Here is a 139,774-nt window from a genome sequence, read left to right on the forward strand (position 1 = left end):
GCAGTGAATGGGGCACCTCCCCATGTCATTCTAAGCATCACTTTCTGAGCCGAGCCCCATTTACAAATGGTTAAGGAAGGAAGCACAATGTAGTGGGCAGAGCCTGGAGAGCAGGGCTGGGGATCCAGACTTCTGGGTTCCTTGCCCAGATCTGCCAATAATTCAGTGAGACTTTGGGTGAGTCACTTAGCACCCTTATGTTAGAAAAAGCTGCATGGGTTCTTGAGACCACAAGTGTTGAGGACCTTGGTTTTCGGTCTCTAAAAGACCCCATTCCACTTGCCCAGTGCTTTGCTGGGAAACTGGTTCTGTGCTGACTTGCAAGGGAAAACTTCACCGACTACACACAGATATCACTTCTTGCAGCACCTAAAGGTTACGTGAAGGTCTCTCCTCTGAGAACTGGCAATCCTGAGTGTAGCACCTAGATACCACAGTGGGTGGCAGATATTGGGTAGGTAGAGTTCATGGAGTCACAGCACCAGCTGATTAGTTGCAGAGAGAAGCCAGACTGTTCCCAGGCCCAGGTGCTTGCGCCATTTGTGTGGAGATGGAAAATGCCTTATGCTGCTGAACAGCATCTCCCCTCTGGCAAAGTAAGGAGCAGGCGTGACCATCTCTGAGATACCCTGTTCTCTTGCTCTGAGCCAATATAAAGCCGTGAAGGTAGGGCTGGTGCCAAACTTTACTAATAGCACAGAGCGGGGAGCTATTTTCAACAGGATATTCCCCATCCTCAGAAGGAAAATGGAAAAAAAGATGCTGACTGGTACTGGAGAAATAGACCTGCTCCTGGAATATGTACACAGTAGTGGAGAATAGCACTCAGGTATTCCTGTTCTTGTCCCTTCAGAAGGTTGAGGCTTCCAGGGCTACTGAGTACCTGCTGGATGGCCCCAGGGTGGCGGGTGCTGCAGATTCATGTGCTCCGAGGGGAAAATCCTGGAGTGTGTGAGCAAGCAGGGAAAAAGGAACCAAGATCCAAATGAGCAAATTTACTCCCAAGTGTCATTGCACGCGGGTCAGTGCAGCTACTGTCCATGAAGCTGGTCCAGTGTCACCTCAGGAGTCCCAGAGGTGACAAGTCATTTTGCAGGATGGCTTCATGTACATCTTTTGGGTATGGGAGTGGGCTGGCTGGCTGAGCTGTGGTTTGGCTTGAGTAGGAGTTGGCTGGGTTCTGCTAAGCTCTAGAGAAAGAGAAAGGAAGGGCTATGTATGCTAGAATCTCCCGGGGGTGGGGGAGTAACTTGGAGAAGATACGAGGTGCAGGAGTCTTGAATAGTGAGTCACGGCTGGATGGCTCAACTCGTTGGAAACACAAACCTGTGCATGCCTGGCAGAGCTAACGGGGTGTTTATTGCCTCTGAATTTAGAGAGTTTGCATATTTTATTTTCCTATAATTTATTATTTACAGTAGAGTCCAGAAGCCCTGCTACATCAGATTATGTATTATTTTCTGATCGGTATGGAGCTCAATTCTGATCTCACATCAATTCAAACCAGAAGTCAGACTAGTTTAATGGTGATGTGAGAACAGTTTCACATCACCATTAAATTGGTCTGACAACCCTCAGCAAATGGAGCTGCAGTGTAGATGTACCTTAGGGTTACTCAGCAAGGGTGCTGTTTGTAAGTAAAGGTATAAAAAGGGGTTACACGCTGCTTGACTTGATCCATCTTAAAGCTGTACTACCCTAAAAAAGGGGCACTGGAGATGAGCCAGGGAAGTCGACTCTGCTCATGACAATCGATTGGCAGTATCAAAGTGTGTACTCCTGGGAGAATTCTGCACCACTGCGCATGTGCAGAATTCATGTCCCCTGCAGATTTCTTTGTTTCCCCACAGAATAATAGATTCTGACAGGGAAGCAAAGGGAAACCATGAGAGGGGTTATGCGCCTGTCCCCAGCAGTGGTCCTGAGTGGGTATGTTGGTTTGGGTGTGACTGGTGTGGAGGGGCAGGTGTGGGGCAGGCCCGGCCCTTGAGCTGTCAAGTTCAGCCTTGCTGCCAAGCCTGTGTCCAGGGGTAAGAGAAGGCTACCGTGTGAGTCCCCACCTCCGTGCAGCCAGAGGAAAGCAGCCCCTGTGTGTGCCCCTTGCCCCCGTCACTGCACATAGCCTGCAGAGGCATGGGGCTGGCACAAGCAGCTATGGGGAAATTGCTGGGAGCCTCAGCCCGGGGCACCATTTAGGGAGGGTGGGGGTCACCTGCTGCCTCCTGGGTTTTGCACCAGGGGTCTGCTCGCAGCGTACAGCCCAGGTGGGGCGCTTACCTGCAACATTGCACTGGCAGGTCCCTTTCTCCAGGAGCCAGGGTTCTCCAGCTGCAGCCATCAGTTTCCTCTGCTGCATAAAGGCCTCTGGGGGTGCGGCAGGCAAGGAAGGGGTCACTCAGGGTGGAGCACAGGGGTTCCCAGTGGTCATGGTGAACCGAGGGAGCACAGAGCCCCCAGACATGGGAGTGGGTATGAGAGTCAATCTCCAGGAGAAGGGAGAGATGAGGGCATAGGGCTGTGCCCTGAGGGAGGGAGCAGTGAGTATGGGAGGAGCAGCTGAGGGAGCACAGTCACTGGGGCAAGGATCCTGATGGAGGGGGACCTGAAGAAGGGTGTGGGGCTAGGTGCAGCTAAGTGGGTCTTGGGGTCTGTTTGCTCTCAGAGAAGCAGGGAGCACCCTCACCTCTCCCCAGGAAGAGACTGGGGTCAGATCCCACTCAGCTAATGAATTCTCTCAACTGGCTAATCTGCTCTCTTCCTTCCTTCCCCTCTCTCCTATTTTAGGGTAACTTACACCTTGATCCTGCAGTAAGGACCCATGTGTGCGCAGGGGACTGCCCACCTAAAGTTCATGCCTTCATCAGATTGATAATGTGTGTACAGGCCTTCACGTAAAGCGCACTAGCATGCGGTTTTGTTTGACAGTGATGAAAATGAGCAATTTAAAATGACATTCTACTTTAATGTTGTTTTGCTGTTTGGTCTTTTCTGTAATGTAATGTCAATGAAAATCGAGGATTATAACTGAAACGCACAGTATTGGTGACCAAGTATTTGTAAGTTAATTTTCATGTGTTTATGTTCAGGAAATGCTCAATAGTTAGTGACTTTTCTGTATTGTAGTTTAAATGAATTACTCAGAGTTCTGTATTAATATGACTAGTAAGGAAAATATATTTGTCAAAAAACATTTCCTGAATCTTTTTTTGGTCCATATAGTTACAGGCATTTTGAAACAAATTACCAAAATTGAAACTGGTGTGATTATATTGTATTATATGCAGAATTTTACTGTGTTACATGCAGAATTTTATTGTATTATATGCAGAATTTTAAAATATTGTGTGCAGAATTCCCAATTTGTGTGTACAGAATTCCCATAGGAGTAATATTAGCAAACCCCTCCAATATCCATTTGTTCCCAACATATCCAGGATATGCAGGTGACAGAAGGTATCTGAGCAATTTTCCTGAGTGTCTTTTCTCAGCAGGTATCTGCAAACTGCAGCCCCATGGATTTACACATATGAATATCAATTTTTAAAGTCTGTATAGACTGCAGAGTAGGTTACTATGATCACCCCCTTGAAAATATATGGCTCTGGGGAGAATATTCCTTTGTATCGACTTGGTTTTTTCCTTCATTTTTAGACTCAGCTCTGAAAAGAAACTCACAAGGCGAGAGCATTATGAAGACTCACAAAGAGACCAATTACAAGGCAGAAGAAAGTAACTGACTTTAACCATAATTTTATTAAGGCTTAAATGTCTATCAGCCAGACGGGAGCCGGTCCTGTCATATGACAAACAGAGTGACATTGGGTGTTATGCAATGGTTTTTCTACAAGTTGTACGAGAAGAATGAGATCATCATCAGAGTTACTTACGCACTAACTCCAGCCCCTCTTTCCATTACTTACTGGTCTTCAGAACAGATGACCAGTGCGCTCTTAGCACGGATGGGAAATTGGAGGGAGTGGGGGCAGGAGAGGGGAGAAGTCAGGTAGCTTGCATGGATTCGATCACAAGGACTTCACACGGCCCAGGACTGAACGGCTACTTGTCAAATATTGAAATGGTTTTAAATGACAGGGAAGCTAAACTCACAGTTCAAAAGGCACCTATGCTAACCACTGAGCTGTTGGAATGGTGGAGTGATGGTGCGTGACTGGATGGATGTCAGTTTCATATAAATACATTTTCCTTGTTAAAGAAGCATATGGCTTTATTATCCTTGTAACGCTTTGCTCTGGGGCGATGCTCTCACCTCCCCGCTACTCTGTAAGCATAAGAAGACAAAGTCCTCTTCAGAATTACGTGCACTCATCTGGCAAGCTCTTTAAAGGACCACGTCCTTGTACTATTCAATACAGGCAAGTGGAACAGCAGCGGCTCCAGCTCTCCTTGGGGCCTTTCAGCCAGCCATTTCAATAGCAGCGCCCAAGAAGTTAAAAGTGGACCCTCAGCACCTCATGAGCGGAGACTGACCTTTTACAATTCATGCACAGTATCGTTAAGGACTTCTGCTTTTCAGCTAAGCAAGGACGACACAGGAGGTGGCTGCATGGAAGCTGGTACACAGGCTCCGTTTTGAAATAAGAAGAAAATGTTCTATTACAGGAAGCGCATCCTTGAACTGGGCTGCTATTGTGCTCTGGAAAGTTGAAAGAAAAAAGTTGTGTCAATGTTAATGCTAGTCAGTTGATACAGCAACCTTGGCAATGTGGTACCTATTCCACACCTGAAACTCTGGCCCAAGAGGTTAGATGTAAGCTATAAACCCGATTCGGAGGTGAGGTGTTCCCACAAGCAGCTGGAGCTGCAAGCGCTTGCATTATCTTGGGAATGGGCCCTGTTTTCCTTATAACGAGCTACCATGCCCAAACTCCAAGGGTATTCCTCTTGCTTCCTAGCATTACTGCTTGGGAAGATTAGATCAAGGTGAAGTTTGGTACCGCCAGTATTTTATTGAGGACGAAAGCTAGCAAAAGAATTCCCGCTTCTATCTAGGTTAAAAATCCCCCCCCCCTTTCAAACACTAGAATTTGAGTACTGTACTCTGTCTCCGTCAGACATTTGCACAGGTATCATACTCCACTGTGTGAAAGACTTAACATATTTCCTTAAATACCACTTTGCTTTTCGTGCCCATAATTCCTAGAGTGGGCTATTCAGATTCCATCTCAATGGTGATAGCTTTAAAAGGTAAACTAAAAAGCTCAACCGTATAACACACTGCTGGGGAAAGCAGCTCAGCTATCTGCACACTCTATGGGAACTGCACGTGGTCCCGTCTCCTTCGAGGGCACAAGTTAGCGCCTAGCGTCGGATTTCTGACACAGAAAACGGGCAACAGCTTCATTCAGCTGATGAGGAAGGATAGCCTAGTGGTCAGAGCGCTGACCTGCGATTCAGGAGATGCAGGTTCAATTCTCTGCTCTGGCACGGACTTTCTGTGCGACCTTGGGCAGATCACCTAGTGTCTCTGTGCCTCAGTTCCCCATCTGTACAATGGGGATAATAGTACAGCTGTGCTTTGGGAGAATAAAGTATTAAAGACTGGGAGGTACTCAGATGGTTATTGCTAAGTAAGACGTCTTAGGAGACACTTCAGGTAGATTTACAAACTACTCTTTAGGTCAAAAGAAGGGAAACATGTCAACAACAAAGTCATTGAACAATCCAACCTGTGAGAGTTCAGGGTTCTTGTTAAATTATATTAATGCAAAACCTACAGACTGCCACTGCTATACTCCTTTTCTAGGGCTTCCGAATGCCAAAAGTGAAACCAATCGGTTTGCTGCTTACCAGCTAGGGCATTTGCATTCCACGAACTGCTGCAACCCCCCTCGCTATGCAGCTGCTGCTGGCCTTTTATCAGCCTAGCTGTAAATGATGGCCTAGAGCTGAGTGCAGAGGTCAAGGCAATGTCCAAGCTTTCGGACAGCTTCTGTTCATGAGAGACTGGACCTGCAGAGAGAGGCATGAGATCTAGAAATAGCCATGGGGGAACAGAAGGCATCAAGGGACAAAATAAATGCTGCTGCGCTGCTAAACATATTTTTAATTTTGAAGGGATGATCTCAACATAAGACAAAAACCCTTTTATGTCTCTTCAAAACAGTGCCTTAGGGCTCGGTTACTGCATGGCTGGCCACCTGTGAACTTGGGATACGGATACCTCGCCCAGCTGGGAAAGTGCTTTGAGATCTATGAAGGACAAGCCCAATATACAAGCTACGATTTGTTTTTATTGCTTGGGACTTACGAAGAGGACTAAAGGAGTTAGGTGCCTGAATGCCATTGAAGTTTAGGCCTCGATCTTGCAAATGCTTATGTACCTGCTTAAAGCCTGCACGTCAACGGCATTCAAGCACCTAACTCCCTTGAGCCCTTTTGAAAATCCCAATCACCCTTTCTTTACTTCTGCATTTCGCTCAGCTTGGCCAGCTGACGCTAGACTGGTCAGTTTCACTTGCGGGTCTGCAGGCACTAGCTCAGTGCCATTGGTTTGGTTTCTAATGGGGAATGTTTAAACCAAAAAGAAAATGCTGTTTTCATTTTCGTATGGATACCCTGCCAGTTACATTACATTACATTACCCCTCTATTTTGTACTTTTGTTTTGGTTCAGAGACATAAATCTGAACTGAGGACCTAAAGTAGAAGCCAGTGTCTTGTCATCAGGGCCCGGAACCCTCTGGCTGCTTTGCAAGGTATGGCAGCATTTTCCCCCTACATGGTCCCAAAGATCTAGTTTTGCTAAAGACCATGTCTGAGTAGACTGTCATTTAGCCTGTGTGAATGGTCTGTTTAATAAATCTCCCCAGGGAGATCCTTCGACTATGGGTGCTCACCTACAGAGATGAAGGCTACAGAAGCTCAATAGATATGGGAATAAGATCCCTGGGGCAAGGATTCATTTACTGTGTGTGCACACAGCACCTAGAACAACGGGGACCCAATCTCAGGTGAGGTCTCTAAGTGCCGCTGTAATACAAAATAAATCATGTTTGCCAAAGCCTGGCCTGAAATCAACAAGCCCCAAACTCGGGGAGACTTCAGATCTGAAGTGTTCGCCTTTGGCCCACCTTTGATATTTTCATGTACCTGCTGTGGACAAACTTTCTCCATGCCACCTGCAGCCCAAAGCCTATTTGCTTTACATTAAGCCTTTGCAGAATGTATTAAAGACAATTCAACTCAGCTCTTCAGGGAGACAATCCTCCTGTGTTCAAGAGACACTCATATGCTGGGTGCTAACATTGTTGTACGTGGACCAGACCACCTAATTTCACTGCCTCAGTGACTCTCCACTTCCCTTCAAATTCCCCGTGCCCACGTAGTCTCTTCTCCCTTGGTTATTCAACTTCATTTACCTCTCTGTGTCTGCGATGTTATTAAATAACTCAGTAACTATCATTATGACAAACAACGGGGAAGAAAGATGCAGAGCAAAACGGAGTTGTCTGCATATAAAGGGCTGTGTGTTCTGGAGCAAAGCCAGAGTGAGCCCAGGTTCAACACATTCTGGGTATTTCTGCACAAACAAGGAAATAAATATGCCAAGAAAAATTAATTCTTTACATAACCAAGCATGCTTGGAGACAGCAGGCCTATCATCCCCCTTGTGCTAAAATGCTCGTTATAGGACAGAGACTGAATGCACTACTTGTTGGAGAATGAAAGAGCAGGAGCAGGAGGTCTCATTCTGGAGGGGCAGACGCATTTGTCTTGAGCTTTAACCACAGAGCCATCCTGCCTCGCCCATCAGTGTAACTGGCTCAGCAGTCAAAAAGCTTGAGCGCGCTATTAATCCACGATGGCTGGTAGAGCTACCCCACGCCCAACTTACAGTGACAGGGAGCCCGAGAGGCTGCCTACATTACAGCAAGTAGACCCGAGCCAGAGAACCCGCTCACAACATGGCTATCTCCTGGCTTGGGTGGCAGTGACAGCTTGTAGCACAGAAGGGACCTACGCTGTGTGTTAAGCCTCGGCTGCTCAGTGGGACTGCTCACCAGTCCAGGGGTGCAAGACGGGGCCCATAGCTGGTGACATGACAGTTGGCAAATGATTCAGGAAGACGAGCTCGTGCCCAATAGCTCTGCTCACAGACATTTTTCTAACAGTGTGAACGCGGCCAATACCGAGGGGGAGAAGATACCAGTGTCAAACCCCCCTCCCCGGACACTGGCTACAGCCCCTTTTAGCAACTGTAAAGGCGTCTTCTTTGGAAATGTCCTCTCTGGTTTAATCACCCACAGCCCATGTGTAGTGCCTTCCCCTCCAGCCTTTCAAGTGCTGTCCCTTGGCCTCTAGCACTTCACTCTGGACACACACACACACACACACAGTGCTATTTCTGCTATCCATTGGTTCTAGGGCTTTATGCTCCCTTGGCAGGGATGTCCATCAACACAAGCATTTCGTGTTACTGACCAGGATTTGACAAGTGCTTCTAAAGCAGTGCTGCGTTAAGTAAGTGCCACTTAGGGGGGAATCGTTAGGAGCGTAAGCAGCAGAAGGGTCAGTAGGAGCACATCTGTGATTGCAGTGACCTGTGTGAGCAGCCCACACATGAGCCTACGAACCAGTTCATTCGGCGCAGGGAAGACATTTGAGGGTTTTCCCCCCGATTATGGGGACAACGGGCCAGCAGATTGTGCGCCTGGGCTAGTAAAATCTCAAAATTTTTTGCACAGGCTGCAAGAAAATTTTTCAACACAGCAAAACCTGTCAATGAACTGAAAATGATGGGGACAAAGGAAATAAAAGACTAATGGAAAAATGAAGTGATCTGAATCAATTATGGGCAAATAAATGGTGTAGATCAGGGGTTGGCAACCTTTTAGAAGTGCTGTGCCGAGTCTTCATTTATTCACTCTAATTTAAGGTTTCGTGTGCCAGTAACACATTTTAACGTTTTTAGAAGGTCTCTTTCTATAAGTCTATAGTATATAACTAAACTATTGTTGTAGGTAAAGTAAATAAGGTTTTTAAAATGTTTAAGAAGCTTCATTTAAAATTAAGTGAAAATGCAGAGCCCCCCGGACTGGTGGCCAGGACCCGGGCAGTGTGAGTGCCACTGAAAATCAGCTCGCGTGCCGCCTTCGGCACCCGTGTCATAGGTTGCCTACCCCTGGTGTAGACTGACATAGGCAAAACAATGCGGTCAGAGACTGACCCCCCTCCCCTCCCCAAAAACAGAAGTAAAATCTGGCTATGAAAGAACAAACGTACTGGGTAGAGGAAAGGGGAAAATCAGACATGAATGACACGCTAAAACCATTTCCATAATGCCTGGCAGGAGCAAAAGACAACAGCCTCAAAAAGCGCCCCTAGGTTTTGCTGTGAGAATCTGCAGGAGATGTGAGGATTAACTGAAACCACATTTGGGATGATGTGTGTGACTCTGGTCCTGGGAAACCAGGAAGGTGAAGAAACAATGAGAATTAGGGAGGCGAGATACCTGTCGAGCAGTCCATTTGGGCCAAAGGCGAGTCACTCTCAGTTTTCATTTTTTTAGCACTGCTCTCTGAGGTACACATGGCTAGTAAGTTTGTGGTAGAAAAATAGGAGGGTTCTACGTGGTTGCTGTCATCAGGGCTTTGCTCCATGCAGTCCATTTTCCTTTTCAGAGAGGACATGGTTAGGGAAGAAGGTGTGACCATCCCCAAGACCTGAGCCCTCCCGAGGAGGTTGGTGCCTGGAATGCTGTGCTGTAATAGGAAGTGGTCTATCCTCGCCTTTAGAGAGGGGTGAGGGAGGGGCTGGGAGTGGTGGCTAAAGGCAACCCCAGTGAAAGGATCGCTGGGCACCCGACCCCAGGAAGCCTCGCTCCGGTTGCATTTCTCCAAAGTGCTCTGGTCGATCACCTTGCCAGACGGCAGCAGCATTGGGAAGGGCATTATCTCCAGAGTGATAGGGTCCAAGAACTCTTCCGGGATATCCTGAACAACATCGACTAGCTTCTGGAGACTCTGCTGTTCGCTGTCGGAGTTGCTTACGGGCACACACTCGCTTTCCATTGGTAACATGAAACTGGTGCTCTGGACGCCCAAGCCCTGAGCCAGGCACTCAGAGGCCACTCGGAACACGCTGTCCATCACTTCCTGCGGGCACGACTTGGCTGGCTGCCCCCAGACCTCTAGTCTTTTAATGCAAGGGAGGCCACCTCCGGATACATGGGAGATGCAAATTTTTAAGTGCGATACATTGCTCAGTGAGGCAGGGCCTTTATTCCATAGGTCGTGAGATGCAGAGCCAGGGTAGAAGACAGCTTCCATCTGATGGAAAGGAGGCCTTGGCTTGAAGCCCCTGTGGCTGAACGTCACTTTGCTTTGATTTTTTAGAACGGCTTTGCCCACTAGTGTGAAAACGTCTTTGTCCGACACAGGCTGTCCGGCCAGACCTGAGAACTGAGACTCCGGGCTGTTCCAAGAGCTTTTGTTCAATGAGGTAGACGTGTAAATGTCCAGCCCCGTGAAATTCTGACACCCGCCCGATGAGATGTCTATGTTAATCCTGCAGATTTCTATATTGAAGGGAAAGGAGAGAGTAACATGGACCGGGGGCTTGATGAAATATTCACTGCGAAAGCCCCGGTTTCTCTTTGCAAGGTCTTCAGAGATGAGGTTCTCCACTTCATAACCATCAGCAGAAATCTGTGTTTAAAGAGAAAGGAGAGGACACTGGGCTTGATTTGACCCAAAAGAGGAAAGTGAATTTGCAACCACTGTTACAGTATTTGCGAGACAAAATGTAAATGAGGCATTAAATGATCAACGGTGAATAACAAAACTTAAAGGATGAGCTGTGCTCTCTTGATTTTACTCCCCAGAGCATGTGTGTCCCTGAGTTGTTATTCTAGGGGTGCTGGGCTCTGCAAACCCATTTGGTACAGTCGTGTTGCTCAAGATGTTAGAAGCATTCACCAATTATAACAGTGCCTCTTTAAGGGAACGAGAATTTAATTGAAAACATTTATTGTAAAGGATTTTGCCATAAATTCACTCTAGGCTAAAATATGGAGGTGAGGCTAAATTCAGCACTGGATTGGAGTCACAGACCAGCAATGTAATCAACCCCATCTAGGAAGGGTTTTAAATACCGTGTACATAAATGTTGCGTTTTTCACAGGACAAAACCCAGGTTCTCTTGTTTTTGAGATGCAGTTTGGGGGGTCTTGCCATTCAAAATAGACTTTAAATAAGAACTAGATAATCTCTAAGGATTTCTGTGACTCCAAGAATCAAACACGAAAGCTCAACTCATTATTATAAATAGTTTGACACCTTAGAAAGAAAAATGGAGAAGAGTTTCACATTTTACTGAGCCACGGGGAATTTTCTGGCAGGAGAGAGAAAAAGGTATCTGTCTATACCACTAAAATATTGATTATGTAAGCACTTGAATAATGCAAATATTACCACCTTTCATCTGAAGATCTCAGAACTAATTAACTCTCAGAACCCCCCTATGAGGTGTAACAGTGTTATGACACCAATTTTACAGAGGTTAACTGAAGCAGAGAAAGGATAAGGACCATATTTTTCAGAGTGACCTAACTGGGGGCCCAACCTGAAATACCTTGGCACTGATATTTAGCAGTGATGAGCACCCACAACTCCAAACGAAGTCAACAGGAGTTGCAGGTGTTGGTACCACTTCCTAGTACGAGTGCTGGAGGAACCAAGGAGGGGCCGTGCTCCTCTTGACCTGCTGCTTACAAACAGGGAAGAATTGGTAGGGGAAGTGTAAGTGGGTGGCAACCTAGGCAGCAGTGACCATGAGGTAATCAGGTTCAGGATCCTCACAAAAGGAAGAAAGGAGAGTAGCAAAATATGGACCCTGGACTTCAGAAAAGCAGACAGACTCCCTTAGGGAACTGATGGACAGGATCCCTTGGGAGGCTAATGTGAGGGGGAAAGGAGTCCAGGAGAACTGGCTGTATTTTAAAGAATCCTTATTGAGGGCACAGGAACAAACCATCCATATGTGCAGAAAGAATAGCAAATATGGCAGGCGAGCAGCTTTGCTTAACAGAAATCTTCAGTGAGCTTAAACTCAAAAAGAAAGCTTACAAGAAGTGAAAATTTGGATAGATGACTGGGGAGGAGTATAAAAATATTGCTAGAGCATGCAGGGGTGTAATCAGGAAGGCCAAGGCATGACTGGAGATGCAGCTAGCAAGGGATGTGAAGGGTAACAAGAAGGGTTTCTACAGGTATGTTAGCAACAAGAAGATGGTCAGGGAAAGTGTGGGACTGTTACTGAATGGGGGAGGCAACCTAGTGACAGATGATGCGGAAAAAGCTGAAGTACTCAATGATTTTTTTTGCCTCAGTCTTCACAGACAAGGTCAGCTCCCAGACTGCTGCACTGGGCAGCACAGCATGGGGAGGAGGTGAGCAGCCCTCAGTGGTGAAAGAACAGGTTAAGGACTATTTAGAAAAGCTGGACATGTACAAGTCCACGGGTCCAGATCTAATGCATCCGAGGGTGCTGAGGGAGTTGGCTGATGTGATAGCAGAGCCACTGGCCATTCATTATCTTTGAAAATTTGTGGCGATTGGGGGATGTCCCGGTTGATTGGAAAAAGGCAAATATAGTGCCCATATTTAAAAAAAGGGAAGAAAGAGAACCCGGGGAACTACAGACCGGTCAGCCTCACTTCAGTCCCTGGCAAAATCGTGGAGCAGGTCCTCAAGGAATCCATTTTGAAGCACTTGGAGGAGAGGAAGGTGATCAGGAACAGTCAACATGGATTCACCAAGGGCAAATCATGCCTGACCAACCTGATTGCCTTCTATGATGAGATAACCGGCTCTGTGGATATGGGAAAAGCAGTGGATATTTTGACTTTAGCAAAGCTTTTGATACGGTCTCCCACAGTGTTCTTGCCAGCAAGTAAAGAAGTATGGATTGGATGAATGGACTATAAGGTGGATAGAAAGCTGGCTAGAGCGTCAGGCTCAACCGGTAGCGATCAATGGCTCCATGTCTACTTGACAGCTGGTATCAAGCGGAGTGCCCCAGGGGTCGGTCCTGGGGCCGGTTTTGTTCAATATCTTCATTAATGATCTGGATGATGGGATGGATTGCACCCTCAGCAAGTTCGCAGATGACACTAAGCTGGGGGGAGAGGTAGATACGCTGAAGGGTAGGGATAGGGTCCAGAGTGACCTAGACAAATTGGAGGATTGGGCCTAAAGCAATCTGATGAGGTTCAATAAGGACAAGTGCAGAGTCCCGCACTCAGGAAGAATCCCATGCACCGGTACAGGCTGGGGACTGACTGGCTAGGCAGCAGTTCTGCATAAAAGGACCTGGGGATTACAGTGGACAAGAAGCTGGATATGAATCAACGGTGTGCCCTTGTTGCCAAGAAGGCCAACGGCATATTGGGCTGTATTAGTAGGAGCACTGCCAGCAGAGCAAGGGAAGTGATTATTCCCCTCTCTACGGTGCTGGTGAGGCCACACCTGGAGTATTGTGTCCAGTTTTGGTCCCCCCACTACAGAAAGGATGTAGACAAATTGAAGAGAGTCCAGTGGAGGGCAACAAAAATGATTAGGGGACTGAGGCACATGACTTACGAGGAGAGGCTGAAGGAACTGGGGTTATTTAGTCTGCAGCAGAGAAGAGTGAGAGGGGGATTTGATAGCAGCCTTCAACTACCTGAAGGGGGGGTTCCAAAGAGGATGGAGCTTGGCTGTTCTCAGTGGTGGCAGATGACAGAACAAGAAGCAATGGGGGAGGTCTAGGTTGGATATTAGGGAACACTATTTCACTAGGAGGGTGGTGAAGCACTGGAATGGGTTACCTAAGGTGGTGGTGGAATTTCCATCCTTAGAGGTTTTTAAGGCCCGGCTTGACAAAGCCCTGGCTGGGAATGTTATAGTTGGGAATTGGTCCTGCTTTGAGCAGGGGGTTGGACTAGATGACATCTTGAGGTCTCTTCCAACCCTAATATTCTATGATTACCCCAAATTAGCAGATGCAGAAAAAGAATCCAGGAGTCCTAACTCACCATTATACCACACTACCCCAATTCTTTGCAACAAGACTGGTTAGCTTTGAAGATTTGAGAGGCTTTCGCAAAAAAAAAAAGTTATAAATTAAAAATAAATTTTCAACCCCCCAAGCAGTTCCAACCAGTTTTGCACAAATCCTGTTATGTTTTTGCTGTAACCTACTTGACCATGGCCCTTTAAGTGTGATGCCACAAGAGCATCTCTCTGTACATTACACTGAGACAATTCCAACAGACACTGCTCAGGTGTTTCCTGGGGGATTTCACCATAGAGCCTGGTGAGTAAAATTGGTTGTGTTTTCTTAGACAAGATTTGCCCGAGCATCTGAGAATGCTCTTAATTATGCAAACGTTGCCACATTATCTCAGACACAAGTGATGTAGCGAGTGAGCACTCCTTTGTCTACTCTGTCCAGCAGAGACAAGGACTGCTTATTCTTTCCATATAACCAAGGGATACCAGAGCGGACCTTATATGCCTTAAGCTGCAGAAAACACAATGCTTTTTCATTTTTACCTTGTTGCAGTGAATTCTTGGCTTGAACTGTGGGAGGCAGATGTTTATCACCATATTGGCGGTTTGCGGGCTCACCTTCCAAGCATCAGAATCAGCTGGTAAAACTAAAGGCAAAAGCAAAACATAAATGTTAGTGAACAGTGGAAAATAGGAGACTCTTGTGTAAAACAGTTCCTGAGTCACAGGTGAATCACAAGTCTGACTGCTCACAAAATGCAGTTCAAATTTGAGTGAGTGAGGCTTTTAGCAACTCATGGGCGATTCTGGGTTAAGATGCAAGATCAAGTTAAAGTCATTCACGATTCAAAAGGAGAAAAACATCTGAGAAGGAAGCCTAGGGGATGAGTGTTTTTATGAAAAGTTCTCATTTGTAAATAAACCAGAGATTAGATGCAAACCTTATCAAAGGGGAGTGTGCTCTAAAGAGGAAGGTCCCTGCCCTGCCATCCATTCAACCTGAGGGAGATTTTCAAAGGTGCCTAACTCTCAGCAGCCTAATTCCCCTTTGTGTCTTTGCAAATCTTCCCTGCTAAGACCTTGGTCAAATCACTTAAGTACTCTGTGCCATAGTTTACACTATGCCCCTATCAGAGGGGTAGCCGTGTTAGTCTGGATCTGTAAAAGCAGCAGAGTCCTGTGGCACCTTATAGACTAACAGACGTATTGGAGCATGAGCTTTCGTGGGTAAATCCCCACTTTGTCTAGGGGCTGGGCACTGGTCTAGGAGTCAGAAGACCTATTCTTGTCTCTGTCATCAACTTGCTGCGTGATCTTGAGCAAATCATTTCACATCTCTGTCCTTGTTTCCTCTTCCATCCTGTGTCTGTCTTGTCTATTTAGGCTGTAAACAAGATGGGGGGCAGGAACTGTCTATGTGGTAGTAAAAGCACAATAGGATGTGAGGTCTCAACCAAGGGATCTGTATTATACTGTAATATAAATAAGTAACAATGCACAATGGTGTTGCAAGGATAAATGTTTCTAAATGCTTCGAAATCCTCTGATGAAAGTTACTCTTGAATGCAAAATTAATAACCATTATTTAATAGCTGCTCTCTGTTATCCAATAGATCACTGGGTGGCTTTAGGGAGATCAACAAAATTCTGAGCACTGATCAAGTCAACTCTTTCAAACCTGTTCAGAAAAGCAATCCAGGAGAACACACAATCTTTTGCATTCAAAGAACTGAAACTGGTTAGACACGATTCTTTTTAAAAATAAGATTCTCCGTAAAGTAAGAATTTTAACCTCCTAAAGAAGGTGTAAACCTCATTGCTTGGAGCAATCTTGTAATCACATACTTGCAACTTCTATCAAGAAAAAGGAACCTTTAAATGATTTCCAATGGAGGGTATTTGTTCAGCCTAACTGGATTTTTGCAAGCTCTTTTAGGTGTACAAAGGGATTATAAAATGAACTGAAGTCAGGTCAGCATGTAATCCTTCCTATACCTGTCTAGTAAACATGCAAGCATAATGCAGCCGGAACACTGATTAAGTGCAGGTGGCAGAATACAGATAAATGGTGACATCGGCTCTAAAGTCCAAATTCAATGTAAAAAATATCTCAAGCCACTCATGACAGGGTCAGTTTGAAGCTTATGTTACCAATGCCTGCCTGATTGTTTTGGGTGGATGAGGCTTTGTGTGTTAAAAGAAGAGGAGTGTGCTCACAAGTAATAATGTCAATTTCACATAAGATAAACAGAGAGGCATTTTCAAGTCTCTATTTATTTTAAAAGTGTCAGGTCTGCAATCTATAGCAGTGCCAGGTTTGCTGCTGGAAAGACCATCTCTCGAAATGTAGAACTCTCTGTACATCTATCTGTCCATTCCTGATCATTAAAGATCTCATGGAACTTTTGGCCCATCCATTTCAGCTACCCACGTCTGACAGGGACTAGCATTAGATAATTGAGAGGAAGGCGCTAGCCACTCTATAGTGCAGAATTACGTTAGAGGCTGCTCATAAGAGAAGTTTCTTCCTAACCACAGGCAGTTTCTGGCTGGCTTACATCCTAGGTTTAAACCCATTCAAAATATGTTTTACCCTATCTATTGAGAACATCCATAGTACAGTGTAAGTGCGTAGGCCTTTTCTGAATTCTACTAAGCTCTTGGCTTCAACTGTATCTTGCAACAATGAGTTCCACAGGTTAATTATATATTGCATAGACGTTTTCTTGTCCAATTTGCTGCCTTTAATTGTCCCCTTGTTTTTATACTTTGAGAAAGCATATGTATGAGTGTCCACTTTATCTTATCTGTCCCATTTGTTAGCGTGTAGCTTCACAAATTGTTCTCTCCACGCCTTTGAGAATGGTGCTGGTGCGATGAGAACACTATTTATCATGCTGACCAATAATGTCTCACTGTTTCCTTGTACTCCCCCATCTGTCTGTTGGCATCAACATGTTGGCTCTTGTCTTATACTCAGGCCTGAATAACGTATCTGAAGTTGACGTACTTAGATCAACTTACTGCGGTGTCTTCACCACAGTGAGTCGACTGCTGCTGCTCCCCCGTCGACTCTGCCTGCGCCTCTCACCGAGCTGGAGTACAGGAGTCGATGGGAGTGCGCTCGGGGATGGATTTATCACATCTAGTCTAGACGCAATAAATCGATCCCCGCTGGATCGATTGTTGCCTACCAATCCGGCCGGCAGTGAAGACATACCCTAAAGAGCTTACAATCTGAGGGTAAGGCCCATCTCTTTGTGCTGTATTTGACCAGCACCTAGTACAGCAGCGTCTTGCTTCACACTTGGGGCTCCTAGACCCTATGGTAATACAAACAAAACAACATCTCATCTGCCTCTGTTTCTGCTGCTTCTCATATATAAGAATTAGTTTGTCACTTTGGGATCTCAGCAGGGAAAAATATAGATATATAAAAAACAAGAGCAATCTATTTATCTAGCAAGGTTCCTATGCTGATGCCCAGCACTGAAATATCAGCTTTGGGCTGATATGATCATAGCAGCTTTTGAAGAGAACTCAGACTGTGCATTACCAACAGTGGTAATTTGGAGATGGTTCAGAGAAGAGCCATGAGAAAGATTAAAGGATTAGAAAACATGCCTTAAAATGATAGACTCAAGGAGCTCAAACTATGTAGCTTAACACAGCGAGGGTTAAAGGATGACTTGATTACAGTTTGTAAGTACCAACATGGGGAACAAGCATTTAATAACAAGCTCTTCTATCTAGCAGACAAAAGTATTACGTGAACCAATGGCTGGAAATTGAAGATAGACAAATTTAGACTGGAAATAAGGTGTAAATTTTTCACACAGAGTAATTAACTATTGGAACAACTTACCGCGTTGCCAAGGTCATCGTGGACTTTCCATCACTGGCAATTTTAAAATCAAGACTGGATGTTTTTCTAAAAGTTCTGCTCTAGGAATTCTTTTTGGGAAATTCTCTGGACTATGTTATGCAGGAGGACAGGTTAGATGATCAAATTGGTCTCTTCTACTTTTGGGATGTGTGGTATCAAGGCGGATTCCGCACTGCGGCACTTCGAGTGCAGGTGGGAGCCCGCAAGGATTTAAAAAATGAATACTGGCCACTCCACACTTGTATTAAACTCCCAAGGTTACAGCGTTTCTCTGACCCTGGCTTGCTAAACGCTGCCACCACCCAAATGCAAAACCCCTTTTTTGGAACTCAGGAAGGCTCACTTGGGAATTCCTTCCTGTGGGGCACCCCAAGCTCTTTCACTCCCCCTTCAGGGAAGAGCTGAGAAGGAAAACAAAGGAATTTAGCTGTTGCCACCAGCTAATTAAACAACATGCACAAACCTCTTAGGACACCAAAAATCCAATCCTGTTCTTAAAAAAGGTAAATTTTATTAAAAACAAAAAAAGAAAGAAAATACATCTGGAACTTAGGCTTTTGCTCGATTTAAAGGAGCATTTCCAAAAATTAACCACCCAAAATAGCTTTTTTGAGGGTTCAGCTTAAAGGCTACAAGCAAACAAACGCAACAGGGGTTAGCACAGAGGAGTCCACTAGCCATAAGAAATAAACAGAACTAAACCTAATCGCGACTTTCTAAACATTCCTGATCTACTTACACATCTGAGGGTCCCAAATAAGTAGTTCTAGGTATGATCTGATGATCATACCTGGCTTAAAGCTTCTCATAGCATAACTGCTCCCTGTTCCCCTCCTTCTCGAAGAACTACAACAGAGACAAAGGGGAAGTTTTCCCCCCCATTTTAAAAAAGCAGCTCCTTTGGTCAGGTGCCCACTCCCTTTCCTTTACCTGGGGGACTTTTTAACCCTTTATAGGTAAGCCAAGCAGAGAACAGCCACTAAGAAGGACTTTATAACTGGCTGGCGTTCAGAAAAGGGAGATCTCTCCCCTCCCCCGCCTTCATTTATCACATATGGTATCACAGGACAGAATGTTGTACAGCTCATGTAGGTGACCTCAGAATAACTGTTTCCACTGGAGTGATTTCTGACTGAGGAACGAAGTGTACTTCATAGTAATTTTCAAAAGGGGATGTGGCTCCAACAGACGCACAGCTCAGAGCAACAGACACGTAGGATATGTAGCTTAGAATTCTCTTCCCTTATTGAGAGGGGCAAGGAATATCCTGGTTGAGGGGCAATCCATTGTGAGGTAAGTGCCCGGACAGAGCTGCGCGCGTTATGGTAATTGAGCAGCTCATGTTCTGTTCAGTTTAAGGACTGATTTCCTTTGAGCAGAAACACTAGAGATTTAAGATAAACTGTGCTACTATTTGAGATGAAAGTTATTCAGCTCAAGAGGGTAAGCTTGTCAGGCCTGTTTGCATGCACTGTAGCTTCTGTGCGCAAAGGTGAACTATACCTCCACTGAGGAGTGGGAAAAATTACAACAGGAGTAGGGAGAAACCTCACCCCCACCAATCCTTTCAAACCCCAAAGTAATGATAGGTGGGGCTGGTAATACCACTTACTGTTAAGGTTGCCCAGCATTTTGCATCCTAAGATCCTTTTTTCAGTTGCTTATAGCTTTGACAAACTTTAATCATTTGGTCCACACTGGGCGTCTGCTTCAGGCTGAATATTTTGTTTTAAATTTCAGCCGGAACAGTTCAGCTGTTTCTGAGAGCAAGGCTTGGAAAAATTATGATTTGCACACATTAATGGCTATGTTTTCTCTGAAAAGCTCTAGTGCCCCCATGCTTTGGAACAGGGATTTGAAGTTTGGCAGGGGAGTGGCCTTTAGGACAGGGATGTGTTTTTTGCCTGTTAATTTGTTTGTTCTTTGTGAAAATCTGCCCAAATTTAGCCAAATTAAAGCCTTTCAAAAAAAGTAAGCTCACACATGCTCAATATAGACTCTATTTTAGCAACTAAATTCCCCAAAGATTCCATCCACACTGGGTGTGCTCCAGCCCAGAGATGGACAGGACCTTCCCTGCTGTGGACTATGCTGGGTCCAGGCACCTGAACTGAGAGCAGGAAGACTGTCCCTCCTGGGCTCTCAATGCTCTCTCTGTTGGGCCCGGGGAACCTGGCGAAGGAGGTTACTTGATTCAAATGCAGAGGAGACAAGAGCGGGACCTGGGGGAATGGAAGAAGAGTGAATAGTTTGGAGCAAGGAGCATGTTGGGATGTGGTGGGAGAAGACTTGGACTGGAGACTGGCAATGGGGGGGGAGGGAAAGATTGGAATTAGCTGGGCAAAGAAACTGGGAGCGAAACTGAACGTGTGTGTGTGGGGATGACGACGAGGGGCTAATAGGTGCGGGGAGACTGGGATCGGATGAGGAGGTGGGAGGAGACTGGGACTAGCTGGACAAGAGAGGCTGAGTGGGGTTGAGGGGAGACAGATCTGGTGAGGAGTCAGATAAGAACTGGGTTTGGCTGCACAAAAAATCTGGGACAAAAAGAGACAGATGAACACTGAGACTAGAATGAGGCCAGGGAGGGAAATTGGAACCGGGATCCAGTGGGGACAGGGAACATGGGCAGCATGAAGGACAGAAAAAAAAATAAAAAAAAATCAGATGAGGAGCCTGGTGTGGGGGGAGAACCGGGAATGGCAGAGCAAGGAGACTGGGAGGAAGAGTCCAGAGGGGTGAGACTAGGGACTTGCTGGGCCGGAGGAGTGGAGACTGGGACTAGCTGGCAAAGACATTGGGACATGGTGAGTTTGGAGGGGATGGTGCAGAAATGATCGCACTTGGGGGGGGAGGGAATGGGTTGCACAGGCAACCATAATTCTGACATTTGACATAGTTTTGTGTGTAGTATTACAGTAGGATCTACTACCTCTACTACACTGAAATATCTCTAAGTTTATGTAATATTATGGGATTGTCACTCTGAAGTTTAGGATGTCCGATGAGTCAGTGTGAAGTGATGGAAACCCCTACAACCATAGCTGAGAGCTCTTTTTCTTTAGAATATCACCAGTTTCAGTCATTCTATCATCATATGAAAGAAAGCGTAGAATCAAATGAAGTAAAAATCTTAAATGAACCAAACTATACCATAGAGTCTCTATGGATAGTAATTCCATGCTCTAATAAGAAGAATATAGCAGTAGGGAATAATACTGACCACCTGACCAGGATGGAGATAGTGACTGTGAAATGCTCAGGGAGATTAGAGAGGCTATACAAATAAAAAACTCAATAATAATGGGGGATTTCAACTATCCCCATATTGACTGGGTACATGTCACCTCAGGACTAGATGCAGAGATAAAGTTTCTTGACACCTTAAATGACCGCTTCTTGGAGCAGCTAGTCCTGGAACCCACAAGAGGAGACAATTCTTGATTTAGTCTTAAGTGGAGCACAGGATCAGGTCCAAGAGGTGAATATAGCTGGACCGCTTGGTAATAGTGACCGTAATATAATTAAATTTAACATCCCTGTGGTGGGGAAAACACCACAGCAGCCCAACACTGTAGCATTTAATTTCAGAAAGGGGGGCTACACAAAAATGAGGTTACTTAAACAGAAATTAAAAGGTGCAGAGCCAAAGTGAAATCCCTGAAAGCTGCATAGAAACTTTTTAAAGACACCATAATATAGGCTCATCTTAAATGTATACCCCAAATTAAAAAACATACTAGTATAACCAAAAAAGTGCCACCATGGCTAAACAACGAAGTAAAAGAAGCAGTGAGAGGTAAAAACGCATCCTTAAAAAGTGGAAGTAAAATCCTATTGAGGAAAATAGAAAGGAGTAAACTCCAGCAAATGAAGTGTAAAAATATAAAGAGGAAGAAATTGAAGAACAAAAAAGAATGTGAAGAACAGCTAGTCAAAGAATCAAAAAGTAATAGCAAAACATTTTTTAAGTACATCTGAAGCAAGAAGCCTGCTGAACAATATGTGGGGCCAATGGACAATCAAGATGCTAAAGGAGCACTCAAGGACGATAAGGCCATTGTGGAGAAGCTAAATGAATTATTTGCTTCGGTTTTCACGGCTGAGGATGTGAGGGAGTTTCACAAACCTGAGCCATTCTTTTTAGGTGATAAATCTGAGGAACTGTCCCAGATTGAGGTGTCATTAGAGGTGGTTTTGGAACAAACTGATAAACTAAACAGTAATAAGTCACCAGGACCAGATGATATTCACCCAAGAGTTCTGAAGGAACTCAAATGTGATATTGCAGAACTACTACACCTCTAGCTCGATACAACGCTGTCCTCGGGAGCCAAAAAAAATATTACCGCGTTATAGGTGAAACCGCGTTATATCTAACTTCCTTTGATCCGCCGGAGTGCGCAGCCCCCCACTCCCAGAGTGCTGCTTTACCGCGTTATATCTGAATTCGTGTTATATCGGGTCGCATTATATTGAGGTAGGTTACAGACTACAGTTACATCTCTATCATTTAAATCAGCTTCTGTACCAAATGACTGGAGGTTAGCTAATGTGATGACAATTTTTAAAAAGGGCTCCAGAGGTGATCCCAGCAATTACAGGCTGGTAAGTCTGACTTCAGTACCGGGAAATGGTTGAAACTATAGTAAAGAACAAAATTGTTAGACACGTAGATGAACGTAATTTGTTGGGGAAGAGTCAACACGGTTTTTGTAAAGGGAAATCATGCCTCACCAGTCTACTAGAATTCTTTTAGGGGTCAACAAGCATGTGGACAAGGGGGATTCAGTGGATATAGCAGGGCTTTGGAGCAGAGCCTGGAGCTGGAGCGCAGACCAGTAGGTTTTATGCCCAGAGCTGGAGCGGAGCAATTCAAAAATTTGATTGCTCCAAATCTCTGGGATATAGTGTACTTAGATTTTTAGAAAGCCTTTGACAAGGTCCCTCATCAAAGGCTCTTAAGCAAAGTAAGCAGTGATGGGATAAGAGGGAAGGTCCTCTCACCGACTGGTAACTGGTTAAAAGATTGGAAACAAAGGGTAGGAATAAATGGTCAGTTTTCAGAATGGAGAGAGGTAAATAGTAGTGTCCCTCATGGGTCTGTACTGGGCTCAGTCCTATTCAACATATTCATAAATGATCTGGGAAAAGGGGGGTAAACAGTGAGGTGGCAAAATCTGCAGATGATACAAAGCTACTCAAGAGCTACAAAAGGATTTCTCAAAACTGGGTGACTGGGCAACAAAACGGCAGATGAAATTCAGTGTTTATAAATGCAAAGTAATTCACATTAGAAAACAATCCCAACTATACATATGAAATAATGGGGTCTAAAACTGGCTGTTACCACTCAAGAAAGAGACCTTGGAGTCATTGTGGACAGTTCTCTGAAAACATCCACTCAAAGTGCAGCGGCAGTCAAAAAAGCGAACAGAATGTTGGGCATCATTCAGAAAGGGATTGATAATAAGACAGAAAATATCATGGTACCTCTATATAAATCCATGGTACACCCACATCTTGAATACTGCGTGCAGATGTAGTCACCCCACCTCAAAAAAAGATACATTGGAATTGGAAAAGGTTCAGAAAAAGGAAAAACAAATGATTTGGGGTATTGAACAGCTGCCATATAAGGAGAGATTAATAAGACTGGGACTTTTCAGCTTGGAAAAGAGACAACTAAGGGGGGGGGGATATGACAGAGGTCTAGAAAATCATGACTGGTGTGGAGAAAATAAATAAGGAAGTGTTATTTACTCTCTCATATAACACAAGAGTTAAGGGTCACCAAATGAAATTAATAGGCATCAGGTTTAAAACAAATAAAAGGAAGTATTTCTTCACACAACGCACCGTCACCCCGTGGAACTACTTGCCAGAGGATGTTGTGAAGGCCAAGACTATAACAGGGTTAAAAAAATAACTAGATATAGTCATGGAGGACAGGTCCATCAATGGCTATTAGCCAGGATAGGCAGGGATGGTGTCCCTAGCCTCTGTCTGCCAGAAGCTGGGAATGGGAGACAGGGGATGGATCACTTGATGATTACTTGTTCTGTTCATTCCCTCTGGGGCACCTGGCATTGGCCACTGTCAGAAGACAGGATACTGGGCTTGATGGACCTTTGATCTGACCCAGTATGGCCTTATGTTCTTATCGCTGGGATTTATGGGCTGCTGCCATCCAAATTTTAAGTTCTCAGCCTCTTTAACTTTATGAATTACACCTGTTTGGTGTACCCCTACAGTAAGGCACGTATCTATGCTCTATCAGGAGTCCTAGACCATTGGGAATCAAAGGTACTTCAACTAATTACCACCTTTACATGACAGCTACTTTGCAAGCAACAGCTCATTGGTTGTAGGAGACAGACTGAAGAGATGGTGGATTGCTTGGTCTAACTGCCACAGTTGAGCACCCAGCACAATGCCCCAGTCACCACAACCACCCACTCAATTCAACTGGCATGCACAGTAACCCCAAAAAGACACAGACACTCCCCTCAGCACACAACCCTCATTCGCCACCCGCACAAACTAATACTTCTTCCAGGATGGTCACTCAGAGGCCTAGACTGTCTGCTGAGTCAGCAGGAAGACATGGAAACAGCTGAAAGCTCATTTTGTGTAGCATGTTGCAAGGTTCAATCCTCTCTGGGCCCTGTGAGAACCAGGGAATGCTGGAGTCCAAAGGTTCGGTGGTGGTTGGACTGTGACAGCTGATGACAGGAAGGGGGACTAATAAAGAGGTGGTTGTGCCTCCAGTCAGGGTGCAACTCTGGGTACAAAATTTGGGGCACACATACAAAGGGCAACATTGCATCACAGCACGTGGAAATAAGCGCCCCCATATTTACTCACATAACTTTACCAATTACACCCAAGCGACAGCACAGGCTTCCCGCTGCTAGCATGGTTTATTAGTATGGGATGCAAAATAAAACATGGTATAAAATAAGAGGAAGATGATAATTTACATAATGCTCCAAAATGTGCGAGGACCTTTACAGAGCAAAGACCTATTCCCTGCCCCCAAAGATTCTAGCATCTAATTTTAGATGTGATGCACTAAGTATATCAACTAAGCAGGTGAGGACTAAAACCCTCTTTTAATCTACAGACTAGATATGCTAGACAGCAGCAGTACAAGCTTCTGCCACACGGCCTGGTCTATGTGATTCAACCCCAACTTGGAGGAACCACTTAAGATGGATAGTTGTATTTCTAGGCTGTTCAGCCTTACCTATGTGAGTCAGTCTGCCATCAACACGGCTAATTAGTACCAACATAATTGGGGGTTGTGTAAGGTGAATGCCTCTCCACTGAGAGTGATCCAAGACCTATGTTCCCTCTAAGGCTTTTTGTGTGTGCACACATGCATGAGAAACCAATGGCCAACAGAACATTCCCTCCCCACACCCATCCCCCTCCTCTCCAGCACCCATGCTGTCAACCCAGCCCCAGACCACTCCGCAGCTCCCTCACTTTCGCTATAAGCCCAAGAAAGGGGAAGCCCTGGAATCCTTCCCATACATCTGTAAACTAGAAACACTGGAAGGAGCCAAGGCACAGGGAAGCCCATTTCCCTGACACCCAGACCAGTGTGGTAGGTACCCAGGGGCAAGAGGTGTCTGTAGCAGGGGGCATGTGCACAATTTAGAATTCACCAATTCTTCTCCAGGTGACTGCATTGATACATCACTCTGAAGGAGGGGCTGGTTTTCACATACTGAGCAACCAAACCCACCGGCTCTCGCTTGAAGGGAAAAGGTGTTGTGGATAAAAGAGTATGTTACCAGAGATTTTATTTGTAATATAATCCATTCTGGGATCTCCTTACAAGCTTTGGATTTACAGCTGTAAATGAGGCAGCAGGATGAACCTGCTAACATGGTTGTCAAGTCTCTGCCTGCAAAGCAGCCACCCAAGTATACTCTAAGAGAGGGACCATTTTAAACAGTGATGAGAAACAGACAGACAGAAGCATCTGTATGGCTATTTCACTCTGTATAGCCAGGCAGATTCCCCTTCAGAACTTGATTCAGGCATTAATTTGTCAAACAGCTTTTCGATGACACTGTTATTCTTAAGGAATCGAGTCGAATACTTTGTGGTGCAGGTAGCTCAGTTTCTCTGAATGGGTCCGTCTGAGCAAAGGAAACCATTCCCAAAAGGGCAGCTCGACTACCACATATCCCAGTTTCTGTAGCTGCCTCCTTTTCAAGCTGTGTAGTCCCAACAACTGTTTAGAACCATAACAATAGTGGTTCCTGTTTGACACCTGAATGGCTAGCTTCATGCCTCTGGGCTGCGGCCTTAGCTGGGAGGGACGATTTTCAGGAGAGGTCTTTGATTTGGTCAAGACATTCAAAATGGTGTCAGTCAGAGGAACCTCATATGAAAATGCAGAATGATTCCTAATGAGTGGAGCCTGCTTCTGTTCTACTGCCTCCTTCTGGCTACAAATCTCTGTCTGAGTTTTATTACCCACAAGTGACTTGCCACTGGACTTCCCCTTCAGCAGCTGATTCATTAAGTTATCTGTGAGACTGACTCCAATGTCTTGCAGTTCTCCTTTAGCTGCTGGGGCAGCTTCAAAGTTAAAAGGTAACGGCTTTCGGTCTTTGCCTAAGTGGACCTCCATATCATCTGATCTAGTGTGAGGCAAAATCATGTGGTGTTTGACATACTGGGGTCCACCTAACATTACCTCAAGTAGAGAGAGAGCTTCTGTCACTTCCGGCTTTATGCAGATTTCCTTCTTCATAAAATTCCACAGCATCTCAGTAACTTCTTGCCGAAACTGTGGCGTAAGGCGATTACCTTTGTAATCTGGGCACTCGATCTCTACACTGCCATCAAGAGTGAACAGGTCCTTTTTAAGATCAAATTTACTCTCCCTGGTTAACTGAATAAATTCAGCACTCAGAGCGTAATCTATCAGGTCATCTGGGAAGCGCCCAGCAAATGCCAGAGCCAACAAACAGGTGAGGAGATGTTCTGGGAACCTCTCAAATTCATGCATCTTTCTGTACATCTGCTCTATGAGGCTGGAGTAAAACCTCTCTGCATTAGGCGGCTCATAATTCAGGCATCCGAATGACCACAAGAATTTAGCAACATCTTTGCTACGGCAATACATCACCCTGGAAGGCAACGAAGAAGCTACTGCATTCATAATCCCTTCATCGAGGTAATGCAAGGCTGAACAGGCAAGAGTCATGTGCATGACACCCTGGATGCCTATAGTACCAATCCGAGGAGGAATGACTTTCCCAAGTTGCTTCAAGAATTCTAAATGATTGACATGAGTATAGCGGAACATCTTAAGTACATTCACTAAAGCATAATTGCTCATGTCTGCCATCTGGCCTGACACCTTGTCTCCAACTTTTCTCATGACATGCTCAGAAAAGGCACTGTTGGACTTGAAGAACCCTAAGGAAATGGTGCCCACTTCCTCCAAGTTGAAGGAATCCAAGTACTTCAACACTAAAGTCTCCAACTTCTGCATTAAATCCTGGGGCACTCTCCGACCTTCGCCTATGATATAAATCAGCTGAACCAGCTGAGGCAAGGTGAGGTCTTTCCAATGCAAGTTAACGTAACTGAAGGAGATCTGTAAATAGCGAGGCACGCTGCGTCCCAAGCAGCGCCACAGGTCAGCCACCAGCAGTAGCTGATCCAGGCTCATGTCCCACACCCGACGGCAAAATTCAGTCTCATACACATTCAGCATGGAGTGGGTTGGTGGAATGCCTAAACGGATAAAGGCCTTTAAAATGTCAGTGAGTTCTGAGATGCTAAACAGCTGGATGTTTTCAACTCCGTAACGACACAGCATCATAAATTTAGTATTGGATCTCACCATCACATGCTGCTCCACTGGCAAACAGCTCAGCTTACAAAAATATTCCACAATGGTTCCTGGGATCAGGCGACTCTTAAGTACAGTTACTTTATGTAATATCAAGTCACCTTCTTCTAGAGGAAGGACCTGCAAGGTCTCGGACTTGTCATAACTTAGAGATCGGTATTCGGGCCTGTGCTTCTGAAACAGTCTGGGGTCTTCCTTAGTGTCATAGGCCTCCACATCAGCGTCTAGCAATTTGTCTTCCTTGGCCTCCGGCATGGCTGGAGGCACTGAGCTGGCCTGTGTGGAAAGAGTTTTATGGAACTTCAGATCCAGCAAGGTGTGTTTTGTGCTTGACTGGCTTTGAGAACAGGTGATGATGTACGTATTCTGAAACTGCTTAGCACTGATGCTGGAGAATTCACTTTCAAGTGGCCCTTTACTATCGTCACAGTTTCTAGCAGCATTCTGATGGGATGTGGTTTTGATTCCCGTGTAGGCCGATGGATTATAAAGTACTCTGTACTCCAGAGGGTTCAGCAATCTGATAGAAGCCTCAGCTTTAGCATCTGTGTCACTCACTTCAGGGCTCCCATCCTCCTTTTGTTTTCTAATAGGAATTCTCTTCTTGGTCCCGCACTTGGTTGTAGTTGAAAATGCAACCATGCTGCGAACGCCTCCTGGAAATCTTCGGCATGTTATCACTGTAGCCATGGATCACAACTTACTGGGCTCAGAATTGTCTCCAGGTACTGAAAAAAGGGCAGATGAAGAATGAGTGGCTTCCATCTATCATGATGCATTTTTTAAAAACATAACCTTTAACACTATAGTACGTTAGATGGTGTGAGAGTGTCTTGGTTTCCCACATGGTTCACAAAGAATTACTGAGTATCAGGTGTTTTCCTGCAAGTCAGCAGCTGAGAGTACTGTCCAAAACTACCACATGCAAACTCTACCCAAGATCAACAACCCAAGTTATTTTGCAAAATGGAAGACCTGATGCATTATGGAATTGATAGGATTGGCAACGCAACTGTTACAGGTAACTTATAAAATGGCTCTCAGGTTAGGGGAAACATTTCTGTTTCTTCAGTTTGTGAAAGGACCTAAGGTACTTTTAACTCATTTTTAAAACTGATTAGATTTCAAGCTGACAGTGTCCCTTTAACATTTTTATAACTCTGTGTCGTCAAAGCTCTAACAATTCCATTAGATTGTGTTTCAAAAGACTCCATTCTATTAAGAAGCACCAGCCAGAACCCCAGTAGTTCTGAAAACAGGCCCAAGGACAAGCATTGCTCCACAGATGGAAGTATTCTGAGACTACATAATGTAAGGCTGGGGTATTGGGAGGGGAGGTGGATACGGGAGAGGATCTCTCTCTTATGAAGTGGTGCACAGAATGAAAGCTGGAGTGGAACTAGCTTGCCAGAAGGATTGGCTCCCTACCACCACAACAAAAGTAAATGGCTGCTGTTAGTGACTGTTCACATTGCTAGAGAAGAAAAGCAGCCCTAGAATCAAGGAGATTGGGGAGGGGGAGGGCAATAAAAAGCATGAGAGAAAACCCCCCAAAGTCACAAGCTGCTGTTACACTATCACACACTGAAAATTAGTACTCAGAAGAACTGTAAAGATACCAAAGAGAGTTCCATTCTTTAGGCCTGGGGAAGTTTTCTATAGGTTTAGATGACGTAGTGCTTAAAACGCTAGTCACCACCCGGGGCCGTGGCTATAAGAGCGCTCTCGCCACTGCTACTGCAGATGGAAGGCAACGATGGGAAAATTGCCAAAACAAAAATCTAGTGTAGCCATCCTGGGTAAGCAGCCAATTTAGCCTCTTTAGGATGAGTCAGATGGTGATTAGTTACAGCACCAGGTCACTGCTCTGTGTAAAATATACTTCCCCCGCCTTGAGTGGCTAACCCCGAGGAGGTATTAGACAGCCATCTTCTAGCATTTTCAACTTCCTTAAAAGCTCACTTTCTTTCATTACTTAGAAGAAACGTGCTGGAACTGTGAGATGCCAAGTAATTAGAGAAGCCAAAGTTTGGTGAAGACACTACAACAGCAACATGTATTAGCTTCTGTGCTCCTCTGCACAAAGGCGTCTGGCTACGGGGACAGTAAGCTGTTATGGATGCCTTTATGACTCTGCATACAAACAGAGCTTCCTGACTCAGGACAAGCATGTCACACTCATGACAAGAAGAAGAAGAAAAGCCTAGTAAATGCTTAGCTGAGTTTTATGCAGAATTCCTCAGCGTAGAAACAATAAAAAAAATAGACCAGTAGTGCCCTCTCACAGTGCTTCATTTATCATGCTTTTCTTAGCCATGTTGCATAGGGTGCCTCACTCACGTTTTCTGTCGCTGGAAGAATGGCAACATGGAGGTGTCAGGAGGAGGTTTAGAACAGGAGAGTGCGAAAAGGTGAAAAAACAACTTGGGTGAAGAGACTGAGACCAGAGGAGAAAGCAAAGGAAGAAGGGAAATGGTTATCTTGAGAAATCAAAGCAGAAAAAAAAAAGATTCTAAAAGAAATTAGAAAGAATTAAAGAAAAGATTGCTAGAAAAGAGGACATTTTATTAAATATTAAATAAAAAAATATTAAAGGGTAGATAAAACTCATTTGCAGCTACTCCTGTCTGATGCTTTATCTGTGACTAAACCGCACTGGTTAGGGCAATAACTGTGTCTTTGTTCATGTCAGCACAGCACAAAGTTAGATGTCAGTGCTAAACCCAACACCAGCTTCCTCATAACAGTTCATGCTTTTGGTAGCCCAAGAGAAGATCAGACAAAATCATAATGGTTTCTTCAGTCTTGATGGCTCTGAATCACAGCAACGCACTGTGCTTGGGACTTTGGCTAATGCTGCAGAAAGCAACAGCTCATCCTATGTGTGAGAATGCCACCCAATCCCTCTAATCTATCAGATGCTCTGATAAAACAAAACAAACCAAACAACTGCCCCCCACCTCTCAGTACACATACAATAAAAATAAAGCAAATAGCCATTACATATTGGCACAATGCAGGCCCCAGCAAATCCACTGTCAACAGCAGGTAGGAATCTTTTCTCTGGTCTTCCCTATCAATGCCTGCCGACCTCAAGATTTCCTTTAACAACAAAAACATTTTTAGCTCTTAGGGTTGTCAGGGCAACCCGGAGTTAAGTGTAACTGACATAGAGCCATCCTCCCATGTCTCTTGATAGATAGCCTGGAATGGTAGATGTATGATCTTCGTAAGGCCCAAAATCTGGCCAAGGGCGTAGCCTGAGTAGTTAGCATGTATACTGGGAAGCACCTGCTCAGTAGAGGCCCACCCATCTCTGAAACCAGCTCCTCTTCCAGAAGTCTGCTGGAGCTTGAATTAGGTGAGCTTTGTGGCCCAATATAAGCTAGTTGTTGACTGTCAGACCACTTTAAGTGCAGGATACGCAGGTTTCTTTACAGTCTATTTTTTGGTCTTTTCTGTGTGCCCTATATTCATTATTCCACTAACAACGCACATGTTCATTGATGCAAGGGATGCCATCTATTAAAAATAAATTAATCTATTTTGCTCTTCTAGCCAAGAATCTCAAAGCACTTTGCTACCATTAGTGAACTAACCTTCAAAACATTCCTACGAGATGGTTATCCCCATTTTACCCAGAGGAAAGTGTGTCACAGAGCCAGTGAATGATGTGCCCAGGGTCACAGAGCTCAGCAGAATCATGCTAGGAACCCTATTAGAATGGTTAAAACAAATCAGAAGTGCGTTGGGAAGGTGCTATGTAGCGTTAAGAGTTTATTCACCGGTCCCTTGATTTCAAATCCATGGAACTAGCCCTCCAGAGAGCCAACAGAAGAACATGGAGAAGAGACAGAAAGGGGAGGGGGAGGGACAGTGGACAAGAAATGCCAAGTCTTGAGAGAAAGACACTTTAGAACCTTTCTTGCTCATCACTTAATCTATGTTACTCGCATCTTCGAATCCCAACGCGCCAGATGAACTTTCAAGCTAGTCCTTCATTTCCTCCTCCAAATGTATTTTCTTGTATAGGTCCCTCTTCCCACCACCAATGACACATGCCAGCCTCAATGCCCTTTGTTCCTTCCTGCTCTCACACCTTTGTGCTCCTTCCTATGCTCTTCTCCATGTGTAAACAGGCTGCCAACATCCCCTCTTCTCTCCATTCAAATCCCTCCTGGAAACTCACTTCTGCTGCGGCATGTATGAGAAGCAAGTTAAAGAGCAAACATAACTGGACCCCTCATGCTGCATGCATGTCTTATGGAAGTCTCAAGAGATGACACTGTCCATCTTATCCTTCCTCAGCCCCTTCCTTCTGACCCTCATTTTGTGGGTCATGCCTAATACAGGCTCCAATCCTGCATTAGATCTGGATGGGTGGACCCTTGTGGAGCACCAAGGATGACAAATGGTTCCAATTGTGCTGATTAAGTTGCAGAACAGGAGCCTCAGGCTATACGTTCTACGGGCCAGGAACGGTACCTTTCCTGGAGTCTGAAGCATCTAATACACTTTTGGACACTCAAAAATTACAAGTATACGCCTGATAACTAACATTAAGAAATCTTCGTGTCAGTCTCACTTGGAGTACATTTCCTATTACAGTCTCACTGCTATGTATCAAGTGTATTACACACTATGCTAGCCCCATAAATTAAAAAAGGAAGGGATGATATTATCTTCCAACAAGTACCAGGAAATTTGGATCCAAATGTTAAAATTAGGTGTAAAATTGCATATTTTATATAGGATTCAGGTTTGGTTAAGAGTATAGCTAATGCCTGTAAAGTGTGTTAAGGACAAAGGAATGACTAAAAAAGCACCTGTGCTCAGCAGAGCTGCTCCAATTGTGTATTCAGAGTATTTGGAGGAGTGAGAGCTCCAGGGTGCGCTTCACACCCAGGAATCATGGAGGATTAGATACAGGTGCCTGCTGCCACCTGGTGTTGAACAAGGCAGACACATGAGGGAACTTGCAGGCTATACTTCGGATAGAAGAGCTCGCGATTGGCACTGTGTGGGGTCACCTACAGTGACCGGACAGCAAGTGTGAAAAATCGGGACAGGGGATGAGCGGTAATAGGAGCCTATATAAGAAAAAGACACAAAAATCGGGACTGTCCCTATAAAATCGAGACATCTGGTCACGCTACTCCCCAGGAGCCCCTGACCCACCCTACAGAAGGCAGCATGAGCCGGCGACCAGGCATGGACGACACACGCAGGAAGCGACGTGCCCCTGCCCCTGCATCACCACCTGGGTCAGCGCCAGGGATCGGCTGCAGAGCGGGGTAGCACCAGGTGGCGGCGGGGCCTGCCTGGGCGAGCGGGGCGGTCACCCGGGCGCACCGCCTGGCCAGGACACCTGTACGCGTGGGCACGGGCACGGGCGGCGGCACACCTGTGCCATGCGCGTGTGGCACGCCTGCCCCGGCCCAGTGCACGCGCAGCACGCGGGGAGCACACGCCACGCGGCCGTTCGGGAGGCGGGGCACGACACGCGTGTAACGTGTGTGCGGGGCACCGTGCACGCGCTGGCGGGAGCCCGAGAAGGGCCTGGCGGGGACAGGGACACTCGCGAGGCGCGCGCCCGGGGAAGGGGGCGCAAGATGGCGGCAGTGGGGGGTCCGGGCCTCTCCCCGGGCCGAGTTCTCTGCCCGCACTCACCGGGGCCGCGCCGCTCGCTGTCTCCGTTGCCGGGTCTCGCCCTCCTGCCTGGAATCAGCCTGCCCCGTCGCCGCCGAACGCTTCCGGTCACCTGACCCTTACGCACTTCCGCCGCGACGGGAGGCGAGAGGGGCCAGGCCGCGCCTGTAATGGGGAGCGCTGTGCCTGCGGCGTCGGCGTGGGCCCGCCAGAGGGCGCTCGCTCCCCGCAAGGCCGACTCAGACCCGCCCACCCCTTCTCCGGGGCCTGCGCTTGTGCCCGGCCCTTGGGCGGAGACCGCGCCGCGCGCCTGGCTGGGGGCATCAGTGTCAACTGGGGTCATGCCCCTGCCACCTGTTGTCATGGCAACGCCACCCGATGCCATGCCCTTGCCACCTGTTGTCATGCCAACGCCACCCGATGTTATGCCCTTGCCAGTTGTTGTCATGCCAACGCCACCCGATGCCATGCCCTTCCCACCTGTTGTCATGCCAATGCCACCCGATGTTACGCCCTTGCCAGTTGTTGTCATGCCAACGCCACCCGATGCCATGCCCTTCCCACCTGTTGTCATGCCAACGCCACCCGATGTTACGCCCTTGCCAGTTGTTGTCATGCCAACGCCACCCGATGCCATGCCCTTCCCACCTGTTGTCATGCCAACGCCACCCGATGTTACGCCCTTGCCAGTTGTTGTCATGCCAACTCCACCCGATGCCATGCCCCTGCCACCTGTTGTCATGCCAACGCCACCCGATGTTGCACCCTTGCCACCTGTTGTCATGCCAACGCCACCCGATGTTACGCCCTTGCCAGTTGTTGTCATGCCAACTCCACCCGATGCCATGCCCCTGCCACCTGTTGGCATGCCAACGCCACCCGATGTCACGCCCTTGCCAGTTGTTGTCATGCCCTTGCCAGCTGGGGTCACGCCAGCCTCATGCTAACACCAACATGCCAGTGCCACGCCATTACCACACTTTGTCACACCTCAGCCATGTGGGGTAACACCAGGGATCGGCACCATCATGTTGCACGATGGACACTTGACAAAATTACCCACCATCTGGGCTAACGCTGGCATCACGCTAGTGCTACATAGTGTAACGGTTACGCCACCTGGAGGCATGCCAGTATCATGCCAGTGCCACATGGTGTCACACCCCTGCTACCTGGGGTCAGGCCAGCACCATGGCACTACCACACAGTGTCCCACATCTTGCCACCATTGTATGAGGTCAAAAAAGGTTATTAAAGCTCCTGTGTAACATGCTTCATTGATGTGTGGCTAGTATAAGTCACTGATCACAGGGTATATTCCTGTATTAATCTGCAGCTGTGGGGGAGCCCTGGACAGCCATCTGACAGTCACAACATGCACCAACTACTGCCGTAGGGGAAACCAGCCGCTCCAGACAAATGTGTTGTCTTTTCTGGGGCTAGGACAGGCCGCGTTAGCCTCATGCAGCTGTTGCCTCGGCCAGCGGTAAGGTCAGGAGGAAAAGTCTAACTGTGGCTCGTGCTGGGTCTGAGGCCGTCAGACCGCGCCAGGGACTTCGGGGTTTTAACTAGAAATGGCAACTTCAGGCCTGACCGTTCCCAGTGTACAGTCAGCTTGGCAGCAGCCCCCTGGCAGTGAGGCAGAAGGGGATCTTGAGCAGAGCAGTTCACCTGCTGCCATGTGAAATAACTATGGTAGGGAGCAGCTGTAACATGACCGACTGGACGATGGCTGAGGTGCTCAGGTCGCTGGGAATTCGGAGTTACATGTCACCCATTCACTTACAGTGTGACGTCCCAGCAGGTGTATGTGAGCCAGGAGGGATGCTAGTGACTATTAAGCCTTCCTCTGTGGCTTCTGGCGGGGGGGGGCGTGATCTGTCCCTTCCTGCCAGCCCCCATCTCCCACCTTGGTGCTCCTTGCAAAGCGAGGGGGGGGGGTCCCGTCTCTTCCTGCCCCCGAACGGGGAGCCTTTCCTGGCTGGAGTCTCTCTCCCTCTCTCTCTGGGTCCTGCACCCCTCCTCCCCCCCAGTTAAAAATGTGATTTTTGGGAAAAAAAATAGAACGAGGAGTATGTGTGGCACCTTAGAGACTAACACATTTATTTGAGCGTAAGCTTTTGTGGGCTACAGCCCACTTCATCGGATGCATGTTTGTTTTTTAAAAAACACCCTGGTTAAGCCTTCCTCCCCCCAGCTTCCCCTTTCAGGGAATTCGGACAGCTGAATGGGCTGGAATAGCTGGGCGTATTGGCAGTGTGCTGGGGGGGCTGGTGGGGGGGAAGTCCATGGCTGGAATTGCAGGGGAGAGAGGGTTGCAGGTCAGGACTGATGTGCATCAGCAGAGTGGGGTGGGGCGATCCAAGGATTGGATTATAAAAATCATACTTCAGATACACGGGCAGGGCTTGTGGGAGGCCATGCGGGGAGGGGGGGAGCTGTTCTAAACAGTGTTAGACAATTTTTGTTCTCATTCGTGTGACTAAAGGGGCAGAATGAATTTGACTCAAAAGCACCAGAAGAGTTAATTCTCTTTCAAGGCTGATCTCAGCCCAGACATGAACTTTCCCCAGAGACATGTGAGTGAAAACAGGGGAATGTTATAAAGCTTATAGCTGCCATTAGCTTTAGCTTTGAGGCCCATAATAGCTATAATGCCAGGTTCATTTTATCGTCCTCACTGTTCCCCACTCCTGCAGATGCTTCTGTGCTGGCTTGGCTTTGTGCATGAGTTGTCCCCTTGATTTCAATGGAGCTATTCATATGTGTAACATTAAGTAAGCGCAGAACAATTTGCAGGATCAGTGTCTATATTTGTTCCTGAGTATTGGTGTGTTATGATGGGATGGGAAGTCTTTTATTTTGAATTATTTTTACACATTGATGCTTTATTAAATGATGAGTAACAGATCACATAATAAAGAAATAGTATCAAGCTCAGCCAGTAGGGCTACTGGGTCAAATCCTAGACCTTATTTCAGCCCTAGAGAAAATTACCTTACCAATGATGACACAGCTTTCACCTCTTAGGAGGGGTTTGAATCCCAATGTTTACTAAGGATCTCTCAATTTTATTCTCTAAATGAAAATGTTGTTGAGGCTGCTATGTTTGCCATTTGACATGTTACACCCCAGAGGTTGCTGCATTTCATGTGTAATAGGGCTGTCAAGCGATTAAAAAAATAATAATCGCAATTAATCGTGTGATTAATCACACTATTAAACAATAATAGAATACCATTTATTTAAATATTTTTGGATGTTTTCCATGTTTTCAAATATATTGATTTCAGTTACAACACAGAATACAGAGTGTGCAGTGTTCACTTTATATTATTTTTATTTCAAATATTTGCACTGTAAAAAACAAAATAAATTGTATTTTTCAATTCACCTAATACAAGTCCTGCAGTGCAATCTCTTTATCATGAAAGTTGAACTTTCAAATGTAGAATTATGTACAAAAAAATCCTGCATTCAAAAACAAAACAATGTAAAACTTTAGAGCCTGCAAGTCCAATCGCTCAGACAAAACAAGTTTAGTTACAATTTGCAGGAGATAATGCTGCCCTCTTCATATTTACAATGTCACCTGAAAGTGAGAAGAGGCATTCACATGGCACTGTTGTATCTGGCGTCGCAAGATATTTACATGCCAGATGCGTTAAAGATTCATATGACCTTTCATGATAAAGAGATTGCATTACAGTACTTGTATGAGGTGAATTGAAAAATACTATTTCTTTTGTTTATAATTGTTTACAGTGCAAATATTAGTAATAAAAATAATATAAAGTGAGCAGTGTACACTTTGTATTATGTGTTGTAATAGAAATCAATATATTTGAAAATGTAGAAAAAAATCCAAAAATATTTAATAAATTTCAGTTGGTATTCTATTGTTTAACAGTGCAATTAATCTTTTTAATCGCGATAATTTTTTTGAGTTAACTGCGTGAGTTAACTGTGATTAATCGACAGCTCCGCTATTTAACTTTGAGATCCTTGCAGGTGAAAGATAAATTAGAGGGGCGAAATCCTGGCCGTACTGGAGTCAGTGGGAGTTTTGCCCTAGTTTGCCCCCTGGAGCAGTCTGTGGGAGGGGGCACAAGCCATAAACATTTGGATCTGAATTCTACAGCTCTGGATCTGGGTGCCACCCTACAGTCTCAGAGCCAGGGTTTTGGCTTAGGGCACGGGGCTTGGCATTGGAAGACATGAATTCTATTCCTAACTCTTAGTCTACCCTGAGAGTGGAACTCACAGCTAGCTGGGGAGACGGAATAGCCCTAACTGAACTTGCCGTGCTGCAGATTTCTACAGACTGGGAGTCACTCTTGTTTCTCCATTCAAAGGGAAAAGGCTTATTTGCCACCAGGAATATCCATAAAGGGGAAACGATCTTCTTAGAAAAGCCTGTGGTGTCATCCCAGTTCCTCTGGAACGCGCTGTACAGATATAAAGGTGAGAGGAGAGTCATTGGTTTTAAGATCAGGGATGGTGGTGTTGGTGGGGGGCCGGAGGGGGACCCTTAGGTTACCTACTCTGATGTCCTGCATAACAAAGCCCTGAGAAAGAAGCAGTGACCCTGATGTGTTCGTGCCCCAGAAAATGACACTGGCCCAAGGTCTGAGACTTGCTGTATTCAGTCTGTGGCCTAACACTGGTGGTCAAAGGACCAGTGATAGTCTAAAGACTGATGTCTTTCAAACCACCAGTGCTAGGAATAAATGCTTGATACCCTGGAAAAGCTGTGCCAAGCCAGCACATCAGTGATATAAACCACTTATCTCTAAATATGGTGCTTCATGAAATATCTTCTGCAAAAATCATGTTGTTATTGAAGTAAGGGGGTGGGGAGGAAGCAAGATGATAATCAGAAGCACGTGGTTTTAAGGTTGGATACCTCATGGCCTTCCAGGGGTTAGAAACACTGTGCTGGACAAAGAATATTTCCAAGCTCTCGTCCCGGACCTGTGATCCGAAGGGAGAAAAATGCCAGTCCCAGGGAACATAATGTGATTTGCAAGTAGGAAGTAATCAGTGCAAAAGGGAGGTGGGAGCTGCACAGAAGCTTTATAATATCTAGTGATCATTCCTTGAACCCCTGCTGCAGCACGCTTTGGCTTCACTGGGCACTGTGTCTTCTATACCATCAATCCCTAAACACGTAACAGGGTTAAATAATGATGACAGATGGGGAGAGAAACCAAGAAAGAGCTTTGGGACAGGGAGAAAAGGTTTCCAGCTGAGATCTGAAGTGGCATGAAGAATCGGTGAGGTAGGGAGATACATGATGGCCATTTCGGATGGCAGGCGCTGTGGAGCAGAAGGGTTTATCATCGCAGATCGGTTTGGTGGCAAAGGGAGTTAAAGAATGCGGGAAGTGGTGCAGATAATGAGGGCTGTGTTTCTACGGATGGTGTTGGGCCTGTGATGTTTTCAGAGTGGTGGTTTAGGGTGGGATAGTGAACCAGATTCTCAGCAACTGTAAACCAGTGTTGCGCCACTGAAGTGAATGGACCCACACTGAAACAGCAGCCGAGGAGCTGGCCCACTGCATGCAAACACATCTGTTCTTTTAGAAGAAGGTTCTCTCAGTCTCTGCCGTCTGGCTTGTTTCTTCTTCCCCAGCCTGTGACCACTGCCTGCGGGCCTTGGAGACGGCAGAGGAGAACGCGCAGAGGCTTCTGGGGAAAAGCTGTCGGGTCCTGCCTCACCCAGAGCAGTGCAGCATCCGGAAGGATTTGCATCAACACTGCCCCCACTGCCAGGTACCAGGCTGCTGGGGAGAGCTGGGCGTTGCCATCGCTGTGGCCTTGTGTTGATCGATTGGGATGGGGCTTGATCTGCAAGGAGGCCACGTCCCTTTCAGATCTGCCATTGCTGCTGCTGCTGCCCTGGTGTTGGGGCGCGCTCGTCGGGAAGGTTGAATTGGTTTCCTCGCTATTGATGGAGAGAGCATCTGACTGGGCAGGACCATCTGGGACACCTAGGCCGGTTCTTCCCACTCTACAGCCTGGTCTTACGCAATGGAGGTGCAGGGGAGAATTTCCATATCCTGGTGCTCACAGGGGCAGCTGTGTCCGAGGAGGGGTTCACCCAGCACACGCCTTTGCTACCCCCTGCTCTTCCTTGCAATAGATAGGGGCCAGGACTCTGTACTAAGGGGAGGTGGGCTGGGGTCGGGCTGCTCCCAGGAGCCCCCTCCTCCCTACCACAGTGCTCTCCCTAGGTCACTAGGAAAATGGCTGGCCTTGAAGGGTTGGTCACTTTCCGAAGGGCTAAGTTCCTAAGTTACTGTTCTGTTGGCTGACGTGTGTTGCTGTCTCTGTTACTGTCCAGGTTGCGTATTGCAGTGCTGAATGCAGGCAATCTGCCTTTGAGCAATACCACCAGGTGCTGTGCCTGGGCCCCTCCCGAGAGGACCCCAAACATCCCCTCAACAAACTGCAGGACGCCTGGAGGTAGGTGCACTAGATGTTTGTAGGACCAGAACTACCTGCTGAATAGACTGGCTCTGGCCCATTTGGGAGCAGAGACGGGGACTCACCCTGTGTCCAGCTGAAGGTGATTTGGAGCAGGGTCAGTTACTGCTCTGTCTCTGCAGAAGCACCCACAGCTCCACTGTTCCAGCCTATAACCATGTAAACCATCCAGGGCCATCTATGCTAGGCAGTTGTCACTGTGCTGCATCCCATGGCCACTCAGAACTTCATGGCATCTGTGGGAATAGAGCGTGGATCCTCCTGCTCCTGCAGTACAAGCCTCTGTCACTTGAGCTAAGAGAGAATCTCCATTAGCTGTATGGAGGCTGTGACATTCAGCTGAGCAATTCTGATTCCATCCAGTAGAGGGCAATAGAGCATGTATATACAATCAGTTGATTACAGTACTTTGCAGTTCTGTGGCGCCACCTGTGGATCTCAAAGCACTTCACAGACATTATTGAATTAAGCCTCCCAACGCTCCTGTGTGAGAGAGAGATTATTATCCCTGCTTGCAGGTGAGGAAACTGAGGCACGGAGAAGGGACGTGATCAAGGTGGTAACAGAGCCCAGTTCTCCTGACTCCAGCCCTCTGCTTAAACATTAGACAACAACTCACTAGGTTTAACACATACATTTTAGTTGGCCCTTCAGTTACTTGTATTATAGTAGCACCCAGGGACCCTGTCAGAGCTGTAATCGCATTGTGCTGGGTGCTGTACATACACAGAGTAACTAGTCCCTGCCCCAAAGAATTTACAATCTGAATAGACAACAGATGGGAGGAGAAGGCGGGGAACTGACTTACTGAAGGTCACATGACAGAGCTGGGACTAGAGCGGGAGTCTCTCGAGTGCTGGAGCTCCTAGGCCTTGCTGCCTTTAGCTGTTTCACTGCCAACAAGCAGAGAAATGAGCAGGAGACCAGACCTGGAAGGTCCCCTGCTAGAGTCCAAAGGCAGGGCAGGAAGTTGCCCCTTTGGCCAGCTCTATAACCAGACCTCCGTAAATACCCCTGCTGAGCCTTTTAGAACTTGGTTAATTTCCACTTCCCCTAGGGAGCTCCTGGGCTGTTTGTGTCAGTCCGATGTCTGTGTCTGAACGAGGCTGTGTGTGGGATTCCGGTCCTTGTCTCCCTTCGAGGCGCAAACACCCTGCTGGCCCTTTCAGTGCCAGGACATCTCTGCTCTTCTCTCTCACTCTCTATTATTCCTTCCCCTTGGACAGAAACATCCATTACCCACCGGAGACTTCCAGCATCATGCTGCTGGCGAGGATGGTAGCCACCGTCAAACAGGTGTGTGCCTCTGTTTGCTGCTCATGGTACGTCTCAGCACCTCCTTCGTGTTGCTCCCTGGTGTCTGCCCTCTCCTCTCTAGGGGTACAGCTGCGTTGCAAAGTGAAGGGATGATTGTTGTACCAGTAGGCGTGCCCATGCTAGCTTTAGTCTAGCTAGCAGGGTTCACAGCAGTAGTGATAACATGGTGGCCCAGATTATCAACCCGAGGCCATATCCAGGGTCCTGTGCAGGCTTTTACTTGGTTGTTAGCTCATAAGAACGGCCGTACTGGGTCAGACCAAAGGTCCCTCTAGCCCAGTGTCCTGTCTTCTGACAGTGGCCAGTGCCAGGTGCCCCAGAGGGAATGAACAGAACAGGTAATCATCAAGCGATCCATCCCGTCACCCATTCCCAGCTTCTGGCAAACAGAGGCTAGGGACACCGTCCCTGCCCATCCTGACTAATAGCCATTGATGGACCTATCCTTCACGAACTTATCTAGCTCTTTTTTTGAACCCTGTTATAGTCTTGGTCTTCACAACATCCTCTGGCAAGGAGTTCCACAGGTTGACTGTGCCTTGTGTGAAGAAATACTTCCTTTTGTTTGTTTTAAACCTGCTGCCCATTAATTTCATTTTGGGGACCCTTGCTGGATCCCATGTTGACATGTCTTCCCTACATCTTCACTGCTAAGGTTAAAGCTACCCTGGGTATGCTACAACCACACCTTCACTTTGCAGCGTAGACTAAGCTAACCTCCCGGCACATCAGCATGTGGGGCAGGGGATGTCTCGCTGCACTGCAGGCTCTTACCAGCACTAGGGATCATTCGTTGCTGAGACAGCACGCAGCACAGAAGGACCTCATGACCTTCCACCCCAGAAGTAGACCCTCCTTCCACTGTCATTAGCTCTAGAACGTCTAAGCTCTTTGGAGGCCTCTAGTCGTTAGAGGGTGAACCAACCACAGATGCGTCAGGCAGGTTGGATTCCACCCGGCAGTGGGACATGGACACACCAGTCAGGACGGCCCACCACAGTCTGGGCCTCTGCGTCACCGTCCTGACCGCATGACACTGCTCCAGCTCCTTCTGTCTCAGGGCTTGTGCTGGGCACTTTATTGTGTTGGGCTCTGAAGATGCCTGTTGCTGTGGAAAATCGGAGGCTGCTGTTAGCACAGATTCTGTAAGGGCCTTGGATACCATGGTGATAAGGGTGGAATAAATATGCACACCCACCCGTGTGGTGTAGCTGTGCTGTGGGAGGTGATCTTTATGGGCTAACATCTGGGTTAGCGTGTCTTGAGAAGCGTGTCATCTGCATGATGAGTGATCTGCTCCTATTCCCTGAGTCTTCCCACAGGCCTGGGAGAGCTCTTTATAAAGAGGGTTGTGGCTGTGTATGAAGCAGCGCTTTAACTGTGCATTTCCTGTAGTTGAGTTTGGGGTTTTGACGTCCCTCATCCCATCAGGTTACCGGGAGTCAAAGCTGTTGTCACACATCCATGGCTTCCCCTCCACCTTAGCAAAGGGAGACCTGAGTTTGCCTAACACCGTGGAACTGGGCTGTGCCCGTCGCATTAATACACCCCCGCCCCATGGCGTACTCTCCTCAGCTTCTCCTGCCCTCTCTGTCTAGCTCCCCACATGGGCCCTACTGCTGTGTGTCTGAGTGTCTCACCTGTATATCCTCACAGCTCCCATCTCAAGTAGAGAAGTATTATCCTTATGTCACAGATTGGGAAACTGAGGCACTGAGTGACTTGCCCAAAGTCACAGAGGGTGTCTGTGGCAGAACAGGGAATTGAACCCCGATCTCCTGAGTCCCCACCCTGTGCGTTAAACACAAAACCAACCTTCCTCCCCTTTTCTTTCTCTGGCTCGCTCGTATTCCAAGGGTTAAACATCGCTGTAGCGGTGCTAATGTTCTGGCCTAAATAGCATCCAGATCTGGGTATCCTGCCATCTCGCGTAGCCCCCTCCCACTTCCCTCCTGCTGGAGTGCCAGTTTGAGCGGCTGTTTGATACATTTCAGGCGAAGGACAAGGACTGGTGGATAAAGCTTTTCTCTCAGTTCTGCAGCAAAACGGCCAACGAAGAAGAGGAGATCGTCCACAAGCTGCTGGGGGACAAATTTAAGGTCAGTGTGACCCGCTACTGGAGTGCTTGGGTCTTTGCGGGGAGGCAGGGTCATTTGCGGCGGTCCCGGAGTTCCTCTCCTTTCCCTCTGAAGGCCCCACTTGTGTACAAACGCTTGAGCACAGAGAGAGAGAGACACCACGGTCCCCAGCAGTGACCAGAACCAGAACTGTCAGCGTCCAAAACACGGGCCTCCTCCACTTGAGCTAAAGGAGTTCTCTCGTGCTCAGGCAGACTGTTGGACCAGCCACTAGAGGGAGCCAGGGCCATTAAGCCAATGTATTGCCTTGGTTCCATGGTAGACAGACCAAGCTGTGGCCTGTCCGCTGAGAAAGGAGCAGTGAGTGCCAGTGGTTTCCATGCTGAGGTTACTTCCCCAATAGGGAGTGGCCAGACACCAGTGCTTTGCTCATGGGTGCACAGCCACGGGTGGCGGTGGCTTTTGATGGCTGCCAGCTTGGGGGCAATTCAGACCAGCAGCTTTCTGACGAGCGGTGGTGGCACAAAGAGCCTTCAAGCCTGCTCCAGTCTCTGCTCGTCGGCTGGATTTAAAGCTGCCCCGCCTGCCTCGGGGCTCCCCTCCTCGCTGACGTTGTGGCCTTGTTTCTCCAGGGCCAGCTAGAGCTCCTCCGACGGCTCTTCACGGAAGCCCTTTATGAAGAACATCTCAGCAGGGTGAGTGGTGAGTCCTTGTCACCCCCTTCCTCCCGCCCCCCAGCAGAGTCCTGTGCACCCCAGAGAGAGTGCTGAGGAGACCCCATTTTTCCATAGTCCCTCTGACACCCCAAAAATGGGATGTCCTGGTTGCCGTTCCTCCTGACAGCACTGAAGGGCTAAGATTTTCCCTGGAGCCCGTTGGTGCCTCACCCTCACTCTAGCAGGGCTGAGGTGGGATATGAGGGACAATGTCTTTCTCCAGCACCTGATCATTTAACCCCCTCAGTGCTCAGACAGGCTCAGGGGATAACAAGGATCGTAGAAAGGTAGGGCTGGAAGGGACCTTGAGAGACCCCCTCGCTGAGGCAGGACCAAGTGATCCTCTCGACCATCCCTGACGGGTATTTGTCCAACCAGGGATTCCACAGCCTCCCTTGGAAGCCTGTTCCAAGTGCTCAACTCCCCTTAGAGTTAGAAAGTTTTTCCTCATAGCCAACCTCAATCTCCCTTGCTGCAGATTAAGCCCAATACGTCTTGTCCTCCCTTCCGTGGACTCGGAGAGTAATTGATCCCCGTCCTCTTTGTAACAGCCTTTACCATATTTGCAGAAAGTTATCGGTTCCCCGCTCAGAATTCTTTTCTCCAGACTAACCATGTCCAGGGTTTTTAACCTTCCCCGTGGGTCAGGTTTTCTAAACTTTTCTCATTTTTGTTGCTCTCCTCTGGACTCCCTCCAATTCGTCCACATCTTTCCTAAGTGTGGCGCCCAGGATGGGACCTATCACTCCAGCTGAGGTCTCACCAGTGCCGAGTAGAGTGGGATATTACCTCCCGTGTCTTACATACAACACTCGAATTCATACAGCTGTTCAGCATTTCCCCTTGCTGCTGCCTTACAGGGGTTGTGCCCAGGGGGAAAGAAATACAATGGAACAGGCTTGTGGCCTCTCCTGCGCTCTATGGTTCTGGAGTGACTGTACCTGGAATCCACCGCTGAGTAGCAGAAAGGAGAGACGAGGCTGACGGGGAGCTGGGAGGGATCCCTAAGAACTGGATGGGGCCAGAACCATCTCGGAAGATTGTAAATGCCAACTAGGGGGAGGAATTGTTTAGGACAGGACAGCGGCACCATGAGGAGTAATGGTGTGAAGCCGAGAGAGGGAGAACCTAGGCTCAGTCTGAGGGAAGCCCTGATGACCCTGGATTCTCCTAGAGGATGGAGTCCCCTTACTTGATGGGTCAGATTGTCAAAGGTGCTGATCTCCCACTGAAGGCAGTGGATGCTAAGCGCTGATGAAAATCAGGCCATTAAGCTCTGTGCCTCACGTCCTCCATCCAGTTCTCTCTAACGAGACATTTCTAGGGACCCCCTCCCCGTGTCCAGGATTTGGTATTACAGGATGCTGAAACTGTGTCACAGCAGAGCTGAGGCTCGGTTCACTGCTGGTTGTAATGGCATTAGTGCCTGTTCTGTGGCAGCTCCAGCCCCACGGCCCATCATGTGATTCTGCAAGCAAGGCTGCGAGCTAGAGCCGTGTTTCTCAACGACTGGTCCGTGGACCGGTGCCGATCCCTGAGATCTCCTTGACGCTGTTTAGGAAGGCAGCAGGCTGGTCCCTGGTATCAAACAGGTTGAGAAGCACGGAGCTAGAGCAAATGGGAGCCGCTGAGAGGGTAGCTAGCCCGACAGTCCTGACAGGTAAACTGATCCTCTTGCTTCTTGGTCTTTCTGCAGTGGTTTACTCCAGAAGGGTTCCAGTCGCTGTTTGCCCTGGTTGGAACCAATGGTCAAGGCATAGGAACAAGGTAACCAGTGGATTCGCCATTGCGCTGTGGCTGTGTGTGGGGAACTGTTGAGAAATCGGGCTGGAAGTCATGAGAGTCCCAAAGCTCTCTGGGTCTCTGGGCTCCCCTCAGCACTTGCACGGATTCCTCTGTGCTGTCTGAAGGAGTCATCCATGCACGTCCTTCAATGCAGCTGATGGGAGCCACTTAAGTACCTAGAACGAGAGCAGAGAAAAAACCTTGTACGTGTCACCGAGGTTCTGTAAAAGCAGCGTTTTACTGCTTTTCTGTAAACTATGACAGGACTTCCCCAGTGCCCCCAATCCAGAGCCTCCCAACGTTCAGGTCTGGTCCTGCATCAGAACTTTGCCTCTTGGGGCCATTGGACACTTCAACCCTGGGAGCCCCAGAGAGTCCCTCCTCCCTCCTGAGCATTCTGCGCTGAAGAGCGAGAGCTGGTGCCATGAGCTGGCTCGCGGGGTGTGATCACAGCTCTCCCTGGCACTGGGGTACAGGGGGCTCTCGCCCACCTGGACAGATCCAGAGACGGTGGGAAACGTAACCGTGTTCTGTCTGGTTTCCGCTAGTTCCCTGAGCCAGTGGGTCCATGCCTGCGATGCGTTAGAGCTTCCCCCGCACGAGCGAGAGCAGCTAGATGCCTTCATAGACCAGCTCTATAAGGATATCGAGAAAGGTAACAGCGGCAGGAAGTGTCAGCGTGGTTCCCGGGCGCGGTTCTCTGGGTCGTTGTCTTCCCGGGGACAGGCGGGGCTGGGCGTGGGACTCAGCGGCCATCATAGTTGGCTGACTTTGTAGGCTGCATTGACCGGTGCTGTCTGAAGGCCCTGGTCAGGGTCCCTGAGCTGCCACCGGCACTCCCGGCTGCAGGGTAGATGCACCGTGAGAGAACTCCGCTCAGGGACAAGGCCCCTCCTTCCCATTTAACGTCAGGGCCAGGACTGGTTTGCTGCCATTTTTCTGGATTCCCCAGACCCTGGACAGTCTCAGCAGCCAGGGGATCTGGCTCCCAGATCCTGGGAAGTGTGGCTGAGACAAGCCGCAGGGAGCAGCTCCTGGGGCTGGTGGAGGAAGATGGGTGCATCCCCAGGCGATGGCTGCCAGTTTTTAAAACCCAGCTCCCTGGTTTGCACCCGCCAGTGACTGCAGGTGCAATGTGATGGGCGCAGATGCGGACCAGTAGCTGTCTGCTTGATTTGTGGGTGCGATTCAGTAATTGGATGTCTCTGTGCCTTCAGTTCCTCCCACAGCTATCTGGGGGGGTCAAATAGGGGGTCTGTCCCCTTTAAATACCAACCCCCAGCTGTCCAGTCCCCAAGCTCGCTGGGAGGCTGAAGTGGATTGGTGTGACTGGCGCAGGCGAACCGGTACAAAAAGGCTCTGCCCTGGTCGACTTTGCCGCCCTGCTGTTTCCCCACGCGCTGACTCTCCAGGTGTGAGGAGCAGGGTTTGGCCGGGCAGCTGTCTGGGGCTGTAACTGTCCCTCTCTGCTTCAGAGACCGGAGAGTTCCTGAACTGCGAGGGATCCGGCCTGTACGTGCTCCAGAGCTGCTGTAAGTGATGGGACGATGCTGATTGGCCGGCCCGGCCCCTCCCTCTTTGGCTAAACCATTCGAACTGTCTGAAGGTTTCGAGAGACGCCGGCATGGTTGGGTGGGTCACAGCCTGGCCTGCCTTCTCGTTCCCTTGCAGCCATTTGCAAAAGCCACGCTCAAAAATGAACACGCCAGAGCTTTTCAAACACGCAGCTAAATGCCAGAGGCTCAGCACACGTGAGCAACCCTCCAATAACAAACCAGGGTTTGCAATCTAGTGCCAAGGTAACCTCCAATGCATTCTCATCCCTGCAGAGGCACGTTATAGACAAATACCATGTGACTCATGCCCCAGAGAGCTTTTTTTGCATGCAATGGGGTAAAAATACCTTGGTGAGGAAACCTCCTCCAGTCTTAGCTGCCTCCTGTGATTAAAGAGATGGCAATCAGAGCCTGGTTATTAACGAGAAGGGAGGGAGCCCGGAGACAGTGCAGCTGTCTGGGTGCTGCAGGGTGTATCTCAGCCAGGGTGGTGGGGAAAGCTATATAACAGGCAGGCTTACACGGAGAAGGGAGCAGGATCGACAACAGGAATATTTTCCTCCCTCTCTTCTCGCCTCATTAAATGACCAGTAGGGAGAAACGCAAACAGCATCCCAGGCCTTTCACCTCCAGCTCGCTGCGTTGGGTCTGGGGCAGAAGTGATCGAAGCCCTCTCCATCTGCTGGCTGGACTGTGGCGCAGTGCAGTGAATGGGTGGGTCTCAGTCCGGCACTAGGCAAACGAGTGTCCTCCCCCACTCAGCTGGCAGGATTTGGCACCATTACTGGCAGTCTCAGCAGGTGGCTGAAGGGTTTGAACTAACCCTCTCGTTCGTCCTCCAGGCCAGGCCTGAGGCCTGCTGGGGGTCGGCATGGGGAACTGGCACTGCTGCCTGTGCCGGGCCTGCTGCCTCTGGCGACACCCGCTGTGTGTCATTCACTGGCTCTGGTGCCCGTCTCCTCCCTGCTGCAGGTAACCACAGCTGCATCCCCAACGCTGAGACGTCCTTCCCGGATAACAACTTCCTCCTGCACCTCATCGCCCTGGAGGAGATCAAGCCGGGAGAGGTGAGCCTGCAGGGAAGGGAATGGCTGATTTGTTTGGGGAGGGCCGAAGCCTGTAGCCCTCCCTCAGGCCAAACTCCTCCTGAAGGCAGTGGCTGTCCAGCCTGAGTAAGACCAATAGGGTTCTGTCTATGTGCTTACATGCCCCACCCCCCCATTACTGTAGTATCCAAGCACCTGCCAACCCCTGTGGGAGGTAACATCCCTACTGTACGGATGGGGAAACTGAGGCACGGAGCGATGAAGTGACTGGCCTAGGGTCAGACAGGAAGTCTGTGGCAGAGCTGTGGATTGAAGTCCCAGTCCCAGGTCTTCGCTAAAAGAACATTAACCCTCTGTGGCCCTTCTCTGAGGAAAGGACAAGGGTCATGAGCTGCGATTCAGCCCAGCGGGGTTTTCAAGCCGCTGTGGACCCTGATGATTTTGTGAGCTATTGGGGAGTCCCAGGCGATCTCTGCTGTCTGCACTAGGACAGGCCCGAACACTGAGCCCCTGAATGTCGGGGCAGTTCGGAGCTGACCTTCGCACGCCCGGCCTGCAGCGTCGCTCAGCTGGAGAAAGGCGTGGGACTGGGCTGTGAGGACAATAAAGGAGATTCCTCACTGAGGCTGCAGGACACACATGGGCCCTCTGTTTCTCTCTGGCTCTCCACGTCCCCTGTGCTGCCTGGTGTCACCTCATGGCAGCCCCTTGAGTCCTGGCCGGGTGGAAAGGTCAGCCGCCTGCTCTGCTGGGTCAGCCTCTCCATAGGGCTGGATTCTGATTTCTACCTGCCCTGGAAGTTAGCCCTGCTGGATGCTGGGTTCTGCTTTAGTCCCGCCAGTTCCCTCTGCTCTCTAGCAGAGACTTGCTGCCACTTTCCCCTCTGTTTCTGGAAAGCTTCCCCTCCAGGGGCAGGAGAGCCCGGCGGTGGTTCGGTGCAATGGGAACTGACTCTCAGTCTGGCCTGTTTCTCTTGTCTCGGCAGGAAATCTGCATTAGCTATTTAGACTGCTGCCAGCGGGAGCGGAGCAGACACAGCCGCCACAAGATACTCAGGTAGGGCAAGCCACCCGCGCCGCTTGGACTCTGCTGGCTGGGGGAGGGGCCCCCGGGACACAGCGGGGTAGAAGCAGCGGGGCGGGAAGGGTTGCCAAGGCATGGGCAGAGCGAGGTGGTTCTGCAGAATATTGTCAATTGATTTTCAGGGATAAGGGGGACCCCCCCCCATCTTACTCTGTTCTTGGATGTAATAGCTTCTTCTAGGCTCAGTCTGCAGCACCTGTCCCTCTGGCTGAGCGCACCTTTCCCCCCCACACACACCCACACATACCCCCTTGGCCTCCCTTTCCCGGCCCTCCCTCTGGTTGAGCAGGAGGGGCCGGGTGCATGCTCTACTACTGCCAGCCACAGAGGGATACTTGAGATCAACCCAAATCGCCCCATTCAGCCTCTGCCCCAAGAACTGAGCCTGCTGCGTCTGCCCTCCTCACCCTGTGGCCTGCGTCTGCGCCATTGTAGGGTGCCTCCTGGTCTCTGTTCAGCCGGCTTTGCAGCGTTCGTGTACATGCAGCCTGCTTGGACGGGCCACTGTGTCCTCCGTGGTCGGAAGGGCGTTGGGCCCAGCGTACAGCCTGCACTCGGCACGCTCACCCTTCGGGACGGACAGATGGGTACCCACACCAGCATGCACGATACACAGGCAGTAGGATCACGCAGCAGGCATGCATGTATGTGATGTGTACATCCCGTGCAGACAAGCATTGATTTGTCTGCACTGTGAGCTGGTGACTTCTCTCCAGCTCCTGGCAAAGTCCTGAGCCCCTTGGCTTTTTTGCTGTCTTTGTTTTGCAGGAAGCGTGTTGCCCCTAACCTGTCAAGCCGCATAAACCCTGGGAGCGGCAGAGCAGGCAGTGTGACAGTGTGACTGTAGCCTGGGTAGGCACGTCCAGGCTAGCTTTAATCTAGGCAATGAGAGCAGTGGCGACGTGGCGGCAGAGATTTCAGCGTGGGCGAACATCCCGAGTTTGTTCCCAGGGCCCCTGGTGGGCTGGTGCTGGGGTCGCCAACCTGCGCTGATGCCTGTCACTGCATCTCCACTGTTCCTGTTACCTGTGCAAGCTAAAGCAGCCTGGTCTACCTACCTGCGCTGCAGTCACACCTCCAGCTGCAGTGTAGACCCGACCCAAAGGTGCATCTTGCCCAAGGTTGTCTTATTCCTGGGCTATCAGAATGTTAGGAAAGGGATAGATAATGGAACACAAAATGCCATAATGCTGCTATAGAACCCCCTACTGCGCCCGCCCTTGAATGCTGTGGGTGGATGTGGTCGCCCCATCTCAAAAAAGATGCATTAGAAATGGAAAAGGTTCAGAGAATGGCAACAAAAATGCTTAGGGGTTCGGGACAGCTTCCAGGTGAGGAGAGAGGAAAAAGACCGGGACTGATCAGCTTGGAAAAGAGACGACTAAGGGGGAATGGGACAGAGGTCTGTAAAATCATGACTGGTGTGGAGCAAGTGACTAGAGAAGTGTTATTTACTCCTCACAACACAAGAACCAGGGGTCACCCAATGAAATTCACAGGCAGCAGATTTCACACTACCAGAAGGAAGTATTTCTTCACACAACACACAGCCAACCCGGGGAACTTGTTGCCAGGGGATGCTGTGAAGGCATCTAAAGAAAATCAGAGAAGTTCCTGGAGGGTGGGTCCATCAATGGCTACTAGCCAAGATGGCCAGGGACTCAACCCTATGCTCTGAATGTCCCTAAGCCTCTGACTGCCAGAAGCTGGGAATGGGCACAGGGGATGGATCACTTGGTGATTCCCTGTTCTGTTCATTCCCTCTGGGGCACCTGGCATTGGCCACTGTCAGAAGACAGGACACTGGGCTAGATGGACCTTTGGTCTGACCCAGTGTGGCCGTTCTTATGTAGCTGCCGTGTGTGCTCAGGGTAGAACGATAGAGACCAGTGGCTTCTAGTCCAGCATAACTCACTGCTCAGGCTACACCCCTGCCTTCCAGCAGCTGCATGGGGAGCTCTCCCTGCTCTGAGGGAGGGATGAGCGAGGAGTTAACCCCCGAATGGCTGGCTCTATGGAAGGGCTCTGCCCTCCAGCCTGGCACCATAGTACTGCAGACTCCCTTGACGTGGTTTTCTCTCTCTCCTGCTCCCCTCAGGGAACACTACCTGTTCACCTGCTCGTGCCCCAAGTGCCTGGCTCAAGCCGACGACGCCAACCTGACTTCAGAGGAGGAGGAGGAGCTGGAGGGCGAAGGAGAGACGGACGATGCGGAGCTGGAGGATGAGATGACGGACGTTTGATCCTGGGCCTGGGGATGGGGTTCGGCTTTGTACCGGAGACGGGACCGCGGGGAGGGACTGTGCCTGTGTCGGCCAGGGCTGGCGCGGCGGCAGGGAGAGAACATGTTAAGGTTTGGCTAGGTTGGGCAATGGAGGAAGCAGGGATCTTCTCTGTTCCTGACCATCCTTCTGGGGGAGTGTGTCTGTGGTCCCGGGGTCCCCTCTCTCTAGATAATGGCTCCACTTGTCCCAACCACTCCTCCGCGGCTGAGGCAGATATCCACCCACACAGACATCGCCTTGGTCTCCTTGTTTGTGTCTGATCCTGCACACAAAGCAATATGCTGGGGAGGGGGGCTGTTGGAGACGTCGCATGCAGGGAAAGTCCCTGGCTCTTCTGAGCACAGCGCACAAACCTTAACGCTACCCTTGTTCCTGATGCTGGGCAAACAACCAACTACACCGGGGCTTCCTCCGGTGTCAATATCTAAGTGATCTGAGAACTTGGAGAGGAGAGTCTGGGGGGATTTGGGCTCGTGACTTCCTCGGGGTTGTGGAGGGGGCAGAACAGAGGTTTAACCCAGTGGAGACAGTGACTGTGCAAAGAGGTGGTGGTCTCATGGACTCGGCAGAAGACTGGGAGCCAGGACTCCTGGGTTCTAGTCCCTGCTCTGTCGCTGACTTGTGGTGTGAGAAGTCACTTACTCTCGCTGTCTCTCAGGTTTAAAATGTGGGGGGGGATGATCAGACTTTCCTAGCTTGGGGAGGGGAGGATTAGCTGCTCAATATCTGGCCAGGGCTGAGTATTTTGAGTCATATATACACACGCACTCTTAGTGCCAGAGGGTGAAGGGTTAAGTAGCTCTGGGGGTGACGGGGTCAGCTGATGGTGCCTCACACTCCTTGCCCCTGCTGCCCTCATGGGTTGGCACAGTAATTCTGTTGTGGTGGTTTCACCACGGGGAGGTCTGTCTGCCCCACCAGGGCATCGGGCTCAGTGGTACTGACTGGCCTGTGAGGGGCTCCTGAACGGGCCCCAAAGGGAAATCCTTACCCAGCCTGCCACAGGGGGCTAGACCCCTGCCCCCAGAGTTACAACAGTCTGTAGGCATTGCTTTTCTCAGCACTGAAGCTTGTTGTCAGAAGGGAGTTAGGTGCTTCGGAGCCAGACTCCCATTGACTGTCAGTGCGATTTTGGCTCTTATGTGCCTAAATCCCTTTTACCAAGGAGACGTAGGCTCCTGAATCAGCTAGGCATTGGAATGCTGAGTGCAGCGACGGCTAAATACCTCTAAACACCTGGGCCCCGGTTCTCCTCCAAGGGACCAGGAAGCAGGGTCCGGCCCATTGCCAAGCCCAGCCCTGGAGCGCGAAGGGAGAAACAGTCGACTCTGTTGTGTCTGCGGGGGGGTGGTTGGAGGGATCCATCCTCAGCCTTCCCTTGAGTGTATTAGCCCACTGACCTCCCAGGGGTGCAAAGGCCGCAGGGCTGGGCCCTGGGGTATCACGTGACTGTCAGCCAGGCTCTAGGGGCTGAGTCTGCGAGGAGCTGGCAGCTCCTTCTAGACCTACAAGTGTAAGCTCCCCAAGGGCCTGTCTGCCTGGGTCTGAGCGGTGCCCAGCGCCCCCTGCACCTCTTGGAGCCAGTGGGCGTTGGGGGTGCTCAGCACCTCTCAGATCAAACCCTGTCAGAGCAGCGTGGCGCTCTCGGGGGGGATGGCGAAGGATCCAGACGAGAGTTCAGGGTGCCTAGTACCATAGCCGGAGATGGACACATGCCAGTCAATGAGGGAGTCCGTCCCCCCGCGAGGGCAGGACCTGCCCTCCAATAGAGACTGAGCCACCTGGAAAAATCTCAGCCTTCTAGGAGGCAGGCGGCGTTGTCCTCCCCCCGGCAGCCATCTCCAACATGGTGGTTTGCCTTTCCGTGCTGTCCCGGTGGCTGGATGAAGGGGCGGCTTCGAGCACGATGTAATTGCTTGGGGCCTGCAGGGCTCTGGGCTGCTTGGGGACCAAACTGAGAGGACGCTCGCCATCCACATCTGATCTTCTCCCCATGAGCAGTGAGGCTGGAGTGGGAGGAAGGTCACCCACCAGCTGTGTTCACCTGCTCGTTAGAGTCACGTTCCCCACCCCACCCTTCTCTCCTCACTCCAGTAACGGGGCCAGGAGTGGGGGCATCCCACATCCTGATCTCCCACCCCACTCCCCCATCAGTGAGAGGGTTGGGACAAACCCTTTCCAGAAGTGGGATACAATTCCTGGCCTCGTTTCTTCCACCGCCTCCCCCAGTCCTCCTGCAGCTGGTGGGGCTTAGCCGGTCTGATCGAGATGAGGCCTGGCGTGCTGGGAGTGGTTGTCTCTTCAGTGCACCCCACCCATTAAAGAGTAAGAGAGATGCAGTCTCCTCCGTTGCCGACGAGGCGTGAGCTGTGAGGCTCTGCTGTCCCCCCTCTATGAAGACTGATTTTTCGCACTTTCCTTAGGACTTCTTGTGGAGCGGGGAGCCTGGGCTCTGTGCCTGGCAAACAATGGAGCACCACGCTTCTTAAACCTGCCCGTCTTAGGGCCTACTTGACGTAAGCGGGGAGTCTTCCCGTTGAGTTTCCCTGGGAATTTGACAGGGTCGTTAGCGTTGAAATACGACTCTTGAACATATCTTAGCCTCGTGACAGTACGTTTTGAGGGCTTTTATATTGTGTGTGCCTGGAGCTGGGAGAGTGACCTGGAACCTTGGTGCCTGCAGATCACAGGCCAAATCCTACACTGGTGTAAATCTGGAATAGCTTCACTGACTTCCTCTGAGTTACGCCAAGTTCACACCGGTCTCGCTGAGATCAGAATTTGTTTTCACCTTAAGCCCACACTGCACAAGCAGGTGTGCTTTGATTTTTGGTCTTGCTTGAAACAGTACAGCAATAGGCTTATTTGACATGGTGCTAATGCCTGCGGTGATCGAATTGCAGTGAATTAAGGGGAGTGGGCTGGTATGGAGTAGACCGACTGTTAAACTGTGGCCTACAACGGCTCCAGAACATTGCTTGAGCAAAGCAGTCTTCCAAAAACCCAGATGGTGCAAGGATCTCGAACAAGTTCCCATCTCTACAAGCAAAATGTTACATTTGAGAGCAAGGAATTGTGGTTGAGCAGAGAACTGCTGAACAAAGTGATCAGGCTAGATGTGAATTTAAATGACAACAGTATCAAGATGAAAATGATACTGCAGAAAAGCCCTATCTGTGACCAATGAGGTGTTTAACCAAAAAAAACCTCTAAAAAGGGAGATTTAAAAACAACCACCAAAGCCTTTTCTCCATTTACGCTGCTTCCTTTTTGCAGGCCAGCTTGAGCGGTGAAACTATATTGGTCAGTTTCACTTCTTGGTTCTCATGCCCTACCACCATTCCCTTGCACGTGGGTTTCCTGTGCATTGCTTCAGCTCTAAATAATCCCTCCTCTTTTCAATGTATCCAGCCTGCCTGAATAGAGAGCCTAAAACACTGGACAGTAGTTTACAGGCCTGAAGAACCAGAGCCCTGCTGCTAAGCCTGCCTTGGGTATTTTGTTGGCCAACCTTGAATTTTAAAGTTGCCAACATCCATCTCCCTCCAACGGTAGCTTCTCTCCAAGGCTGTAAATTAACGCTTTTCAGTTCAGAGAGAGTTGGGAAGCAGGCCCGGCTCCTCTTACGGTTTTGCTTGTAACCAACAGCCCGACGTTGGTTTTTGAACAGCGGCAAGAGGCAATCTTCTTTCAGGAGAGAGGCAAAGCCATTTGATCTGTATATTCTCACATAAGCAGAGAGGGATGTGGGCTACAAACGTTGGATCCAGATTCCCAAACAGCCTGAATGCCAATCCTGGGGTTTGGTTGGGTCCACTTGGATCCGGAGTCTGGGAGTATGCGGCACGGGAGGTTTTGGTGCCTCAGTGAGTGAGCCCCAACAAACCGCCATAGAGTGGGGTGCAAAGTGGCCCTGTTAACAGTAGTTGCCTTTTGATGGAAGCTGCCACTAATCTTTCTGAAACAGAAAAGCTGGTGGGCCAGGCTTGGCTGCCCTTGCTGAGGTCATCTGCAATCTGTGCCCAGCTCCACAGCTCTGCCACCTGGCTTTTTTCTGCATTGTTCGATTCACGGCAAAGCAGAGTTCTGGTGCCGTTCCGTTCTCCTACACTGCACCCTACCCTGTCACCTCCACACTCTGCGCTGCTTCCCTGTTGTCACAAAATGCCTTGGGGAGCTGAGTCTCATCAGCCACCCTCCTTCCAGATTCCTGGTTCGGGGCTTGGGACATCCTCCCCTGTGGAACATATCCAGACATGTCCCCATAATAGGGTTGCCAACTGTCTCATCACACAAACCCAAACAGCGCTGCCCTGCGGCCTCGCCCTGCTCACTCCATCCCCCCTCCCTCCGTCGCTCACTCACTGTCACCGGGCTGAGGACTCCGGCTGGGGGGTGGGTTCCAGGGTGGGGCCAGAAATGAGGGGTTTAAGGTGTTGGAGGGGAGTCTGGGCTGGGGCAGAAGGTTGGGCTGTGGTAATGGGTGAGGGGTGCAGGCTCTGGAAGGGAGTTTGGGTGCAGAAGGGGGCTCAGTGTTGGGGAAGTGTGCAGGAGGAGGTGAGGTGCAGGCTCTGGGAGGGAGTTTGGGTGCAGGAGGGGGGTCAGGGCTGGGGCAGGGAGTTGGGGTGCAGGAGGGAGTGAGGGGTGCAGGCTCTGGCCAGGCAGTGCTTACCTTGGGTGGCTTCCAGTTGGTGGCACAGCGGAGCTAAGGCAGGCTTCTTGCCTGCCCTGGCCCTGCGCTGCTCCTGGAAACGGCCAGCACATCCCTGCAGCCCTTGGGGGGGTGGGGGCAGGGGGCTCTGCGCATTGCCCCTGCAGGCACCACCCCCGCAGCTCCCATTGGCCATAGTTTCTGACCAATGGGAGCTGTGGAGTCGGTGCTGGGGGTGGGGGCAGCACACAGCGACTTCCTGTCCCTCCCCCCTCCAGGACCGCTGGGACTGCCGGCCACTTCTGGGAGTGGCACGGGGCTAGGAGCCTGCCTTAGCCCTGCTGTGCTGCCGGACTTTTAGCAGCCTAAAATCTGGCTTCACTAGCCTCTGGGAGATAGAGCCCGATTCTCGGAGACTCCCGGCGAAACCGGGAGAGTTGGCAACCCTACCCCGTAGAGAGGGGCTATTGCACAACCCACCTTCTATAATCAATGCGTTCACACTGATGCAAGTGTTGTGAGACTGAAGTCAGTAGCGCTCTTCAATCAGTTGCTGTGGCGTGTCTGTCTGTACATAATGCATGATAGAGAGCTGGTATCCGCCTGAATGAAAATAAATCAAACCACTATAACCATGGCTGGTTTGGATTCTGCAAGCTTCCCCCCAGCACTTGAACTTTGTGGAACTGTTTCTTTTGTCTGTTTCGGTCTGTCCTTTTGATGGTAAGATCCAGGGGAACTTGCGAAGCCGAGATGGGCACATCCTCCCACTCCAACGATATCAGCCAATACAGCGCTGCAACTGGTCCTTGTCACCCCTCCCACTGCCATCCCTGTGGCGTCATGCCCTTTGGTGGCCTCAATAAAATGACACTGGTAAGAACTGGGGCTGGGCCTGTTTCTTTGAATTAAACATGGATGGTGATCACGTGTTCTCCATGTTTGGTGATGGTTTGGACCCTACCAAATTCATGGTCCGTTTTGGTAAATATGGGCACAAGATTTAAAAACTTACATTTCATGGTTTCAGATTTTTAAAGCTGAAATGTCAGTGTTGTAGCTGTGGGGGTCCTGATCCAAAAGGGGAGGGTTACAAGGCTATTGGGGAGGGGAGGAGCGGGTCATGGCATTGCCATCCTTAGGTCTGTACTGCTGCTGCTGGCAGTGCTGCCTTCAGAGCCGGGCGCCTGGCTGGCCGCCGCCGCTCTCCCCGCTGCCTTCAGAGCCGGGCGCCTGGCCGGCCGCCGCCTCTCTCCGCGCTGTCTTCAGAGCCGGCCGCCCGGCCGGCCGCTGCTGCTCTCCGCGCTGCCTTCAGAGCTGGCCGCTGCTGCTCTCCGCGCTGCCTTCAGAGCCGGACAGCCGCCGCCGCTCTCCCCGCTGCCTTCAGAGCCAGGCGCCTGGCCGGCCGCCGCTGCTCTCCCCGCTGCCTTCAGAGCCGCCGCCCGCCAGCCACTGCTCTCCCTGCCTTCAGAGCCAGGCGCCTGGCCGCCGCTGCTGCTCTCCGCGCTGCCTTCAGAGCCGGCCGCCCGGCCGGCCACTGCTCTCCCCCCTGCCTTCAGAGCCGGCCGCCCGCCGCTGCTCTCCCCCCTGCCTTCAGAGCCCCGCGCGCCGCTCTCCCCCCTGCCTTCAGAGCCGGCCGCCTGGCCGGCCGCCGCCGCTCTCCCCCCTGCCTTCAGAGCTGGGCGCCCGGCTGGCCGCCACTGCTCTCCCCGCTGCCTTCAGAGCCAGCCGCCCGGCCAGCCACCGCTCTCCCGCTGCCTTCAGAGCCGCCGCCCGCCGCTGCTCTCGCTGCCTTCAGAGGGCGCCTGGCCGCCGCCTCCGCGCTGTCTTCAGAGCCGGCCGCCCGCCGCCGCTGCTGCTCTCGCGCTGCCTTCAGAGCTGGCCGCTGCTGCTCTCCGCTGCCTTCAGAGCCGGACAGCCGCCGCCGCTCTCCCCGCTGCCTTCAGAGCCGGCCGCCCGGCCGCCACCGCCACTCTCGCTGCCTTCAGAGCCGCCGCCCGGCCGCCACTGCTCTCCGCTGCCTTCAGAGCTGGCCGCCCGGCCGCCGCCGCTCTCCCCTGCCTTCAGAGCCGCCGCCCGCTGCCACTGCTCTCCCCTGCCTTCAGAGCCGGCCGCCCGCCGCTGCTGCTCCGTGCTGCCTTCAGAGCCGGCCGCCCGCCTCTGCTCTCCCCGCTGCCTTCAGTGCCGGCGGCCCGTCCGCTGCCGCCGCCTCCCCTGCCTTCAGAGCCAGGCGCCTGGCCGGCCGCCGCTGCTCTCCCCGCTGCCTTCAGAGCCGGCTGCCCATCCGGCTGCCGCCGCTCTCCCCCCTGCCTTCAGAGCCAGGCGCCTGGCCGGCCGCCGCTGCTCTCCCCGCTGCCTTCAGAGCCGGGCCCCCGGCTGCCGCCGCTCTCCCCATTGCCTTCAGAGCTGGGCGCCCGGCCGCCAGCCACCCTGCTGTAAAGGCAGCACAGAAGTAAGGGTGGCAATACTGCAACTCCCCTACAGTAGCCAGATTTCACAGTCTGGGATGCGTTTTTCACTGCTGTGAATTTGGTAGGGCCCAAGTGATGGCAGGACAGGAAGTAATCAGCTTTATCTGCAGCAAGGGCGATTTAGGAAAGAACAGGTTAGAGACACACCTGTCAGGGATGGTCTAGTTTAAAGCAAGCCCAGGCTAGTAGTGACTGGAAGTTGCCATCTGATGGTTGGTTTGTGAAAGCAATTAATTATCTTATTCCAGTTCCAGGCGGCCAGCTGATCACGTCACGGTTCTCATCCACCGCTGTGGAACAGCCATGTCCTCATCTTATCCCAGAGTCAGACCGTCCAGGAGAGGGGTGGGGCTGAGTGCTGGGTGAAGGACACACTACTGCCGCTGTGACCCAGTCCTGCCTGGCCTTTGTTCCTGCCAATCCAGCCCTGACGTTACACCCTGTGGGTGGAGAGTTTCACACAACTCTGTGACTCTGCAGGCACCGAAAGCCCCAGCGCTGGGCCGAGCCGGGCAGGGTGGATGGTGGTTCTCCTGACCATGTGGTCCTCTGGACTTGGAGCAAAGCCGCCCCTGAAACAGGCACTAACCCTACACATGCAGCACTCCCCGTCAGAAATACAGCTCAGCAGCAGCCATTCCTTCCCCAGCCCTGTTGAGCAAATCTGGAACAACCCAAGCACGGAGCCTTGCGTCAGAGCTCGAAACACCCGGGCCTCAATTGATGTTGTTTTGCCCAGTTATAAATCTCGATACACCCACTAATGGGAGGTCAAGAAATCAGACGGCTGAGAGCTTCAGTCTTTATTAGAGAGATTAAAGAAGAGGTTCATGTTACAAATGAATATAGACCATTATCCTGCAACTAGAGCCCCGACAGCGTGAAGGCAAACGCCAGCTGGCACCTGTGGCGCGAGACAGGTCCTGGGAGCTGGAGGGGGCATGATCTAGTGGGATCCAGACTTAGCCTTCGGCCTGCCCAGCAGAGTGGAAGGAACCAGGTAGCAGGGCTGCAGTCCACACACTCCTTGCCACACACTCCAGCCCTAGTGCCACTCAGCCACCTTCAGCTAACAGGTGTGCAGGGCGAGCAGCACTTTGCAGGATCGGGTCTGAGCGTATCCTGGCTCAGTGGAACCTGCCGTCTGATGGGGAACTTTCCCAGTGCATCAACCCTGGAACATGCCAGTGCCCTGGGCCCCTTCCGCTGCAACGGCAGAGACCCTTCAAATTACAGGGCCACTTATGAATCCTGACTGCAGCATTCAGGAGACGATAGCAAGGCTCCGATCCGTGGGAGTGTCACATGTACACTGGGTTCCAAATCGGGGGGGCAGGGCTGCCCCATCTCCCTCCTCTGTTCCCAACAGCCTCCACCATCCTCCCCATTGCTAATTATAACTCCTTCCTTCTCATCTCCAGCAGCCCACATCCCCCCCCCCCCCCGCACTACTCCAAACGTGGCCTCCACGCACAGAGCTCTCTGCTCATTCCTCCCTGCCCCCTTGCTGGCCTCGCGGCTGAGGCAGACCTACTGGGGGAAGGTGGGTGTATAGGGGGACAGGGTGAAGGGGGGTCCAGGCAGGGGCAAAGCCACACTGGTCTAGATTGGTCCCACACCCAGCACTGCCCCCCATCAGACCCTGCGCTCTCTAGCGTACGGCCCCAAGCCCCCTAGAACCTGGCCAAGCCTTAACCCAGAGCAGCCGCGTGTTAAAGCTTCCCACGAGTTAGAAGCAGAACCTGGCTCAGAACCACCTGAGCATTAGAGGTGTAAAAGGGGTCAAGATCTGAACCCAGCTGGGAACTTTGCGACCCTCCTGCCCTGTAACGGGCCAAGCCAGCCCCACCCTGCTCTGACCCCTCCCCCACTGCGAAGCATTCCAGATCCAGGGCCAGCTTCAACCACCTCGCGTTGAACCGCTGTGCTCCTGCCTCCACTGGGAATCATGGTCCCAGGGCCAGAGCCGAAGCCTCTCGCTCAATGGACTTGGGACCTGACTGAAGTGAAGGGGGCAGGATCAGGCCCTTGAACAGTATAAGGTATTAGAGGCTCCCGTCACCTTGCAGTCTCCAGGGAACGCGTCAGGCTCGTGCGCCTCCCGGCTTGGCTTTCCAGACTTAGTGAAATTGGCCTTTCTTTCACTGAGCAAAGCATGGAAATTCAGGAGCAGGCTTCAAAGGAGGAAACGGCAGCAGAAAGTTCATCGCAGCATGTAGACAACACACGAAGGGAAGAGGGTTTGTTCTCGGGTAGGTCCAGCATCACAATTACTGTTAGGACCTGGCCCTTCAGTCCTTCCTCCCACAAGGACCCCTCACTCCTGCTAGGAGTCGCACTGACTTCAGTAGGGCTACGAGCCAGAATACAGGTCTCGGGATCAGATGTGTGTATGTACACACGCATGTTGAGTCCATGGGTTAAAGAATGGGCTTGCGGAGTATTATTGTGTAACCCCGAACGCAGAAAGCAAAACAGACATTTTAAAAACCATCCTGATACTGCCCAGAGTGCACCAAGGACCCAAGCGATTTTGTACCCGGCTGAGCTGGGCTCTACCATTTCAAAAGGCAGAGTCACCCGCAAAACACTCAAACAAATGGACCTTTTTTTTGCGACTTTATTTTTAGAATTCCGTTAAAAAGCCCTTAAAATACCCAACCCAAAATTTAAATAATGCAACAGGCGGAGCAGACCAGATCAAGCCAGGTGCTCCAGAGGAGCCGGAGACAGCTCAGGGCTAGGGGAACAGCCTTGGATCTGGAGAGGACGATACAGTGGCAGGTGGCGACAGTCCAACCTCTTCCGCTGCTGCCCTGGCCGCCGTGTGCAACCCCACTGTATCTTCTTGCGAAGGCTGAGCCAAAACTCACCCAACGTGCAGAGCAACAGATCTGCTGGGGAAGCTGGAAATCTACTGACCCGTCGAAACTACCAGGGAAGAAGGTTCCAGTCACTTAAAAGACCTGCATAGGAGTGGACCCTGCTTTTTAGGATAAATGCGCTGAGCCTCAGCCACCCTGCTTATCTACTGGTGGCTTCTTCAGCCAATTAGAAGACACCTGAGGACAGTGGACCAATCACCAGCACAACACACAGATGGGGGGAGTGGCTTGATGCTCTTGTGCCAGGTTATGGTAAAATGTTTGAGTGAGGCCTGGCTTACAGGCGATCCAGGAAGAGCCGCGTGAAGCAGCATTGTGCAAGCAGATGGGGAAAGAGATGATCATGAGAAAGGGGCTGCCTAGCCGGGCCAGAGGCTCTCAAGTGGTCAGCCTGTTCCCCTACGTCTGTGCGGTGCAGAGAGCGAGTTGGAAAATGCACACCCCCCCCAGTCAGTATTTCAGACGTCCCAGGTTTGCACCCACACTGTGTCCGTCTCTTAGTGCCTTGCCTGGCCTGGCCACTGGGCCTAGGTGGAAGTGGGAGTATCCTGGTGAAGCCAGTGGGGTTGTGCTGGCTTACGCTAGAGGTGAATCTGGCCCATGGCAGTTGATTCCTGTATTCGCTTGTGGTTATGGGCTGGCTCCAGAACAGCCTCAGGCTCCGGCAGCCTCGTTCCTTAGACGTGAGGAGTCCGAGCCCACATCCTCAGAGAGATTTTTAGGTGCCTGACTTCCATGGATTTCAACAGGAGGGATTTCTCTCTTCTGAACCCCATCTCCGAAACAAACCCACACAGAGACACTTCCTCTCTCCTCCAGGCACCCTCATCTTGCCTGAGTTTAGGCTTCTGGCGCCACTCGGCCGAAAAATATAAACCTCTGGCCGACCTGGCGGGTCCTGCTAGCACAGGATGATCCCCCCCGTGCATTACTCTTTCCCCTTGTTACGCTTTATCCACACGGTACCATTTCATTTGAGATTGGCAGTGTGCACCTGCCATTGTTTGCAATGCCCCTGCTATCTTACAGCTCCTCTAGTGCGCTCTGGCCTCTCAGACTCTGGGATATCTGCCTGCCCGCCCGGAAATAGTTACTAAGGAAGTCATCTGGCGGTGACAGTGAATGATGCGGTGATGTCTGAATTTAGCTGGCTACCAGCTGCAGCACAATAATTCCAGTGGGAATCACCCAGTGAGTTTGGATTGTGGAGTTTGGGGGCAGGCGGGGGCTGTTCTTCAAGGCCAATCCCTTCAACAAATCCATCCAGAAGGCTCCAAGACCTTCCCTTTCTCTCCCCACTACCAGAAGGTCCATGGAGGCTGCATCATTTCATAGGCGGGGATGCTGGTAACGTTGACGGGGATGGAGATGATGGCCCAGGGGAGTCCATGCTGTTCCAAGGAGCGTCGGATCATGTACCTAGAGAGACAGAGACCCGCATATTGATGCAGTGAGTCGGGAAAGAGCAGCTCGGTCCGTAGGCGCGCGCTGGAGCCAACGAAGAGTGCAACGTCAAGACCCACTCAACCCCACAGAACAAATTCCACTGACTCCACTAAGGGTCTCACTTACAGGGCCTGATTCGGGGAGGCACTTCCCTCTGAGGTCAGTGGGAGCTAAGTGAAGTCACTTCACCCTTCCCATGCAGGGGCGGCTCTGGGAATTGCGCTGCCCCAAGCAGGGCGGCACGCCGCGGGGGGCGCTCTGGCGGTCGCCGGTCCTGCGGCTCCGGTGGACCTCCTGCAGACGTGCTTGCGGAGGGTCCGCTGGTCCCGGAGGTCCACCGAAGCCGCGGGACCAGCGGACCCTCCACAGGCACGTCTGCGGGAGGTCCACCGGAGCCGCCTGCCGCCCTCCCGCGGCCCGCCGCCCCAAGCACACGCTTGGTGCGCTGGGGTCTGGAGCCAGCCCTGTTCCCATGGGACACTCAGCACCTTGTAGAATCCGGCCTTCATCAGGGGAGGCCTGAATTTTCTTACAGCTGCTCCGGCAACCTGCCAGGAGACTGAGCGCTGCACTTAAGCTGCCTAAACAATTTCCATGTTTAAGAATCAAGCGAGGCAGCCACATGGGATTGCAGATGCCTCTTGCTTGCTGGATGAACAGGGATGGCTGAGTGGAGCACCACAGTGGCTCATCAGCACTGGGCCAGCCCTGGAGAGAGAGAGGCTATGCCCTGCAGTTTATGTTCTCTGCTTTAAGCACTAGCTTTATCATTTATTCTCCATCACAATGCTGTAGATAAAAGTAACTTCAGTCTCCATGGCCAGAGCCCATGGGCGGGGGCATGGACATTAAAGATCTGGAGAATATCTGAGGTGGTGGAAACAAAGGTGCCAGTGCTATCTTCATTTCATCCACACAACCACACTGACTTTAATGGGGCTGCCTGGGTACAATGGGCACAATCTGTGAAGATATGGGGGGGTGCGCACGTTGGGGAAAGGCACCTACCCGTCCCTGCCCAGGAGGAAGAGAGCAGGAATGTCCGCCGTCAGCCTCGTGCTGTCCTGGATCATTTCGACGTAGAAGCTGTCGTTGTCATATGCGTTATCGGCGATAATCACCGCCCTCCCGCCGTGCTCCTGGACGACCCGCGTCTTCGACAAGAAGGAACAACCCCTGCGGCAGAAAATAATGCTGTGTCTCAGAGACCCACTCGGCCGGCTGTCTGCACAGCACGATGCCTATGTCTCCTCCTTCAAAGACATCACCCCTTCCCAACTGATGTGGTTCGTGCACTTCATACAATCGCTGCCCGCGAGAGCAAAGGGTGAAAAGGTCCACACTTATGTTTGAGCGGGGGAATAGGAAGCGAATGACCCATTTTAACCAAAGGATTTTTATTGTTCATAATAATAATAGGGACCTCTCTATCTGTGCTTCACCAACATTCTCCCGACACCCTGGAGACATCGGTGAGGGAGCAGGCGAGGAAACTGAGGCAGGGTGGTGCTGTGATTTGCCCAAGGATGCAGAGGGAATCTGTGTCAGAGCTGGGGTTAGGATTCTGCAGCACCTGGCTCCCAGGCCTGTGCTCGGACCGGGCCTCATTAACATTACTGTCTCAGCAAACTTGGTAATTAACCATTGGAACAACTTACCAAGGGTTGTGGTGGATTCTCCATCACTGGACGGTTTTAAATCAAACTCGGCTGTTTGTCTAAAAGCTCTGCCTTAGGCCAGAGACCTGCCCCACAAGAATGCCTGTTAGACAGAAGGGCAGACTGCGGTCCCTTCTGGGCTTGGGATCTATGAAATCATCTCCCCTAAATCTCTTCTTTGACTTTCTCAGTCTTCAGGGCACCTCAGCGACACTCTCCAGTGCTTGTAGGGTAACACTCCACCCCAAGAGCAAGTGAGCGACTGTGCTGGCGTGTACGGCCCCCCATCACCCAGCACCAGCTGTGATTGCTGGCCTGTCTGGGACGTTGTCCTACCACTAACACTTGCCCAGCAATCCTCCACTGGCGCAGCCCTGGGCACAGCACGCAAAGCTGCTGGCATCCACAGACTCCTTTGCTAACAGTGCCTGGGAGATAGCTGCTGGCTGACCGGCGGGCGGGGAGCAGGTGGTCTCGCTCCCACGGAGCAGGTGCTCTTGTCGCAAAAAAATGCTGATCCAGCATAATCAGCGGCCTGACACAGTCCACCTACCCACAATGGGAGGTGTGACTGCAGCACGCGTGGGTGTACCAAGCTGGCTTTGAGTGAGCTAACCAGCAAGAAACAGCAGTGATGCCGCAGCAGCTGCCACTAGCCGCCTGACTGCAGTGTAGACAGACCCCCAGAGTCTCAGCATGCCAGACGTCCCTTCTCCGCCTGGGAATGCATCCCCCCAACTCAGAACTGGGGCGGTGGTGGGGCAGGGTGGAGCTGGCTGGCCGTGGCGGTGCCCATGCTGGACCTGTTCTGTGGTTATTAGCCAGAAGACTTCAGCCTCCTCTACCCAAGCCCCAGTGGCCAGGGGAAAGGTGGCTGCTTTAGGAAAATGGTCCCAGTGAGTAGGGCCTGTCCAGGCTCCTGGCTGCTAGCCCACATGGCTGTTCTCAGAATGCCGGGGCTAAGAGCCTGCGTGAGCAGAGGGGCCGTTGCGGGGCTGAATTCCCCCTGGCACGATGCCTAGCTGCACCAGGCCCACCGCGAGGAGGCAGGAGCTTGACAGCAGGCCCGGGAGGAGTGGAGTTGAGGGGCAGCGTTGGTCCCTGCTCAGTTTCCTGCAGGAAACCCAGGAGGGCGTTAACAATTCCTGAAGCTACATTAGTCCCCTCAGCAGCTGCTGCTACTGAGTAAGTGACAGCAGTCCCATGCCAGACGTCTCCAGCCCCGACTGAGCTGGGATGTTTCATTCTTGGCAGGCCCCCTCGTCTGTGGGGCTGGGAGGCTCATGCCACAGCCCCCTAAATGTCTCAGGAGAAGGGGTGATGCCCCAAACACTGCCCAAGGTGAACCTTCGAGCTGGCAGAGGATTCCCTGGGGAAGGGGTACATGCCTGGCCTGTTTCCTTTCTATTAAACAGCAGCAGCTGCCTTCCGTGCGGGACCTCTCCGGACAGACATACGGCAGAGGGGAAGCTGACGATGGAGTCAGTTTTGTCAGCCTAGAAAGTAACAGGGGCCTGGAGACTAATCACGTTTCAGGTGTTGTCTACAAGGAGCAAATGACCAGCGTACATATAACTCCCCAGGTGGACTTCCCAGCCCGGGAGAAGTGTGTCCACACAAGGAGTTTTACTGACATAACCAGCAGTATAGTGACCTCAGTAATATTCTCCAAGCAGAGGAGCCTCTACTGTCAGGGGACTATGACAAAAATGAACATGAGCCGAAATCTCCACGGGACCGTTCCCCAGGCAGGTGCTCTGCGACGTGCCAGATTTCGTTCTGCCCGATGGAAAAAAGCCAACCCGCCCACTCCCTGCACACGCTGTTCTAGAATCACACTAGAAATAGCCCCTCCACCCCCCACAATCGGTAAAACCGATATGTCATCCAACCTACCCACGCTCCACCAGGGCGATCTGATCTTGGATGAAGACTCCATTGTTTAGCTCCCCGCATGCCTCCGGAGGGTCTGCCGGGACCAGGTGTATCTGCTCGTATCTCGTGTTCTCGGAGAGGAAAGAAAAGCAGCAGACTGGGAGTAAAGGCGGGGGCAGCACTAGGGGCTGGGTGGCTGGGTTTGCTAACGTAGGTCTATTCTGGGGCCTGCAGCGACAGGCTTTATTTGTTCTGGGTAAGGCCAGCTTCACAGATCACTTCTCACTGTCCTGCCTCTAACTAAACCTGAAGAAAACTATAGAGACAGTCAGATCTGGCCTTGTTATTGCTAGACTGCTACATACTCTGCCGTCTATAGCACCTAAGGGTCTAATATTAAAACCTGATGGAGCTATCAGAGGAGTGTGAGAACAATGTAGTGGCTAGTGTTTCCTCTTCCTTGCTACAGCATCTTTCTGCCAACGATTCCTCAACCCCCACAACAGCCACGGCAGGTGGGCCAAGCTTATTACCCCCATTGTACAGATGGAGAAACTGAGGCACAGAGCAGGTCCTTGATGTGGCCAGAGACACACAGTGAGTCTGTGGCAGAGCAGGGAACAGTACTTCGGTCTCCGGACTCGCAGTTCTGGGCTCTAAGCCCTGGATGGCCCTCCCTCTCCTGGCTCCAGCGTGAGAGGCTCTAAGCCCTGGATGGCCCTCCCTCTCCTGGCTCCAGCGTGGGAGGCTCTAAGCCCTGGATGGCCCTCCCTCTCCTGGCTCCAGCGTGAGAGGCTCTATGCCCTGGATGGCCCTCCCTCTCCTGGCTCCAGCGTGGGGGGCTCTATGCCCTGGATGGCCCTCCCTCTCCTGGCTCCAGTGTGGGGGGCTCTATGCCCTGGATGGCCCTCCCTCTCCTGGCTCCAGTGTGGGGGGCTCTATGCCCTGGATGGCCCTCCCTCTCCTGGCTCCAGTGTGGGGGGCTCTATGCCCTGGATGGCCCTCCCTCTCCTGGCTCCAGCGTGGGAGGCTCACAGTGCCATCCGTCCTGCGGGAGACCTGGCAGGGAATTACAGGGAGGTCCCGACTAAGGCAGTTGTTCTTAGGGACCCAGGATTGGACAGGAGTGTCTCCCCGTGAACTGGTGTTCACTGTGTACGTGTCCATAACCAGACAACGTAGCTCCCTGCCTTTGATCTCCCTGGCCTGTGAGGGCTGTCCCAGATGCTGGGCGTGGTAGAGAACTGCCTCAGCTTCGGGCAGGTCTGCTCATGTGTTTCTTACTGAACTCATCCCCCCTCGCCCCCTTCTTTTTTATTACAGGGCCAAGGTCCCGTTTGTGCAGGTCACTGAATCACAGTTTGCAGAGTGGACAGGCGCTGCCGGCTTGTCAGTCCATCGGAGCCGGCCCCACATTGGCTGCTTGGGTCACTCTGCCAGCTCACTCCCTCTGGGACGTGATTCTCCATGGCCCCGTGCCTTGCACCTCGCGTGGTCCTTTCCTCCCGTGCAAAGGGGTGACAAGATGAGCAAGGTGGCGTCTCTCACCCACTTGGCGCCACACCAGGTGCAGGGCAATGGTGAATGAGGCCCCAGGGTTGTGAGTTCAATCCCTGAGGGGGCCATTTAGGGATCTGGGACAAAAATCTGTCTGGGGATTGGTCCTGCTTTGAGCAGGGGGTTGGACTAGATGACCTCCTGAGGTCCCTTCCAACCCAGATATTCTATGATAAGACTTTACCATGCCAAGCAGGACGCCCTGCTGATGGTGGAGAAATGGCACCATACGGCAGTATCCCTTTGTTCTAGTATAAAGAGAATCTAGGGTCCAGATCTTCACAAGTAAGTAGGCTCCTAATGCTCATTGATTTCAGTGGAAGTTAGGAGCCTAAATAGCTTTCAAGATCTGGGCCTAGAAGCTCAGAGGTAGGGTCTAAACCAGGGGTGGGCAAAGTTTTTGGCCCAAGGGCCACATCGGGGTTGTGAAATGGTATGGAAGGCCGGGTAGGGAGGGCTGAGCCTCCCCAAACAGCCTGGCCCCGCCCCTATCCGCCCCTCCCACTTCCTGCCCCCTGACTGCCCCCCTCAGAACCCCTGGTCCATCCAGCCCTGCCTGCTCCTTGTCCCCTGACCACTTCCTCCCAGGATCCCCCCACCCCTAACTGCCCCCTGGAACCCCACCCCCTATCCAACCGCCCTGCTCCCAGTTCCCTGACTCCCCCCGACCCCTATCCGCATCCCCGCCCCGACAGGCCCCCGGGGACTCCCACCCCCTATCCAACCCCCTCTCCCTGTCCCCTGACCGCCTCCTGGGACCCCCGTCCCCTAACCGCCCCCCCTGGGACCCCACCCCCTATCCAACTGCCCTGCTCCCAGTTCCCTGACTCCCTCCCCTCCCCCCAACTCCTAGCCGCATCCCCGCCCCGACAGGCCCCTGGGGACTCCCACCCCTATCTAACCCCGTCCCTGACCACCCCCTCCTGGGACCCCCTACCCCTAACTGCTCCCCTGGGTCCCCAGCCCCTTTCGGAATGTGGCCCTGCAAACATGGGCGGAGGACTCAGGAGGAGCAGGGGCAGGGGCAGCCGCGCAGCCGAAGAGAAGCAGCGGTTTCCCCTTTAAAGCGCCACTTCTCTCCGGCTGGCGGCACGGCCGCCCGGTGCTCCTCCGAGTCCTCTGGCCTGTGCTCGCAGCGCTCCTGCCACCTGCACCTCCCGCCTGCTCCCCTGAGGCGGGGGGTGCGCTGGTGCTGAGCTGCCCGGTGGTACAGTGAGCTGAGGCCGCGGGGGAAGGGAAACAGCAGGGGAGGGGCCGGGGGCTAGCCTCCCCAGCCGGGAGCTCAGGGGCCAGGCAGGATGGTCCTGCAGGCTGGATGTGGCCCACAGGCCGTACTTTGCCCACCTCTGGTCTACACACAGGACTCGGAGCTAGAAACTTGTGATCTCATGGACTGAGCATTGGCCTAGGAGCCACGAACTCTTGAAATTTAATCCTGCCTCTAACACTGTCCTGCTGTGTGGTCTTGGGCAAATCACTTTAGTCTGCCTCAGTTTCCCCAGTCTGTAAAATGGGGATTAAAAATATCTACCTACCTTGCAGGGGTGTTGGGATGGTTATACAGTTAACATTTGCAAGGCACTTTGAGGCTAAAATGTGATACCACTAACTAGTACAGTGCATAGGTAGCACTATTAGCTGCTTGTTGGAGATTTGTAACAGGTCATCTGCATCTATGAGTGATTTCAGAAATGCAAGTTGCTTGCACAGGTGTCTCTGCAGTTAGTATACTAACGATTTATAATTCTGGCACTTATCCAATCAGTTATGGGCCTGGCATCTCACACAAGATTAGGCAGACAGGGAGAGCAGCACCCCGCCTCCCCCAATCTATCTCGCAGAAATAACTTCTTAAGTAGTTCCAGCATTTTTCTTAACACTTGGATCTGCTTTTTGGACCATGTTAACAGAGGAACTCGTTTGTTTTGCATGTCCCAGATTGAGCAGGAACGGCAGAGTTCCCAAGAGAAGGTAAGTGGATCAGAGATTCTGGAGTAGCTGCATCGGAATTCCTCAGTAAATTCCCAAATTCCATCTACGCACATTGGGCCAGACTCGGAGCTCTCTTACAGCCGTGTAAATCAGAGCAACACCACCGGCTTCAGTAACTGAGCTCAGAATCCGGCCCACGGTTTCTAAAGGGCAACAAATGTAAGAAACGACCACGTGAAGGTTTCAAATCCACTAGCTGCTGTTGAGAAAATCTAGAAATGAAAGGTCTAATACGTATCTGAGCCTCATACTTACAAAGACGCCTCTGAAATCTTTGGCCGGAGTAGCAGTGAAGATGTAGCGGATATCCCCAGGACTCAGCACTTGGAAATATAAATATTCATGGACACGTAAACCTGCGTATTTAAAAAGACAAAAAATAGACAAGTGGGGAAAATGGAAAAGCTCTTGGGAAATTCCTTTGGAGAGATTTAAAACTAAATTCACAATCACGCTGCTGTGAAAACAGCTCTTCTCAATGGGGTGGGAGAAGCAACGGGTTATAATATTTCATTTACACAGCATCTTTCATCCCAACTGGAGTCCAGGTGGCTGGATATACTAGGTCACAATTCACCTGCCACTCTGATGCAGCTAGTTCTGGTGTGTGAGGGAGGAGCTATTCAACAGCGCACAGCAATGCTGCATAACTGTTTAGAGCAGGAAACCAAGAATATGGGATTCCACTGAAATCACAAGGGATGTTTTAAGGAGGCAGAATTGAAATGACTCGTGGTGTAATTTGGCCGGGACACCTGCACGTACACCCCTGTGCTTGTGAAAATACGTCATGGGCTCTTTTTTCCAACCCCTTTCTCCATCATTTTCTTAAGCCAACTCAATGCCATACCCCAGCGAAGGCTGCCCCACAGAAGCGATGATTGCATTCAGGATTCTGAAAAGATCTACTGATGCCACGCTCCGGAACAATGCTCGGTGCCGATTCTACGCAAGCGAATGTCCCATGTGTATTACGTCACCTCCAAAGAAACAGGCTTTGTAACAGTAACCCTAGTGAGGGGGTGGGGGAATGGCTACCTGGCCAGCCAGGACAAAGCACTCCCACTCCTGGCGCAGTGAGGTCCCTTTTCCAGTACATACCACCTGAAGAAATGGTTCGCAAAGCTCCAGCAGGCTTAACACAGCTGCGTTCCGGGCACAGCAGATGCACAATAATTGCTAGCTGAATCCCAAGACACTGCCGTAGAAGTGCTTTAATTAAGAGCTCCAAATGTCCTGCCTCCGCGACTGATTCTGGAGCCACTTCTTTCCCACGGAGGCAATTAGGGATCCATTGACAAGCAGTGGGTGGAAAGCTGAATGCTGAATTTGCTACGGCACAGAAGCTGTCAGAGTTATGCCAGATCTCCTGGGAGCCTCTTACAGGTGTGTCCTCTTTCTCTCTGCCCCCACTGAGCCAGGGCAGGGGTGATGGTCTCCCACTGAGATGGCCCCTTCACCTGGAGTGTAAATCAGCACTTCCTGCAAGAGGCTTTGAAGATTCGAGATGGCTCATTTACATCTTGCGAAGGGAGCTCTGACTAGCAGTTACAGCAGGAGCGTGGGGAGCGGGAAACCTGGGTTCTGTTGCACCAACACCCTGTGTGACCCTGGGAGGGTCACTTAGACCAGCATTTTCACCAATGCCCACTGATCTCTGGGTACCCCCAATTTTTGCAGTTTGAGGCACCTTGGGCCTGATTTCCCAAGCTGCTTGAGCACCCACAGCTCCAGAGGAAGTCAATGGAGCTGCTGGTGTCTACCACCTCTCGACATCAGGAACCGAGGTGTGTCAAGCTGGGTGCCCAAAAATCACCTGTCACTTTTCCAATGCATTGCCCTTACCCTTTCGCTGCCTCAGTTTCCCCTCCATTAGTAAATGGGCATAACGACCATGGCACAAGGGAGTTGGGAGGTGCAGGTGAAGCATACAATATGCTCTAGCAATCCAATTCACTCCCTAATTAAAAGGAGACCACCACACCTGGGCTTGGCCGTGATCTCTTTGTGAGAGGCTGAAGTGAATGAAAAAAAGACATTGACAGAAGCTCCAAAGGGTCAAACTGCTCTAGCAGCCCAGAAGACCGATCCACATGGAAGCATTGATGCTAGTACTATGGAAAAACCCCTTCCCTCTCACCCACAGACGCCTCTCGATGGTTACAGTGTCAGTTAGGGGGGAGGTGTCTAGTGGCCGGAGCAGGGGAGTCTGGGGATGTGGGTTCTATTCCTGGCTCTGCCACTAACTGGCTGCAAGTCCTTGGGCAAGTCGCTTCGTTGTTCTGTGCCTCAGTTTCCCCATCTGTACAATCTGGGAAATGATCCTTATTAACCTGCCTCTCAAGGGCACCATGAGGCTTAAAGCTCTGCGAGATCCATGGATGCAAAGTGCCTTGTCAGGGGGAGTTAATAATTACTACAGGATTCAGAGGACGGGATGGGAGGGCACAAGGTTGAATGACAAGTAAGGGCCTAATCCTGAGAGGTGCTGAAACCCACAGCTCTTGTTTACATGAACAGGAGTGGTCAGTGGTCAGCACCTCTCCAAATGGAGCCCTAACCCTGTGTACTGTTGAGCACATTCTGACATCCTGCAGCAGCACTTCCGCTAACCTAACGTGAACCAAGCAACACTTAGCAAATCTCCCAGCCGCGGCCAGAAAATGAATTTGTGCAACCAGCTTGGACCCATCCCAAGACTCCTCCAGAACGTGACATAATAACAGGCTGCCAGCCCTTTGGAAAGCGCCTCCAAACTGAACAAAGGTCATTTCTAGAATCCAGCCGAGCAATCTCCCCTCTGGGATCTTCTCCTTTGCTTTCTCAATCTTTTAGCTTCTGTAGTGTCCCCTTATTTACCTGCTGGCTGCCCCTCAATCCTGCACTCCCTCCATCTTCCTTTCCAAATCTCTTTGCATGAGTTTTAGGGCTGATTAACCGTGTTCTAACGGACAAAACTCTTCCCTCTAGCCCCCAAAGAAGGGCAGCGGCAGTGCAAGATTCTCCCACCTCAGCTGTGACCTGGAGGGATCACATCCCAGGGCAAGAGGATGTTGCATTATATTTTTCTTTGGCTCGCTCACTGCTTTCAAAGCCAGGACAAGCCAAGACCGGGGGCGGGGGGGGGGGGGGAGGACAAGGCACTCAGAAACACTGGGTCATGTGCAGTGAGATCCTCCTGAGCCGGATTGCCACTGCTTTGCAGAATATAGAAGTGAAAATGGGAATTTATAAATAGACTAAAAACCCTGACAGGTTTGGCAGGTCTCCACGACAGCAAATAAAGCAGAGCGACGAGAATACAAAGAATAAATAATAATCACAAATTCACCCCAAAGTGAAACATTCAAGAAGATTTTTTTTTCACCCCCTCCCCATGTCTTTATTTAAGGCCAACAGAGCATCTGAGCACAAGGCCAGCTGCCGCATCAGCACAAGACTTCGAACAGGCACCTCGACATGCATTTTAAACGCTTTCTTGTCAAGTCAGCACAGTCTGGCCCTGCAAGCTTACTGGAAAAGGCGCCTACCCAGTGCAAGCTCTGGGGCACTCTCCAGCCCCAGTGGCCAGTACTCACCATCAACAGAAGGCCAGGCACAGAGACAGAGCGCCAAACGCAGCCATCTGCCAGTGCTGAATAGCATGTCTGTTCACCAGCCTCCCCACAGCTCCCAAACGCACCTCTAACTATAGAAGTGTCAAACTGGCAAGAGAGCAGAGCTCGGCCTCTAGCTTCCACTCATTGGTGAGAACAAGCAGCTGCTGATCTCATTGGTGAAGGTTTCAATCAATCCACTGCCGGCTACAAGAGGGTTTAAATTACCAATAGGTTCCTAATAGAGAGGAAGCAAAAAAAAATTATTTAATCCCAGGCCCACCAAATTCAGCCCCCACTGAAATTAGCAGGAGATTTTTCAGCAAGATCTGTCAGCAAAATAACTGGAAGCAAATTTGTCCTTTTCCACCCACTCCACTTCCTGAAGATAAAAGTGAGCTTCTCATTGCCTATTCCAATTAAGAGTGCTGTGGTTGCTTCACTGGCCTGGGTGACAGGAGGTGGGGTTTTACTCCAGGCTCTGCTATAGCTGTGCTGTGTGACCTTGACCAAGGCATTGCACTGCGTGCCTCGGTTTCCCCTGTTGTGATCCTGACCATTCAAAGAGGGGACTGCAAGTTTAAAAAAGTTTGGGGGGAGGGATAGCTCAGTGGTTTGAGCATTGGCCTGCTAAACCCAGGGTTGTGAGTTCAATCCTTGAGGGGGCCACTTAGGGATCTGGGGCAAAAATTGGTCCTGCTAGTGAAGGCAGGGGGCTGGACTCAATGACCTTTCAAGGTCCCTTCCAGTTCTAGGAGATTGGTATATCTCCAATTATTACCCTTTTTTAATACATTAAGATTTGCTTACATGGGTGTCTTTATTTAAAATGAGTAGCCCCATTCACTAGCGTGGAGCTGCTCCCAACAGTCAGACCTGCAGGACTGGGAATAGGCACAATGAGTGAAAGCCACAAACACTGAGAGGGAAGGGAGGGCAAGGGTTGCAGTAATAAGCAACCCTAATTAGCCACAGCTAATTTCCTTTTTTTTCCTTTCTCAGCTCTTCCCCGGGTGAGTGGGGGTGAAAGGGCTTGAAGGTACCCCACAAGGAGGAATTCCCAAGTTCTCCTTCCTGGGTTCAAAGGGGTATTTTGCATTCGGGCAGTGCAAGTGGTTACCAAGCCAAGGTAAGAGGAAAGCTGTAACCTTGAGAGTGTAATACAAGGCTGGAGTGGCAAGCAGGGCCGTCCTTACCCAAACGCAAACTACACAGCTCCATAGGGCACCAGGAAATTTGGGGCACCAAATTGCCCCAAAATTCTAGGTACCCTACACAGCTGCATGCTGCTCCAGTGTCCAGCCTGATCCACTGGCTGGCTGAGCTGGCCAGGAAAGCTGCCCTTGCCCCTGCTCTGCCTCTTCCCCCAAACCCCCACCCAGGGCTGGCTCCAGACCCCAGCGCACCAAGCGCGCGCTTGGGGTGGCGTCCTGCGGGGAGGGCGGCAGGCGGCTCCGGTGGACCTCCCGCAGGAATGCCTGCGGAAGGTCCGCTGGTCCCGCGGTTCCGGCGGAGCATCCGCAGGCATGCCTGCAGGAGGTCCACTGGAGCCGCAGGACCGGCGACCGGCTGAGCGTACCCCGCAGCACGCCGCCCTGCTTGGGGTGGCGAAATTACTAGAGCCTCCCCTGCCCCCACCCCTGCTCAGCTTCAGCAACAGCCTCCACTGCACCTCTTCCCCTGAGCTACATCCCAGGGGACGGCAAGACAGGTTGCGCGTGCCTTGCACTCACCAGGCAGCGGGGAGTGGAGCAACCTGGACTCAGCCTGCTCCACTCTGCTGACGCTCAGCCGCACCACTGGTGAATGCTAGGGAGTTGTTCCCCCCGCTCCCCAAGTCCCAAGGCTGGGAGCCAGGGGAGCAGAGCGGAGCAGGCAGGGGCTGGGTCACTCCACTTCCCGCCACCCGTGAGTGTGGGGTTGGGCCCACCCTGCAATCACCAGGTGGCAGAAGTGGAGTGACCTAGCTCCAACCCACTCCGCTTCACTGGCTCGTGATGGGGTGGTTTCCTTCCTCCCCCCAGGAGGCTCCCTGTGGAGGCCTGGGACCACCCCACCCCCGCAGAAACCTGGAGCCAGCTCTCCCCCTGCTGTGTGGGGGCGGGGTTGCATAGGGCACCAAAATTTCTAGGGATGGCCCTGGTGGCAAGCCTCTCTCAACACCATGGCAACACTTCTGTCTCAAGCTAGATGAGAGCTATCACAATTGTCTTCTCGAGCTGGAACGTTCTCTTTCCAGCTCCAGTGCAGACACACCCCTGGGCCCCTCTGGACTCTCCTAGCCCCACCCAAATTCAGCCCATGGACTTTGTTCCACTCACCCAATGGATACACATCATCTCGGGTTGCCATGGTGGCTCAGATGCTGTCAGGGCAGGTCGAGTTCTGTGGATTCTGAGCTTTGCAGCCTCCTTATCTTGGGGAAATTAGACAGGAAACCAAGTTGACACATGTCCTGTTTGATTATATTGTATCAACCAACAGTACTGCACACAGAAAAGCACCCTCTTCTGAGCGTGCCCAGCTCTCCTTCCTTCTAACCTACCACTTCTCCCAGCCCCATAAGCATTTACTTTGCTGAGTACCTATGGGGGAAACTGACCACAGTGCAGAGGGCCTAACACTACTTCACAGAATCACAGAAATGTGGAGTTGAAGGGATCTCAGAAGGTCAAACAATCCATCCCCATGCGCTGAGACAGGACCGAGTGCTCCTAGACCATCCCTGGCAGATGTTTGTCCACCCTGTTCTTAAACCCCCCCAATAACAGGGATTCCACAGCCTCCCTAGGTCACCTGTTCCTGTGCTGAACCATCCTTAGAGTTAGAAAGTTTTCCTTAATATCTAACCTAAATCTCCCTTGCTGCCAACTAAGCCAATTCCTTCTTGTCCTACCCTTGGTGGACATGGGAACCAGTTGATCACAGTCCTCTTTATAAAAACCTTTTGCATATTTGCAGATTGTTATGTCCCCCCTCAGCTGTCTCTTCTCTGGAGAAAACATGCTCAGCTCTTTCAAACTTTCCTCACAGGTCATGTTTTCTAAACCTCTGATCACTTCTGTTGCTCTCCTCTGGACTCTGTACAATTTGTCCTCATCTTTCTTGAAGCGCAGCACCCAAACCTGGACACGGTTCTTCAGTGCCGAGTAGAGGAGAACAGTCACCTCCCATCTCTGTCCCACCCCACTCCTGTTAATACATCCCAGAATGGCATTTGCCTTTTTTCAACAGCATCACACTGTAGACTCACATTCCTTTTGTGGTCTGCCAGAAACCTCACACCCTTTTCTGCAGTGCTGCTGCCAAGCCAGTGAGTCCCTATACCTCTCCTGTGAGTAAGGACTTCCAACTATCTTTGCACCTTCCTTGTGGTAGTTTTATCTGAACTATATTTCCTTAGTTCAAGTAGGAAAATGTCATGTGGGACTGTGTTGAAAGACTTACTAACTTCAAGCTACATCACATCCACCTCTTCCCCCCCATCCACTAGACTGGGTAACCAATCAAAGAAGGGAATTATGTTTGTTTGGCATGACTTGTTCTTGACAAATCCATTTTGGTTATTACTTTTCACCTATTATCCTCTAGGTTTTAATAAATTGGTAGTTTAATCATTTCTTCTAGTATCTTTCTGGGTATTGAAGTTGGGTTCTCTGGTCTATATTTCCCTAAGAGCTCCTTTTTACATTGTTTTGAACTTTGCCCTTGTTATGAACCTCACCCACCCTCCATGAGTTCTGGAAGATAATTGCCAACGGTTCAGAGATTGCTTCAGTGAGTTTCTTAAGTACATTAGGGTGAATTTCATCAGGCCCTGCAGAGTTGCATAGATCTAACTTAGCTAAATATTCTTCATCTGTTATTTTCCCTATTCTGGCCAGTGTTCCTTCCCTCTTGTTAAAATTAACTGGTGTGAAGTATCTGGTCACAACTAACCTTTTTAATCCTGCATTCAGTAAAACTGAAGAGGTGCCCATACTGAGTGGCTGGTTGCTGACATTATGGTCAGAGATATCAGTGTCCTGGGGTTGTTAATGACTCTCAGGGCCGGCTTTAGGAAGTGCGGGGCCCAATTCGAACAGTTTTGACGGCGCCCCGGCAGGGATGACTTAAAAAAAAAAAAACTTAAAAAAAAACACCTTTAATTTCTTACATGTATTATTTACTTTCCATGACTAGATACATAATAACAAAATTATATATTACTACATAATATTGTAAATGGCTCTTTTCTTACTCCCACTTGGGTACTTTCTACCAATATCTCTTGATCTCTTGCCCATATTGATAGAAGTCACCACATTCTAAAAGAATATTAATTATAGATTTTCACTTTCATATTAGGAAAATAATTTGTTTTGATAGTTGTACAACTGATTTTCTTCAATAATGTTTATTTTATGCCCCCTCCTTCCCCCCAGCACTGCCCAGCCCCGTGGAAATACTGCCCACCCCCAGCGCCGCCCACCCCGCAGAAACAAACCCTCCTTCCTCAGCGCCACCCCATCAAAACAGCTGTGGGCCAAAGAGGAAGGTTTGAGGGGGAGGGGGGAGAAACGGCACACATAGGCAAAAAGAAGTATTCCATTCTATGCATCCGAAGAAAGCTCATGCTGAAATAAATTTGTTAGTCTCTAAGGTACCACAAGTACTCCTGTTCTTTTTGTAGATACAGACTAACACGGCTGCTACTCTGAAACCTGGCACACATAGGGTGACCAGATCACAGCAGTAAAATAGGACCCACCCCCTCCCCGCTCGGCCCCACCATCACACTCCTCTTCACCCCTAGTCCCCACTGACTTGCTGCGTCCCTCCTAGTCAGTCCCCCACCCACCACTCACCTCCTTTCACTTTCTCCCTCCTGCCAGAAACCCCCATGCCCGCCCCTAAACCCCCTGCTGGCTCACCGCTCACCTCTGTGCCCACCTGCCACTTGCCCACCCGCTCGACCCCGACTCGCTGCTGCACTCCCCCCCCCCACAGTATATAGCCTTATTCAAAAGACCCAGGGGTCACTATATTACTGCACACAGCAGTCAATCAATGGAGTTGTAGATAAATCTCTGCATTATGCATTTTTGTATAACTTTTACATGACTTTGTATTGAACCTTAGTAATATGTTATAGCAGGCCCCTAAGGTAGTGTAATTAAGGTAAAAGAAAAATGTCTTTTTGCTAGAAGTAGAATAAGATCTTCTCTCCACTTTGTAATCAATTGCCCTATTGAATGAATGAATGAGGTTTGAATGAGGAAGGTGTGGAAGGCAGGCACCTCCAGACAGCTGCAACCCTTGGAGAGGGGCTGGGAGCCAGACCAAGGAGCTTTGCCCAGGGCTGAGTGGGACGGAGTTTGGGTGCTGGGTGCAGGCTCCGGGCTGGGGCACGGGGTGGGGTGCAGGAAGGGTGGAGGGGTGCAGGTTCTGGGAGGGAGTGCGGAGGGGTGGGTGCAGGCTTTGGGACAGAGTTTGGGGGCTGGAGGGGGGTGCTGGGGGGAAGGGACTGCCATGTGGCTTCCTTCCTCCCCTGTTGTCCCTCACCATAGCCTCAGTGGGGGATGGAGCTGCCCCTTGCCCAGTGTTTGCAGGAGTGGTGGCTGGGGGGAAACCCAGCCCTGGTCTACACTACGCGTTTAAACCGGTTTTAGGAGCGTAAAACCGATTTAACGCCACAACCGTCCACACTAGGAGGCACCTTATATCGATTTTAATGGCTACTTAAACCGGTTTCTGTACTCCTCCCTAACGAGAGGAGTAACGCTAGTATCGGTATTACCATATCGGATTAGGGTTAGTGTGGCCGCTGATCGACGGTATTGGCCTCCGGGCGGTATCCCACAGTGCACCAGTGACCGCTCTGGACAGCATTCTGAACTCGGATGCAGTGGCCAGGTAGACAGGAAAAGCCCCGCGAACTTTTGAATATTTCCTGTTTGCCCAGCGTGGAGCTCTGATCAGCACGGGTGGTGATGCAGTTAAAAATCAAAATAAAGAAAGAGCTCCCGCATGGATGATGCGGACGTGATCGCTGTAAGGGCAGGCAAATCTGTTCTATCAGCGCTCCGGTACAGAAGACGACATTCAAAATCATTTTTTAAATATCTCCAGACAGATGCCATAGCAGGGACTCAGCGCACTGCTGCGTGACAAGCGTAACGGAAAGCCAAAGAATCAAATGGACGCTCATGGACTGGAGGACTCAAGCTATCCCACAGTTCCTGCAGTCTCTGAAAAGCATTTGCATTCTTGGCTGAGCTCCAAATGCTTCTAGGGTCAAAAACAGTGTCCGCGGTGGGTCAGGGCATAGCTCGGCAATTTACGCACCCCCACCCCAGAAGTGAAAGGGAAAACAATCCTCTCTTGACTCTTTTACATGTCACCCGATCTTTACTGAATGCTGCAGATAGACGCGATGGTGCAGCACTCAACACCAACATCCTTGCTCCCCCCACGCTATGGCTGGTTGATGGTACAAAATGACTGGTACCCGTCCTCGTCATCAGCCTATTGGCACATGGGGCAGTGCAAAAGGACTGGCAACCATGATGACCAGCATCTGTTAGGTCAATCAAGGGTGCCTGGTCCTAATTTTTCCTGGTAGATGGTACAGTATGGCTGATAACCATCGTTGTCATAGCAACAGGGGGCTGAGCTCCATCAGCCCCCACCCTTCATGTGTAAAGAAAAGATTCAAGTGCCCCTGAACTAGCAGAGGGATGCTGGGCTCCTCTCCTACACACTCCTTACTGTCCTGTCTGGACTATCATAGCAGCTGGAGGCTGCCTTCCACTCATATCTCACTAACAAGTCACTGTGTCTTATTCCTGCATTCTTTATTACTTCATCACACAAGTGGGGGGACAATGCTACGGTAGCCCATGAAGGCTGGGGGAAGAATGAAATGAACAGGTGGGGTTGTTGCAGGAGCACCCCCTGTGAATAGCATACAGCTCATAATTTCTGCAGGATCTGACACACAGCAGCTGTGCTCTCTGGTTCTCTGATACAGTGGTTCTCTAGTACACTTGCCCATAATCTAGGCAGGACTGATTCTATTTTTAGATACCAAAAAGGAGGGATTGACTCAGGGAGTCATTCCCAATTTTAACTTTGCCCCTGGCTAAGAGCAGCCAGGGGCACTTATGACAGCAGCAAATGGAACAGTGCAAAAGGACTGGTAGCCATGCCCATCTTATTACCAATTTATGGTACGGTAGATGGTACAGTATGGCTGATAACCATCTCTGCTATCATGCAAAAGCAAAAGCATGCTGCTGTGTAGCGCTGCTGAATCGCCTCTGTCAGCGTCATCTAGTACACATACGGTGACAGTCACAAAAGGCAAAACAGGCTCCATGATTGCCATGCTATGGCATCTGCCAGGGCAATCCAGGGAAAAAAGCCGCGAAATGCTTGTCTGCCATTGCTTTCCCAGAGGAAGGAGTGACTGACGACATTTACCCAGAACCACCCGCGACAATGATTATTGCCCCATCAGGCACTGGGATCTCAACCGGGAAATGCCAAGGGGCGGGGGAGGCTGCGGGAACTATGGGATAGCTACGGGATAGCTACCCACAGTGCAACGCTCCAGAAATCGACGCTATCCTCGGACCATGGACGCACACCACCGATTTAATGTGTTTAGTGTGGCCGCGCGCACTCGATTTTATAAAATCTGTTTTACAAAACCGGTTTATGCAAATTCGGAATAGTCCCGTAGTGTAGACGTACCCCCAGTCAAACTCTGTTTTTACTCTTTCGCTGATGGGTCACTTAAACCCCTTACAAACTCCTTCCCGCCTCTCTCACTCCCCTTTTCTACTGGGCTTGTTTGATCTTTTTGGTGGAGCCAGATGAAAACCACAAACCCCAATGAGAGCAACAGGCTGGAAGACTAGACTGAACCCACCACTCAACCTAGTCCATCCCAGAGCCCAGGACTGAGGGCAAATGTCCCCCCACCCCAGGACACCTGCTTCCACTCCTGGCCTCTCCCAGCGCTGCCAATGATTCTGTGTGGCTGCATTGGGTGGGATTTCAAGCAGACCCCACAAACCCCCGCTAAATTCACCCCTGTTTTGCGACCACTCTGCACCAAGAGCACCTACCTTCCCTGCCCTAAAGCTGCTGGATGGCTAGAAAGCTGAGCTGGGCATTTGATTGATCTAGAATATTATCATGCCCCCACCCCCCCAAAAAAACCTTAATATCCACAAAGCTTTAGGGGGGGGGCTATTCCCCCCCACCAAGCCAGTCTATTTCATTGTTGCAGGGCAAACGAAGGAGCCATAGTTTAATGGAAATATTCATCCCCTACAGCGGTCTTGCAGCAGGGAAAGCAGAGTTGATGGGAAGGGAACTGGTTTGGACAGGAGCCCCCGTCCTCCTCCTTTGCAAATAATTTGGAGAGGGGAATCTGATCACTCAGTGCCTCAGTTTCCCCTCCTGCGGGGGGGGGGAGGGGGGAGGGAGATAAAAGTCTCAGCCTGCCCTGTTGCAGACCTTTCGCATTCTCCCCTCTTGATGTATTTGATTTCCTCCTCCAAACCTCCCTCTCTCTCTCACCTGGAGTTCACAGCACTAAGTACCGGCTCGGGGCTTTTTTCCTGGGTTACATGATCCCAACTTTAGTTTTGAAACAGACACAGGCAGGCACAGACTCACCCTCAAACAGCAACACCACGTAAACCACAAAACCAGCCCAATATTACAACCCTACGGGGAATCGCAGGGTCAGACACTCACCGCTGGAAGCCCCAGCAGCTGCTCAGGTGAGTGAGGTGCACTGCAGAGATTCCTGTCTCCCACCAGGCCAGAAGCTCCCTCCGCGTCTCCTCCAGGTGAGTGCTGGGGGTGGGGGAGGGGAAGGGGAAGGAAGGCTGCAATGCACATGTGCCTTCTCCCCCCTCCTGACCTGCAAGTACAGCCAGGGGCCCCCTCTGCCTCAGCCGGCCAGCGTCTCTAGTTGCCTAGCAACAGCTGCTGCTTCCGGGAGACGCAGAGCTTTGCTTCCGGGAGAGACGCTGCAGAGCGGGGCCCTGTCAGGGGCGGGGCCCAATTCAGGGGAATCGGGCAAATCGGCTTAAGGCCGGCCCTGATGACTCTTGCTGTAAGCAGTTATCTAAGATGGTGCAGCTGTAATGCCGAAGTCACTTTCTGAGCTGTGGCTCTTCTTAACAGAAACAAACAGAAGAACAGATCTTCATCCAGCTCACAGTGTGGCTCCCTATGCGTGAGATGGTGATGTCCAAGTCTCAGCTGTGATTGTAGCTCTTGTCTGCAGCTGTCGTCTTGGAGACGCAGACAGAACATCAGTCCCGTTCCAGGTGGTGCCGTAGTAACAGGGTTAACACAGGAAGAAGATGGAAGAGGCAGCTAATGACTATCCGTGCTTGATGGTGTCAGAGAGCGGGATGTGGGTGGTCATGTCTAGTGGTCAGAGCAGGACCTGCAGCCAAGAACCAGAGCTGTGGGTCAGAGCCAGGGGCCAAATGCCAGCACCCAGGGTCAGAGCCAGGGGCAGCAGCCAGGAGTCGAAATCCAGGGTCAGAATCGAGGTCGGAGCCAAAGCTGGAGATGAGGAATCGGAGCTGAGGGTCAGAACCAGGTTACCTGGAGAGAGGCAAGGCAGGAGCCGGGCTGCACCAAGGCCGGAGCTACCATAGCTGTGGGCAAAAGCTTTGAGCAGCTACTGAACTGCTGCTGCTGGGCTTAGGAGCCTGTCTGCTGACCCTTCCCACCAATCAGGCAGCTTGGTACAGGCCAGCTGCACTCGTTAGGTTGCCTGGAGACTGGCTCTGCTGCAGGCCCTGATTCCCGACAGATGATCCTTGTCTATGGTCCCATAAGGCAGGTTCTTCAAGGGAGGGACTCCTCAGGACTTGGGACTCTCCAGTCCTCCCATCCAGGTGTCTATGAGCTCAAGGTGAAGAGAGGCAAAGAAATACACTCAAACTCCTCCTCCTATGATCACTCTCATGTGTGGGTCTTACCAGGTCCCCTTTTCTTGTGGCCCCTCCTAGCGGAACAGCTCTGGTCTAATCAGTGTCACAAACGTGCTTCTTCCAAATAAATCAACCTTCCACTGAGGAAAAACACTGCCCACACAAGTGGGTTTTGCCCATATAAAGTCAGTTTCTGCTCAGTGAATTCCCCTTTCTCAGGTATTTCCTGGTAGTTTGCTCTGTCCTGTCCGGATTGTGGTGAGCAGTGGGGTGTGGTTACCTGCCTTATTTCCTCCTCTGTCTGCTTTAGAACAACACATTCCCTGTGACTAAAGACATTTCTTTGCTCTCCTGTTTGCCATTGGCCAGTGGAGTCTATGATGATGTGGGCTGGGGTCATTAACTGGGGCCCCAATTATACTGTCCTGACAACCAAGACTTCATGCTCCAAAGCTTCCTCATTCGACTGCTTTCCTGAAGACAAGCGTAAACTCAGCTGTCCCTGCCTGAATGAGCGTCGGCAAAGCTGTTCTGAGCACGCGCCCTTAAGGGTTAGATTCACAATCACAAGTTACCAGTGTAGGACTACAGATATTCCCAGATCCCCAACTGGTGTAAATCGGCATCGGTCCAAAGGAGTCCACACACCCATTTACACCAACTGAGGATCTGGCCTTATTTTATGAACGGCCAACTATTGAGGGGTGGTGTTATGCCCAAAACTAGCCCATGGCTCATAAATGGGGAGTTTATCGAGAATGAGGAAGCTCGTCAGAAACGACCCGACGTCTACACTGACGAAAGTGAGCTCAGACTCAGTGTTGAGGCTGCTGGAACCAGACCACCAAGCCAAGGAGGGAGGCTAATCCCAGATACCAAGAGCTAGTGAGGCTCCCTGCTTACCCCTGGCTGGGTTACACATCCCCATACGCCACAGGCTGCGCACTGCGACCTGAACGCTGCTCCCTCCCCAGCTCAGTTCTTCCCCGGCTCTAGTGGCTGTGGCTGTTTGGTGCTGTAGATGGTTCTGTTGGCAGAGTCACTTGGCGAAGGGCTGAGCGCACACGGCTGACGACAGGCTGGTGTTCCTGCGGGGGCAGAGCTCAGCTTGCAGTGTGTGGCGCACTAGCCAGGGTAACGGTGCAGCCTGCCTGGAGTGGAGAAGTTGAAGGCATGTGCTGGTCGCTGGCTGAACTTTTTATTTCCTGATTTTGGGGATTTCATTCCCAAGTGTTTTTCATGTTTCACTGGAGGTTGAAGTGTGGGGAGGGGGAGAAGAACAGCTGTTGATGGAGAATGCTTGATCCAGAAGCTGCACTAGTTCTTCTCTGCTGGAGGAGACACTCTGGCAGAAAAGCAGCCCCAAACAGAGAAGATTTTATATGCTCCCACCCCCACAATCAGGCTTGGGTGAACCCACTTCCCCCATCAATCAGGTTTTGAGCACCCAGCCTCCAATCACCCAGTGACGTTTGTGCACCCCTGGCCTCCATCCATAAGGTTTCCGTGCACAGTTCCTGTTACAGCCAGTGAGAGTGAACAGGGAATAGCAATCGTGATATTTGCAATATGCCCTGCGGTCTGAGCCTCTGACCCACTCCGCTCCCTTTGTACGGACACTGACTGCATGTCCCTGAGGGAGGGGAGGCCCCAGTAGGGTGGGGCCACTGTAGCTAGGCTCTGAGGCAGCCTCCCCTCCAGCTCCAGCATAGGAGGCAGGGCAGGGACAGGCTGTAGCGATCATTATCAGCCACTGATGTTTTAATCAGCCCATCCAGGCTGCTCCAGCCCCCAACAAGGCTGGTGTAGTACCTGCCAATGAGGTTCCCTGAGGGCCCCATACCCAGATGGGGCACAGCAGAGATTGGGGGCTAAAGCTGTTTAATTACATTTCAGCCTGTAATTTCCCAAGCATTTCAAATCTGGGTAAATGCTCTAGTCGGCTCCTGAGCAACTGGGGGATGGAAACAAAGCAACGGGATTAGACGTATACATCAGTCATGGGAAAATACTCACTCGGGTCTGACAAGAATCTAGGCCGTTTGTACGCAGCTGTCCATTTAGTGGGGTCATTAGGCTGCTGGAGGATTCCAGGGACACGGTAGAACGGTCCCACCCCCAAGTGCAGCAGACTTTGTGCTATTGAGGAGGATGAAAGTTTCAGGGAAGGAGAACATCAAACTGGAACAGGGGGAAATGATCCCATAGTTGGGACCCTTCATACAGAGGATGCCACGGTATCCTCTCACACTGCGGATCCTCTCCAGGGGAGGGAACTCCAGTTGTTAGGAAGAGGCAGGTAATAGTAATAGTGATAAGATACAGGTAGGAGCTGATGAGAAACAGTCAAATGAAAAAGAGTCCCATTCAATTACATCATGTAATGGCAGACAGCTAAAAATTGACAAATTTTTAAAGTGCTTATATACCAGTGCTACAAGTCTTAATAATAAGATAGGTGAACTAGAGTGTGTCGTATTACATGAGGTTATGGATATAATAGGCATCACAGAAACTTGGTGGAATGAGGATAAACAATGGGACACAATAATACCAGGGTACAAAATATATTGGAGGGACAGAACAGGTCATGCTGGTGGGGGAGTGGCACTAGAAAGCATTGAGTCAAATGAATTAAAAATCTTAAATGAACCAAACTGTATGATGGAATCTCTATGGATAGTAATTCCATGCTAGAATAATAATATAGCAGTAGGGGTATTCTACCAGCCACCTGACCAGCATGGTGATAGTGACTGTGAAATGCTCAGGGAGATTAGAGAGGCTATAACAATAAAAAACTGAATAATAATGGGGGATTTCAACTAGCTCCATATTGACTTGATACATGTTACCTCAGGCCGGGATGCAGAGATAAAGTTAAGCCTAAGTGGAGCACAGGATCTGGCCCAAGAGGTGAATATAGCTGAACTGCTGGTAATAGTGACCATAATATAATTAAATGTAACATCCCTGGAAGGGGGAACTCCATAGCAGCCCACCACAGGAGCATTTAATTTCAGAAAGGGGAATTACACAAAAAGGAGGAAGTTAGTTAAAGAGAAATTAACAGGTACAACACCAAAAGTGAAGTCTCTACAAGCTGCACCTTAATAGAGGCTCAATTTAAATGTATACTCCAAAATAAAAAAAAACCATAGTAAGAGAACCAAAAAAGTGCCACCATGGCTAAACGACAAACTAAAAGAGGCAAAAAGGCATCCTTTAAAAAGTAGAAGTTAAGTCCTATTGAGGAAAATAGAAAGGAGCATAAACTCTGGCAAGTGAAATGTAAAACTATAATTAGGAAGGCCAAAAAAGAATTTGAAGAACAGCTAGCCAAAGACTCAGAAAGTCAGAGCAACACATTTTTTAAGTATAACAAAAGCAGGAAGCCTGCTAAACAACCAGTGAGGACACTGCACAATCGAGATGCTACAGGCTGTTTATTCGCTCAGCACACTATGGTTAGCGGGGGTGTATTTTACAGGGGAGGACATGCAGTGAAGGGGGCAGCTTGGTAAGGAACAACACACAGAAGTTTCACATGTCTGTTGGTCATAGATGAAACTAGTTTTCAAAGCCTCACGGAGAAGCAGTGCACCTCTATGTGCTCTTCTTATGGACCTGGTGTTTGGCTGCTCAAAATTGGCTGCCAGGCAATCTGCCTGCACCCCCGCACCCTTCCGGAAACTTAGAATAATAGACTATCAGGGTTGGAAGGGACCTCAGGAGGTCATCTAGTCCAACCCCCTGCTCAAAGCAGGACCAATCCCCAACTAAATCATCCCAGCCAGGGCTTTTCTCCCTTTGTTTCACAGATATTATGGAGCACACAGCAAGCAGCAACAACAATGGGAATATTGCTTTCACTGAGGTCTAACCTAGTAAGCAAACCACGGCAGCAGGCTTTTAAAAGTCCAAAGGCACATTCCACCACTGTTCTGCACTGCTCGGCCTATGGTTGAACTGCTCCTTACTTCTGTCCAGGCTGCCTGTGTATGGCTTCATGAGCCATGGGAGCAAGGGGTAGGCTGGGTGTCAAAGGATAATGATTGGCATTTCAACATCAACAACAGTTATTTTGCACTCTGGAAAGAAAGTTCCTGCTTGCAGCTTTCTGAAGAGACCGGAGTTCCTAAAGATGCGGGTGTCATGTCCCTTTCCTGAATATTCCACACTGATGTCGGTGAAATGGCCCTTTTGATCCACCAGCACTTGCAACACCTTTGAGAAGTATCCCATTCGGTTTATGTTCTCTTTGGCAAGGTGGTCTGGTGCCAAGATAGGAATATGCATTCCGTCTATCGTCCCACCATAGTTAGGGAACCTAATTGTGGCAAAAACATCCACTATATCCTGCATGTTTCCCAGAGTCACTACCCTTCTTAGCAGAAGTATATTGATTGCCTTAGCAATTTGAATCACAGCAGATCCTACGGAAGATTTACCCACTCCAAATTGATTCCCCACTGACCGATAGCAGTCTTGCATCGCAAGCTTCCGCAGAGCTATCACCACTCACTTCTCAACTGTCAGAGCAGGTCTCATTTTGGTATTGCTGCGCTTCAGGGCTGGCAAAAGCTCTTCGCACAGTTCCATGAAAGTGGCCTTACACATTCGAAAGTTCTGCAGCCCCTGCTCATCGTCCCAAAGCTGCATAACAATGCAGCCCCACCTGTCAGTGCTTGTTTCTGGGCCTAAAAGCAGCAGCGTAGCTAGTGGGGTGCAGAGGAAGCAGCTGCTTCCCTTCAGCACATTTTCAAAAAAAACCCACACCTTAGGTGGGGTTACCATGGTGCCAGGGGCGGGCCCCACACTCTGCTCTGAAGCTTGGCCTGCCCGGCGTCCCCCAGCTTGCTGCATACCCCGCCCCTGCCCAATCAGCTGTGTCTCCCAGCAGGAGGGAGACAGCTGATCCTGTGACGGGGAAGGGAGGGGAGGTGAAGAACTGAGCTCCAGCAAGCTAGGCTCCTGCAGACAGGCTTTGCTGGCTTCCCCTAGTGTACTGCATAAACCCTGCCCCCTCCCTGCCTTGCTGATTAGCTGTCTCCCAGCAGGAGAGAGGCAGCTAATCAGTGAGGTGAGGGGAAAGAACTGAGCTCCAGCAAGCTGGGCTCCTGGGGAGGAGGAGAGGCTGGGGCCTTGGGGAAGAAGGGGGTCGGTCAGGGCATGCCCCTATAGGGGGCAGGGGCACCCACCAGTCAACTGTTTATGGGGCCCGTGGGGGCCCATGAGCCATCAGCTGTTCGGTGGGGGCAGGGGCAGTAGGGTAGCTGGGTAGGGGAATGCGAGTGCTCGCTGTTTAGCTGGTTTTTGGCCACTAGCCAATCAGTGAGGGGAACTGCTCCTGGAGCAAGGGGCTGAGCAGCTGAGAGACCCCACCTCCTTCTCCTACCTGCTTCTTGTGGCACTGTGGTAGGTGCTTTCTCTGGCTCTGCAGCAGCAGCTCCTAACCTCTCACCCAACTAAAGGCAGCCAGTAGCAGCAGCTGGTAAGTGTATTTCAAAGGGGGTCTTTCTTGTGGTGAGGGTGGCTTGGGGGGACTGGAAACCTTCCAGGTAGCTGTGAGAGCCAGCATCTGGCTGCTGGTGGGATGGCCATCTGTGTGGTGGGGGGCAGGGGGCTCAGCCAGAGGCATCTCCAAAAACATCCCCTACACTCAGGCAGCTGGACCAGGACAGGCATTGTGTGGGGGAGGCACGTCTCCTGTGGGGTGTGGTGTCCCTGCTTGCCCTCCCCGCCCAGGCAGAGATGCCTGCCTCTCAGAGACAGTGGCCATGTAGTGTGCTTGGTTCCCCCCCACCCCGGCATCTGGGTGACTGACACTTAGGGGGTGAGGGGTGGAAGGGAAGAGGCAGTGGGGAAGGGATAGGGGTTGGGGGGGTAGGAGAGGAAAACTGAGACTATCAGGAGAAATCTTCATAGCAGTACAATCTCTGCCTTGGGGGTGTGGATGGAATTGTCTCCCAAGGGAAGGCTGGAACGAACTATCTGTTGTTGCAGTATGTGTTTAGTTTAGTCCATGTGCTCTGGCAAACACAAGTCCAGGCACTATGTTGGGGGGCAGGGAGAGGTAGCCTGATTTTCTCTCTCCTATCAGAGGAAACCTGAATTGTCTCCTAAGGGAAGGGCTTGTGATCATGTTGGGGGGAGGGGGAGGCATTGCTGAGTCCCAGGGTTGAGTAATTCTCTGGTGATGGTGGTCGTTAAGTTACTAATTGTCATTCACTTGCTGCACACAATGGCTGGTGATGGTTGTTTAACATCCACCCAGACATTTGGTCAATGCCTTGTTTCTTGGGAGTTGCCTTCTGTAACTTCTCTAATTTCATCCCACTCTCCTGTGAGTACAAATTCTGGGTCTAAGGACCTGGTGCCTGGATCCCATATTGCCTTGCACTGGGATTAGGAATTAGTGCCCTGACATGCAACTCCTCCTATTGTGCCAATGTAGATCCTGCTGTTAGTACAGCTATTTGCAGGTGCCCTTGTGTTTAGCTGAAACTTTGGATTTAGCTTAGTGGGGATGGACTCAGAGACTGAGCGCTAAACTGACACTACTATCCTGCTGTGTGGATCCCAGTGTGCTTCTACTGTGAATTTTTGGCATGCACATGTGGCTGTGTTTATCTCATTGTGCTGATAGTGCTGCTTCCTTGGTGTGATTATGACATTATGCTAAAGTGAATCGTGAAAATAGTGTCCTGGTGTGACAATGGTCACTCTGTGCTGATCATGTGAATCTTGCATTTTTGTAGGCTGGGTTGGTGTAGCCCTGTTGTTCCCAGGAAATTAGAGCCACAAGGTGGGTGAGGTGAGGTAATATCTTTTATTGGAGCAACTTTTGTTGGTGAGAGAGAGAGAGAAACAAGCCTGCTCACTATAAAAGAGAGGGGACAGCCCTGGTGGAGTGAGCCATAATAGTAGATGGAGGAACCTTTGCCAAGTCATAACAAGTGTAAATACACGTCATGAAGGCTGCCCTGGCTCCTGGACAGCGCTGCAGTGGCGTGGCTCCAGCGGGACCGGGGCTCGCAGCTCCGCCCCCTTACCATGCGGTTCTGACTCAGTGGGAGGAGCTCAGGCCCTGCCGGAGCCACACCGCTGCAGTGCTGTCCAGGGCCGCTCCTGATGTGGTGCGCTGAGGCGATGGGGGAAGGCAGATGTGGGGCCGGGGGCCCTGCAGGGCCTTGGGCAAATTGCCCCACTTGCCCCATCATCTGGGTGGCTCCTGGTCAGGAGAGGATGAGGAAGACGCTACCGGCAGGAGTGGTTCCATGGCGGCTTCTGGATTTTCCGGGACTGGTTCATCCCGAGCCCCAGGTGTAACCTCCGCTGGGGGTGGGGTTGGATCTGGGTTTTGCGAGGATCCTGAGGTGGAGCAGTGCCGAGACGGGTGCGGTGCCACGACATAGAGTGGTACCACTATGTAGAGCAGTGCTGGTCCGTCTGCGACGACTGGGAATGCAGTCTGAGGTCGATCACGGCGCTGCTGCGAGGTCACAGATTGGGATCTGAACCTTGAGCAGGATCCATGACTTGTTAGCTGATGACCACCTCAAACGGAAACAGCTCCAAGGGTCGGGGCTGAGAGACTGGTGCCGCGAGTCAGACCAGTGCCACGAGTCAGACAGGCACGGGGCATATGTACAGCACCGGGACTCGGAGCGATGCAGAGATCCTGGTCGGGGGGTAGATGGCCCAAACATAGTGGGTTTGTCTCTTGAAGGTGCTGGGCTTTGGGGTAATGGAGGCCTCGAGACTGGAGACTTGGGAGCCATCATTTCTATAAGCCCCCTAGCGGCCTGAGACGTGTCTGGTGGAGGGTGGCATCACCTCCTCCACCTGCGGCTGTGGGGAGTCCAGGAGTGCTGGGCTTCCTGGGGAGACGGGAGCCCATGGGGGTTGAGCCTAACCAGAGGGTCTGTCGGCCGTAGGCCCATGCACTGCAGCGTGCCCTGCCGAGGCTACGGTTCCTGAATCAGGCCATTGTGGAGGCTTGTCCTTGGCCTGCTTCTTGTGGGCAACTGGCGAGTGGGAGCGGTGCAGAGCGGAACACTTCTGGGCCCTGGGAGACCGCTGACCCCTGGGAGTGCTGCTGGCGGCACCGCTGGAGGGGTGCTCCGCAACGAAGCACTCGGGGCCGGGTCCTGCTGCAGACAGAGGGCTGACTCCATGAGGAGTTGTTTTAAATGAGTGTTCCTCTCCTTTCTAGCGTGAGGTTTGAAGGCCTTGCAGATCTTGCACTTATCTGCCTGATGGGCTTCTCCCAGAGACAGGAGTCATGGGGGTTGCCCGTAGGCATAGGCTTGGCAGGAGCTATAGGGTTTGAAGCCCTGGGACTGCATGCTCTGGAGCCCCAAGGGGACTCATTGAAGGGGAACCCCCCCCACCAACCACTAAAGACTGCAATTAACAACTAGAAGAGAACAATTAACTAACAATGGGTAACTACATACAAAGATAAGCAGAAGAGCCAGGGATTAGTGGACCACTTGCAAGCAAGAAACCACTGTTCGAACAACCATCACAGGCAGTAAGAGGGAACTGAAGGGAGGTTGGGCCAGCAGGGTCGTATATAGAGCACCATACCGGTGCCACTCCAGGGGGCTCCCCAGCTGGTCTGACAGGTAGCTGCTAGGGAAAAGTTTCCGACAGCCGTGCACGCAGCGCATGCGCACACCTAACTGGAATTGATATCAGCAAGCACTCAAAGAAGAACTCATTGATCCCAATGAAGGAAAATCACTATATAAATGGGGTGCCATGAAACTCTGGGTTCGTTCTTCCAAGACTTCCCCGGAGCATTATGTTGCAACCGACAGAACCCGGCTCCTACTTACCTGTGATCAACCTAGCTGGCCACTAGATTGATCCGGAGTCTGGACTGATAACTATAACATTGACTGGTGGGATAGTGTGTGTGTGGTGTGTGATTGAATGCGTATGTTAATTGTTGTATCTTCAATAAAGGTGGCGTACTGCCTTTTCCCCTGAAAAAGATCTCATGTGCTTCTTATAAGCATAACACCATGGGGCGTGGTTCATAGCGGATGGAAAGATGGGAAAACCTGGGTATGAACGTAGAAGTGACTCTACGGTGCAGAGATACTCACGTTGACTTGATCCTTGCAGATGTCCTTGGCCTCTTCCAATGCAATCAGCACAAAAGCCATTAAAGAGACATCAGGCTCAGCCCCCTTGTACCCTCCCTAAAGGGGAGCAAAGGACAGATTTGGGATAAGAAAGTCCCCCGAGTACCATGAAAAGGAAGAATTAATCCCAGGACCTCAGCATAGGAAAGTATAGCAGAACACATGCTTCCTAGAAAGCTACCCAAGAATGGACTCTCAGTCATGGCCAGACCTATAGCTGGGCCAGGTTCTGATCTCAGTTACTGTTACTCCTTTGTCAGTGTGGAGGAACTCCATCCAAGTCAATAGAGATGCTTCGTATTAAACCAGTGTGAGAGAATTTAGCTCACCAGGCCGGTGCTCAGGTCCTGCCACTAGCTCCCAGGCAGCTTCCCGTGCGTTAATGGATCAAGCCCCAGTGACATCAAAAACCAAACTTTGGCCTGTGAAGCACCAAGACAGCTGCGCTCCTCTGAGGCAATGCAAGTCACTAAGCCCAGGACGAAGCGCATGAGAGGTATGGACAAGGCATTCTCAGTTGAGGGGAGCTGGCTGGGGAACCAATGCCCAGGGGAGATCAGGCCAGGCCAGAGTCTAAGCATCTTTAGTAAATGCTGCAAAACTATCCCCTTCGGAGATGTCTTTCAATCATGAGAACAACAGTCATGGCACTAACCCCACCCCCTTCTATCTAATAAACCCTGATATAGACACCTCCTAAACCCAGACATGGACACTCCCTTCTGCCCTAAACCCTAACACTGAGATCCCTAACACAGAGACCCCTTAAACCCAGACACTGACATCCCTAAACCCCAGGGGTGCTGGAACAAGTTTTATAGTGGGGATGCTGAGAGCCATTGAACCAAACTGTAACCCTGTAAAAGCAGCAAAGAATCCTGTGGCACCTTGTAACCCTGTATATAATGGAAACCACTTCAAGCCAGGGGTTGTTGCAGCACCCCAGGCACCCCTAGTTCCAGCACCTCTGCTAAACCTGACACCCCTTCAATCCCTAAACCCTAACACTGAGATCCCTAAACCCCACCCTGAGACCCCTAAAATCTAACACTGATGCCTCCTAAATCCTGACACCAACACCCCCTTCTACACCTTAAACCCTGACACTGAAACCCCCAAGCCTTGACACTGACAACCCCTTCTACCCTAAACGCTAACACTGACACCCCCAAAAGCCTGACACTGACACCCTCTTTTACCTAATAAACCCTAACACTGACATGCTCTAAACCCTGGCACCCCTAATCCCAACCCTGGCACCCCGCACTCCCACAATGCCCCCCTTTCAGTCCTAAACCCCGAACAACAACAAAACCAAAAATGATCTACCCCCAGCAGAATGTTTACCCCCAAAAAGGGAGAAGTGCCAAAGACTCCATGAAGTCCACTAAGGACTAAATAGATACATTCTGGTCCATTGGGCCTGAATCTCCATGCACTGCTGCCCATGTAACTGCACCGGGAGAGAAAGAGGAGATCAGGCTGCGTGAGCACAGACTTTGGGATGTAGCCCAGTAAGACGTCCCTTTGAATTATGAACCAACAAGTTGCTGTGATGATTGAAGTGGGTAGTGACTGGTGTGTAAAAGTCAAAGGAAACACGTACAACCATCTCTCCGCGGATTTCGGGGGCATCTTCTTGGAAGACCCCATCCAGTTTCTGCTTTTCCAGGATCAGGATTTTTCCAGGATTCTATCTCCTGACTGATCGTGCTGGGGGCTCTGCCTGTCTCCAGCACGAAGGACCCTGAGCTACCACCATCATCTGGGAACCCTGACCAGTTCAAGCCTCATGGAGTGGGTGAGATCCATCTCTCTCTCTGTTTTCTTTCCTACCTCAGGTATTAACCTTTAAAATGTAACTGTTATGTTTGTTTAGCCCTCCTGGTGTGGTTATCACTATGATTCAATAAATGACTTTTATGGTTCAGCTGGTTGCTTTTCTCTCTGAATTTTACTCTTTTTAGCTTCCCCCATTTACTCTGCAGCGACGCTTCTTGTACCTAAGCTAAAGATCCCTGTAGTGCCCCAAAATACTGTGGGGTTTGCTCATCAAGTGGGTTACTACCAGTACAATTGTAATGTGAATGTGTGATAGGGATGTGTTAAACTTGGGGAACATTGGTGGGGGGGGGGAGCAGCTGAAAGTGCGGCTCAATCCAGCCTATTGAGACCAGGAGCACATAAGGGTACCAGCTTGAAAGTGCTGCTTAACTCAGCCCATTGAGTACAGGAACACATGAGGGGATCAGCTGGAGAGTGCTGATTGACCTGGTCCTCTCAGACTTGCTCTGCTAGTGTGTGTGTGCACATGTTCATCTAGTTCTAGGGCTGGAGGAACCTAGGTCCTGCAGGAGAGCTCCATTGGGAGGGGACTTGCAGAAGGAAGGAGTAGAGCTCCATGTGAACACACAAGTGACTTTCACAACACGTTAATTGAATTACAAAAGCCCTCCCCAGAAGAGTAACCTGATAAATGAGCCTACCCCACAATAACGGGCACATCTGGGAACAGTGTGCAACACGCCCTTGTCCGTCCTCAGGAAAGTTGGATCCCAGATATGTTGGTTAATGCTGCTGGGAGATTGCTTTAGGTGAAAAACTGCCGTAATAATTGATTTTAGACTCTAAGAAGCATGTTATGATTTTCATTTTATATGTAACCAGTTCTGTTTCCATGATCTTGACTCACTACCTCTTAAATCTTAATCTTTGGTAATGAATTTAAGATTATTCCACTATACATATGTGTCAGTGCTGTGAGGTTATAAAGATCTGATCCTGAGCTGTACCAATCAAGCTGTTTAGATTCTGTTCCCTGGTAATTTCTGTGAGTGTCCTGTGACAGCAATCTGATGCTTCTGGGGGACACTTTCAGAGGGACTTCGTGGCCGCGGTGCAACTACTGTTACCATGCAAGGCAGAGCAAGGGCTGGCAGAGCCCTGTGGAGATTGGTAGGCTGGCTAACAGACCGGTGGTGTTATGCTTGACTAGATATCAGCTCCCTGAGAAAATCTTCCTCTTGCCGGATGAGTAACAAGGTGACTCAGAGCCTGGGCACCCCAAGAAAGCTGCACACATACCCCTGTAACCTGCTTTCTCTCCTCCAGGGGCCTCTTTATCTTAGCCAACCCTCAAATATGTTCAAACCATGTTCAAATATGTTAAGGACTGTTATAAAGAGGACCCCGCTCAACTGTTCTCCATGTGCACTGGACGTAGAAGTAGGAATCAGCTTAGTCTCCAGCAAGGGAGACTTAGGTTAGATATTAGGAAAAACTTTCTCACTATAAAGATAGTTAAGTTCTGGAATAGGCTTCAAAGGGAGGTTGTGGAATCCCCATGATTGGAGGTTTTTAAGAACCCATTGGACAAAGAGCTGTCAGGGACGGTCTAAGTATAGTGCTGGATGGGATATTTCTAGGACCCTCCCAGCCCTACATTTCTAGGATTCTCTGAACTGTGGAGTTTAACTAGTGAGCCCCTCCGTGAACTGCCCCATCAGCCTTCACCCAGCTCTAGTCCAATGTGAATTATTAACAAAATGAGCTGGTCCCGATATGGAGACATCACAAGACCAGTGAGCGCAGCAGGACATACCCTGTCAGAGATACCCAATGACAGTCGTTCCCTTGTAGTGCAGTGGGGGAAGCTAGGGAATCCAATGGTTCCTCTCGGCTAAAGTCTTGCAGTTCACAAACAGGGACTTGGCTTAGAAAAGCAGAGATGCCTTCCCTCACACACCATTACAGGCACCGAGCCTAAGGCTGTAAGTAAACAGACGCTGTTCACAGATAGCCTTTTGACCCACAAATAGGCTAGACAGGAGGGAGGATAACTCACCAGAACACAGTCCATCCCACTTACAACCCAGAATTAATCAGCAACACTGAATTCCCAGAAAAACAAAGATGAGAATATGATTAAGAACCAGACCCCAGGCCACTAACTACAGGGAGTAGATCTAGCTTTGTGGGGACTGCGGAAGAGTGGTTAGAGACCCTAGAGAGGCGCTGAGCTGAGGTCTTCGTCCAGCTCCACGGAGAAAGGGCAAGGGAGGAAGCCCCCACATCATGGTTACAGAGGACATTGAGGAAACCCCAATTCTCTGAAAGACGAAATCAGGTCTCTGAGCAATTGAAACAGATACTTCAAACAGTTTAGTAAGAAATATGTACACAGTATATACAAAATCTGGAGCTGGGTTATTTACATATGATCTTGTTTGTGAGATACATGGCCAGCACCTGAAAAAGAAATGTAAAGAGTCATCAGTATTTGTCCAGTGCCCCGTAATACACACAAACAGAGTGGAGATTACTAGGGAATAACAATAGGAGAACATGGACTGGGAATAAGCTGCTGGATACGGTCTAGAAAACAATCACCACAACAGGAAACACTACAAGATTAGGGGAACCCATATTACTTAATAGAGTCGCTTTTGAATTAGTGGAATGTGTCAATTCAACGTGGTCTCTATTGGTTTCCTTCCAATATTCAACTGTTACAGGAACCTTGTCTCCCCATTGAGAACTATAAGCAATAACATCCCAGACTCCCTCTGCCTTTCGCCCTCCTCTGCTAACTGCTGCCTGGTGAATCCTCGCAAGCCCTGCATCCAAGGGGACAGTAAACTGGAGAATGAGGTGGTGATGGAGACTAGAAACCTGACCAGTCAGTGACCTTTTGATATGAGGTGAAGGATCATAGTAGCTAACTTTGGAGGATGAGTTATATCTGCTGAGCCCCTTCTCTGAAGGGCAGAGCATCCTTATCTCCCAATAACATCAGTGGGAGTTTGAGAACACTCAGCAACTCATAGGCTTGGGCAAGACAAATACAAAGGCCTTGGGTGGCTAAAGTTAAGCACTAAAATCTGCAGGTAGATGCCTAAATACCCATTATTGCCACCTTCAGAGGTGCTGATTAGGGCACTTAAATCTCTATCAGCTTTGTGGTGTTTCAAATAGATATTTGAAAAGCAAGGGGACTGATGTTTAAAGGCATATTTGGCCTTTGGTTGTCATTAGACAACTTTATGCCAGGTGAGTGGGTTTTCCAAACCCGGATACCTGAACTCAGACTCCTAACACCCACGGGTAGGTGCATCAATAGGGGTGGGGTTAGTTGTAAAGTCACCCTTTTGCTGCCCTATGTTGCAGTGGAGCAGGGCAAAGTAGCCATAAAGCTGCCCTAAGAGGCAGCTAGGAATTCCCCAGCATGTGCAAATCCCTAACACCCAGAGAACCAGCATAGAGAGTGTACGGCCAGTGTAGCTGGCTGTATGTCACCAACTCCTAGCTTCCCACTCAAGTATATGGGGTGTGAGCTGGGAACAGAAGATGGCACACACAGTGTGCGTTGTCTACAGCTATCTCCAGTGCAGCAATGGCTGTTACAAGACAGCGTAATTTAGAACAGCCCAGAGTCTAGAGCTCAGGTGTATTTGAGGATCTGGGCCAGTACTTGGCTGTTACTATAGTAATGACCCCTGAGAAAGCAGTATAATGTACATGCTTATCAATGAGCTTGTCCAGAGGCTGCATGTCCATAAGAATGACTAGATGTCCTGATGTGTAATAAAAACGCTTTGAGTAATAAAAATCAACCCAGGCTACTTTACAGGGCCTGATCCTTCTCTCACTTACAGCATCTGAGCAGTAGGACAACGGCGAATACTGCCCAGGATTATAGTTGTCTCTGTCTTCTTCCAATTTTGGGTAGCGGGAGCGAGGAGTATAAGGGCCCTACTGTCAATCAAAACTTAACCCCACCTCTTGACCCAATAAGCCCTGCCCACTGGTCATCAGAAGCCTCACCGCATGGGGGTATTACTTCTGGGCGTCAAGGCGGACACATGACCGGAAGCAAGGTGTGTCATGTGACCCCTCTAAGAACTCCTTCCACTATACCAATCAGGATAGATTTTGCCCCGATAGGAACGCCCCGAGAGAAGATTTAACCAACCAGGGGAGTTCCGGGTTTGTGACCCCTCTAAGAACTTCTCCCACTGCCCTCAACCAATCAGGAGGGGCTTCAGCCACTAGAGAGCACCCTGAGAGGAGATTAGACCAATTGGGGGGAATTCTGGGGCTGGGTGACCATCCAGAAGTGGTTCGTGTGACCCTCTAGGAACTCGTCCCACCACCCTCTACCAGTCGCGATGGGTTTCGGCTGCAGAGGACTGCCCTGAAAGGAGATTTGACCAAAACAGGGCAGGTTCTGGGATGGGGTGACCACCCGGAAGAGGGCTGTGTGACCCCTCTAAGAACTCCTCCCAATGCCCTCTGCCAATCAGAGTGCCGCACCATCACCGCACAAGTCCCAGAGCTGGACAGAGGAGGCGATCTCTTACCAAGACGACATGTTTCAGAAATTGTGAAAAGGCTGAGAGGAAACGTGGACTCCTTTACCACCCCCCTGAGACTTTGTTTTAGCCCCGCGGACCTTTGGACTTGTGTGGAGAAAGTGCTACAGCAGCAACAGTTCCGAAGAGGATGAGGGAACAGCCAAGGGGATTCCTTTGGCCCAGCCATTGATGGATACGCCAGAACCTGAACCCAAAGCCCAACCATTCATGAGACACACCAATGAGCATGGTGGCCTCTCGTTGTCCACCACCCTGGAGGAGGAAGGCGATCATTGCTTGGGGGAGTTACCGGCGGACAAGCTGAATGGAAAAGACATCGCTCAGGTAAATGAATGATTAAGAAGTGACAGTTGATGATGAGGTGTAATGAGGTTAGGAACCTGGGGTTGTGTAAATGTAAAAAACAAGCAGTGAGAACTTACACTTGTTTCTTGTCTGAGACAGCTCGATGATGCCTTTCTAGAGGACCCGGAGGCCCTGGACAACGTTGCATCAAGCAGCAAAGATGAACCGGGCCCGCCTTGTTTTTGCTGAACGCCGCTAAAAATGGTTGAAGAGGACTTCAAGGATGAAGGTTATAAGGAGTTTAAGAGAAGGTTTGGCATGGAACTCGCTGAGCCAGTGCCACATTGTGAGTGTAAAAATTTATGTGGACTATTGTATGCATTGCTATTTATGCTGTTCTTAATAACTGTCTTAGGGAAAAGCTTTTTGAAGATTATGAGGGCTATGTCATAGATGCCCCAGCCCAACGGCACCATGACTGTGTGATTTGGACTTCAACTTTATATGTAAATTTGTCAATTTAAATATGTAAATTTAAAAACCATCTATTGAAAAGGGCTTTGTGACTATCTGCATTTCTGTTAGAAGGTCTCTGGCCCTTAAGTGAGCTAAAAGTTTTAATGGAGCCTCTTGGTTTGTTTTCAAGGAGCTGTATGTCTTTAAATAAAAAAATGGTTTGTGAGAATCTAACTTTTGTGTTTTTGTGTAAAAGACCCATTTACAGCAAAAGCTGAAATGTATGTTGTGGGAGGAGAAAATCCTAAAAATGTGTTCATAGTGTAACCATTCTGCCCATCAGAGTTGGCAGCAACAAGAGCTGCGTTCAGTTGCTAGGAACTCCATTCCAATCACACAATGCAAAACTGGCTCAAGCCCTCAGCCAGTGGGGCACTGAGGCTCCCCTACTACAAGCTAAAATCACCACTTACTGTGTTAAGTAGTAGGGAGGACTCAGTGCTGGTTCACCATTAGCCCAAAGTGAATTCAGCTCTGCAGTCTGTAATCAGACTCTTCATGGAATCAAAATTAGCACTAACATTTCACAGTGGAGACAGGAAGAAGAGATAGAATTAGTGTCTGGGGCTCACCAGGTACAAATACCTCTCCCCAGCCTTTCTCAATTTGCTGAGTTTTGGAACCCACGTCCCCTGCCTAGCGAGTGCTACTTAGTTGATGGCGAGTCCCTCTGCCATAAAAGGCCAAGTACAGGTCCACTGTCCTTGATTCACATAATCAGGATAACAACACTTTATTTTTCCTGCCTCAGTAACAGAGAAACTGGGCATCCCACAGCAGCCAAAGTGACCATTTGGGCTACTGTGGGCTCATGCTAGGCGGGGTGGGTGTGCCTGTGCAAACGAGATCAACCCCTGACGTTCTTTTCCACAACTCACCACCAAATGTCAGGGTAGATCTCATCCTGACTCTGCTTACAACAGTAAAACAAACAGAGATGGTTCAGACATGTGTTTTGAGTACAATAGAGTTGACTCATCCTGTTGAACTGAATGGTTTTAACCACACCCCCACTGAATAGTGAAGGTAACTGTGACTACTTATCGTTGTTGCCATAGGGATAAATTTGATTGGTGTGCACCCATGGTAAGGGAGGTGGGTGGGTGAGTTTTGATTAATATGAAATGAAATAAAACCTCAGGAATTTGCAGATGCTATTGGACAGTTTAAATATGACTCGGGAGTTGGTTGGATGCTATGGGTCAATTCAAAGCCATTAAAAGTTTAAATTAATATATTTACAACAAACAAACAACCCCCCCCCACACACAAGGGTCTAAAACCAAAACTGAAATGTTTCAAGGGGTCACAAACCTTCAACATGCTTTAGAAGAAGCATTTGCTCTAAAGACAATCAAACATTTAAAAGCTCTGGAGGGCTTATTATGGTTGTGATACAACCATTTTATTTCAACCCCCACCCCAAATAATATGCATGAAAGAAATGTTTTAAAAAAACAAGCCCCAAAGAGATGTATTGATATCTGCAAAAGGTCCCCACTTGGGACTGAGGGGGGGACAGTTACATTAAGGATTGGGGATTTACTGTTTAATACTGTAAGAAGGCCCTGCAGAAAAATGGATTTTAACTAAAAGAAAAAAAGTAGCCAAAAGCAGCTCAGTTGTGCAGCCAGCTTAATTCCCCCACCCCAGCTCCCAAAAGGGAATGTTAGGAAGGGGCCTAAAGTCCTTAAGTCTCTAGTATTTCAGAGCTGTAGCCATCAAATCAACCTGCTCGCTACTATTTTGAAGTCCTTTTGAAACAAAAGGTTAGGATGGTATGAAAACCTCAGGTATTTTGGAGACGGTTTTTTTCAACAGAATCTCTTGAATGGCTGCTGGGCTGCAAGAGGAGGTATGCTCCCTATTTTAATCTCTGAAAATATTGTATAATATCACTCGTTGGCCGTGCTGTCTTAGTAAATAATGGTGCCTATGTTTATTGCAGTGTGATCTGTTTAGCATGGAACTAGTAACTTTAAATTGCATTTCATCACCAGGCCAAGGTAAAAACCATTTTAACTGTAGTTTTGCTTAATAACGTCAGGTACTACACAGGTTGTATAGGGATTTGGGACTAATACTAACTAACAGTTTTTGCTTGTTCTTTAATCCAAAGGCCCAAACACACATTGAGGGGGACAGAACAAGCATGTTCCTGCAACACTTTATCCTGTAGTAGAAGGTAACTTTCTGCAATTGGCTATTAAATGCGTGTGGGATTATTGAAAACTATTTTGTTGCAAACTGTATTTTAAACTCTCTCTCTCTCTGTAAAACATAGGTGGGATTTTTTTTAAGTATATGGCTGCAAACTGATGGTAATGGTGTGTTTCAAACTAAGAGGGTGTTGGTTTTTTAGTGTGCAAAATGTGTTTTAACCTGGATTTTAAAAGTTGATTTTAAAAGCCGTTTGGTTTTTATTTTGCAAAATGAGGTGTATTTAAAAAAAAGTTTGTGGGTTTGTTGTTTTAAAATGGTAGAAACAAACTCAAAACTCCTGTTCATAATACAGCCTGAAATGGATTATTTTGTTTTAAACCTATGACTTTTTAAATAAAATATTCATTAGGGTATTTTTCTATTTTTAAGTTTACAAGACAGTTTCATGTGATTTTTTATTATAATAATAATAATAATAATAATATCATCTGCTCCACAAACCTACCCAATACCAGCAGTGTGAGAGACCCTGACGAACTCTCTCAGTACCTGTTTTCCCCCAACTATAAGGTTCCATCCTGCAAGTTTATCGACGATGAAACAGCATGAGTGTCTTGAAAGGACCCAAAAGACCAGTACTCTGTCTCTGGAAATACCAGTGTTTTCATAGCCTGTTTCACCACTGCTTATGCCCGCATAGAACTATACAAACTGCTAGACAGATTTCAAAAGCAGTGCCTGTACCATGACACTGACTTGGTGATATGTGTGAAAAGGGAGGGTGACTGGAATCCTCCTCTGCGGAATTATTTAGGCAAGACACCGCCAGATCAACACATCACCGAGTTTGTGTCAGCAGGACCGAAAACATACAGATAAAAGCTATCGGGAAGAAAGGCCTGCATGAAAGTCAAAAGGTATTACCCTGAACGTAGCAAATTGTGAAAAGATCAACTTGGACAGTTTGAAAGATCTAGTTCTGGACTATTGCATGGGCCTGTGAGAAAACACCTCCAAAAAGATAGAGGTTCAGCAGCCCTCTATCATAAGGAACAAAAATCAGTGGCAAATAAAGACAAAAACCCTTAAGAAAAACACAGAAAATTGTTTCCACCAAGAAGGTCCTAGGAGAAGGGTTTAAAACCCTGCCCTATGGCTTTAAAAATGGATCTGAGGTGGAAAAAACCCTTTTCTGCAATTCTTGCGGGGCCTAGCAACTATGGGAAAATGTGTTGGATAAGGCCAAACAAACATTGTCTGTTATGCCTGAGAGTATTGGATAACATGGCTATAAAAATCATTGCCAGATACACATGTCTGGGCCTGCCGAAACATGTTTTAAGCAAGGCTAGATATGCCCAAGAATTTAAATTTAGTTTTTACAAAATTCATCACCATCCGGTCGTTTAGCACTAAGTCGTTAGAATACAATTTAAGATAAACCCTTGCTACGATGATGTAAGAAAAACATGCAGTGATAGCTGCAGGCGACAGAGTGGGGGTCTTGTAATTGTCTATTGTGAAACACATTATCTGTGGCATTTTTGTTTAAAAATTTCATAATGCTGTTAGGAAACAACACGCTATTCGGGGAGGGGGCGGCGTGAGCCGTATGTCAAAAAACTCTCCACGGTTACACTTCACCAGATACAAGGTGAGCCAATGTTCACCGGGTTGGTTATGTGGATGCGTGTTGACCACCAAACCTAAGGGTTTCTGAGACAGCTTGCTGCCAGGGAGCCAATCATAAGGGAATTCTTTTTGTGTAAGGGTCATTGAAGAGACACGTGAGAGCTGCACGGTGTCCATGTTCACATATAGTCAAGCAGAACATTTCTCCTCTGATTTATCACTATGATGTTGTCAAAACCCCATAGACGATCATATTGACGGTGATGGTTAGAGCCATCCCAAAATGTATTTCTGCTCTCAGGTTCCCGGTTTTAAACAGGAACAGTGATTGGTGCATTCCTGGTTGGGAGACAGGTCAAAGGCAAACAAGGTGTAACCTCACGGTTGATTAACAGAGAACGATCTTTCACGTGTTTACCAGCTATCTGTACCAGATTCATGTATCCTCTCACAGTGTTCAGCCTCCAAGTCTGGTTGCAGAGGCTGGGTTACGGAATATTCCACCTACGCCAGCCTCGTACATCCAGGAAGGGCATATCCCACCTGGGCTTTGTAATAGTTCCTGTAGATGGTGGGGTCGCTGTAATTTTTTAGGATCGCCAAATGTTTTGCTTTTTAGAAACCTCGCTCTCTCCGGGGACACAGGTGCACCTTGATGATCACCTTGCCAAAGCAATACAAGACGTGTCTGTTCTGATCTGTCTTTATTTCAATGGTAATGGTATCGATGTGGTGTTTTCTGACAGGAACGAATGAGGTTTATCGTAGGTGATGGTGACAAACTCGTTGTTCCTTCCTCGGACAGAGAGACAATGTAACAGGGGAACAGAAAAGTCCCCCACAAACTCACGTTCTACAATATCTGTGAACAGACGCAAGAAATTAAAAGCCGTGTGATGTCTGCTGAGAAGGGGAATTTTTGGACTCTGTGCTTCGGGCCCAAACCTAGAATGTTAGCTAGCTCCCCGCTGATAGAAAACATACAAGTAAAATTGGCAGATTTAAAACTAACTTTTCTACCCCCAGGGTCGTAGTTCATGACCACCTCAGGCGGTGTGGGATGACGAACCACAGTATTGTTCATATGATCCAATAATTCAGGTATGGACGAGTAATAACCTCGTTGTAGGATAAACTCCATGCCACACCTGCAAAGGTGATTTCAAAAGGGGTGTCTTCATTGATAGTGTTCCGGCTGTGCGGGTATTGTATTTCCACTAACCCACCTCCCAGGCTCTCCGGAGATCCCAGGGCTTAATTAGCCATATTGTAAAGTTCAAGCTGGTGTTCTGAGGAAAAACTGCAGAGCTGGCATTGCTGGGCAACGTAATGTAGAACCCGCTGTCGCTCATTTTTCTCTCTCTGTCTTTGCAGGAGGAATCTTTTTGTTTGTTTGTTTTTGTTCACGTCTAAATGTCACAGAGTTGAGAGGCTTCCACCCAGCTGTTAAACTTATCGCCTCCTCAAACCATTTCACCAGTAGCTGCTTTCTTCTCCCTTTTCCTTTATCCGCTAGAACTTTTTCAATCCTGTAAATCCTGTCTTGTTTGGGGTTTACTTTTTGTAATTCTTCAGGGCAAAAAGATCCAGTAACTGTCTCACCCTCGTAATCTTTTAATCAGTATACAGGTCTCTGGCTCCTGGTTAAGGCTTCATCCACTATAAATAGCTCATCAGTAAACGTCTGTTCATAACCTTTTTCAAAGGCTCCTTTGACTTTAGATAGTCTCACGTGGTCGCCTTTTCTAAAAGGGGCAACAACTGGTTTTATTTTAAAACCATCTCTATAAACTGTTTTCCATATCTTCAGAGAATGTGAAGGATTAACATCAGCAGGTCTGGTACGTATAGTTCTGTGAAAGCTCCGGTTGTCACTCTTTATAAAGTCAGATAACACGTCTTAAAGCCTCTGTTGTGTTTGGAGAACCAGTGCACATCTACCAGATCTTCCTGCCATTGCGCGTCCACATCTGAAACAATGGTCTTGTTTCTTTTAAAATGTATTTGAGCCAGTTTGTGTAAAGTGAAAGCATCTGATCTGAAAGCTAAGCTGTTACCTGTCTTCTATTTAAAAGTTTTACTGTGCTTTTTGGCCACTCAAAAAGAGGATTCCCCCACCAAAGCTCCCAGCATCCCTGGGGATGTAATATATTTTCATTAACAGAGCTGTCTGTGGAGACAGGACTGTTCCTGGTACCGTCTTTTACTAACGCAAGTATGGAGGGGATACAGTCATAGGGACACATTTAAATAAGTTTAATTAATTGCCTGGTTTAACACAACCTTTGACAGCCACCTGTAAAAATGGACGCCATGACCCCTACAACGAAAGACTCTGAGCTGGTTCATTCTTCTATTTTGTCCTTTTCCGGATTTTCCTCTTGAGATCCGCATCTCAGACAGGAGCAAAAACAGCTGATGCACAACAGGGCTACCGATGTGTAAGTTCTCAAAGGCCTCTTGAAAGGCATCGTCGAGCTGTTGAGAGATTTTCAGACAAAAAACAGTGTAAGCAACCCTCTGCTTGTTCTTAGATTTATGCAATGCCAAGTTGATTCCTAACCCCATTATATCCCCATGATCGACCATCGCTTCTTAATCATTCATTTACCTGAGCAATGTCTTTCCCGTTCACCTTGTCCACCAGTGACTCCCCCAAGCCATGATCATCTTCCCACTTTGGGGGGGGAGTCATCACACTCATCGGGGTTCTTCATGAGGGTTTGGGGTCGGGTCCTGAGGTATCTATCAATGGTCGAGTCAAAGGGCCCTCCTCGGAACTGTAACTGCTATAGCGCTTTATCCATACAAGCCCAAAGGTCCTCGGGGCTAAAACAAAGTCTGAAGTTCTCAGGGGAGTGGTAAAGGAGTCCATGTCTCCTCTCAGCCTTTCCACAACTCATAAAACACGTCTTCTTGGTAAGAGATGGCCTCCTCTGCCCAGCGCTGGGACTTATGAGGTGATGTGCTGCACTCTGACTGGCAGAGGGCATTGGAAGGAGTTCTTAGAGGGGTCACACAACCCTCTTCTGGGAGGTTCACCCCTTCCGAGAACCTACTTTGTTTGGTCATCTCTCCTCTTGGGGCAGTCCTCTGCAGCTGAAACCCATCGCAACTGGTAAAGGGTGGTGAGAGGAGTTCCTAGAAGGGTCACATGAAGCACTTCCGGATGGGTCACCCCACCCCAGAATTCCCCCCAGTTGGTCAAATCTCCTCTTGGAGTGATCCCCAGTGGCTGAAACCCACCCTGATCGGTAGATGGCAGTGGGAGGAGTTCTTAGAGGGGTCACACAAAGGACAGGTCACCTGCCCCGAACTCCCTTCAAGTCTTCCTCGGGCATTCCTATTGGGGCGAAACCCACCCTGATCGGTAGATGGCAGTGGGAGGAGTTCTTAGAGGGGTCACATGACACATCTTGCTGCCGGGTCAAGGGGTGAGATTAACATTTGATTGATGGTAGGGCCCTTATACCACTGGAGCGCCTTGTTCTGTTTGTCTCCGCTCTGCTTCATTCGCCAAGCGCCGGCCAGGACAGATGTCACTTAAGAGCTCAGTTGCCACCAGCTGGACAGTGGGACTTGGGTCTTTCTCTAGGACCCGGAGAGCTGAAATTACAGAGGACATCACGTTAGTGAACAGACTGTCAAATCACAGCTAAGCGTGATCACAGAACCTTGAAGTACCTGAGCAGAATGATCACATGGAAAAATGTGAAACTGGGCTCAGTCCTTCTATTGGGGTGGAAAATACATGAGAGATGAATAGGCCTCACTTTTCATATAGTCACCTGTGCCTGAAATAGCTGGAGACTTATTACTTCTGAATACCACATGACAGCAGCTCCAATACAAACAAAGCTTTAGGGTCCTCATTGGGTCCCTTCCATGCTCCCAACTGTGGGGAGACCCTGACTCTACCAGAAAGTCATCCACTCCGCTGCAAATGGAAGGAAGTCCATTGTTTCAATAGCTTCCACTTTTCAGTTATTTTCCAGCTCTATTCAGGAGCCACTGCCTGAGCTCAACTCAACCTGGAATTTAACACAGGCCAGGTCCAAGCTGGTTTGCGCATGATACAGGGCACCTACTGGAAGCAAAATTGCTGGTGGGAAATTTGGAGTAGCAGAAAGTGGCTACTTCTCACCTGGGGAGTCCACAGAAAGCCAATAAAGCCCAAAGTGTGGAGAGCACTGGCTGGGAAGGGGGCATTGCCAGGACAACCAGGAGATGCACTGACTCATATCACACCTTCTGCAGCTTCCTCCTTCAGGGGAAATTAAGGCTGACTTTCTACTGGGCAAGAGTGAATTTGTCCTTTGATGTGTGGCTGATGCACTTTGCACCAGTGGTATCGGTTACTGCTGCTTGTCAGCTAAATTCCTTTATAACTCATTAATGAGCAGGACTTCAGCTGTATTTATCACTTACACATCAGCAGATGTTCCAGGTCCAGCCATTTCATACGCTGAGTGTCTGTGTGTTCCAGGATGATGCCTAAATACACAATGTCAAATAAATAACAACAATAACAATAAAACCTTCCCTTGTTGAGTGCAAAGTGATATTAGCAGCCCCTAGACAGGTCTTTGGGGTCTCCTACTGTGGGCCTAAGGGTGAGCTGTGGGCAAGAGGATGCTAGAGCAGTTTAGAGTCCACACTGAAGAGAATGAGAGAGACATTTTTAAAAAGAATGTTTACATAAAACCCATTTGCTTGAAACAGTCTGTGCTCCTCTTGCCACTGCAGTCAGTTATTGGAGACATACTAAGATAGTGTTTGGTCTAGTGGTCTGAGCAAAGGACTGGGGCCAGGAATAAGCGAGTTCTAAGCAGGATCTCACAAGGTGACTGATAGGTGAGCCCCAATGCCTGCCTGTCTCACATGGGTGTGCTAGGGAGAAGAGGCCACAGGGCCAAACAGGAGGAACCTAATGCTTCCTTGACAAGGTGCTGTGGCCAGGAAGGTGAAACAGCAGGCGCTATGGGGAGGTGGGCTGCTTGCCTCCCAGTGATGAAGTCACAGTGAGGAGCACTGAACAGCACTGGGTAGGTCTGCACTTTGAGCTAGAGGTATCACACCCAGTTCAATGGGACAGGCCCACACTAGCTCTGACAGCGCTAGCATTAGAATGTAGCTAAGGCAGCACAAGCCGTGGGAGGAGCAGCCACTGTGAGAATAGACTTTGGGGTTTGGATGGGATCATACTTGGGGTGGTTAAACCTCCTGCTGCTCCTGCCGCCGCAGCTACTCTCTATTTTTAGCACAAAGGGCTAGTGCGGGTGTGTCTCATCAAGATGGGAATTATACCCCCAGCTCAAAGTGTAACCATGCCCTACGTGACAGTGTCCCAGGCACTACTACGAAATGACTGCACCGTGCTTCCCTGCAACAATCCCAAGCACTTTATAGCAACTAATGAATTCCTCCGACCACCATCCTGGAGAGGTAGGGACATTAACATCTCCATCTATGGGTGGGAAGCTGAGGCACAGAGAGATTAATGGCAGCTCAGTGCTGCACAGTGGGATTTTTTCTGTCTCCCTCAATGGGAATATCAAAAGGGACACTGGGCATCATCTCTCACCAGCTAAGTTGGCGGCACCTGCCCGGATCCCTTCCCAGCTGCTACTGAAGGACGCGATGGTTGTGCTATACAAGTTCTCCAGCAGTTCTGCATTTTCTTTGGCCTAGAGGAAATCAGGGACACATGAGCTCTCTCTGGCTAGAAGTGCCCTTTGACTGCCAGCACATGCTTTTATGAACCACAGGTAAATAAGAGCAAGAACAGGTGGCTGGGTAGAAGTGGAAAAAATGGGAATCTGGGGCAGATTTACATTTCCCATCACCCTCCAGTCAATAATCTCCTACAGTTCAACAGCTCACTCACAAGGTGTCTGCAAATGTCCATCTGGAGCTCTTCAGGCTTCAGCTCGGCTCTGCCACCAAGGTGCTTATTGATCGCATGTTGGAGTCTCTTCAGTCCCAAAAACGGGAAACAGAGGTGAAATGTAGCTCTGCATTCCTGAAAAAGAGCGTCACACCATTGACTTGTTCCCTACCGAGTGCTATGTGCAGTCAAAGGGAACTCATCTGCGTGACTGCTCATCTATTCCAGGACAAAAAAGGATTCATCTGGATGTGACTGGCAGAAACATGCAGGAATGACTAATAGAGGGGAGAGCTTCCACTGAAACCTGGAGGTAGCATCAATGTCTTTTGGGAACAGATATACCGATGAAAGCTGCTTCACCAGGCACAGCTGTGGTCTCTCCTCTGTTCTGGGAGGCAGGGGCCTGGGGTGAAGAGTCAGACAGGAACAGAGACCTGTAGGGTCAGACCCATGACCTATCCTGGATTCTGGTGAGGCAGCCATGGACCAACCTGGCTGGAAGTGACTCAGCAGGAGGGCAATGAACTGAGGGGAGAATTTGGGCCTCCACAACAAGCAGGAATAGCAGTGCTCCCCTGGCACTGGGAGGAAGATTCCTTTGGCTTAGTAAATAAGTCACTGTTGGTCTTACCATTGAAACCTCGGGGCTTGGGTCTTGCAGGTGCAGCAGAAGTATGACCCAGCTCTTTCGAACCTGCTCAGCGAAATAGGCCTTCCACTTTTTCTTTGTCAACTGAGCCAGGATGCCAAATAGGACAAAGGCCACTGAGCGAAGACCATCATTCTCCTACAGCCAAGAAAGCCCCACAACTTGGTAAGTAAGGGACAATCCCATCACGCACCTCACACAGCCGTCTCTTCTACGCTAAAGTAAAGTGATTGCAACTACAGCTAGTCAGATAAACTTTAATTAACCAATTTTTATTCGAATTTTCTGATTCATGAAAATATTTTAGAGACAGTTCAATTTTGATGAAATTCTCCAGAAGCCAGGCAGGGTCCTTAGAAACCTGCCTGGTGTCTTGCCAGTACACCCATCCAGCTCCTTGGCAGCCAATCTAGCAGGCTGACTGGGATCATAGGCTTCCAGGCTCCCAGCTTTGGGGGGAAGGATAGCTCAGTGGTTTGAGCATTGGCCTGCTAAACCCAGGGTTGTGAGTTCAGTCCCTGGGGGGCCATTTTGGGAACTGGGATAAAAAGCTGAGGATTGGTCCTGCTTTGAGCAGAGGGTTGGACTAGATGACCTCCTGAGGTCCCTTCCAATTCTATGACCCTGGGGGTCCTAGCTCTCAAATTTGCAACTCCCTGGCACCTCTAGCTCCCAGAGTTTCCTGGGTTCCCAGCACCAGGATAGTCTGAGAGCAGACTGCCCCGGGCCAAGGCTTCCAACAGAGCTAGGTTGAGAATAGTAATTCTGTTTCACAAGGAGTTCTGAAGTTTGGGGGAGGGGTTCCCACAAATAGGAACAAAACCAAAATTTGAAATCTCAAAAATTCTCTGCAAAACAGAATTATCATTCCAACCCTCTCACATAAAAACGGTATAGAGCAGGCCCAACACTTTCTATTGCACTCTGTAACCCCCTTTTCATGGTTATCTAGCTACCTAATCTAGTATTCAGACTTTCTTTGAGGTTCTCAGTGGCAATCAAGAACAGAAGGGTGAGACTGTGGGAGCAGGGATGTCATCCCCATCCTCCTAATGTTCTCCTCCTCCATAAAACACCTCCCTTCCCTGGGGCCTAAAATCTCTGCACTCTGACATGAGCAATGCCCAGGGAGTCCACATCACACATCGTAAATCGAGTCTAATCAAGATCGGTTGAACTGGGGTTGGAGAGTTCTGTTCACATACATCGTCAAAGTAGGCCCGGATCTGTTCGGTGAGGTTTTTGAAGGAAGAACCAATGTCCTTCTCTTTCAGCTCCTTCAGGACTTTGGCCAGTGCTTTCATGCTCTCACCAATCACTTCAGAACTGAAAACGTCATGTAAGGCCCCGATCAGTATGTCCAGAAGAAACTTCTTGTACTTTTTCACCTGTACAAACATACGACATTAAAGAAAACTTATCACTGATCACACTTCTAAGAACTTTTCTTTAGCAGTTATGAAGCTGTGGGAATTTCATCAACCCTCTCTCCCTCCTGAGATCTATAGCTATATTTCAGACCAGGTGCTAGCTACAATGAGCCAAACTCGGTAACATAATACACGTGCATAATCCTATTATTAGATTTCTAGTTACTTAGATTCCAAGGCCAAAAGGGTTCATTGTGATTATCCGGTCTGACCTCCTGCATAACATAGAACTTCTCCGAAATAGTCTCTGAACTAGAGTACATCTTTTAGAAAAACATCCAATCTTGATTTTAAAATTGCTAGTGACCAAAAATCCACCACAACAACTTTTGGTAAATTGTTCCAATGATTAATTAAAATTACTATTAAAAATGTACGCCTTATTACCAGTCTGAATTAATCTAGCTTCCTTTTTCTCCATTGAATCTTGTTATACCATTGTTTGCTAATGTGAAGAACCCATTATCAAAATTTGTTCCCCATGTGAGTAGTTATAGACTGTCCTCAAGTCACTCCTTAACCTTCTCTTTGTAAAGCTAAATAGGTTGAGCTCCTTGAGTCTATCACTAAAGGTATATTTTCCAATCCTTTGATAGTTCTTGTGACTCTTCTCTGAATCCCCTCTAATTTATCAGCATCCTTCTTGAATTGTGGACATCTGATCTGGACACAGCATTCCAGCAGCACTCACATGAGTGCCATATTCAGAGGGAAAATAACTTCTTTACTCTTCTTCAAGATTCCTCTATTTATGCCTCCAAGGATCATTTCAATCCTTTTGGCCACAACTTCGCATTGGGAGCTTATGTTCAACTGATTATCTGCCATGGCTCAAGTTTTTTCTCAGCATCATTGTTCCCTGGGATAGAGTCTCCCGTCCTGTAAGTATGGCCTGCATTTTTTGTTCCTAGATGTATACATTTACATATAGTTACATTAAAGTGCACATTGTTTGCTTATGCCCAGTTTACCAAAGGATCCAGCTTGCTCTGTATTGACTGCAAAAAGGTGACTAGGGTATGGGAGAGAGCAGAATTTGGCCTAGTGCATTGTGTGCAGCCTCTGTAAACTCTGAGCAATTATTTCCCTTGGATTCTCTACTTATGTTGCATCCTATTCAGTATTCTCTCATACCTTCACAGGCGCCCATTGACTATATTTCCCAGGCCTCTTACAGCCATCTGACGGACAATGCTGTTCCTATCCTGTGACCTTTCTTCCAAGATGCGCAAGACACTCTTAAGCAACTTCTTCTCCCTGAGCATGGGATCAGTCATTAGCTGAAATAAAATCAACATGTCCATTAGCACCAATATGATCCTTAAGATTGGGAATAGAATTTGAGCCAGCATAGAATACACTAAAAACAACAAGGAGTCCTCCTATAGCCACAGTCTTGTGGATACAGACTAATATGGCTACCCCTCTGATACGTGGCACATAACACACTAACTTTATCATTCCACACAAATGAGAAATGTCTTAAAACATGCAGCTTTCCTTTGGGCACTATAATAGGGATCCACTCACCTCTTGAGAGCCCCTTAGTGGCCAGGTCTGGTACCACAGTCCTTTCTCACCCCTGGTGCACCCTGCCAGCTGACCTCAGTGAGTCTTCTGTGGCTCAGGCCTCTGGCTAAGTCCCAAAGTCCAAATGAACCCCTTCTGGGCTAGTCAAGAACAGTCCCATTGCCCTCACTAGGGTCTCCAGCCCCAACTCTGGGTCCTTGAAATTCTGCTCTTTGTTCAAGCTCTCCGTAAGCATTGTCCCCTTCCTGGGGCTTATGCCACTGTAAGTGGTAGGGGATCCAAGGCCTGCCCATAACTCTGGGTTCCAAACCATGGACCCTGTAAACAGTAGTTAGGCACCGCTTGATTTCAGTTCATTGTTGCTTTTTCCTACCAGCCACTTTTAGCTTCACCCTCACCTCAAGGTTCAAGTTCTTAAGGACTCTCTTCCTGCAAACCCAACTTAAGCAAATGCTGCCAGAATCAAACTCTGGCAATCCCTGGAATTTCTGTGGCCAGAGAGCAGCATCATTTCTTGCCCCTCCAGTTCCTGGCAGGAACTGACCTGCTAAGGCCCTGCAGCTCCTTTTAGCTGAGCCTGATGGGCTCCGATTGGCTGCTCTCATGAGGCCTCTCTAGACAGACCCAGATTTGTGGCTCTTTTCCTGGGGCAGGGTGCAGTAGGACCATGGGGCCTCTTGTAAGGAGCCTCAAAGCCCAGGAACAGCCCATCCCAGGCACAGATCGATTGTTTTCCTTAGAACCAGATGAGCCCCTAAGATAGTTACTTAGCATAAGTGGAAATATGATGCAGATGTTAGAGGAGGGCTGTAGAAAGGGAGGATGGTCCAGCAGTTAACACACTTGTCTAGGACTTAGGAGACCCAGGTTCAAATTCCTGCTCCCTCAAAGACTTCCTGGGTGACCTTGGCAAATCACTTAGCCCTTCTGTGCATCAGCTCCCTGCCTGTAAAATAGGAATAATAGTGCTTCCCAGGAGTGTTGTGGGGACACATACATACATTACAGAGTTTTGAGGTACTCAGATACAATCGTCATGAGAACCTAAGACAGATGTGAATGTATTTGTATGTTGCTTGTTTTATAGTATTAGGACACTAGGTTCATTCCCAAGATCTGCTGAGTGAAACCAAAACCAGGAGCTGTTGGTTAGTATCAGCACTGGGACTTGGCAGAAGAGGTCCAGTACTTCAAACTCTGTCTGTATCTCTCTCAGCCAGCACCTGTGGTTGTGTAGCTAGTATAGGCAATGGCAGCAATACAAATATCAGCGAGAGAATGACTCCGAAAGGTAGAATGAAGTTCCTTGTCAGGTTTCCATATAAAGGGGGAACCAGTCTACTATCTAAAATGACAGTTACTCCTATGAACTGAACTGTACAACTCCTTAAAAGAAAGGCAAACAGACAATGGTCTAATGGTGAAACTGCTCTTCGGAGCCCTGTGTCTTACCTGGGCAAGGAAAGCTGTGCCGGTGATTCGGAAGTTTTCCATTGGGGAATTCACCCAGGGGAGGAGGCTCTGGATGATCTCAAGTGTTATTAGTCCAAATCTTAGCAGACCACTGGAAGGCAAAAAACCGCTTATGGGGTCGATTGCACACTTCAAAACTCAGCTGCTCTGAGCAGACAGCTCTGATATCTATGGGTGGGAGCTGTGTGTTTCCACCCAGGGCACCCCCCACAAAGCTATAAACTGGAGGTTCCCTCTCAGCCACTCTATTTGCTACTGATTCCCAAGGATAAAATCATGCCTCTTAGATCTCTTACCTCACCAGCAGACACACTCCCTCATGGTGAGTCTGGGGGTTTTCAAGCAGAATCCATGTTTTCTGCGTCCTGAGCACTCTCACCAGTCTCTCATTCCCAGCTTTAGAAAGCACAGATTCTAATGCTTGGACAGAAAACCTGGGGAAAGAGAGGCACAGAACTGCAGCAATCAGTAGGAAGGTGCAGCCTGAACAGAGTCAGGAAGCCCAGGTTACTTGTCAGGTCTGCTGTTCATCGACAGTTCATCCACTGGCAATATCCTGGACACCAGTGTCCCTGGAAGGACTTGATGCCAGGAGGTATGTTTCTGTCTCATACATCTCATATAACTAGTTTTGCTAGGGACAAAATTTTGCAGTCATTTTTCACTTTCTGCAAGGAGTATGGGCACTAGCAGAGTACAAGGATATAAAAAAGATACACGATCAGGACCCAAAAACTGGGGGGCATAGAATGTGGTGATCACTAGTGGATATTTTGGGGTTGTATCTCCAGATATGATGTGACAGAGTGCTGAGGGTATGCACTTGAGTCAGCACTCTGGTCACTATTAGTACTAATTCAGTTCCTTACAGAAAGCCTAATTGGACAGAGGTGTAGCTGATTACGAGGTCAGATTGGGGCTAGTGAGTCATGGAACCAATCATTCCATTAACAGGGAAACTGTATAAAAGGACATGGGCAGGAGCCCTTTGAGGGGAACAGACAGAGAAAGAAACTTGGGTGACCAGATATCCCGATATTTGGGGCTTTTTCTTATACAGGTGCCTATTACCACCCACCCCCTGTCCTGATTTTTCACACTTGCTGTCTGGTCACCCAAAGAGAAACAGAAAGACAAAAAGCTGGGAGAGCCTGACAAAGTGAGCTCTCTGAGTGGAAACACCTTCCCCCCATTTTGGAGAAGAGTTTAGAAAGTTGAGATACAAGATAAAGGTGCTATGTATTGGTAGGGGGATTAAATAGACTTCACGTTGGTGTTTACAAGCAAGAAAGTCTCAACGTGGTCTGTGTTTGTAGAAGATGTGGGGTGCAACACCCCTCTCTGTCACAGCTGGGGCTCATCAGGATTTCCTGTTATCTATGCAAATGGAGAGCCTGCTGGAGAAGCCGGGTAGAGGTCTGGCAGTCCGGGTGATGGAGGGAACACACTGAAATGGGTGGTGAAGCAGCAAGGAGAAGTCTAGAACAGGGTTCTCAACCTTTCTGTTTCTGAGCCTCCTCTCACCTCAACAAGCTATAAATACTCCATGGCCCACTCCCAGGCCTCTGCCCTGCCAGGCATCAGAGTTTGGGGCTCCTGGCTCTAGATTTTAACTCCACAGGGTGCAGGGGCTGGGGCTTTAGTGCAGGTGCTGGGCCTCAGGGCTCCAGCCTGGCTGGGCTCAGAGATTCAGCTTTCTGCCCTAAGCCCCAGCTAGTCTACTGCCAGCCCTGCTTGGCGGACCCCCTAAAACCGGCCCAGTTGAGAACTGCTGGTGTAGAAGACCCCACAGACCTTCTAACAATCCCACCAGGCAGAAAAACAGCCTTTGCTTGCCTGGTAGGTTTAACAGCAAAAGAGCCTTCAGGAATTTATACAGGAACAAGCCCAGGTCTGGCAACAACTCCTCCAAAGTCTGGCAAGTCCTGTGACAGGAAATGGAAACCAGGCACAGGAGATCAGACTCTGTAAAATGGGACCTGCGAACAACCCTGATCTGGTTTTGGTTACTCTTAAAGGAGCAGCGGTGAGACCTCACAAGGACAGAACAATGTGGGCCTTTCGACTGACACCCCATTTAACCGGGGAAGCACATATATGGCTCTTAGTGATTAGGACGTGATTAAGGCAGCCATGCTGGACGAGGTGGGGCCTGTCCACAGAAAAGTACTGCCAGAAATGGAGAGTTGAAAGATGGATTGAGGGATTAGGCCTCTGTGCATTTGCATAGAAATTGAAAGATTGGACCACTTACTGGTAAGGCCACATACTCAAACTGTGGGGGAGATCATGGACTGCATGATTCTGGAAGTTTCTTCAGAGTCACCCTGAGCATATCTGAGTATAGGTTACATGGCACCAGCCAGTTAATCTGGACCCCGCAGTTAAAATTACAGAGGAATTTGCAGAGGCGGACATTCCCAGAGTGAGTCAGTGGTTTAAGGGGCTAAAAGATCACTAAAAGATTGCCATATGAGTCTCAAATAAAAGCTCATGTCACCAATATCATTGTGAAACACATCTACAGATGCTGTGTAAAGAGCCATGTCTATGCATTGAAAATTACATTCTTATGATCTGTGTCTAGGGACTAGTCACCAGGAAAGGTGAAAAAATGGTTTTCTTTAAGGCAAGAAATGTTTCTCCATCTGTTTGTTTACATGTAAATTAAGCATGTAGGGTTCACATTCAGTTCAGGACTGTGAGAACTTCAAAGAAAGAAAAGTAACAGGAAGGAGACAGGGAGTGGGGACCCAATTTTGGGGTACACCTCAAAGGTTTGCTCTAGTATATTTGGAGACAAAGAAGACACCCTGGCATCTTTCACTTAGGAAGCAGATGGACAGCGAGACGGACAGCGGGGTCACTATCAGGCTTGGTTGAGAACGTTGGGCGAGAAACATCTTTAGACAGGAGGTTAACCTGTTGGGTAAGTTTAGTCTCTAGGACCATGTTATGATTTCATTTGACATGTAACCATTTTTTGCTTGCATTCTTTCTCACTGTCACTGGAAATTCTGTTCTTTGACCATCTCTGTTCTTGTTTGCCCTATAAATATATCTAAGTGCTGTGTGTTTTGCACTATAGAGTATAAGTAATAAAGTATAAAGTATAGAGTCTAAAGTATAAGAAGTAACTGGTGTGTACTGTTCCATAGGAACAGCACGCCCGTAATTCTGTGGGTGTTCAGTGGATAAAGGTCTGACACTATACGGAACGGTCAGAAGACTCGGGGTTGGTGTGTGCCTATCACTAACCTGTACAAAGAGACTGGGGTCTGAGGAGGCCTGGATGGCAGTGCTTGTTTTGCCAGAGCCTGGTCATTTTAGGAACTGACCCACAGCAGACACAGACAAGACTTCCTCACTCTAAGGGCAGGCAATGGTAAGGTGCCTCATAACCCTGGAAATTCCTGGGGAGTGTCACACAACTCTATTGGAATTCTTTGTTTCTCTCCCTTCCTTCTAATTACCGGCAAGGGTTGCCTCAGTATGTTGTTGGTCTTTGGAATAGGCTCCAGCTGCTTATCCTTGGCAAAGGCATCTTTTGTCCTGAGGTTCGGCTGACCTGCTGCAGGAGAACAGGAAACAACTCTGGGAGCAGCTCCTGCACAGCTTTGCTCGACTGCTGTGCTGACACCACCTCAAAGATGGCACATGTTGCCTGAAAGGAGAGCATGGTAAAAAATGAGATCTCCTCCCAACACCATCACATCCTCTTCTCCCCTTCTGATATCAGCTGTACTGAATTTTCACTTCTGCCGGTAACTTGAATGACTGCAAGCAACTCCCTTAACTCGTGGCTCAGTTTCCCACATCTGTAAAAATGTGTATGACCTACCAAGGCATGTTGTGAGTCCTAAGGAATATTTGCAAAGCACTGTGAGCAACCTGGTTCAAAGACTCTCTAATTGCCAGATGTTATTAAGTAAATCAGCCACATACTCTAAAACTGCGTATTTGTTCCACAGACAGCAGAGCTGGACTCAGGGAAACAGTACATCAGAGGAGAAGTGCCCACACAGCAATATTCTACCACACTTCTAGCTTTCCAGCAGCAGGATTGTCACAGGGCAGAGGAAAGCCTGAAAGGCGTGTCTGTCATCTAACTTACTGAGAGAGGTTCAGCAGCTGCCAAATGCCTGTCAGTTTCAGTCTCTGAGGTGATGCTTTCTTCTTGGCTTGTTGACGTCTTTATTTTTTCTATTAGGACCTGTAGGACCTGAGTGGCAAGCAAGGGGTCTCCCCCCAGAGATCTCCACAGCTCACTGGTGTAACTGCAATTTAATAGAAGTTACATGTGACCCCTGGACACTTTTGTGGCTCAGACTGAATGTGTCCTATTTAAGTAAAGACCAACTTTTCTCCTTGCCTATGAGGAGAAAGTTAGGAGCACTGTCCTCCTTTAACGCTCCTCCTGTTTAAATATTGAGTTTCCAGTTACAGAACTAGGACTTTACTTAAGTGACCTAGTCTTACTGCAGCCTAACCATTAATACTAGACTTCCGAAGGACAGGACACAGAGCGCCAATCTCAGTTCCTGTTTTACCACTTCCCAGTAAATATGGAATCCTGAGCATGTGGCTCCCAAAGATCCAGGGTTTGGAAGGCAAGTGGATGAAAGAAAAGCCACATTTCTACTAACTGGACATACAATTATGAGAACGAATATTCATGGCCATCCTAGTTCCCCTTCACAAAGGGTGTCCCTACCCTCTGTTTGCCAGAAGCTGGGACTGGGCAACAGGGGATGGATCATTTGACAGTTACCTGTTCTGTTCATTCCCTCTAGGACATGTGGCACTGGCCACTGTCGGAAGACAGGACACTGGGCTAGATGGACCTTTGGTCTGACCCAGTATGGCCGTTCTTATGGTCTTAGATTCCAGCACTGATAACTGATAACCCAGTTGGGGACCTTTAAATGAAATGATGGATCTGCTTCCAGTCCAGTTTTAAATCCCAAGGACAGCAACTCTATTCTAGCAGCCACACCCTGACCGATACCAAGCGGCGGTCTGATGACAATATTGGCCCTATTCTTTATCATCAGCCAGGGATTGACTTGAAGCTGTCATGCTACCAGGAAATCAACAGCAATTGCTAATTTCCAAAGTGAGGTCAATTCAGGTGTCTAGAGAGCCAGGCCGGTTCCAGGCACCAGCCCAGCAAGCAGCTGCTTGGGGCAGGCAATGGTGAGGGGCAGCACATCTGGGTCTTCGGTGGCACTGGCGGTTGGTCCTCACTCCTTCTCAGAGCAAAGGAGTAGAGCTGCACATCGCGATCGCAGGGTTTTTTATTCTCGCTCTTTTTGCTGCTTGGGGCAGCAAAAGCCCTGGAGCCAGCCCTGCTAGAGAAGTAGATGTTTCTAACAATACACTCCAGTTATACCAGTAAAGTTAGGTCTTTAGGATGTCAAAGCAGTTATGAATTAATGGAAACAGAATGACACTTAATTTCTCTCCACACCCCACCTTACCATGCTCTTGGACCTTCCTGGAGAAAGACCCAGGCTATTAACCATCAGGAATTATCCCAAAATGTCTGCTGCTTAAATAAAGCCCTACATCTCCCAGCAAAGCTGTGGGATCCATGTTTTACCAAGATGAATGCAATAGGTAGCGGTATATACCTGTCCATTGGCAGATGGTTGCTGAGTAGGCTGGAGATCACTGCCTCTAGGTGATGGTGAGCTAAAATAGACACTGCCTCCAGCAGGAATTGCCTCAAGCTGCCCTCCTGGATAGTAGCCATGTGGCTATATATTATATCCACAATAGCTGGCACCTGGAAGGAACAAAACCAGAAAGAAATGTCCCTTTTTCTTTCTCTCCATTCATTCTACAGAATCAAAACCTTTATTTAGACATTTGCTGATTTTTTAGAAATTCCTCAAGAAACAAACGTTCAAATATGTCTGTGTAACTTTAACCCACAACAATTGCCCACACTTGGCTGTAAAAATTAACACTGACACACACACATACAGCGAAACCCCGCTATAACACGATGATCAGGGTCCAAAAAATTGGATCGCGCTAAATGTGGGGTCGCGGTATAGCAGGGGTTACCATTTCAAGCTGGTCAGTTTCAAGCCGGTCGATTTCTCTTGGGCAGAAAACTACTTGCATTTGCGAACTGCCCACCGCAGTAACTGAAAGGGTGGAGCTCCAGCAGCGGGAGCTCTCAGCCATGCGGTGAGAGAGGGAAACACTTCGGGAGAGCAGGGGAGATGTGCAACGGGCAGAGGAAGAGAGAGGAGCAGCTGGGGAGAGAGTGGCTCTTCTCACCAAAAGGGTAAGCGGGGGCAGGTGGGAAGAGGCAGTGGGGAAGGCACATTCCATTTTTTGCTTTTTTTTCCCCTTTGGGGGCACTCCAGCCCCTCTCCCTTCACAAAGCCTCTCTCTCTCTCTCTCTCTTTTTTCTCTCTCTCTTTTGCGCTTCCGCAGCGCTCCAGCTGCTTTTTTTTTTTTTGGCCTGGGGCGGCCGGAGCCACCTTACAATCGTGTTATAGCCTTATTCGCATTATTACGGGGCGCATTATAGCAGGGTCAGGGGCGGCTCTAGCCATTTCGCCATTGCAAGCACGGTGGCACCCGTGGCTCCGGTGGACCTCCCGCAGGCGACCGGCAGAGCACCACAAGGCAGCCGCCCAAGCACGCGCTTTGCATGCTGGGCCCTGGAGCCGGGGTTTCCCTGTACATACCAGGTAATTTAATGTGGTGGTGCCCAGCTATGCATTAAATAAACCAGCTGGCATGCACAAAAGAAGGCTTTGCTTGCCCAGATTTTGCAGGTGTGATTTAAGCAGCCAAATGCAACCATTTGCCTCGAAGGATGCACAGTTCATAAACAACCACAAGCACAAAATATGCAAGTGCTTTGAACACAGTGTGCAAATGCCTGGGACTATGAACAGGTGACGACCTCTCATTCATTCCTAGCCCTTCACATCTTCGAAACACTGTGCAAACGTGGCAGTTCTGCTGCGAGGGTTCCCTGTCCTGAGGCCTTTCACCAGCCTTGATAGAAGATTTGTGGAGTGCTCCTTTCATCTAGCCCTAACGCACTGGGCTCCAGAATAAGGCATATAAATAGTGGATCCCAAAGACACTATAGTTTTCTCCCTCCCTCCTTCTATTCTTAAAGGGTACGTCTACACACTAAAAAAATCCCACAGCAGTGAGTTTCAGAGCTCAGGTCAACCTGGGCCTGAGGGGCTTGCACTATGTGGCTAAAAGTGTAGCTGTTCCTGCTCGGGCTGCAGCCCAGGCTCTGAAACCTGGCAAGAGCTCAGGCTCCAGACTCACTGGGAATGACTACAGGACTATTTTTATCCAGGTAGCCCTTAGCCATAGGCCTCCTAAGAACTGGATGCCTCCAAGTGCCAGTCATTCTGTCTTCTTGTCTTTTCCCCAGAGTCTGTTTTTCAAGCCTTTCTTGGCTGAATACTGTGGCAACAAGCCAGACAAATAAATAACCAACCATCTTCCTTTTCCCTTGGATTCTCTCTGTCTATTGCTATTGATTCTGCCGTTGCCTAGTTTAGGGTGAGAACAGAGATGGAATCGACTCTACGTCCGAGGGGGAGAAACAGCAAGATTTTTGTTCATTACACATGAGGGCAAAGATCTAAAAGCCTCGAGTTTAGGCAGAAAACCTCCAGTTTCCCGCTTTACCTTATCGAGCATGGCATCTCCACACTCCTTCAGTATAACCTTCATCCACAGTCCAGCTGCCGTGGCACAGGTGGGGCTGGCAGACAGCATACTTTCCACTGTGGCCTCAATAAAGGCTGTGGCCTGTTCTGGGGGAAAGTACTCACTAACAACCTGGGAATAAATCAAAAACAGGAGAGACTGCAATGATGTTTGGCTCCAGCACTTGTAAAAATGGAGGCCTAATTTCTCTATGGAAAAAGATCTATGCATCAGCAAATTGCATCTGACGAAGTGGGTATTCACCCACGAAAGCTCATGCTCCAATACGTCTGTTAGTCTATAAGGTGCCATAGGACTCTTTGCTGCTTTTACAGATCCAGACTAACACAGCTACCCCTCTGATTAATTAACAATTTGTTAATTAGCCTCATGTCCAGCTAGCCATTTGGGATTAAAATTCTCTCCATAGTCTATATACTACATTTTTGTATTCTACACTAATGAGATCAGGTTCGAGGCAAAGCTTCTGTTGCACAGTTAGCACAACATTGTACCGGCTATGCAGGAGGTAAGTTTCCAGTTTGTATTCTCTTAGATACACTGCATCTTTTTACAACATATACAATGAAGTCAAGAGAGGCATGCTCACAAATATAGGCAAACCCACAAGGTGACAGAATGAAGACTGGATGGGTTCTCAGCTTGATGTTCCACTAATACAGTTTTTTCTCATGGATAGCTGGATAGGTACATGTGTGTGCATCTGCGTGTGCATTTTCATGGGCGTGCAACATTCTGTGGAATCTGGATTTTACATGGCATTCATGGCACACATCTATGAAAAGCATCTTGCTGGTTACTAGCAACGAATGCCCCGCACCCACAGCTCGCTCCAAGTACAGAAAGGCATCATGAAAGTGTAAATGTAAAATGAAGGGTGCCTGGTCACTAGAACATCCGCACAAGTTTTTTGAGTCAGTTACCCTGGCCATTTTGGAAGATGCCTGAAACAGAGCCTCGGGTCCGGAGCTGCTGTTAGTTCGTCACGGAGACATCTCAGCTCCTCCTCCGCTGACCCCAGGTTCATGGGCTGGCCTGGAGTGGAGAAAAGGAAAAAAAGTACTGTAACGACTAATGAAACTGAACCTCTACTGCATGGATATTCATACAGGAGGATCCATGTGCTAGGCTGTTATCAGCATAGTGTAAAATCTTGGCCCCATCAAAGTCAATGGCAAAACTCCTGTTGACTATAATGGAGTCGGGATTACACCCTAAATGTCTGAAAGTTAACAGTAGTGGTATGTTATTGTGACTGATACAGGATTGAACAAGCATCGTATTCAGCTTGGAGCAGCTTTCTGGGGGTGTCTGGTTTCAGTAGTGTCTCTGCTCTCACTATTTACATCTAATCTCACATTCAAGTACAACTCATGCAGGTAGATGTGAGGTTCCAATGTAGAGGTGAATCCCTCCACCAAACTCTCAAGATGGGGCTGGACAAAACCTTCGGCAGGAAACCCATGCTCATCTGTCACTTCTAAACAATGCTGGGATTTCTATGTTGTATACTCAAAGACTGGAATCCCTTATTCTGTTTGTGAATCACCAACACTGTTTTTAGGACTGATTAATAATAATTAGAAATAGGGTCACCAGATGTCCCAATTTTATAGGGACAGTCCCAATTTTGGGGTCTTTTTCTTATATAGACTCATATTATCCCCCACCCCCGTCCTGCATGAGTTTCACATTTGCTGTCTGGTCACCCTAATTGGAAATGGCCTTAAATAATAACCAAGATCTATCCCATTAGGTGAAAAGAACATCCTACTCCAGGGGTCGGCAACCTTTCAGAAGTGCTGTGCCGAGTCTTCATTTATTCACTCAAATTTAAGGTTTCGCGTGCCAGTAAGACATTTTAACGTTTTGAGAAGGTCTCTTTCTATAAGTCTATAATATATAACTAAATTGTGGTTGTATGTAAAGTAAATAAGGCTTTTAAAATGTTTCAGAAGCTTCATTTAAAATTAAATTAAAATGCGGAGCCCCCCGGACTGGTGGCCAGAACCTGGGCAGTGTGAGTGCCACTGAAAATCAGCTTGAGTGCCGCCTTCGGCACCCGTGCCATAGATTGCCTACCCCTGTCCCACTCTTTCACAAAGGGGAAAATGGCCTACACTTACTCCAATAGCTTTGAATGCTCATGACAGAGGGCTGCTGCAAGAACTTTTTGTTTAAAGAATTAGTCCAGGAAACCCCTCCAATACAGCCAGTGGCAGGGTAAAGAGAATGAAAATGTTTAGTACCAAGGGCTTGTTTACATGGAGAAGTCAAGAAAGCTAATCAAATTCATTTTCAAACTGCATTAGTTAAACTTCATTAAACACCTCTGGGGACACACTTATTTAGAATTAAAGGGGCCTTTTTTCAGGTTAGTTTAATTCATGTAATTCACTTAAATTAAGAAGGGCCATTTTCATTCAGAATCAGAGCATCCACACGTGTTTAATGACACTTTAAAATTTACACCTTTAGTTCATTTGGATTAACTCTCCTTAGTGTCCCTGTGTAGAGAAGCCCTAAGGAACTGAGCAGTTATCTACCTGGTGCAGACCATTTATTATTTGTACAGTTCCCAGAAGTGTGCCACACTCTTTACACATCATAATCGTCTCTTCTAATGAGCTATTTACAAGATGCCCACCACTCTGTTATCTAAGTGCCAACAGACAGGACAGAAAGAACTAGACAGGCAGAAAAATGGACATTACAACAGTGAAAGAAGCTGAAGAATTACTTATACCTGCTAATGGTCTCCTCACCTTGTATACAGAGAAGGCAGCTGATACAGTCAACCACCCACTGACGAGATGTGGCCAGTGAATCACAGCTGTATGGTGCTATTGCTCCAATCAGAGATCCAAACTGATGAAAAGTTTCCTGAGTCTAATTAAAAAAGAATGAAGAATGAACGTTCTCCAGCTGTACTAGACTTCACTTGCCATCTTTATTGTTGATACCAGTCAGCTCTGTGTTTTTGGGGAACCAGGGCACAGTATCTAGCTTGTGTGACTCCTGAAGGACACCCCCAATTCCCATCTCTGTTTGAACCAAAACCGATCAGAGAAAAGGCTTGCAGAGAACAATGAAGGATTTGGGGAGACACACCTAGATGCCTCCTGACAAGGGTGACAAGATTAAGACATCTCCATTTGCATACAGAATGAAGAACAGAGACAACTCTCTAGCCTCAACTGCATGAAAGATGGAATAGGGATTAGCATAAAGAATGAAGAACAGTGAACCGCACTGAACTCTGGGACCAGAAAAGCAGGGACGCATTGAATCATGGGAATCCCTGCTCCAGATGCTAATGAACCTACGCCTGCACACACTCAGCTCAGCAATTATCAGACCAATTCTAGTAATAAATCTTTGACTCATATCCCAAAATACTGAAGCAGCCTAGTTGCCTTGTGAGCTCCCCGGAAGAAAACAACACCCATAGCCAAGAATGATCAGCTCCTATTGACTAGCCTAAAGAAAACCCTTGAGCCATCAGTTTACCCATAAACAAATCTAGTGTTCTCCCTTGAACCATTGTATTTTCTCAACAAAACCCCTACCTATGCCCAGGTAAGGGTTCTGATGTATAGGCCCAAACTCTGCATCAGTTCCACTGGGATTCCATCTCCTGACTGATCGTGATGGGGGCTCTGCCTGTCTCCAGCACTCAGGACCCTGAGCGACCACCATCACCTGGGAACCCCGACCAGTTCAAGCCTCATGGAGTGGGTGGGATCCATCTCTCTCTCTCTCTCTGTTTTCTTTCCTACCTCAGGTATTAACCTTTAAAATGTAGCTGTTATGTTTGTTTAGCCCTCCTGGTGTGGTTATCACTATGATTCAATCAATAACTGTTATGGGTCAGCTGGTTGCTTCTCTCTCTCTGAATTTTACTCTTGTGTTTTTAGCTTCCCATTTACTCTGCAGCGACGCTTCTTGTACCTAAGCTAAAGATCCCTGTAGTACCCCAAAATACAGTGGGGTTTGTTCATCAAGTGGGTTACTACCAGTACAATTGTAATGTGAAAGTGTGATAGGAATGTGTTAAACTTGGGGCACATAAGTGGGTGGGGGGAGCAGTGGAAAGTGCTGCTGAACCCAGCCTGTTGAGACCAGGGACACATGAGGGTACCAGCTTGAAAGTGCTGCTCAGCCCAGCCCACTGAATGCAGGGACATATGAGGGGATCAGCTGGGGAGTGCTGATTGACTTGCTCTGCTAGTGTGTGTACGCATGTTCGTCTAGTTCTACTTATTAGCCCTGGGGAACCTAGTCCTGCAGGAGAGCTCCATTGGGAGGGGACTTGTAGAAGGAAGGAGTAGAACACACAAGTGACATAAGCAACACAGTAATAGAATTACAGAACCGCCCCACCCCTCCCTTCCCCCACAGAAGAGTAACCCTAATTAATGAGCCTCCCAAAGTAATGGGCACATCTGGTAACATTGTGCCTCTGATTCCTGTACTGAACTGGGTAACGACATTGGAAAATATAATCCCAATTGTACATACAAACGGATGGGGTCTAAATTAGCTGTTATCACTCAAAGAAGAGACCTCAGAGTCATTGTGTACAGTTCTCTGAAAGCATCTGCTCCACATGCAGTCAAAAACGCTAACAACATGTTAGGAACCATTAGGAAGCGGATTGATAATAAGGCAGTAAATATCATTATGCCGCTATAGAAATCTACAGTACCCCCACACCTTGAATACTGCGTGCAGTTTTGCTCATCTCACCTCAAAAAAGATATGTTAGAACTGGAAGAAATACAGAGAAGAGTAACAAAAATTATTGGGCGTATGGGACAACTTCTCATATAAGGAGAGATTAAAAAGACAGGGACTTTTCAGCTAGGAAAAGAGACGACTAAGAGGGACTATGATAGAGATCTATAGACTCATGACTGGTGTAGAGAAAGTCAATAAGGAAGTGTTATTTAGCCCTTCACATATCACAGGAACAAGGGGTCACCCAATGAAATTAATAGGCAGCAGGTTTAAAACAAAAAAAGGAAGCATTTCTTCACACAATGCAGTCAACCTGTGGAACTCATCGCCAGGGAGATGTTGTGAAGGCCAAAAGTATAACTGGGTTCAAAAAAGAATGAGATGAGTTCATGGAGGATAGGTCCATCTCTGGCTATTAGCTAACACGGTCAGGATGCAACCCTATGATCTGGATGTATCTAAACCTCTGACTGCCAGACGCTGGGGCTGGGACTGTCCAACAGGGGATGGTTCACTTGACAATTGCCTTGTTCTGTTCATTCCCTCTGATGCATCTGGCACCCACCACTGTCAGAAGACAGGATACTGGGTAGATGAACCATTCTTCTGGGGGATCCAGGATAGCCACTCTTATGTTTTATGTTCTTAGCGGATTACATAGAAATTCAGCTTTAGCATCCTGGGAGCATAAGAACCAAGAATGCATTTGTGACACTGGCAGACCAGTCAACCTGTGTATGACCCATAATAACTTAACAAGAGACACTTCTACTGTATCAAGACAGTTCACGTGCATGTGAATTTCAAAGGGACACATTAGACTAGCAATCATCAACTCATTCAAAAATGAACAATAGATGCTAAGTGTATTTGTCTGTGGTTATCTATACCGGGTTAGAAGTTTCACAATGTAAATAAATTAGCTTGTAGATGCTAATTCCTTTCATGGCTTAATTGCCTTAATTATGTGTGCAAGGTGTTCAGTTAGCCTTAAAATCAAAGATGTAAGACACTTCAGGAAACCAATCATTTCTACATTATCTTCAGCTTAACTATCTGTGTTATAATGGAAGAACGGCTAATTACCTTATGTGAATGAATGTAACTAGTTTACTGTGTATGCACAGGAAATAGAAGATTATCTTCAAAGCAAAGTACAACAGGCCATCTGCATTGGGGGAAGGTCCTTCTGTGACAATTTCTGTGAGGTAGGCTTGTCAGCCTGGTAGAATAGCTATAAAAGAGAAGGCTCGGGCCTGATCCTATCATCTCTAGACCGTTTAAATGTTGAACAGGGACAGTGTAAGCCATAGGACAGAGATCTTCCAAATAATCATTTGGAAGAACCTGGAAAATGCCTGGAAAAACTAACAGACATTACATCTAAGCTGCCTTTGGATTCTGATCTGTTGGGATGATTCCAGAGAGACTTTTACAAACCAGCAGTTTATTCCATCACTGTTGTGATCCTGAACTATGAACATGGAAAGTCACTTGTCTGGATATTGATCTTTTAACCATTTGTAACTCTTCTTTCTTTTAACAATAAATATTAGATTTAGTTAAGGATTGGCTGACAGCGTGATATTTGGGGAAGCCCTGAGATTCACATTGACCTGGGGATAAGCATCTGGGACTTTATGATCAGTGAACCCCACATATGGTGAATCAGGTTTCCAGTAACCCCTCACTATATTAGACATAGAATATCAGGGTTGGAAAGGACCTCAGGAGGTCATCTAGTCCAATCCCTGGCTCAAAGCAGGACCAATCCCCAGACAGATTTTTACCCCAGTTCCCTAAATGGTACCCTCAAGTATTGAACTCACAACCTGGGGTTTAGCAGACCAGTGCTCAAACCACTGAGCTATCCCTCCCCTCTCTTCCAAGACAGGGATGTTTAGATGGGAGCCAAAGTCTGGAATGCCAAAAGGGGACCGCGTTTGGCATCTTGTTAACTAGGGTGGAAGCTCTTTTGTTGTTGACTTGGTGAATCTAATGATAGAATAAGCCATCAGTTTGGCGGTTGTCTCCCTCTACTTCTTGCAGTCTGCCTGCAGTGTGGTCACTGCATTGTTGTGTAAACCTCTCTCTCACGGAAGCAGAGGGATGTTAGTCACCTTGAGATCCCAACTGCTGTCCTGGAAGAGTTTTTCATGCATTTGCGTTGAGTGTCAGATCTGATGTAAGCAGGGAAGTCAGCTCAAGGAAGAGTAAGGCTATACTCACTGTGCTATGAACTGTCTCTCGATAGGCAGTCAGCAGCTGGGTGCTGGCCTGCAAGGCCCTCTCTCTCTCCCACTCCTTCCCTGAACTGAACCATGTCCTTAGGAGCTGTTGGTAGAGCAGGGGAATGGACAGAGTTAGTATCAGAAAGTCCCTCCCAAAAGTTCCTCTTAAACAGGTTTAATTGTCACTAAAATCCCTCTCCAAAGCATCTGACCTCCATGTAGCAAAGGAATTACATGTCTAATGGAAGAGCCCCTTAGATATACAAGTCCCAGGGACCAGATTCACCTTTGGTGATTGAAGCCAAAGGAGTTACATGAGAGATGAATCTGGGCCCGTGTATGTGATGTCTGCTGTAGACTGTCTGATGGGAGCTGTCTAGCACATTGCATGCTGTTTGATGTCTGCTGCTGTGTTCTATTCCCTGGGCAACTTCTCCCACATTGATTGGCAAAATGACAGAGAGAAGCATTTCTTTTTATTAATTTGAATAAGAGCAGAGAAGTCCCCCCAGCCCAGCTCCTTTTATAACTTCATTTTTATACTGAACGTGCATCAAACTCCCCACCCCTCAGCCCTTCACAATATTCTGTTCATGTCTGAGGAACAGGAAGTTTCCTCTGAATGAGTTTCCATACACAGGGCTTAACTCAATATTCATGAATTCCTCTTAGAAGAAGTGATCAGTTTCAACTGGTTCTCTTGGATTTGGCTACTGCAGTGGTGATTTTCTTGCCGCTCCAAGTAGTGTCAATGACACTGTAAGAACTTGGTCCCAATCCAGCCCTGGCATAAAATGGCATAGCTTCTGTGGATTTCAGTGGGGCACATGCCCGCTTATCCCAGGAAGAATTGGGTGCTTTCTCCCTAAAATTCACTCCATTGTGGAAAATTCCTCCACAACTGAAGCTTGACCCCCTAAATCTCTGACTCTTCCCTGCTGTAACACAAGAAACAATCTCCACCACGGTTCAATGGACTACTCACATCAAACATTTCCTGGAACCAGTCTGCGGTTGGTTCTTCCTCCAGCAAAGTCTCCACTAGCTTGCCAAGGGCTTCCAAGGACCTCACATAGAGTGACTGAAACCAGAAAAGAAGGAGTGAGGCTCAGCACAGATCATTTGTGTGTGTGGGCTGGGGAAAGCTAACTATAACCTTGCAGGGGGGCCATGTGGGACTGCCATCACCCAGTGCCTGCTGGGCAGAAATACAGTGGATGGTGCCGGAGGAGAATTGTTGTCACGTACTTGTATATGCTGAGCATCCTTTGCTGTCCCGTCTTCCTCTTTCATCTTCTCCAAGGGAGGAAGGGGAAATAAACTTTTGAAGCACTGACCAAGGAGCTCACGGTTTTCCTCCAGGGTCAGAGATGGTTTGAGCTTGCTGGCAGAAGAAAGATAGAGAGAAAAGTCATGCATTAGACTCAGTACCACCTCCAAGTAAAAGAAATGGGTCCAATGACTAGAGATTGTCCCAATCTAGAACCCCAAGTGCAAACAACCCTTCACTTTGCACCTCTCTTAAGTATTGGCTCCTCTAGAAGTAAAGCTAAAACTTCAAATCTCCTTTTAGAGAAACCCACAAGCTTCCTCCCCCCTGCCAGCTAGCCAGACACCTCCCTCCCCATCTGAACTCTGCTCCATTGTACTGCATGCCCCACAACCTCCAATCTTGTGTCTTTCGAGCACAAACCCCCAAATGGACACATTCAAATCCTTAAGAACTAAAGTCCTGCTGGTGAGCAGCATGTGAGCCACAGGGCCACCCAGAGGATTCAGGGGGTCTGGGGTCTTTGGCGATGGGGAATTGCCGCCGAAGGCCCAGCACTTTGGCGGTGGGTCCCGGGGCGGAAGTTCCCCCCGCGGCCGAATTGCTGCTGAAGACCTGGGCCCCCGTGAGAGTTTTCCAGGGCCCCCGGAGTGAAGGACCCCACTCCAGGGGCCCTGAAAATTGCCCCATTTGCTCCCCCCGGGTGGCCCTGGTGAGCCAAACCCTGCAGGCTTTAGACTGCTCCCAACCTGACACTCATGAATTAACAAATAAGAAGGCATCACAGTGCCAAGAAATATGGCAGAAAATAGCCTACCTCAGATGTCCAATGGCAAGAACTGCCTGGTAGCGAACTGGAGATGCCAGGGAATCCAGTGGTTCCTGTTTAATGAAGTCCTGAAATGCATGAATGGGGACATCAAAAATGGGAAATGGATTTGAAAGGCAGAGAGGCCTTCCTCTCACACCCTGAAACAGGGCTATATGCCAGACCTGGAATAAACAGACACCATGCCCAGCAGGCTCTCTGCCTCAGAAATGGGCTGTAGGGCCATCTGCAGGCTATACAGAGGACAGAAAGAGAACTCACAAGACACAAGCCATTCCTTCCAGTTACAGCCCACAATATATGTTAGCATCCCTGCCAAGCTCAGAGTAGACCCAGCATTCTGGGTGCCATGCAGGTAGCTCATGAGACTGCAGTAGTACAGTCACAGCCAATGGATAAAATATCATCTCCCCAGAAAACCAGTCTCATTACATTACAACAAACTCTCTTGTACTTCAGTCCTCAAAGCTCCTAATCACTCACCAACATGTAGCCAAGGAGCTCCAGTTTGTATGAGAATTTGAACTCTTGGGAGTCTCTGGTCTCCAAGATGGCACAGCTAATCTCCATGACATTCTGGATGAGGGTTAATTTTAGGTTCATGTCCTACATAATCGAGAAGGAGAAACAAGAGGATGTGGATGAGAAACTGAGAGAAGAACCAGAGTCCAGAAGATAAAGATCAGGAATTAAATCTAGCCTCGGGAGGAGAGAGGTGTCCCCAGACCCCAGAAGGTAGAGGACCCTGGCTCTGCACCCACCTCAGAAGAAGAGAAAACCCAGGTTCATCAAATAAATCCAGGCCTACTTACACCAGAGCAGCCAGGACTCCTGCTTGATGTAGCAAGGAAACCAAACTCTGTGCAATTTAAACAAGCAACTTGTGTACAGAAAATGCAAGAGCTGAGGGCAGATTATTTAGAATGTACCTTGTTCGCAACAGTGATGCCCAGCACCTGAAAAACGAAATGCAAAACAGCTATTAGCAATGTTGATAGTCCCACATAACACACATCCTCAAAATGTCCTGGCTGGTGAATATGGAGCAGAGAGAAATCACTATTGTTAAATCTTCCAAAAGGCAGGAAAGGTATCCAGAGGGGTGTTTTGCAGAGGTCATTATCAGGGCCATCCTCTGTAGTATTTGCATTTGTGAACTACTGGAAGATCTCAGTTTGGTTCAACTGTTTTTGGCAATGCCTAAGTGAGAGTCTCAGTTAGACAAGGCAGAACTGAATGGCAAAGTGATGTGGAGAGGTTGCACTGAGATGAGAGTCAGGACCAGCAGTCAGGCACCTGGGGAACAGAAATAACGGAGCACACAGACAAACAAGACGACAGATAAGAGGTAAGGGAAGTAGTGAGTCCAAGAAACAGCGTGACAGCAAATCAACTACATACAGGCTAGCACTAGTCTCTCTTGGGTAGCAAAAGATAGAGCTAGATACACATCCATATGAGGGGAGTTAGAGTGTTATTCTGAATAGCCTGAGTGTCACTGCATCTGAATTACTGTGTAGCTGGGGTCTACAGAATTTCAGAAGACTATAGAAAAACCTAGCGAAAATACAAAGAAGAGCAACAAAAATGATACAACATGTGACAGCTCACACTCCGTCCATTACAGTTTTAAATTTGAGTTATGTGACACTTATCACGCAAAAGCTCTTACCTGACCACTGGCTCTGTAATGGAGAAGGATGTTCCCTGTGATGTCTGCCTCTACTCGGGAGAGAAGCTGGTCTTTTGGAGCATGGACAGCCACGCTGCTGTAGGCCAGCATCAGGGTGCTGCGAGTCTTGCCTCTTCTCCCATGGTGGTGGTCCTAGACAATCAGAAAGTTCTTCTGATTCCTTTTGCTTTGGAATTCTGATCTGCTGCTGACCGAGGAATTCCTCACAGCAGCAATAGCAGCTTGCGCTTGCAAAGCTCTTTTCAGCCAAAGATCTCAAACCACTTGCAAAAAGTATTTAAGCAATATAATAACTGTGAGGTGTGGAGATATTAGTATCTCCATCATTCCCACTAGGTAACTCTGACACAGAGAGCCTAAAATGCTGAACCTACAGCAGTGAAGTACACGGGAGCTTAGTCATTGACACTGGTGGGTACAAGATCAGGCGCTAAATGTCTTGCCTAAGGCTGCACAGTGAGTAAATGGCAGAGCCAGCAGTGGAAGCCCAGAGGCCTAGTCTCCTGCTCTAGCCTTTAGATCAGTGGTTTTCAACCAGAGCTACTTGTGTACCCCTGAGGGTCTGCAGAGGTCTTCCAGGGGGTTTATCAACTCATCTAGCTATTTGCCTAGTTTTACAGCAGACTACTAAGAATGCAAGTACAATATTTATATTCCAGTTGATTTATTTTATAATTATATGGTAAAAATGAGAAAATAAGCATTTTTCAGTAATAATGTGCTATGACACTTTTTAATAATTTTATGCCTGATTTTGTAAGCAAGTAGTTTTTAAGGGAGGTGAAATTTGGGGTACACAAGACAAATCAGACTCCTGAAAGGGGTACACTAATCTGGACAAGTTGAGAACCACTGCTCTAAATCACAGGTTCCATAATTGTCATCCGTAGCCCACTGGTGGTCTACCTAAAGCAGGTTGGTTGGCCACATGTTGCTTGCCACACCTCCTCATTTCCAGCCACTAACTGGGATTAAAAAAAATGCTAAAAATCCCTAAAGCTTTTCCATGCAAGCGACTGAGGTAGTTCCCACACATTGTACATGGGAGGGGCGCTCAAGCCATGAGACATCAGATGATAAAAATCATTTGAGAGAACCCCAGCTCCAGAATGTGCTCCTCTCTGCTTAACTGCAGGCGTCACGTAGAACGCACACACTGGGGGACAATGCGAGCTGAGCAGAGCAGACACTACCCCGGGGCTGCTGCAAGCGACTGAGGTAGTTCCCACACATTGTACATGGGAGGGGCGCTCAAGCCATGAGACATCAGATGATAAAAATCATTTGAGAGAACCCCAGCTCCAGAGTGTGCTCCTCTCTGCTTAACTGCAGGCGTCACGTAGAACGCACACACTGGGGGACAATGCGAGCTGAGCAGAGCAGACACTACCCCGGGGCTGCTGCCCCTGGTTTAGAGGGAGAGGAAGTTGGAGAGAAGCCCCTGGCTCCTTTACCTTCAGGCGGCTGATGAACCCAGGAATTGTAACCTTGCTCATTGCAGCCCCAAACTCCTGAAGTGCGTTGAGGGTGAGGTCCAAGTGGCTCTCAGCAGAGAGTGCAAGGATGGAAATGACTCCCTGTCACCCAAGAAAAATACTGGTTAGGATCTAACCCACGAGTCCCTTCCTTTCAGCTGAAGTGGTGTAAAGCGCGAGTCAGGCGTCAGACACATGGGCAGCGGGGGCTGAGTGAAACAGCAATGAAGAGGATATGAAGCGAAATGGCATCTGTCCCAGGCCAGCTCAGAGCTGAGCCCCACAGGGAGCATTCAGGGGTTACTTGGTAAAGTGGGGAGGGACAGAGTCCTCACCTGTCTCTCAGGGGCTTCCATATAATCTGTTGCTTTCAAAATTGATGAAGCTGGGATTTAACGTGGCCCAGGTCCTGACAAACTGCTAAGGACGTTCCTAGCGCCTTATACAGGAAACTCTGAAAGAAAGAGACCGGCACTGAGATACCAGTAACAGAACGTGCCAGTCAGTACAGAGCCAGCTCAGCAACACTCAGGAAAGAACAAGATAGCCAAGTCCAAGCACCCATACTGCAGAAACATCCCATCATCTAGCCCAGCCAGAGAACCAACAATGCAGCACAGACAAGCAGCCTGTCCAAGCAAATATTGGAAGGGCAGGGGGGCAAGAGAGCAGGGAACAAGTAAAAACAAATTTTATATGCAGAATAAAATATAAAGTAATGAAGCCTTGAGAGAAGCCTTATGCAGCCCCCCAATCAGAATTTCAAGGGAAATTAAGTAGAAACTAAGCCTTAACAGAGAACAAACCTTTTCACGGGAGGGGCTGGTATAGCTGGCCATCTGCTGGTTCAACTCAAGGCTTATCTGGCTGCTCCAGGCACTGTCGTCTATCATCCCCAGAGATGTTCTTAGGAACTGAGTGTAAAAGAAGAGAGTTAAAGCAGATGGTTAATTGCAAGAATTTGGGGGTTGTTGTGGGTTTGTTTGTTTATTTGTTTGGTGTGTTTTTTTCTTCCTTGTTCTCTCTTGTAAACTTTCCAATATTCAGGTGTCATGGGAAGGTTATTTCCCTATTGAGAACTATAAACATCGACAACCCAGATTTCCTCTGCTGTCGTTCTTTAACCTTTGTGTGATGATTCCTCTCAGTCCCCAAACCCAGATGGACAGTGAATTGGAGAATGAGATGGAGCCAAGAAATCTGACCATTGAGGAGTGATTTTATAGTGGATGGAGGATGGGTCTAGTAAACTTTGAGCAAAGGGCCCTGGACTACGAAGGACCAGGCACCTTCTCTGAAGTGCTATGAACCCATTCTGCCACCTCCTGAGGGTCCCCAGGGTTGTGAGGTACCTCACTACCCCTTCCCTTAGCATGAGAAAGCCTTCTCTGTGCCTGCCAGATGTCAGCTCCTGACTCAGCCAGCCACAGGAAACACAAGCACGCCCTTCTCACCCCATCCAGGTTCCACTCTCCTTCTACAGATAAGCAATCGGTACAGTCCAACCGCCGAGCCCTCTCTGCAGCCCCACAATGTCCAGCCCCTGTTCCACTGGACACTCACAGAATTCATAGGTTTGCTACACATCACCTTACCAGTTTCACCTCAGCATCACCGCTCCATTTCACACACTTAGATACATTTATAGTGAAAACAAGCAGAGTTCAATTGACAAAGATCAGAGAGTTGGGAAGCAGCAAGTAAAATTAATGTAAACAAATGGTTACGTAAAAATAAAATCCTAACACACTTCTAGAGCTTGAACTTAGATAACCAAATATTCCCCTGTCTCACAAAGGATAGCGCCCCCAAATCTCTCTCCCAGCATGAAACACCCAGACCAAAGATCATCCTCCATTCATAAGACAAGGAGCTGTCAGTTCGTCCAATAGATGAAGGATACCTGGGGCCAGATACCTCTGGACCTCCAGATATAGTTCCACGCATCCATTGTCTTCATTTGAAAACAGGGTACCCCCTATTGTTTGCTTGTTTTTCTTGTATCAAATCTCCTCTGGAGACTTCACAATCACTTGATTAGAATTTTCCTCTGTTGATTAGCATCCACTGTGAATAATTACTCACAGGCAGATAAGCGTCTCCTGCCTGAAAGAAACTTGTTTATCACTTTCTGGTGAGCAGCCCCAACTCACAGACCTTAAAAGCATCAATTTCAGTATAGAACCATAGCACCTTATATATTATCCATCCAATCACTGTGCAATGCTTATGATGAGCCGTGTGACACAGGTATCCAGTAAAGGCTTTACATGACACCCTTTGATTATATAGAGATCAGATCCAGGGAATCCTGGGAATAAAAGGTAATAATTGGAGATGTACCAATCTCCTAGAACTGGAAGGGACCTGGAAAGGTCATTGAGTCCAGCCCCCTGCCTTCACTAGCAGGACCAATTTTTGCCCCAGACCCCTAAGTGGCCCCCTCAAGGATTGAACTCACAACCCTGTGTTTAGCAGGCCATGCTCAAACCACTGAGCTATCCTTCCCCAATCCTGTAGCCTAACTCAGTGGACACCCAAAGGACCAGGAGTCACACCCTCATCTCCCATTGAAGTCAGCCAGAGGTTAGTAACTTTCAGCACTTTGCTGTTTCAGGCCCTAATTTTGAACAGCAGCCAGGAAATCTCAGAAACCTCACAAGAAAACCTAATCTTAGTTGATTTTTTAGCCCAAAGAATTTCAAAGGAGGCTGGATCTGGAATGGGGAACTCCAGAGTGTAATCCAACCCCAAATGGAACTGCAAACCTTCTGGGGCGTATTTGTCACTAGGTCCCTTCCTTTCATTTTCAGCACTCGCCATCAAAGTGTTCCTTGTCTGGATTTACATGAGGCTGCAAAGAGCTCTTTCTGAGCAGAAAGGCTTCTCCCTGAGATACAGTCACCAAACCCTGTCTTGTCTCTTTTCCTTTTGGGGTTTCTCACAGCAAATTTTCTTTTGAGTGGCAAAGAGAAAAAAAGAATCCTTTCAATGTCCCCCAGTGGTGCATTAGCACCATGAGCATGCTGGTTTTCTGGTTATGTTGTGTGTTGTTCCCAGTGGTAACGCAGAGTTATTTATAACTAGCGCTGGTTGAACAATGGTAAGTCCATTTCACAAAGCAAGTGGGAGTTTTTTGTTTTCTTGATTTTTCAACACACACATGAAAAGTGAAAGAAACAAAAATATTTTGCTTTTCAAAATAAAAATGACCATTATTCAGTTCTTTGTTTTCCCCTTTCCTTCCCTTTATCCCTCGTCCCCAGGCCTTTCCTCCCCTCTTCCACTTTGTGACTGAAAAAGCCGGGGCGGGGGGAGGGGAGGCAGGGGGAAGGAGACAAACAGGAAAGCAAATGAAAAAAAACCCCAAAAAATCAACTTCAGTTAAAAAAAAAACTGAACATTTTCCAGTTGGGTTGGGTTTTGTTTTGTTTTGTGTTAAAAAAAAATTTGAAAGTGTCCCATGAAAATAAAAAAGGCCAGTTTTCACTGAACAAAAGTTGCAAATGAAATGGTTTGACCAGCTCTGCTTAGAATGAATAGTTTATCATTAATATTTTCCCCAGCTGATACATTTGGAGGGGGGAGGGAGGGCTGTGACAATACAGCTGAAAGCCATCTTGTACCTGAAGCAGCATGTGCTCCCACTGCACGTGGTCCAGGGAATTCTCTGTGTTTCCTATGAAGCAGGAGGCAAAACAATAATGTCAGCTAGGTTAGCAAGAAGAGTCGTCCCAGGAATCTCCTTTGCAATCAGTCCTTCGAAAACCCCTGCTCTGCCAAGCTGTAACATGCCTGCGCTTTCAAGGCTAAATGGGACCTACGCCAACGTTCTTTGTTGGACCCACAGAAAGTATCATGTTATGTACCCTGCTGGCATTTCTATTCAGGGTCAGTCAACCCACCAGGAGTGAGATGCTGAGCACTCCCAATTCCTTTTGACTTTAATGGGAGCTGAGGGTACTTAGCATCTCAGAAAACTGTTCAGCACATCAGAAGACTGGGTTTAATGTGAATACAAACTTTTCCTGCATAATAAAAGATTCTGGACTTGATCCTAACTTGATGTAAATCGGTGTAGCTTCATTGAAGTCAATGGAATTATACTGATTTACATCAGCTGAGAATCTGGCACCGTTTCTGAATGTCCAGCTCTAACCTACCCTTCTTTAATGTCGGCACAAGGCAGTACTGGGGACTCTGTACAGCAACAACTAGGGAAGATACAGCTCATTTTTAAAATCTTTTTTTGACTATCAAACCCACTTGAACATTGTGGGGTCTGACCTTCATCAGAAACATATCGGGTTTGGGCTCCACGTAGGGTCTGTCATACTCCACAGAGACTACACTGGCACAACCACGTCATTGGAGTTCTGCTGGCATAACCCCATAGTGTAGATGCAGCTACACTGACTGAGGAGGTCAATAGATTCATACCACTGTAAAATTGCTGAAAGACATTATTAGGCCCATAATACCTAGAGTCTACATGGGCACCCACTTGGCCAACCTAGCTTTTATGGCTCAGGCTTCCTTACAGAAAGAAAAACTCTGGGTTTTTAATTGAATCACCCTTGAAAGTAAACATGGGGTTTAATTTTCAGAAACATTCAGTTTGCAAAATCAGACTATATATAGAACCCCAAAATATTTCACTAACCTCCAACTTCATGTGTAATTCACCTTCCCAAACATTAACCTAGCAAAGGTGTGGGGGGAACTGCTGTAAAATTTCCATTCAGCTGAAACCTTCCTGGCCTGATTCTGCCCGGATTGAATTGGCTTCAGTGGTTTAACTCTAGATTTAGCCCAGTGGTTCACAGTTATCCAGATGAAGGAAAAGTGAG

At 49.0% G+C, this 139,774-nt stretch overlaps 6 protein-coding genes and 5 long non-coding RNA genes across 19 annotated transcripts in view; 3 read left to right on the forward strand and 8 right to left on the reverse strand.

Moving 5' to 3' along the window:
* Positions 1–1,168: 1,168 nt before the first annotated feature.
* Positions 1,169–33,582, reverse strand: UBOX5 (U-box domain containing 5). Of its 5 annotated transcripts, none has more exons than XM_039540100.1 (7): positions 33,451–33,582; positions 14,555–14,658; positions 9,472–10,666; positions 5,809–5,970; positions 4,489–4,654; positions 2,278–2,364; positions 1,169–1,190 (listed from the first exon to the last, which is right to left on the reverse strand). In XM_039540100.1, the coding sequence occupies exons 2-7, from the start codon at positions 14,606–14,608 to the stop codon at positions 1,184–1,186; spliced, it is 1,671 nt and encodes a 556-aa protein (XP_039396034.1). In that variant the 5' UTR covers positions 14,609–14,658; positions 33,451–33,582; the 3' UTR covers positions 1,169–1,183. The 5 variants fall into 5 exon arrangements, with proteins under 5 accessions (XP_039396034.1, XP_039396037.1, XP_039396038.1 ...); XM_039540103.1 differs by lacking the exon at positions 33,451–33,582 and adding an exon at positions 32,607–32,710; XM_039540104.1 differs by lacking the exon at positions 33,451–33,582 and adding an exon at positions 26,614–26,639.
* FASTKD5 (FAST kinase domains 5) lies at positions 25,345–33,580 on the reverse strand. Of its 3 annotated transcripts, none has more exons than XM_039540097.1 (2): positions 33,451–33,580; positions 25,345–28,508 (listed from the first exon to the last, which is right to left on the reverse strand). In XM_039540097.1, exon 2 carries the CDS (start codon positions 28,468–28,470, stop codon positions 25,990–25,992), a length of 2,481 nt encoding a protein of 826 aa, XP_039396031.1. In that variant the 5' UTR covers positions 28,471–28,508; positions 33,451–33,580; the 3' UTR covers positions 25,345–25,989. The 3 variants fall into 3 exon arrangements, with proteins under 3 accessions (XP_039396031.1, XP_039396032.1, XP_039396033.1); XM_039540098.1 differs by lacking the exon at positions 33,451–33,580 and adding an exon at positions 32,607–32,686; XM_039540099.1 differs by lacking the exon at positions 33,451–33,580 and adding an exon at positions 30,784–30,863.
* On the forward strand, positions 28,978–30,053 carry LOC120406005. The gene is made up of 2 exons (XR_005599036.1): positions 28,978–29,091; positions 29,760–30,053. It is a non-coding gene; the product is annotated as an uncharacterized LOC120406005 (long non-coding RNA).
* Positions 33,583–33,599: 17 nt separating the features above from the next.
* LOC120406880 (extensin-like) lies at positions 33,600–34,376 on the forward strand. Its single transcript, XM_039542054.1, has one exon. It carries the CDS (start codon positions 33,600–33,602, stop codon positions 34,374–34,376), a length of 777 nt encoding a protein of 258 aa, XP_039397988.1.
* On the forward strand, positions 34,299–54,279 carry LOC120406001 (SET and MYND domain-containing protein 5). 2 transcript variants are annotated; one of them, XM_039540106.1, is made up of 13 exons: positions 34,299–34,915; positions 37,785–37,893; positions 39,064–39,203; positions 39,775–39,896; positions 41,144–41,213; positions 43,268–43,333; positions 43,945–44,007; positions 45,725–45,795; positions 46,362–46,468; positions 47,289–47,345; positions 48,342–48,436; positions 49,401–49,471; positions 51,597–54,279. In XM_039540106.1, exons 1-13 carry the CDS (start codon positions 34,892–34,894, stop codon positions 51,739–51,741), a joined length of 1,140 nt encoding a protein of 379 aa, XP_039396040.1. In that variant the 5' UTR covers positions 34,299–34,891; the 3' UTR covers positions 51,742–54,279. The 2 variants fall into 2 exon arrangements, with proteins under 2 accessions (XP_039396040.1, XP_039396039.1); XM_039540105.1 differs by having other exon boundaries at positions 34,307–34,915; positions 43,229–43,333.
* A 7,245-nt stretch (positions 54,280–61,524) lies between these two features.
* On the reverse strand, positions 61,525–77,968 carry LOC120406782 (protease-associated domain-containing protein 1). Of its 2 annotated transcripts, XM_039541899.1 has the most exons (7): positions 77,854–77,968; positions 76,236–76,330; positions 73,897–74,152; positions 70,574–70,674; positions 66,791–66,900; positions 64,245–64,412; positions 61,525–63,209 (listed from the first exon to the last, which is right to left on the reverse strand). In XM_039541899.1, exons 3-7 carry the CDS (start codon positions 73,961–73,963, stop codon positions 63,089–63,091), a joined length of 567 nt encoding a protein of 188 aa, XP_039397833.1. In that variant the 5' UTR covers positions 73,964–74,152; positions 76,236–76,330; positions 77,854–77,968; the 3' UTR covers positions 61,525–63,088. The 2 variants fall into 2 exon arrangements, with proteins under 2 accessions (XP_039397833.1, XP_039397834.1); XM_039541900.1 differs by lacking the exons at positions 73,897–74,152; positions 76,236–76,330; positions 77,854–77,968 and adding an exon at positions 71,169–71,243.
* A 19,196-nt stretch (positions 77,969–97,164) lies between these two features.
* Positions 97,165–98,992, reverse strand: LOC120406801. The gene is made up of 2 exons (XR_005599594.1): positions 98,675–98,992; positions 97,165–97,270 (listed from the first exon to the last, which is right to left on the reverse strand). It is a non-coding gene; the product is annotated as an uncharacterized LOC120406801 (long non-coding RNA).
* Positions 98,993–106,233: 7,241 nt separating this feature from the next.
* LOC120407008 lies at positions 106,234–106,873 on the reverse strand. The gene is made up of 2 exons (XR_005599730.1): positions 106,604–106,873; positions 106,234–106,470 (listed from the first exon to the last, which is right to left on the reverse strand). It is a non-coding gene; the product is annotated as an uncharacterized LOC120407008 (long non-coding RNA).
* A 1,553-nt stretch (positions 106,874–108,426) lies between these two features.
* Positions 108,427–109,939, reverse strand: LOC120407093. The gene is made up of 3 exons (XR_005599785.1): positions 109,880–109,939; positions 109,577–109,679; positions 108,427–108,486 (listed from the first exon to the last, which is right to left on the reverse strand). It is a non-coding gene; the product is annotated as an uncharacterized LOC120407093 (long non-coding RNA).
* Positions 109,940–120,690: 10,751 nt separating this feature from the next.
* LOC120407105 lies at positions 120,691–123,632 on the reverse strand. Its single transcript, XR_005599791.1, has 3 exons — positions 123,610–123,632; positions 122,645–122,797; positions 120,691–120,752 (listed from the first exon to the last, which is right to left on the reverse strand). It is a non-coding gene; the product is annotated as an uncharacterized LOC120407105 (long non-coding RNA).
* An 11,662-nt stretch (positions 123,633–135,294) lies between these two features.
* LOC120406881 (maestro heat-like repeat-containing protein family member 2A) overlaps positions 135,295–139,774 on the reverse strand; it is a 282,231-nt gene continuing 277,751 nt past the window's right edge. Inside the window, exons 15-16 of the mRNA XM_039542055.1 lie at positions 138,551–138,603; positions 135,295–135,378 (exon numbers count right to left, since the gene is read on the reverse strand). Coding sequence (XP_039397989.1) covers positions 135,295–135,378; positions 138,551–138,603 — 137 coding nt within the window. The remainder of the gene's footprint in view (positions 135,379–138,550; positions 138,604–139,774) is intronic.

This window comes from Mauremys reevesii, linkage group 5 (assembly GCF_016161935.1).
Source record: "Mauremys reevesii isolate NIE-2019 linkage group 5, ASM1616193v1, whole genome shotgun sequence".
Lineage (NCBI taxonomy): Eukaryota > Metazoa > Chordata > Testudines > Geoemydidae > Mauremys > Mauremys reevesii.

What these genes read in the sequence shown, in the direction of transcription:
- LOC120406782 (XM_039541899.1), bottom strand. Translation starts at nt 73,963, where the DNA reads ATGCTATTCAGCACTGGCAGATGGCTGCGTTTGGCGCTCTGTCTCTGT. An exon ending in TGCCTGGCCTTCTGTTGATG is followed by an intron (nt 70,675 to 73,896) that starts GTGAGTACTGGC and finishes TTAAATACGCAG; the next exon opens with GTTTACGTGTCCATGAATAT. An exon ending in ATCGCCCTGGTGGAGCGTGG is followed by an intron (nt 64,413 to 66,790) that starts GTAGGTTGGATG and finishes TTTCTGCCGCAG; the next exon opens with GGGTTGTTCCTTCTTGTCGA.
- UBOX5 (XM_039540100.1), bottom strand. Translation starts at nt 14,608, where the DNA reads ATGGTGATAAACATCTGCCTCCCACAGTTCAAGCCAAGAATTCACTGC. An exon ending in CCAAATGGACTGCTCGACAG is followed by an intron (nt 5,971 to 9,471) that starts GTATCTCGCCTC and finishes CTCTCTCTGCAG; the next exon opens with GTCCAGTCTCTCATGAACAG. An exon ending in GAATGCAAATGCCCTAGCTG is followed by an intron (nt 4,655 to 5,808) that starts GTAAGCAGCAAA and finishes TCAACTTTCCAG; the next exon opens with AGCACAATAGCAGCCCAGTT.
- LOC120406001 (XM_039540105.1), top strand. Translation starts at nt 34,892, where the DNA reads ATGCAGCTGTTGCCTCGGCCAGCG. An exon ending in ATGAAGAACATCTCAGCAGG is followed by an intron (nt 44,008 to 45,724) that starts GTGAGTGGTGAG and finishes GTCTTTCTGCAG; the next exon opens with TGGTTTACTCCAGAAGGGTT. An exon ending in CTATAAGGATATCGAGAAAG is followed by an intron (nt 46,469 to 47,288) that starts GTAACAGCGGCA and finishes TCTCTGCTTCAG; the next exon opens with AGACCGGAGAGTTCCTGAAC.
- FASTKD5 (XM_039540097.1), bottom strand. Translation starts at nt 28,470, where the DNA reads ATGGCTACAGTGATAACATGCCGAAGATTTCCAGGAGGCGTTCGCAGC.
- LOC120406880 (XM_039542054.1), top strand. Translation starts at nt 33,600, where the DNA reads ATGGGGAGCGCTGTGCCTGCGGCGTCGGCGTGGGCCCGCCAGAGGGCG.